At 42.8% G+C, this 144,179-nt stretch overlaps 1 protein-coding gene across 2 annotated transcripts; it reads right to left on the bottom strand.

The window, feature by feature from the left end:
• Nucleotides 1-40,759: 40,759 nt before the first annotated feature.
• LOC125453414 (copper-transporting ATPase 2-like) lies at nt 40,760-143,816 on the bottom strand. Of its 2 annotated transcripts, XM_048532972.2 has the most exons (21): nt 143,443-143,816; nt 122,729-123,974; nt 110,815-111,081; nt 107,565-107,728; nt 105,567-105,728; nt 102,333-102,409; nt 102,071-102,245; nt 96,513-96,746; nt 93,072-93,163; nt 84,100-84,227; nt 81,357-81,511; nt 79,420-79,554; nt 71,026-71,220; nt 69,652-69,834; nt 67,476-67,677; nt 63,736-63,882; nt 58,833-58,975; nt 57,950-58,153; nt 57,697-57,814; nt 50,120-50,222; nt 40,760-43,322 (listed from the first exon to the last, which is right to left on the bottom strand). In XM_048532972.2, the coding sequence occupies exons 1-21, from the start codon at nt 143,701-143,703 to the stop codon at nt 43,136-43,138; spliced, it is 4,578 nt and encodes a 1,525-aa protein (XP_048388929.2). In that variant the 5' UTR covers nt 143,704-143,816; the 3' UTR covers nt 40,760-43,135. The 2 variants fall into 2 exon arrangements, with proteins under 2 accessions (XP_048388929.2, XP_059502735.1); XM_059646752.1 differs by lacking the exon at nt 50,120-50,222 and having other exon boundaries at nt 43,191-43,322.
• Nucleotides 143,817-144,179: the final 363 nt, after the last annotated feature.

Below are 144,179 nucleotides of genomic sequence, written 5' to 3'. Positions count from 1 at the left end.
TTAGTCTAATGAGAAATTGTAATCTCATCGAAACTGAACTTGGTGTAAAGGATCAATCAATGATCAAGTGAGAGCTATGGTTAATATTTTAGTATTGTTGAGAAAAGACAAATTTTATCAAAGCTTTTCATCTTGCACTCCTCAGGCCAATGCACAACCATTCCAACATAAAAAGGGAGCAACATGTTTATATGAGAAAAGCAAGCTGCTTAATTAACAAGCAGACTTTAATTGGCTAAAGAATTGTGATGGAGAATGCACCAGTTAGGTGATGACTAACAGTTAACAGCCAAACTTGGTTTGAATTTAATCAGGCAAATGAACTCTGAATTATTATAGTGTTGTCCTGAGGCATGAAAAAGAGAATGAGAGTGGCCTATTTTGTTCAGTTGAAACAGCTGCGGTGTGTGTACATGTTCTTTCTGTCTGTAACAACTGGCACACTAAGACTCAGTTCGGGTTATGCCAGGGCCACTCAGCTCCTGACCTCATTACATCCTTGGTCCAAATGTGGGGAATTAAGCTGAATTCTGGATGTGAGTTGAGAGTGATTGCCCTTGACATTAAGATCATATTTAATTGAGTGTGGTTTCAGGAGCTCTAGCAAAATTGAAGTAAATGGGAATCAAGAGGAAAATCTCCACTGGTTGGGGTCATTCCTGGCAGGAATAGGAAGATGTCTGTGGTTGTGGTCAGCCATCTTGGCACCAAAGCATCTCTGCAGGAGTACCTTAGAACAGTCTCCTATGTCCAATCATTCTCAGCTGCTTCATCAATGACCTTCCCACCATCATTAGGTAAAAAGTGGGTATGTTTGCCAATGATGACACAATGTTCAGCACCGTGCGCAACTCTTTAGGTACTAAAACAGTCCACACTCAAATTCAACAAGATCTCGGGCTGATATGTGTCAAGTGACATTCGCACCACACGAGGGCCAAACAATGGCCATCTCCAACAATAGAGAATCTAACTATTGCCCCTTGACATTCAGTGGTATCAACATGACCAAATCTCTCCACGTTCAACATCCTGGGGGGTGGGGGGGATCGTTACAATTGACTGAACTGAGTTCTACAGCTACAAAAATAGGAATCCTGTGACATCTAACTTGCCTCTTGACTCCCTAAAGCCTGTCCATCATCTACAAAGGCAGAAGTCTGAAGGGTGATTAAATATTCCTCATTTGCATGGATGGGTGCAGCTCTGACAATACTCAAGAGGCTTGACACCACTCAAGTCAAAGCAGCTCATTTGATTCGCACCATATCCACAAATATTCAGTCCCTCTATCACTGACACACAGTAGCAGCAGTGTGTATTACCTACGAGATGCACTTTAGAAATTTACCAAAGATCCTTAGACAGCACTTTCCAAACCCACAATTACTTCCATCTAGAATTGGAAGGACAGTAATTTCATGAGTACACCATCTGCAAGTTCCTATCCAGAAGCCGCTCACCATCCAGACTCAGAAATATATTGCCATTCCTTCCATGTCACTGGGTTAAAATCCCAGAACTCCCTCCCTAAGGACATTGTGGGTGTTTCTACACAAAATAGACTTCAGCCATTCAAGAAGGCAGCTCATCATCCCTTTTTCAATGGCAACTAAGGACAAGCAATAAATGCCCAACCAGCAATGCCCACATCCTGTGAGGAAATAAAAACTGAAAAAACAATGCCCTGAGTGTTATTATAAGTAACTCTGGTACAAGCGTATTAATGACATTGCAAGCCCAACTGATAATCTTAAAGAGACAACAAAACTGCAGATCCTGGAATCCAAGGCAGACAAACAGGAGGCTGGAAGAACACATGCCAGTCCTGAAGAAGGGTAATACCCAAAGTGCTGACTGATCCTTTCCTCCAGATGCTGCCTGGCCTGCTGTGTTCTTCCAGCCTCCTGTTTGATAATCTTAAAGGCTAAAGGTTCATAATGCACACGGGGAAAGTTCTGCACGTGCACATTTTTGAAATGCCCAGCTCACAGGAAATATGGTGGTGCCCAAATAAGTGCAATGAGTAAGAGCAAACAGACAGAATGATGTCACCATCGGTACTGGCAGGAACATTGTACATGTGTACTCAGAGCTTTATTGGGGAGTCAAACAGACATTCTTAATCTTACATGGGTTGTCCACACATTCCTTGCATAATCAGGTTTATTTAGCAAATGCTGTCTAATTGCAGAATCACTTCTAATGAGTTTTGAGAAGATTTGTAGCTCAGATTGAGGTTCTGGATGTGAGTTTGCTCGCTGAGCTGGAAGGTTAGTTTTCAGACGTTTCATCACTTTTTTTTATTTGAAAAAATATACTTGATTCATAGAATGTACAAAAAATAAAACATTTATACACCTACCCAGTCATGCAAGCCGTTCCGGGTTACCCGGGGGTACGTACACCAACTAAAAGGAAAAAAACAAAACAGAGAAAAAAAACAAAGCAAAGAAACCGCCCCGGCAGTCGTCACCCCGCACAGTCCCAGTTCGCCCCCTGACCAGTTGGGGAAGGCGCCAGCTGGGCCCAGTTACCAGATAGGGTTCTTTTCCCTTTTCTGGACGAGGGGGCTCAAACGGTGGTCTTTCCCCACCGCGCCTTGGCGGCGGCTGCCCCAAGCTTTAGCGCGTCCCTCAGCACATAGCCCTGGACCTTGGAGTGCGCCAGTCTGCAACACTCGGTCGGGGTCAGTTCTTTCAGCTGGCAGACAAAGAGCGTCTTTCACCGCATTGATGGTCCTCCAGGCGCAGTTGATGTTGGTCTCGGGGTGCGTCCCCGGAAACAGCCCGTAGATCACGGAGTCCCGCGTCACGGAGCTGCTCGGGACGAACCTCGACAAATACCACTGCATCCCCCTCCAGAAATCCTGCGCATAGGCACACCCCAGAAGGAGGCGATCGACAGTCTCGTTCCCCCCCGCAGCCACCTCGAGGGCAGTGTGCGGTGGTGCAGAGATTCCGGGCATGCATAAAGGATCTCACTGGCAGAGCCCCTCTCACCGCCAGCCAAGCAATGTCCTTGTGCTTGTTTGAAAGTTCTGGCGATGAGGCATTCTGCCAAATGACTTTGGCAGTCTGCGTGGGGAACCACACGACGGGATCCACCCTCTCCTTTTCCCGAAGGGTCCCGAGGATACTACGTGCTGACCACTGCCTGACGGCCTTGTGGTCAAAGGTGTTTCCTTTCAAAAATTTCTCCACGAAGGACAGGTGGTACGGAACGGTCCAAATACTCGGAGCGTTCCGCGGCAACGAGGCCAGGCCCATCCTTCGCAACACCGGGGACAGGTAGAACCTCAGTAAGTAGTGACACTTGGTGTTTACGTACTGAGGATCTACGCACAGCTTGATGCAGCCGCACACAAAGGTAGCCGTCAGGGCGAGGGTGACGTTCGGTACGCCCTTTCCCCCATTTCCCAGGTCTTTGTACATGGTGTCCCTGCGGACCCGGTCCATCCTCGACCCCCAAATGAAGTGGAAGATGGCCCGGGTGACCGCAGCGGCGCAAGTCCGGGGAAATAGGCCAGGCCTGCGCCACATACAACAGTACCGAAAGCCCCTCGCACCTGACAACCAGGTTCTTACCCGCGATGGAGAGGGACCGGAGCGTCCACCTGCCCAGCTTCTGCTACAATTTGGCGATACGCTCCTCCCAAGACTTAGTGCACGCCCCAGCTCCACCAAACCAAACACCCAGCACCTTCAGGTAGTCTGTCCCAACGGTGAAGGGGATAAAGGAGCGGTCGTCCCAGTTCCCGAAGAACATGACCTCCCTCTTACCCCTATTGACTTTGGCACCCGAGGCCAGTTCAAACTGGCCGCAGATGTCCAATAGTCTACTCACCGACGGACGATCGGTGCAGAAGACGGCGACATCGTCCATGTACAGGGAGGTCTTGACCTGAAGGCCTCCGCTGCCTGGGATAGTCACGCCCTTCAGGCTCACGTCCTTCCTGATGGATGCGACGAAGGGCTCCACACAGCACACGAACAAGGCAGGAGAGAGTGGGCAGCCCTGCCTGACTCCAGATCTAACAGGAAAACTGTCTGATTCCCACCCGTTGATCGAGACTGCGCTAACAATGTTGGTGTAGAGCAGCTGGATCCAATTGCGGATGCCCTCCCCGAACCCCAATTTGGAGAGGACGTCCCTCATGTAAGCATGAGAGACACTGTCGAAGGCCTTCTCCTGGTCCAGGCTGACGAGGCAGGTGTCCACCCGCCTGTCCTGTACGTAGGCGATCGTATCCCTGATGAGCGCGAGGCTCTCAGCGATCTTCCTGCCCGGCACAGCACAGGTTGGGTCAGGGTGAATCACCGACTCCAGGACAGACCTGACCCGGTTGGCAATGACCTTGGCCAGGATTTTGTAGTCCACGTTCAAAAGTGAAATGGGACGCTAATTCTTAATTTCTTCCGTCTCCCCCTTCCTCTTGTAAATGAGGGTGATGATGCCCTTCCTCATGGACTTGCACATTTCCCCTGCCCGAAGCGCACTATCGTACACCTCCAGCAGGTCCTGGCCGACCAGGCCCCACACAGCGGAATACAGCTCGACCGGTAAGCCGTCGCTTCCAGGAGTCCTATTCCTCTGCAAGGACTGGAGGGCTCTGGCCAGCTTGTCCAGGGATATCGGCCGGTCCAGCCACTCCCTCGTGCCGTCGTCTAAGACCTCCGTGATAGACGACAGGAACGACTCGGAGGCCGTGCTGTCCGTGGGCTTCGTGTCGTAGAGTCCGGCATAGAAGGATCTGCTGATCCTCAAAACGTCAGGCCGAGACGACGTCACCGAGCCGTCGTCCTCCTTCAGAGGCTAAGCACAGAGCTCTCTTTGTGCACCTTCTGAAAGAAGAAACACGAGCAAGTCTCATCCTGCTCCACGGAGCGGACCCTGGACCGGAAGATTATCCTGGAGGGCTCCGCAGCGAAGAGCGAGGCTTGCTGGCTCCTCACCTCGCGGAGGTCCTCCGTGACATCGACCCCCATCAACTGCAGAAGGAGCAGGTTCTGCACTCTTTTCTGGAGTCGCGACAGCTTTCCCCGCCTCTCCCTTGCCTTCTGAACACCCTTGAGGACAAAGAACCTCTTGATGTTCTCCTTCACCGTCTCCCACCAGTCGCCTGGAGACTCAAAGTGGGGTTTCACGGTTCTCCAACCGGCGTACTCCCTCTTAAGCTCCTCGACGATCTCTGGGGTCAACAGAGTCGTGTTGAGCTTCCACGTCCCCTTGCCGGCTGGCTGGTCGTCCTGTAAGTGACAGTCGGCCAGCAGGAGGCAGTGGTCAGAGAAGAACACCGGCTCGACGCCGGTGGACCTGACCGAGAACGTCCGTGACACAAACAGGAAGTCTATCCTTGAGCGGATAGACCCGTCTGGCCGCGACCAGGTGTACCTCTGCTGCGCTCCGTCTGCAAGGGTGCTGAAGACGTCGAGCAGCTTGGCGTCCTTCACCGTGCCCATCAGGAATCTGGACGTGACATCCAGTTGACTTCCCCCACCCGCTGTCCTCACGCCGGATCTTCCATCTGCATCGATGATGCAGTTGAAGTCTCTGCCTAGGATGACCGGCCTGGACGTAGCCAGCAGGGGTGGAAGCCGCTGCAGGATGGCCAACCGCTCACTCCGTACCGCTGGGGCATACACATTGATCAGCCTCAGGGGAGCATTTCTGTAGGTGATGTCAGCCACTAGGAGGCGCCCACCCCCACCACCTCCTGAACTTGAGAGATGGTGAAGTCGTGCCCCCGCAGCAGAATAGCCAGGCCCGAGGATCGACAGTCGTTACCCCCCAGACCAGATCGAAGGCCCACAGGTCCAGGCTCCGGACCATTTCCCGTACCTGCCTAGGTGCGGTATTCCGCACTCCTGCAGAAACAGGAGGTCCGCCTTGATGGTGGTCAGGTAGGCCAACGTGGACACACATCTCGCGGTTGACTTGACGCTGCGTAGATTAATGCTCGCAACTCGTACCCCCATTGTGGGCAGTGACCGCAGTACCCTCCCCAAGTCCAAGGTCCAGCCCCTCCATCTGTCCCTTCATGCCCATTGCCCGGGCTAACTGCTGGACGCTCTCCGGGCTCAGGAAACCGTCCGTGCTGCCTTCCGGGTGGCATCCCCCCGTCAGGGGTGCGGAGGCAGGAGGGTCCGGCTCCGGGTCAGGCTGGGGACGTGCTGTTTCCTCCTTCCCGCCTGGAAGTTCCGGGGGGCCCTCCAGTGCTCCAGCGGCACTTGACTGGGTGTCGGAGGGAGCCTCAGGACGCCTCCCGTCACCTGGAAGCGGGGTGCTGCTTTCCTTCCCCCTAGAGATCTTTAACTTCTGCTTTGGGTGGGCCCTCTCCAAATCCTCCTCGTCAGAGGAGCTCATAGCCCCCCTGTAGCTGCCTCCTCCCGCCTGATGGTTGCGGTTCCTGGGCCCGTCGACGCACCTTCCTCCTCACTTTCCGGTCTGTTGTCCACACCCCTGGGTCGCCTGTCGCCGCCTCCATCGACTCCGGTTGTCAGGTGGGAGCGGAGCCTGCAGGGGTGCTTTGCTGGCCTCGGGCCCATCCTGAAGGGCTGGGCCCTCCTGCACGGCCTGGCCCTCGTGCACATTAGTGGGGTCCTTGCTGGGCCCTGGTGCCTTCCTCTCCTCCAGGGGGGGCTGGCCCCGCATTTCCCCTGCCGGCAACCTGGGCGTAGGTGGTACCCCGCCGCGGGCATGCCCTATAGAGGTGGCCCGCTTCCCCGCAAAGGTTGCAGCATTTTTCTTGTGGGCAATCCTTTGCAAGGTGTCCCTCCTCCCTGCAGTTCCTGCAGATGGTGGCTTTGCAGTCGGCCGCCACGTGACCTGACCTACCACAGGCATGGCAGACTTTAGGTTGCCCTGCATAGGTCAGGTAGCCCTTGCTCCCACCGATCGCGAAGCTGGACGGTGGGTGTACGACATTCCCGTCTGCGCCCATCCTCAGCATCACCTTGACCTGCCTCTTACTCGTCCAGATGCCAAAGGGGTCCATGATGTCAGTTAGGTCCCCTTCCACCTTCACGCACTTTCCGAGGAAGGTCAGGACATCAACTGCTGGCACGTGCGGGTTGTACATATGTAAAGTCACCATACAGCTCCTCTGTGCTGGCATCACAAACAGCGGGACAGCGGTCAATACAGAGAGGGCGCCCTCACCTCCTTTCTCCTTGAAAACCTCCAGGAAGCGCTCGCAAAGCTTGGCACTCCTGAAGGTCACGTCGTAAAAACCTCCTCCGGGGAAATCCTGCAGGCAGTAAATGTCCGCAGCAGCAAACCCACAACAGTCCAACAGGACCCTCTTCACGAAGAAGGTGCGGTCAACAGGTGCACCTCATCCACCTTCTTTACAGAAACACGGATGGTGTTCCGGACCCCCTGACCTGGGGCACAAGCACTTGCCGCAGACATCGCTGCAGGTTGGCTGCTCCCCTGAACCAGCGTTAGGCCAAGGCCAGCATTAAGATCCACTGGTCGCAAGGGTGCACAGCCAACCCGACGTCTTCCTTCCACCTCCAAGACAGCACTCTCGTCCTCTCGGTCCACAAGAGAGTGGGTCTTTATTTTGTTCCAGATGTAAGCTGGTTCACTGAGCTTGAAGGCTTGTTCCCAGATGTTTTGTCACCATTCCAGGTAACATCATCAGCGAGCCTCCGACAAAGCACTGGTGTTATGTCCCGCTTTCTATTTATCTGGTCAGGTTTCCTTGGGTTGGTGATGTCATTTCCTGCATTGGTGATGTCATTTCCTGTTCTTTTTCTCAGGGGTTGGTAGATTGGCTCCAAATCAATGTGTTTTTTGATGGAGTTCCGGTTGGAATGCCATGCTTCTAGGAACTCCATCAACAAACACATTGATTTGGAGCCAATCTACCATCCCCTGAGAAAAAGAACAGGAAATGACATCACCAACGCAAGGAAACCTGACCAGATAAATAGAAAGCGGGACATAACACCAGCGCTTCGTCGGAGGCTCACTGATGATGTTACCTGGAATGGTGACAAAACATCTGGGAACAAACCTTCAAGCTCAGTGAACCAGCTAACATCTGGAACACAATAAAGACCCACTCTCTTGTGGACTGAGAGGAGGGGAGTGCTGTCTTGGAGGTGGAAGGAGGACATCGGGTTGGCTGTGCACCCTTGCGACCAGTGGATCTTAATGCTGGCTTCGGCCTAACGCTGGTTCAGGGGAGCAGCCAACCTGCAGCGATGGCCGCGGCAAGTGCTCGTGCCCCAGGTCAGGGGGTCCGGAACACCATCCGTGTTTCTGTAAAGAAGGTGGATGAATGTGCACCTGTGGACCGCACCTTCTTCGTGAAGAGGGTCCTGGTGGACTGTTGTGGGTTCGCTGCTGCGGACATTTACTGCCTGCAGGATTTCCCCGGAGGAGGTTTTTACGACGTGACCTTCCGGAGTGCCAAGCTTTGCGAGCGCTTCCTGGAGGTTTTCAAGGAGAAAGGAGGTGAGGGCCCCCTCTCTGTATTGACCGCTGTCCCACTGTTTGTGATGCCAGCGCAGAGGAGCCGTATGGTGACTGTACACATGTACAACCCGCATGTGCCAGCAGTTGATGTCCTGACTTTCCTCGGAAAGTACGTGAAGGTGGAAGGGGACCTAACTGACATCATGGACCCCTTTGGCATCTGGACGAGTAAGAGGCAGGTCAAGGTGACACTGAGGATGGGTGCGGACGGGAATGTCGTACACCCACCGTCCAGTTTTGCGATCGGTGGGAGCAGGGGCTACCTGACCTATGCAGGGCAACCTAAAGTCTGCCATGCCTGTGGTAGGCCAGGTCACGTCGCAGCCGACTGCAAAGCTACCATCTGCAGGAACTGCAGGGAGGAGGGACACCTTGCAAAGGATTGCCCACGAGAGAAAAGCTGCAACCTTTGCGGGGAAGCGGGCCAACTCTATAGGGCATACCTGCGGCGGGGGACCACCTACGCCCAGGTCGCCGGCAGGGGCAATGTGGGGCCAGCGCCCCCAGAGGAGAGGAAGGCACCAGGGCCCAGCAAGGACCCCACTAATGTGCACGAGGGCCAGGCCGTGCAGGAGGGCCCAGCTCTGCAGGATGGGCCCGAGGCCAGCAAAGTGCCCCTGCAGGCTCCGATTTTCCTCCCCCCCCGAACAACCGGAGTCGATGCAGGCGGCGACAGGCGACCCAGGGGAGGGGACAACAGTCCGGAAAGCGAGGAGGAAGGTGCGTCGACGGGCCTAGGAACCGCAACAATCAGGCGGGAAGAGGCAGCTACAGGGGGGCTATAAGAGCTCCTCTGACGAGGGGGATTCGGAGAGTGCCCACCCGAAGCAGAAGTTAAAGATCTCGAGGGGGAAGGAAAGCAGCACCCCGCTTCCAGGTGACGGGAGGCGTCCTGAGGCTCCCTCCGACACCCAGTCAAGTGCCGCTGGAGCACTGGAGGGCCCCCCGGAACTTCCAGGCGGGAAGGGGGAAACAGCACGTCCCCAGCCTGACCCGGAGCCGGACCCTCCTGCCTCCGCACCCCTGATGGGGAGATGCCACCCGGAAGGCAGCACCGTCGGTTTCCTGAGCCCGGAGAGCGTCCAGCAGTTAGCCCGGGCAATGGGCATGCAGGGGCAGATGGAGGGGCTGGACCTTGGAATTGGGGAGGGTTCTCCAGTCACTGCCCACAATGGGGGTACGAGATGCGAGCATTAATGTGCGCAGCGTCAAGTCAACCGCGAGATGTGTGTCCACGTTGGCCTACCTCACCACCATCAAGGCGGACCTCCTGTTTCCGCAGGAGTGCGGGATACCGCACCTCGGCAGGTACGGGAAATGGTCCGGTGCCTGGACCTGTGGGCCTTCGATCTGGTCGGGGGGTAACGACTGTCGCTCCTCGGCCTGGCTATTCTGCTGCGGGGGCACAACTTCACCATCTCTCAAGTTCAGGAGGTGGTGGGGGGGCGCCTCCTAGTGGCTGACATCACCTATGGGAACGCTCCCCTGAGGCTGATCAACGTGTACACCCCAGTGGTACGGACTGAGCGGTTGGCCGTCCTGCAGCGGTTTCCACCCCTGCTGGCTACGTCCAGGCCGGTCATCCTAGGCGGAGACTTCAACTGTATCATCGATGCAGATGGAAGATCCGGCGTGGGGACAGCGGGTGGGGGGAGTCAACTGGACGTCACATCCAGATTCCTGATGGGCACGGTGAAGGACGCCAAGCTGCTCGACGTCTTCAGCACCCCTGCAGATGGGGCGCAGCGGAGGTACACCTGGTCGCGGCCAGACGGGTCTATTCGCTCAAGGATAGACTTCCTGTTTGTGTCACGGGCGTTCTCGGTCAGGCCCACCGGCGTTGAGCTGGTGTTCTTCTCTGACCACTGCCTCCTGTTGGCCGTCTGTCACTTACAGGACGACCAGCCGGCCGGCAAGGGGACGTGGAAGCTCAACATGACTCTGTTGACCCCAGAGAATGTTGAGGAGTTTAAGAGGGAGTATGCCGGTTGGAGTACCGTGAAACCCCTCTTTGAGTCTCCAGGCGACTGGTGGGAGACGGTGAAGGAGAACATCAAGAGGTTCTTTGTCCTCAAGGGTGTTCAGAAGGCGAGAGAGAGGTGGGGAAAGCTGTCGCGCCTCCAGAAAAGGATGCAGAACCTGCTCCTTCTGCAGTTGATGGGGGTCAATGTCACGGAGGACCTCCGCGAGGTGAGGGGCCAGCAAGCCTCGCTCTTCGCTGCGGAGCCCTCCAGGATAATCTTCCGGTCCAGGGTCCGCTCCGTGGAGCAGGATGAGACTTGCTCGTGTTTCTTCTTTCAGAAGGTGCACAAAGAGAGCTCTGTGCTTAGCCGGCTGAAGGAGGACGACAGCTCGGTGATGTCGTCTCGGCCCGACATTTTGAGGATCAGCAGATCCTTCTATGCCAGACTGTACGACACGAAGCCCACGGACAGCACGGCCTCCGAGTCGTTCCTGTCGTCTATCACGGAGGTCTTAGACGATGGCACGAGGGAGTGGCTGGACCAGCCGATATCCCTGGACGAGCTGACCAGAGCCCTCAAGTCCTTGGAGAGGAATAAGACTCCTGGGAGCGAAGGCTTACCAGTCGAGCTGTATTCCGCTCTGTGGGACCTGGTCGGCCAGGACCTGCTGGAGGTGTACGATAGTGCGCTTCGGGCAGGGGAAATGTGCACGTCCATGAGGAAGGGCATCATCACCCTCATTTACAAGAGGAAGGGGGAGACGGAAGAAATTAAGAATTGGCGTCCCATTTCACTTTTGAACGTGGACTACAAAATCCTGGCCAAGGTCATAGCCAACCGGGTCAGGTCTGTTCTGGTGTCAGTGATTCACCCTGACCCAACCTGTGCTGTGCCGGGCAGGAAGGTTGCTGAGAGCCTCGCGCTCATCAGGGATACGATCGCCTACGTGCAGGACAGGCGGATGGACACCTGCCTCGTCAGCCTGAACCAGGAGAAGGCCTTCGACAGGGTCTCTCATGCTTACATGAGGGACGTCCTCTCCAAATTGGGGTTCGGGGAGGGCATCCGCAATTGGATCCAGCTGCTCTACACCAACATCGTTAGCGCTGTCTCGATCAACGGATGGGAATCGGACAGTTTTCCTGTCAGATCTGGAGTCAGGCAGGGCTGCCCGCTCTCTCCTGCCTTGTTCGTGTGCTGTGTGGAGCCCTTCGTCGCATCCATCAGGAAGGACGTGAGCCTGAAGAGCGTGACTATCCCAGGCAGCGGAGGCCTTCAGGTCAAGACCTCCCTGTACATGGACGACATCACCGTCTTCTGCACCGATCGTCCATCGGTGAGTAGGCTGTTGGACATCTGCGGCCAGTTTGAACTGGCCTCGGGTGCCAAAGTCAATAGGGGTAAGAGCGAGGTCATGTCCTTCGGGAACTGGGACGACCGCTCCTTCATCCCCTTCACCGTTGGGACAGACTACCTGAAGGTGCTGGGTGTTTGGTTCGGTGGAGCTGGGGCATGCACTAAGACTTGGGAGGAGCGTATCACCAAACTGAAGCAGAATCTGGGCAGTTGGACGCTCCGGTCCCTCTCCATCGCGGGTAAGAACCTGGTTGTCAGGTGCAAGGGGCTTTCGGTACTGTTGTACGTGGCGCAGGCCTGGCCTATTCCCTGGACCTGCGCCACTGCGGTCACCCGGGCCATCTTCCACTTCATTTGGGGGTCGAGGATCGACCGGGTCCGCAGGGACACCATGAACAAAGATCTGGAAAATGGGGGAAAGGATGTACCGAATGCCACCCTCGCCTTGACGGCTACCTTTGTGTGCGGCTGCATCAAGCTGTGCGTAGATCCTCAGTACGCAAACACCAAGTGTCACTACTTACTGAGGTTCTACCTGTCCCCGGTGTTGCGAAGGATGGGCCTGGCCTCATTGCCGCAGAACGCTCCGAGTAGTTGGACCGTCCCGTACCACCTGTCCTTCGTGGAGAAATTTTTGAAAGGAAACATCTTTGACCACAAGGCCGTCAGGCAGTGGTCAGCACGTAGTATCCTCGAGACCCTTCGGGAAAAGGAGAGGGTGGATCCCGTCGTGTGGTTCCCCACGCAGACTGCCAAAGTCGTTTGGCAGAATGCCTCATCGCCAGAACTTTCAAACAAGCACAAGGACATTGCTTGGCTGGCGGTGAGAGGGGCTCTGCCAGTGAGATCCTTTATGCATGCCCGGAATCTCTGCACCACCGCACGCTGCCCTCGAGGCGGCTGTGGGGGGGATGAGACTGTCGATCACCTCCTTCTGGGGTGTGCCTATGCGCAGGAGGTCTGGAGGGGGATGCAGTGGTATTTGTCGAGGTTCGTCCCGAGCAGCTCCGTGACGCGGGACTCCGTGCTCTACGGGCTGTTTCCCGGGACGCACACTGAGACCAACATCAACTGTGCCTGGGGACCATCAATGCGGTGAAAGGCGCTCTTTGGTCTGCCCGCAACTTGCTGGTCTGCCAGCTGAAAGAACTGACCCCGACCGAATGTTGCAGACTGGCGCACTCCAAGGTCCAGGACTACGTGCTGAGGGACGCGCTAAAGCTTGGGGCAGCCGCCGCCAAGGCGCGGTGGGGAAAGACCACGGTATGAAACCCCTCGTCTAGAATCGAAAAAAGGGCCCTATCTGGTAACTGGGCCCAGCTGGCGCCTTCCCCAACTAGTCAGGGGGCCAACTGGGACTGTGCGGGGTGACGACTGCCGGGGTATTTTCTTTGCTTTGTTTTTTTTTCTTCTTTGTTTTTTTTCCCTTTAGTTGGTGTACGTACCCCCTGGGTAGCCCGGAGCAGCTTGCATGACTGGGTAGGTGTATAAATATGTTTTATTTTTTGTACACTTATGAATAAAGTATAGTTTTTCAAATAAAAAAATGGTGACGAAATGTCTGAAAATGAACCTTCCAGCTCAGCGAGCAAACTCATATCCATCACTTCTAATATTTGACACTCTGTTTACAATTTTGCAAACACAAGCTGGTTGGGTTACAATCAGTACCTCAGCTGTTGTAAATACACAAAGAGAAATGCTGTTTGATATGATCCACTGGTCTTAGGGACATTAACCTGGCATATGACAATGCCTCTACCAATCAAAATCCACTTTCCAACAAATTAGCATGCTCTTTTTGTGCAGTTTAAACATTTTGCTCCCCACTACATTTATAATACGTGTGAAATGTCCTAATGATTGCAAATTAAAAAGCTTTGACAAATTGTGGTGTTTTGATACATTCAAGTTCTTTACTAGCAATTAGAAAATGCTGGAAAAAAACTCAGCAGTTCTAGAGAAAAGTTATTAGACTTGACACATTACCGCTATTCTTTCTTCAGAAAAAGGAAGGGTCCTGACCCGAAAGGTCAACTTTCTTGCTCCTCTGCTGCTGCCTGGCCTTCTTTGTTCCTCCAGTTCCACACTGTGTTCTCCCCAATACATAATGTTCACTTATTAACACCATAACACATGACCATTCCACAACAAACTCAGTGATCTGAGAGACATTTAGATCATTAGAACTTTTAAAGCAGAACTAGTTTTATAAAAGGTGTCATTTTTCTTGTTCATTAATGCCCAAACCTAATATACTAAGCAGAAGACAAAAAACTAACAAGGATTCCCCTTGTAGCTGAAGTAATCAGGATTATATGTGGACTACAGTGGGTCAAGACAACAGCTCATCATGACCTTCTCAAACGCAGCTAGAGGCGGGCAATATATGTTGGCCCAGCTCGTGACACACACACACCCCTGAGTGAATAAAAGATGTGACAATATGCTAATGAATTTTTCTGTCTATGTAGGTCCCTCCTTTACTACTGCTCTTTCTGGCCCTTTGCTACTTCTGACCACAATCCAATCCCTAAATAACCCCATTTCCAATATTTTTTCACTTTGCAATTTCCTGTCCATATTCTGCCCAAATACATCTCCTCCATGAGATACAGCTCACATTTCCTGTTCTCCCTCTCTTCTCAAGTCGAAGTCATTCAATTACTCTCCCTAACACCATAACTGATTGACGAAGAAGGGGAAAATACGGTGTGAAAGTGAGCTTGCAGGTAACATAAAGACTGACACTAAGAGTGTCTATAGGTATGTGAAGAGAAAGGAGGATGGTGACGACAAATGTAGGTCCCTTACAGACAGAAACGGAGGAATGTATAATAGGGGACAGCAAAATGGCTGAACAACTGAATACACACTTTGGTTCTGTCTTCACAAAAAGCACACAAATCACATACCAGAAGTGTAGGAGAATACAAGATGTAGTGAGAGGGAAGAATTGAGGGAAATCAATATTAATAGAAAAATGATGCTGGGAAAATTGAGGGGATTGAAGGTACATAAATCCCCAGGGCCTAATAATCTATATCACTGGGTACTTAAAGAAGTGGCTCTGGAAATAGTGGATGGATTGGTGGACATCTTCCAGGATTTTATAGACTCTGGAACAGTCCCTGTAGATTGGAGGGTAGCTAATGACACTACAATTTTCAAAAAGGGAAGTGGAGAGAAAACAGGGAATTAAAGACCAGTGAGCCTAACATAGGTGGGGGGGGGGGGGCGGCAGAATTCTCAAATCCATTATCAAGGATTTTAAAGTGGAGCATTCAGAAAGCAGTGGCAGGATCATACAGAGTCAGCATGGATTTATGAAGGGAAAATTATTCTTGACAAATCTATTGGAATTCTATGAAGATGCAACTAGTAGAGTTGACAAGGGGCAGTCAGTCGATGTGGTATATTTGGACTTCCAGAAAGCACTTCACAAAATGCTGCATAAAAGATTATTGTGCAGAATTAAAACACATGGGATTGGGGCAAGTGTGTGGAGATAGATAGAAAACTGGTTGGCAGAGAGGAAACAAAGAGTAGGAATTAATGGGTTCTTTTCAAATTGGCAGGCAATTGGACAACCACTGGGATCAGTGCTGGGACCCCAGCTATTCACAATATATATTAATGATTTGGATGATGGAACAAAATATAACACTCCAAGTTTGCTGATCATACCAAGTTTGGTGGGAGGGTGAACTGTGACGAGAATGCAGACATACTTCAGCATGATTGACAGTTTGTGTGGGTGGACAGATCAATGGTAGATGCAGCATAATTTGGATAAACGTGAGGTTATTCAGTTTGGAACAAAAACAAGAAGGCAGCTTACTACCTGAATGGCTGTAAATTGGCAGAGGGGAGTGTGCAGCAGGACTTGGGTGTCCTTGTGCACCACTTGCTGAAGGTAAGCATACAGATGCAGCAAGCCTAAAGAAGGCAAATGGTATGTTGGCCTTTATTGCAAGAGGTTTTGAGCACAGGACCAGAGATGTGGTGTTGCAGTTATACAGGGCCTTGGTGAGGCCACACCTAGAATATTATGTGCGGTTTTAGTCTCTATTTTTGAGAAAGGATGCTCTTGTTCTCGAGGGAGTGCAGCGAAGATTTGCTGGGCTGATTCTGGAGATGGCAGATCTGATAAATGAGGAGAGAGTGACTAGCTTCGGATGTTTTCACTGGAGTTCAGACGAATGAGGGGGGGATCTCATAGAGACTTATTCAATTCTAACAGAACTAGACAGGGTGGATGCAGGAAGGATGTTCCTGATAATGGGTGTGTCCAGAACCAGGGTCACTGTCTGAGGTTAAAATTGTATCAGAGATAATGGGAACTGCAGATGCTGGAGAATCCGAGATAACAAAGTGTGGAGCTGGATGAACACAGCAGGCCAAGCAGCATCTTAGGAACACAAAAGCTGACACTTCAGGCCTAGACCCTTCTGAAGACCTGATGAAGGGTCTAGGTGCGAAGCATCAGCTTTAGTGCTCCTAAGATGCTGCTTGGCTTGCTGTGTTCATCCAACTCCACAGTCTAAGGTTTTGGGGTAGACCGTTTAGGATGAAGATGAGGAGATATTTCTTCACCCAATGAGTGGTGAGTCTGTGGAATTCATTACCACTGGAAGGAGTTGATGCCAAAACATTGAATGTAATCAAGAGGCAACTAGATATATCACTTGGGCAAATGGGATCAAAGGTTATGGGGACAAAGCAGGATTAGGCTATTGAGTTGGACAACCAGTCATGATCATGATGAATGGCAGAGCAGACTTGAATGGCTGAATGGCCTCCTCCTTTTCCTATCTTCTATGTTTCTATGTTTCTAACCACCGTCGTTATTGACACTACAAATTGTTTCCTTTGCTCAAGTATTATCCCACTTCCCACAAAACGCAACAGGCTTTGACAACCAACATTAAAAAATGCTCACCTAAACATTTAGCTCGAAGGCACAGGATTGCCCCTCCTAAGCCATTCTTTAGTCCTTAGACACTGGTGCCATTTACGAATTTCCAGCCCACCTGCCGCAATCACAACCTTCCTCGCACGGTCCAGCCCCTTGCCCACTCTGATCCAGGTCTCTTTCCTCCACCAGCAATTCTAGCCTCATGCTATTAGGTGCACACAGCTTACCAGCTCAACTGTACTAAAGAAACATGCATGCCTTGAATCTGCTCAGTATTTCAAGTGTCCGAAAGTAGACGCCATACTACTTCTAGATATCTCTTCAGCTGCTATTCTTTCCTTTCACACTGTCCCTCACAAGTATAGATTTAAATTTAAACATCCTTCATTTTATCCAGCATAATTCTGAATTGTGAAAATGATTGGAAATTTCCTTTCTGCATTGTCCCTTTAAAGTCAAAATGGGTTGAAGAACATTCTGAAAGAGAATTAATTGGTTTCCTGGGTATGACATCATTTAGCCCCAAGAAATGCCCATGTGATCTGAAGTTACCTTAAGGATAAACATCTGAGAAGTAAGGGATAAATAGGAGGCAAACTACAATGGGGTTGGATGAGCTTTATAAATCTAGGTTCTGTTCATTCACAGTTCAGGACACACTGGGAATTCAAACAAACAAAGTACACTCCAACTAGAACAGATTTCTGTTTGACCATCTTTCAACAGATTCTTTTGTTAAAATAGGTCTCTGAGAATACACTTCCTGTGTGTTGTGTTTGCACTCGGAAAGAGCAGAAAGCTGAATACAAGAAAGGAAAATGTTTATAAATTGGACAAGACCCACTGTTGTTCTTTTAGAGTTGCCATAGCCCACCAAACCAGGGGTTTTGGTGACAACATGATGGCTGTGATTGGAGTGAGGGAGCATTTATCGATGTGCACTTTGTTGGTGGTAACTATGTACGGGATCTTCAGATGGAACATAGTTTCTGGTGAATACAACTCCAAGCCAAAATGATGAGTGGAACATGAGAGATCTTACGTTGATGATGCCTAATTAGAAAATCTATGATTGCAAGTGATGCCCCAATTTTCTCAATCTAAGGTGAATGCCTGTCATTATGAGAGACATATCTTTGTTCCATTGACTTTTTGAAGAAAAAATTACCTTTTATTTGAAATGCCTTTCACCTGTAAATCAATATTTCAATAATGTTGATTTTAGGTAGTTACAGTGGAAGATTTATTACGTGAAATCTTTCCCAATGCTTGCTTTGCTCTTTGCTCATGTTATCCATTTTACAGTGATAGAAACATTGTGAAAGGCCTGTTTGTATGTGTAACTGGGGCATCTATCGACATTAGGCTAGTGAAGTGTAATAAATCCAACAAAAGCAAAGTTGCTGGAAAAGCTCAGCAGGCCTGGCAGCATCTGTGAAGGAAAAAACAGAATTAATGTTTCAGGTCAGGTGACCCTTCCTCAGAAAAAACACTGATCAACATCACTGATCGCATAACATCAACTGATCTTCTTTTACATCTTATCCTCTAACACTGGGATATTCCTATTAAATTTTCAACTTCTATCACAAAACATTGGTCAGTTCTCAAAATGTTGTTACAGTGAAATGACAAGAAATGTAAATAATATTTCTCTGTATTATTTTTAATTTTGCATCACCCTGCTTATTTTAAATACTCTGTTCTGTAATTCTGCCATAGCTCCCTTTTATAAACATTTGATATTTTGTTGACGCGATGAGAGTAATTTAATTTTGCAGGAAAAAGCGTGTCACTTGTGTTGACAGGAAGTAAAATACAATTGGACCATACTTTATCTCGATGCATGATGAGTTCCAATGTATTGGATAAAACAGGAGTTGCCAAAGTGGAATTAATGGTAGTAACAATACAGTCTCAGTTATTTATAATGCATATGACTCAAATGAAGCCATACAAATCAGGATGCGTCAACTTAGGAGCACAGAAATAACCTAGCTCAACAGCTAGCCCACGTTTCGGATTTAGCCTGATGTTCCCAATAATCCTCACTGAAAATGATATGTTTAGCTGCCAGTTAAGAACTTTAGACTTGTTTTATAAAGTTAACATATTAATGGGTAATGGAGAACTATGGTCAGCTAAGGAAAGATATTGCAAAATATGTCAGCAAATACAGGAGAAGTGAATAGGAAATGAGAAAAATATAAAGGAAACGCTAAGCATGACAAATGTCAGCCATATATAAAACAATATGATATAAAAATGACTTTTACCATCTCAGTAAAATGTCCCTCTTTTAGAACATAGAACATAGAACGCAGAACATAGAACTGTACAGTACAGAAAGGGCTCTTCTGCCCACGATGTTGTGCTGAACTTTTACCTTGAACCTAAGGTGTATCAACCTCTAACCCCACCTTATACTATCATCCATTTGCCTACATAATAGCCGCTTAAATGCCCCTAATGAAGCCGACTCCACTACCCTTTCCAGCAATGTATTCCACACTCCTACCACTCTGAGTAAAGAACCTACCTCAGATATCTCCCCTATATCTACCTCCACTCACTTTAAAACTATGCCCCCTTGTAATAGTTACCTCCACCCTAGGAAGAAGTCTCTAGCTGTCCACTCTGTCTATACCTCTGATCATTTTGTACACCACTGTCAAGTCACCTCTCATTCTTCATCATTCTAAAGAGAAAAGCCCTAGATCTCTCAACCTGTCCTCATAAGACCTTGCCTCAATTCCACGCAACATCCTGGTAAATCTCCTCTGCCCCTTTTCCAATGTTTCCACATCTCTCCTGTAATGAGGCAACCAGAACTTGACACAATATTCTAGCTGTGGCTGAACCAGGGCTTAGTATTGCTGGAGCCTAACTTCACGGCTCTTGAACTCAATCCCTCTATTAATGAAAGCTAACACACCATACGCCTTCTTAACAACTCTATCTACCTGGGTGGCAGCTTTGAGGGAAATGTGGACATGAACCCCAAGATCCCTCTGCTCCTCCACACTGCCAAGAAACTGTCCGTTAACCCTCCGCACTGCATAACGTGACCCACCTTCATATCGTCCATGAACTTCCCAATCCACCTTTCCACTCCTACATTGAAATCATTTACAAAAACCACAAACAGAAGATGACCCAGGACAGATCCTTGTGGCACACCACTTGTAATTGAGCACCACATTGAATATTTTCCTACCACTACCACCCTTTGTCTTCTAAGGGTCAGCCAATTCTGAATCCAATCTGCCACATTTCACCTTATCCCATGCCTCCTCACTTTCTGCGTGAGCCCACCATAGGGAACTTCATCAAATACCTTACTTAAATCCATGTATACCACATCCACTGCTCCACCTTCATCCACATGTTTGGTCACCTGTTCAAAGAATTCAGTAAGGTTTGTGAGGCATGATCTACCCCTCACAAATCCATGCTGACTATCATGAATCAAACTGTGCCTTTCTAAGTGATCGTAAATCCTGACTCTCAGAGCCCTTTCCAATAATTTGCCCACCACTGAAGTAAGACTAACTGGCCTGTAATTTCCCAGGTTATCCCTGCTCCCTTTTTTGAACAAGGGAATGATGTTTGTCTCTCTCCAATCTCCCAGCACCATACCCGTGGACAGTGAGGATGAAAAGATCATCGCCACAGGCCCTGCGATCTCTTCCCTCACTTCCCATAGAATCCTTGGATAAATCCCATCAAGCACGGGGGACTTATCTATCTTCAAGTTCCTCAAAATTCTTAGTACAACTTCCTTACTAACATCCACCTCCTCTAGCCTACCAGCCTGTTTCACGCTCCCCTACAACTAGGTCCCTCTCAGTTGTGAATACAGAAGAAAAGCATTCAGTAAGGACCTCTCCTATCTCTTTCAGCTCCATGCACAAATTCCCTTTACAATCCTTGATTGGCCCTACCCTTTCTCTGGTCATTCTCTTATTCCTCACGTACGTGTAAAAAGCCTTGGGGTTTTGGCGCAATTTTTCTGAGATCTGCATTGTCTTAATACAAGCTCCAAACACTCAACGAACATATGAGCTATGTATGTTCAGTTAATTTTGTCTCACGTCAGTGCCTTCATGAGTGTATTGAAAATGTTAGAGAAATAAAGAAATGTGAAGAAGTTGCTAAAGCTTTCCACTGATGGTTAAAATCATTCATGCTTGCAGCTGCCTCGTAACTGTTATTCCTAACTAGCAATTAGTATCAGCTTGAAATCATACTCTATTATACTCATACAATCAAGGTGCTTGAACCTTCACAATGTAATGGTGTCAAGTCTAATCCATGTTGCCTTCGATTTTATAGATGCTTTTTTAAAAGATAAAAGGGAAACTTAGATAAGTATTGTGAGACGATATCTGTATTATATAGCATCATTTTGAACAGACAGAGAAAAAGATAGGTAGGGCTTGTGTGTGGGTTTGGGGATCATGATGAGCTACCTCACACATCCATTTCTATTAAGAAAGGCAGCACACAAATTTTGAGCTATCTGCCTTATCTAAACGATTTCTGTAGAACATTGCAACACAAGCAGAATCCATGAGGACAGCAGAATCTGTGAGAACCATGCTTGTTATCATTCAAATCCAGCTTGGTTCCATCTAAAGCCCATCCGGCTGCCATGCAGCTTCAGACATCCACCACTATTGGGGTGGCAGGTGGCTCAGTGGTTAGCACTGCTGCTTCACAGCACCAGGGACCTGGGTTCAATTCCATCTTCAGGCTGTGTGGAGTTTGTACATTGTGTATGGGTTTCTGCTGGGTGCTCATAGAGATGTAAAACTTTGGGGTGGATTGGCCATGTTTAAAAATTGTCCCATAGTGTCCAGGGATGTGCAGGCCAGGTGGGTTAGCCATGGTAAAAACTCCATGCAGGGTTGGGGGATAGGATGGAATACTCGTCAGAGGTGTCAGTGTAGACTCAATAAGCTGAATGGCTTCTCTCTGCATAATAGGGATTCAATTATTGTGGCAGATAAATAAAGGCTTGATCAAAGTAGGTTTTAAGGACCAATTTAAAGGAAAAAGACAATGTCAAGAGCAGGATTGATTTAAAGATGGAATTCTAGAGTGTAGGGACCAAGTAGCAGAAAGCACAGCCATCAGTTGGAGTACAATTAAAATTGAGAATGTTCAAGGGGCCACAATTAGATAGGTTGACAGGGCTGTTAAGAAGGCACACAGTGTTTTAGCTTTTATTAATAGAGGGATCAAGTTCCGGAACCAAGAGGTTATGCTGCAGCTGTACAAAACTCTGGTGCGTCCGCACTTTTGGGGTATTGTGTACAGTTCTGGTCACCGCATTATAAGGAGGATGTGGAAGCTTTGGAAAGGGTGCAGAGGAGATTTACTAGGATGTTGCCTGGTATGGAGGGAAGGTCTGACGAGGAAAGGCTGAGGGACTTGAGGCTGTTTTCATTAGAGAGAAGAAGGTTCAGAGGTGACTTAATTGAAACATATAAAATAATCAGAGGGTTAGATAGAGTGGATAAGGAGAGCCTTTTTCCTAGGATGGTGACGACGAGCACGAGGGGGCATAGCTTTAAATTGAGGGGTGAAAGATATAGGACAGATGTCAGAGGTAGTTTCTTTACTCAGAGAGTAGTAAGGGAATGGAACGCTTTGCCTGCAACGGTAGTAGATTCACCAACTTTAGGTACATTTAAGTCGTCATTGGATAAGCATATGAACGTACATGGAATAGTGTAGGTTAGATGAGCTTGAGATCGGTGTGACAGGTCGGCACAACATCGAGGGCCGAAGGGCCTGTACTGTGCTGTAATGTTCTAGAAATACAGGTTTCTTAAATATTGTTACACTGGAAGAGATTAAAGAAAGAAGGAGAGGTAAAATCACTGAGAGAATTGAAAACCAGGATGCAAATTTTACAAATGATGTGCTGCAAACCAGGAGCCACAACAGGATTTTCAGCCCAAGTCAAAATCCTAGAATTCTCTCCCTAAGGGCATTGTGGGTCAACCTACAGCAGGTGGACTGCTGCAGTTCAAGAAAGCAGTTTAGTACCAACTTCTAAAGGCCAACTGCAGGCAAACAATAAATACTGGCTAGCTAGAAAAGCCCACGTCAAGCAACTGAATAATAAAAAAAAGTTGAGAACAGAAATTGCTATGAGCAGAAGATAAGCAGCGAAGTGTTGGTGACCTCATGTTTGGAGGGAAGAATATGGAGCAACTAATACGTCTAGAGGTAATGAAACTGTGGATATAATAAACTGCCAATGGTGATATGTTGCTCGTTACCACCTGTAATTATTGACTCAGAAACATAGGGCATCAGCAATTTTGCTGATCATTGGCATCACCATCCAGGCCTGCCCTGAATCTGCAGGTCAGGTTGTAGGGAACCTCAGTCAAATACCACCTTCTTGGTGAAACAAAGGTACCTCAGATACTGCTTCTAGCTGAGATGAAAGGAGTAGTGCTCCTTGAGGATTGGCGTGTGTTGAGAACTCTCTTCCTCCTTCCTCTGCACACACTGCATCCCCACTGGTGACACCCGTGTTCCATCCCCACATCTTGCTGAAGGAGAAGGGAGATTGCGTCTACAGTTGGTGTTTGTAGCAGCAGTATTTCTGCTAACAGTCAAACAAGCTTCTCTGCCTCCCCTATCAAGGTAAAAAATACTCACTGCAAAGTGGTACAGATAATGGAAAACACGCTTTGCTGCAAATTACTTTCAACTATGTCTAACCCAACAAATAGTTTGATTCTGAGCCTTACTCAGGATATCTCCACAATGGTGCATCCTAGAGGGGTCATGCGTCACACAGCTGAGGAGGATTCTAGGCTTAATTGCTGCCCTGTGCTGCATTAGTGCATCTCAGCTGGGGTTGTAGTAGCGAGCATTCCAACTGGGCTCACTGTTGGAAAAGGCTAGCTTTAGGATCAGCTATAATGCCCTCCATTGCAGAATGGCTTGCCACCGCAGAATGCTGTCAACACACACAAACTGCCATAACTATATCATCATTGAATTGAACATAAGGCAGCAGAGACAAAATTGCTTCACCTCATGTGCCATGCAGCCTACCGGAACATGAGATTTGCCATAACACAAACATTCCTCTGTGACCAATATCCACAGCCCTGTCTTTTCCCGGTACTTCAAGCTGTCAGGAACTGGAGATTGTAAAATCCACAGTGAAGTGTTAATAACTTTATAAAAGTACCAAAATAGTATATTTAAAGTTCTGTCTATATAGCATCAGCTTCGCAAACACCGTACAGTGGAATTTGGCTTTAATAACTGACCTGTGAAGCCCTGCCCTGGTTAGTTACATGAGGTGGTTAACATTGTTTCTGTACTAAAATCCTGGAAATCTGATTATATGGCAGAAGTTGCTGAACGGTTCTGCACAAATTGCCACAGGCAATGTTACTGGCAAATTTGCATAATCCTGTTCTAATTGACTTTAATGGATGCTCACACAAACTGTTCAACTCATTCCTCTCAGTGGTGTGCTATGCAGCAAAGTTTCCAATTCTTTTATGCCTGTGAAGAAGGGAAAATGGATTTAAAAATAATGTTTGAACTAAATGGGTGAATAACTATCACAAGAATGGATCATTATAGTCAAATGGCAAAGTGCTCAAATCTTCAAAGAAGCCAGTTAGGGGAGTGTAACAGCAAACTTTTATTTATTGCAATTAAGCTTGACAAATTAAAGTTAGGCCTTTCAAGGACATATACAATAACATGTTAGAAAAGGATTTATTTGTACATTGTCAATCAGTCAGTCAGTTGTACAAGGTTTTGTGCCTTGTTGCATAGTTATATCATAGCCAGCTGGATGTGAAACCTATGAAGATTTCCAAAACTGATAATGCTATGGTTACCAGCAGTGATTGTTCACAGCAAGAGAAAGAACTTCTTTGAGATTATTATTCCATGAATACATTTATATTCTTGGCAAATGGTGACAGGATTGAACAGAATCAGCATGGATACTTAAAAAGGAAATCACGTTTGACAAACGTACTGGAATTTTTTGAGGATGCAACTAGGAAAGTTGATAAAGGGAACTGGTGGACGCGATTCACTTGGACTTTCAGAAGGATTCTGAAAAGTTGCCAGTGGATTTGGGGGCTGTGTATTAACATAGATCGAGACCTGGTTGACAGACAGGAAATGGAGAGCAGGAATAAACAGGTCTTTTACTGAGTGGCAGGCAATGACTAGCAGGGTACTGCTTGGTTCAGTGGTTGGACCCCAACTATCAACAATATCTATTAACAATTTAGACAAAAGAACTAGATGTAATATCTCCAAGTTTGCGGGTAATTGAAAGCTGGGTGGGATAGTAAGCTGTGGGGTGGATGCAGACATGTTGCAATTCGGAGAAGTTGCGTGAGTGGGTAAAACATGGCAGATGCAGTCATGTGGATAAATGTGAAGTTACCCACCTTGGTAGCAATAAAAGAAAGGCTGAATATTATCTCGGTGGCAATTTATCGGAGAAGGGGGAGGTGCAATGAGACCTGGGGGTCCTTGTACACCAGTCACTGAATGTAAACATGCAGATGCAGCAGGTGTGGAAGAAGGCAAATTGTCTTCATAGGAGGAGGATCCAAGCACAGGAACAGGGATCTCTTTCTATAATCATACAACATCTTGGTGAGAGTGCACCTGGAGTATTGTGTACAGTTTCATCTCCTTATCTCAGGAAGGATGATCTGGCTATGAAGGGAGTGCAACAAAGGTTTACCAGACTGATTTCTGGGATGATAGTACTGAAGTACGAAGACAGGCTGTATCACTTAGGACTATATACACTAGAGTAAGTGTCTACAGTTGAATAACAAGCGAAGGCATGACCTATAATCAAATTAAATTGGTTTGTCTCAGCACCATCTTATTTTTAATTTTCTGTAACTATCTCTCTGCCTCATTAATTGCATTATAGGTCACTCACAGAGATTTATTACTTGACACTCCACTCACATAATTTGTATGGTCTTTTGATCTCTCTGCTCTTGATCTCTCTGCCCATAAATTCTCTTGCACTTCACCTAATGAAGGGGCTACGCTTCGAAAGCTTGTGATTACAAATAAACCTGTTGGACTGTAATCTGATGTCATGTGACTTCTGACTTTTTCCACACCAGTCCAACACCAGCACCTCCACATTGTTAACACCCCACCAACTGCTGGCTCAATGTGGAGAGGATCTCCAAGAAGGTCACATGTCAACATGGTCATCACATTTCTGCAGAGATGCAAGAAAGCAGAGAAAATCCTGAAAGATTACAGATCACAAACACACTTAAGTTGAACTATAACGCAGACTATGCTGAGAGACTCTGCCATCGCATCTCTTGCACAATCCACAATCATCTTGTGCACCAGCTCTACAGCAAACGCTACAACCTTGAATTCAAGATAGTGTCTATATTCTCAGTTTGCGCTCAGGATACAGTGGACCAGCTATGAGACTTTGTCAAGCAGAAGAGGCAACAGAACCAAACCACCTACACGCATACCAAGAATGAGAAACTGGAGAAACTTGGCATCATCACCAGCAGTAACCAAGCTTCCCCTGGTACTCCAGTTGAAACTGGTACCACAACAGGAAAATCCATAATCAACTTGTCTGACCACATCCTTCAACCAGACAAAATCGAAGTTCTCAGTAAAAGCTCGATTTCACACCCGCGACAACAATGGACCCCATTGGTCTGCTGGCAGACACAGAGGAACTCATCAGGCGAATGAGGGTCCAGGAATTCTTCCACAAACCCCAAGATGTCAGCAGCAAGCCCAATGAGACAACCAATGAATCAGAACAGTTGATAGAGAGATCCTTGGTGCAGCGACCAAAGAAGAAAGAGTGGAATTGGACCCCTCCAGAACCCTGTATCCCTAGGCTTGACATGTATGCTGAAGCCGTCAGGAGATGTGTTAACTCCAGATTCATCTGCCGCGCTCACGAGATAGTTTAGAAGGTCACCAAAGCACAACACACTGCCATCCATGGTCTGAAGACCAATCACAACATTGTCATCAAACCAGCAGACAAAGGAGGAGCCATTGTCCTACTGAATAGAACAGACTACTGCAAAGAAACATACCAACAATTGAACAACCAGGAACACTACAGATAATTACCTGCTGATCTGACCAAAGAACATACCCATCAGCTTGAACAGGCTGACCAAGACCTTTGATCCAGACCTTCAGAGTATTCTATATATTCTCACAGCGTATACTTCTCACATAAGACACTTCTACTGCCTTCCGAAGATACACAAAACCAACACAGCTGGATGTCGCCTTGTATCAGGCATTGGGACTGTTTTTGAGAACTTCTCTGGCTGTGCCAAGGGCATTTTAAAATGTACAAGGAATCCCCAGCTTCTGTCACAACACTACAGATTTCTTACTGTAACTCATCTCACCTCAACTCAATCCAGGAACATTCGTGATCACAATTGTCAATTGGCACTCCACACAAGCATCCCCCAACATGACAGCATCACCATAACAGCTTCAGTACTCAATACCAACAACTACCACTTGCCAAATGCCATCCTACAACACATCCGCTTCATCCTCGACCACAACATCTTCACTTTCAACAACCAGTTCTTTATCCAGACACACAGAACTGCCATGGGACCAGATTTGTACCCCAATATGCCAACATTTTCATGTACGTGTTCAAGCAACACTTCATTGCTGCACAGGACCTCCAGCCAGATACATCGCTTACACTTTTCTTCCTTTAGACTAATGGTGAGGAATCACTGAAACAACTACATAGTGATATCAACAAGTTTCATCCCACCATCAGTCTTACACTGGACAACTCTTCAGAATCAGTCTTGTTTTTGGACACATGCATTTCCATCAAGGACAGGCAGCTCAGTACCTCACTCTACAGCAAGCCCACAGATAACCTCACAATGCTGCACTTCTGTCGTTTCCATCCTAAATACATTAAAGAAGCGATCACATTTGGACAAGCCCCGCCCACACACAGGATCTGCTCAGATGAGGAGGAAGGTGACGGACACCTAAAGATTTTGAAGGACGTCCTCATAAGAATGGGATACAATGCCCAAGTCATTGATGGCTGGTTCCGATGTGCTACAGTGGGAAAAACTGCAACAACCTTCTCAGAAGACAGACACAGGATATCACTGATAGAGTACCCTTCATCATCCAATACTTCTGCGCAACAGAGAGACTACGCCATATTCTCTACTGCCTTCAACATGTCATCAATGACAATGAGCATCTTGTCAAGATCATCCCTATACCTCCACTTCTTGTCTACAATAAGCCCCAAACCTTAAACAGACCATTGTTTAGCAAACTACGTAGCCTTCAGGACAACATCAATCACAAAACCACACAACCCTGCCATGGCAACCTCTGCAAGATACGTTAGATCATCAACATGGACACTACCATCACACATGGGAACACCACCTACCACTTCCACGGCAGATACTCATGTGACTCAGCAAACGTTGTCTGCCTCATACGCTGCAGGCAAGGATGCCCTGAGGCATGGCATATTGGTGAGACCGTGCAGTTGCTATGACAACAGATGAATGGGCACTGTGCACAAATCGCCAACATGAATGTTCCCTCTCAGCCAGAGAACACTTCAGTGGTCGTGGGTGGCAGTGAAAGGAAAGTAGACACAGTTTTTAAGTAAAGTTTGCTTGGATGAGGGCATTTTTCTGCCACCCAGATGTGACGCTGCTGGCACAAATAACACCTCAGTCACCTCAAAGGCTGCTGTACACTCGGCACCTTCTGAGTTGTTGTAGGCCACAGATCCAGCATCCTTGATAGAGAAGAGAACACAGTGCTGAGTTCAGACAGCATATTTGTGAACTGCAGTTGCAGTTTAGCATAATAGCACAGTCAGAGAACTACTGGTGACCACTAACAAACTGCATGAGTGTTGAAAACAGGACATAGAAATTCAAGATGGTCGAGCACTAAAAGAAGCTGATACATGTGTGGAATACAGAATATAAGGTAATGGCTCTGAAAGGGGTTACTGCTAGAGACTAGGTTAAGGTCCTTGCAACTTGATGATGTCAGTTGTTGGGTGGGGAAATTGGAAGAAAAGCTTTGTATCTGGAAGAGAACAGATATGTCACTGAGGTCTCCTAATTGCCTTAATAAAAATGTCCAATTAGCTAAATGGCTGTCATACTGTAAATTATCATCTTCTTAAGAGCTTCTTCCTGTTCAGACTCACCATCCAGTTCTTCATCTACCACTGTAAACTTAATAGGCCTTCCGACCCAGTCAAAGAAACAGGAGTGGTGGCAAATTTCATCTCATAGAGTCATTGAAACGTACGGTAAGGAAACAGACCCTTCGGCCCAACATGTCCATACTGACCAGGTAAGTTAAATCAATCTAGTTCCATTTGACAGCATTTGGCCCATATCCCTCTAAACCCTTCCACCACAAATAACAGAGATAATGGGAACTTCAGACGCCGGAGAATTCCAGATAACAAGGTGTGGAGCTGGCTGAACACAGCAGGCCAAGCAGTATCTTAGGAGAACAAAAGCTGACGTTTCGGGCCTAGACCTTTCATCAGAAAAGGGGAATGGGGAGAGGGTTCACCAGCTTCAAAATCTCCCCCTCCCCCACTGCATTCCAAAACCAGCCCAGCTCGTTCCCACCTCCCTAACCTGTTCTTCCTCTCACCTATCCCCTCCTCCCACCTCAAGCTGCACCTACCTACTAACCTCATCCCGCCCCCTTGACCTGTCTGTCCTCCCCGGACTGACCTATCCCCTCCCTACCTCCCCATCTCTACTCTCCTCTCCCTCTATCTTCTCCTCTATCCATCTTCGCTGTGCCTCCCCCTCTCTCCCTATTTATTTCAGAATCCTCTCCCTATCCCCCTCTCTGATGAAGGGCCTAGGTCCGAAATGTCAGCTTTTGTGCTCCTCAGATGCTGCTTGGCCTGCTGTGTTCATCCAGCTCCACACTTTGTTATCACCCCAAATGACACATGGATACATAGAAAAATATGGTACAGAAGTATTTGCTGCAGAATTGCAACAAGGCACTGTGGGAGAAGTACTGCTGGTTCAATGCTAGTGAAGCTACATCTGTATTTCAGAAATTGCTGTCTGAACCCAGCGGTGTCATTGTTTTCTCTTTTTAGGTTCAATTTAGGGCATGTATGTTGGTGTTTTAACTTAGGATTCAGGATCACCCCAAGGATACAAGAATATGGCCCATCAAGCCTGGTCTGCTATTCAACATCATCGTGGCTATCCTTAGATTGTACTTTCCTACCTGTTCTGTATATCCCACAAATTCCTGAGAAAAGTGCAATTGCTTTGAAGTAATGGCAATCATAAGACATGTCAAATTTATTTACTGCAAAGGTGTTCTAAAATGTTTATTCCTATTTTTGACAAATAATATGGTTAAGGACATAAATTGAGTGGCATTTATATAAATGTATTAAAATGTCAACTGTGATAGTGATAATCCTGCTTTTAACAGCAAACCAGTCATATCCATGCTTATTTTATTAGCACATATAAACAACAGAATCAACTCTTTTAGTGAAACTGTTTGATGAATATGGTGTGATTACAGCAATTCAAATCTATTCACGTATCATTTTTAAAAATATGACAGCATAAAGTTACATAAATGTCTTCTAGAGAAAAGTCAGTTTATTGCCAGCACAAATTTCCTTCATGGAAGTGCTACAGCTTATGAATCATTACAGTTGACTGTGGCAGGGGCAGGAACTCACTGACAGCATCAAATACATTAAATGCAGATACTGTGGTTTATTACTAAAAAGGCACGCCTTGATGAAAAGTGCTTTATTTGAGAAAGGTAGGGAACGAGTCAGAACAGCTCTGTACCATTTTCATCGTACTGATTGCTGCTTTTTGATATGATGATGCCTTGCAATAATAATTTATGCAAATAAAGGCTTAAGACACTGGATATCTGAATTAATAATAGAAACATGTGAAAAATATTCAACTGATCTGGTAGCAATAGAGTTAACTTTTCATTAGAGAAAACATTTCATTAGAGAACACTATCATAGAACCCTAAAAAATTCAACTCATGGGATGTAGGTATTATTGGCCGGGTCAGCACTTATTACCCATAGGGCAGTTAACCTTCAAATCATTTTGCTGCAGGACTGGAGTCACACTTTAGTTAGTCTAGGTAAATACAGCAAATTTCCTCACCTAAAGGCATTATTGAACCAGACCAGGCATAAATCAACAATGATTACTTGCTCACGATTAGGGTAATTTTTTATTGGCTTCATCGACCACAATGTGATTTGAACCAATATCCTTAGATATGGAAATACTGGAAGTCCTGGTTTGCTGGTCGAATACATAATCACTAAACCACCATTGTCCTATTTTTCCAGACCCTTCAGAATTATGAAGTGCTACAATAAAAGGCTCATCAGGAACTTTGAGGAAACACAGTTGAAGACACAGCTGATGACATGTATATGAAATTGGCAGAATGACAAAAATCAGAGTGTGGTGTAGGTGACTGGAAGAAGGAGGTCCCAAGTGGTCAGTACTGCAACCAAGGATTTCATGATCTATGTTAATGGACTTGGCTTGGGCATAATTTATTCATGGCACAAAACTTCAAAGCATTGTTTACTGTAAGTAAGGTAGCGATAAACTTCAAGAGGGTATAGACAGGCAGATAGATGGCAAAGAAGTGATACATCTACAAGAGGAATGAGGAGACGCACAAAATTAAAATGGCTACAGAAACAAATAGTTAGTGGTGTATGTGCATTATTTATTGCAAAGTGGTGGGGCAGACTGTGAAAATAGTTAAAAAGGCTTGTACAATCCTGGGCTTTACACAGAGGTGTAATGTTCAAGTATGGAGAAGTACAAGAAACAAGGAGGTTATGGTGAATATTTATAAATCAATGGCTTCACCTCAACTGAGGTATTATGTCCAATTCTAGGCTTTCACGATAAAGCATGATTATTAAACTACTGGATGCATTTATGGATAGAAAGAACTGACAATGCTGGAGTAAGAGATAACAGAGTGTGGAGCTGGAGGAGAACAGCGGGCCAGCCAGCATCAGAGGAGCAGGAAAGTTGATGTTTTGGGTCAGGACCCTTATCCAAAAAAAGGCATTTAGTCAGGGCCACCTGGGTGTTGAGAACTCAACTGCCCATTCCTGTAAAACCAAGTTTTCACACTTTTTACATTTTATTTCGATGATCATAGTGAGTGATCATCTCTATTTCTAGTACAATTTTTACAATTAGATGACTGATGGTGAGGTTAGGTCCTCATTTAATCATGGAGATCATAGAATATTAACCTTATAGTTTAAAACATCACCAGAATTCCAGCTTTGTAACTCAAAGGCACAATCCATTTTAAGGAATTAAAGGTAGTATTGCAATAAATGGTCATTTTAGTTTAATTTGGAATTCCAGTCAGCGCCACTGAACAGGCTGCAAAGCATATTCAAAGAAAGCCATTTGAAATTAGAACTGTACAAACTGTACAAATCTGATAGTAACTTATGGTGTTTGCATACGCTCTTCCTACACAAGGTGCACCATTGCAGTTTTGAAGCTGGAGTCATTTAGAAATCACTGATTTGGCATGCAGTTCAACCTTTCCCCTGTATCATTGTTCCTTATTGCGAGAATGAGCAAGGTTTAACTTGAATCAGGGATTTCTGAGCTTTTAATAGCACCTTAAGCCATTATTACCTCTGAACCATGTCCTGGGCTCCAAAGAATTTCACACATGCAGAGTCATATTCTCTCAGAAGAACATTTTAAAGTTGTAGATTTTCAATAAGACCCTTCACAAGTTTTGAAACTGGTTGAGCTATCTGTGAAGTGGCAGCACCTGATCCAATTAATAACAATAGATAAATAGTAATGCTCAACCTCAGTCTAAAGGAACTTCCATGGCATTATCTGTCAAAGTGATATCTCCATTCTCATACTTAGGTTAACTAAGTTGGTGGGAGGTGGTTCTTCTTGGGAAAGGGCTTTTTAAAATTATTTGCAGACATCACTGGCAAAATCAGCATTTATTGCCTATTCCTAATTGCCCTTCAGTGGTAACAGCAGGCTGCCTTCTTGAACCCATGGAGTCCGTGTCAAACAGATGTGCCCTCAATGCTGTTGGGGAGGTAGTTTCAGGATATCACATCTTGAGACATTGTCACTCACATCGTAAGAAAATGCACTTAGGAAAGAAATGGGTGACCATCAGTCCAAAGAAGGGCATTAGTCTGGAAGGCTCAGAAGATATCATACTCAAGAGCAGATTCCTGTTTTGGAAAATGGTGAGATGACAGCTCTTGCGGGGAGTGCAGTCAGAGCCCAGCAATACAACATGAGAGCATAAAGAACAATAGTGTTGGATGATTTAATGGTGAGGTGTACAGATATTTCTGAATTGTGAAGATGTGGCTCCAGAATAGAATGTTGCCTCCCTTAGGCCAGATCAAGGGTGTTGCTGAACAGATACAGGACATTCTGAAGGTTAACAGTCAAGAGATCGTAGCTCACATTGGGACCAGCAACATAGGTAGACGGAGATGAGGTCCTGAACAGAGAATTTGGGAGCTGGGTAGCAATTTAAATACAGGACACTGTTGTAATCTCTGTATTAAAAGGGCAAGTGGAATCGCAACATTGTTCTATTGCTGCAAAAAGGAGGGATATAATCTTAGAAGGTTTCTCAAATGAGGCTGTATAGGGAGAACCTAAAATCAAATTGGGGCCAATCACTTTGCTAGGGGATTCTATAAATCCCCAGTCAGGGAGAGATAGAATGACAGATATGTAGCTAAATTTCAGAGATGTTAGGGTAATAATAGTTGGGAATTGCAACTATCCCAATGTTAAATGGGATGCACAATGTATGAAAGGTTTAGAGTGTTGGAATTCTCAAAATTCTTGAGCATAGCTGTTCCTGTAAAAGTGAAGGGTTGCAAGTTCAAGTCCAAAGAATCTGGGTGTCAATAGGCGTATGCTAAAGGATTGAATACACTGCAGGAAGGGAAAAAAAAGGATATTTATTGGAGATACCAAACGGCATTGCTTAAAAATGTAATTAGGAGAATCAACAGGGGACATGAAAAAATGCCAGCAGATAATAATGAGGAAAATCCACATAAGTTTTATAACACAGATACTAGCCTTTAGCCAATTTGATTCACTCCATGTGTTATCAAGAAATGGCTGGAGGCACTGGATACTGTATTCCGGCAATAGTACTGAAGACTTATGCTTTTGAGTTTCATGCTACTGTAGCCAAACTCTTCCAGTATTCTTACAACAAAGGCATCTATGCAACAAGTTAGAAAATTGGCCAGGTACGTACTACACGCAAAAAACAGAACAAATCCAACGCAGTCAATTACTGCCCCATCAGTCTACTCTTGATCATCAATAAAATAATGGAAGGTGTCATCAATAATGCTATCAAGCAGAACCCACCCGGCAATAACCTCCTCATTAACAGCCAGTTTAGCTTCCACCAGGGCCACTCAGCTCCATACCTTACTACAGTATTGGTTCAAACATGGATAAAGAGCTGAATTGCAGAGGTGAGGTGAGAATGACAGTCTTTGACATTAAGGCACATCTGACAGGGATTTTTTCCTCGGATGGGGGAAGTCCAAAACTAGAGGGCATAGGTTTAAGGTGAGAGGGGACAAGATTTAAAAAGGACTCTTCCATGCAGAGGATTGGTACAAGTGGAGGATTGGTGCATGTATGGTACAAGCTGTCAGAAGTAGTGATGGAGGTAGGTACAATTAGGATATTTAAAAGGCATTTGGATGGGTATAAGAATATGAAGGCTTTAGACGGATATGAGCCAAATGCTGACAAACGGGACTAGGTCACATTGTGATATCTGGTCGACGTAGACAAGTGGGACAAAAGGGTCTATTTCTGTGCTGTATGACTCTATGATTCCTCAGATACTGAAGCAGTCCATGTTTGAATGCAATAAGATATGGATAATATCCAGGGTTGGGCTGACAAGTGGCAAGAAACATTTGCTGCATGCACAAGCCAGACAATTACCATCTCTAATAAGAGACAATCTAACCACTGCTCCTTGACATTTAATGGTGCAACTATCATTGAATACCCCACGATCCATACCCTTGAGGGTACCATTGACCAGAAACTCAACTGGACTCACTATATTAAACAGTGTCTACAATAACAAGCCAAAAGCTAGAAATACTGTCATAAGCAACTCACCTCCTGACTCTCCAAAGCCTGCCCACGACATCCACAAGCATTCACTCCCTCCACCATCAATGATCACAGCAGCAGTGTGTTCTAAATACAAGATGCTTCTTCCAAACTAAACCCACAACTGCTTCTATCTAGAAGCCCCAGGATTGAGAAACTCCATTACCTGCAAGTTCCCCTCCAAACCACTTACTTTTCCTTCACTGCCACTGGGTCAAAATCCTGGAATTCTACCCCCGCTGCATGGTCATTGTGCACATGGAAGTTAGCTCACCACCACCTTCTCAAGGGGTAAAGGGACAGACAGTGCTGGCTGGGCAGCCAGCAAAATTATGTCCCATGAATCAATAAGTAAGAAACTATGTTAGGTGCAAGAGAATAACTTAGGAACATATTGGGACCAATGTAGCAGTGTGTGTGTGGAGCCAGAAGAATAGTTGAGATAGGGTCAGCTATCTAGCAGTGTTATTGCTAGATTATTAACCCAGAAACCCAACTAATGTTCTGGGGACCTGGGTTCAGATCCCAACATGGCAGATGGTGGAATTTGAATTCAATAATTCAAAAAAAAAGTCTGGAATTAAGAATCTACTGATCACCATGAAACCATTGCTGATTGTCAGAAAAGAAAACCCATCTGGTTCAGTAATATCCTTCAGGGAAGGAAATCTGCCACCCTCACCTTGTCTGGCCTACTTGTGACTCCAAACCCACAGCAATGTGGTTGACTCTCAATTGCCCTCTGAAATAGCCTAGCAAGCCACTCAGTTGTACCAATCACTACAAAGCCTAGAAGAAATGAAACCAGGAAGATGACCTGGCATTGACGGAGGCACCAGAAAAACCAATGGCAGAAACAGCCCTGTCGATCCTACAAAGCCCTCCTCACTAACATCTGGGGGTTAGTGCCATCCCTGGATATGTCCTGTCCCACTGGCAGGGCAGATTCAGCAGAGATGGCGGCACAGTGGTATACAGTCAAGAGGGAGCTGCTCCGTGAGTCCTCAGCATTGACTCAGGACCCCATGCAGTCTCATGGCTTCAGGTTAAACATGGCAAGGAAACCTCTTGCTAATTACCACATACCGTCCTCCCTCATGTTCAACATCAGTTGGAGGAAGCATCGAGGATGACAAGGGCATAAAATGTACTCAGGGTGGAAAATTTCAATGTCCACTACCCAGAGTGGCACAGCAGCAGTATTACTGTTGGAGCTGGTCAGGTCCTACAGGACATAGCTGCTAGACTGAGTCTACGGCAGTTGTTGAGGGAATCAACAGGAGGGAAAAACATACTTGACCTCATCCTTACCAATCTGCCAGCTGCAGTTGCATCTGTCCATGCCAGTATCGGTAAGAGTGACCATCACACAGTCCTTGTGGAGATGAAAAACTGCCTTAACATTGAGAACAACTTCTGTCATGTTATGTGTCACTATCGCTGTGCCAAATGGGACAGACTTAACATAGATCTAGCATCTCAAGACTAGGCATCCATGAGGCGTTGTGGACCATCAACTGCAGCAGAACTGTACTCCAGCACAATCTGTAACCTCACAGCCTGGCATATCCCCCACTTAATCATTACCGTCAAGCCAAGGGATCAACTCTAGTTCAATGAAGGGTGCAGGATGGCATGCCAGAGCAGCACCAGCACCTGGAGATATCAACCTGGTGAAGCCACCAAACAGGACTACTTACATGCCAAACAGCGAAAACAGCGATAGACAGAGCTAAGCAATCCCACGTCCAACAGATCAGATCTAAGCTCTGCAGCCCTGCCTCATCCAGTCATGAATGGTGGTAGACAATTAAACAATCACTAGAAGAGAAGGCTCCATAAATATTCCCATCCTCAATGATAGAACAGCCCAGCACATCAGTGCAAAGAAAAGGCTGAAGCATTTGCAGCAATCTTCAGCCAGAGGTGCCGAGTGGATGGTCCATCTCGGCATCCTCCAGTGGTTCCCAGCATTACAGATACCAGTCTTCAGCAAATTCGATTCACTCCATGTGATATCAAGAAATGGCTGAAGACACAGGATACTGCAAAGGCTACAGGCCCTGACAACATTCTGGAAATAGTACTGAAGACTTATGCTCAGGAAATGGCCGCTTCCCTAGCCAAGCAGTTCCAGTTACAACACTGGTATCTATCCAACAATATGGAAAATTGCCCAGACATGCCCTGTACACAAAAAGTAGGACAGATCCTAACCGGCCAATAACTGCCCCATCACTCAGTAAAGTGACAGAAGGTGTCATCAACAGTGCTATCAAACAGCACCTGCTCAGCAAAATGCACTCAATGACACCCAGTTTGGGTTCCACCACGGCCACGCAGCTCCTGACTTCGTTACAGCCTTGGTTCAAACATGAATGAAATAGCTGAATTCCAGAGGCGAGGAAAGAGTAACAGGCCTTGATATCAAGGCTGCAATCAACCAAGTGTGGCATCAAGGAGCCCTAGTGAAACTGGAATCAATGAGTATCAGGGGGCAAACACTTTGGTGGTTGGAGTCATACCTGACACACAGGAAGATGGCCATTGTTGTTGGATGCCAATCATCTCAGGTCCAGGACATCTCTGCACGAGTTCCTCAGGGTAGTGTCCTAGGCCCAATCATCTTCAATTGCTTCATCAATGACCTTCCCTCCACCAATAAAAGGGATGTACACCAATGATTACACAATGTTCAGCACCATTCCTGACTCCTCAGATACTGAAACAGTTCGTGTTCAAATGCATCAAGATCTGGACAACATCCAGGCTTGGGCCAACAAATGGTAAGTAACATTTGCACCAAATGCCAGGCTATGGCCATCACCATTAACAGACAATCTAAACACCGTCCCTTGACATTCAATGGTGTTACCATTCCTGAATCCCCCACAATCAACAGCCTGGGAGTTATCATTGACCAGAAACTGAGCTGGACTCACCACATAAACACAGTGGCTACAAGAGCGGTTACAGTAGGAATACTACGGTGAGTAACTCACCTCCTGACTCCTCAATTCTGTCCACCACCTACAAAGCACAAGTCAGGAGTGTGATGGAATAATCCTCACCTGCCTGGATGAGCACAGTTCCAACAACAATCAAGAAGCTTGACACCATCCAGGACAAAGCAGCCAACTTTGATTGGCACTACATCCACAAGCAGCCACTCCTTCCACCACTGACACTCAGTAGCAGCAGTGTGTACTATCTACAAGATGCACTGTAGAAATTCACCAAAGATCCTCAGGCAGCACCTTCCAAACGACTTCCATCCAGAAGGACAAGGGCAGCAGACGTATGGGAACATGAGAACCTCCAAGTTCCCCCTACCCAAGCCACTGACATTCCTGACTTGGAAATATATTGCTGTTCCTTCACTGTCACTGGGTATAAATCCTGGAATTCCTTCCCTAATGGCATTATGGGTCAACATACACTAGGTAGACTGCAGCAGTTCAAGGAGGCAGCTCACCACCACCTTCTCAAGAGCAACTCGAAATGGGCAAAAAAATGCTGGCCAGCCAGTGACACTCACATCCCACAAATGAATAGAAAAAGGATTTAAATAAATAAGTTGCATCTGTATTCACTGTAGAAAAGGACAATGGAAGTCTAAAAATCATGGAGTGGAACTGTGATACTTGAAAAAAATTAGCATTGGGAGCATATACCAGTGGTTTTAGTAGGCCTAGAGTGGATAATTCCCAGACCCAGATGAAATGCATTCATCAGTAGCTAGTTGGTGTTTGTGTATCCTTATTGTCAGTTTTCTTCCAGCTAGGCCCATGTAATGTCTCTCATAGTCCTTGCATGGCATTCTGTTGGTTTTAAAGGTTGTGTGTATGGGATCCTTTACATTATTCACTAGTTGTCAGTTCGTGTACAACTCTGATACTTGGGGTTCTGAGTAGTCTTGTGGTCATCTCTCATAGGTCTCTATGATAGGGTGACTAATGTGTCTGGCCATGTTGTGTCATGTGGCCTGTCATGAAGGTGACAGCAGATTGTGCTTTTTTTGGGTATCCATTCATTTTAAAAACTGCCTATAAATGCTTCTGTTTTGCTTTGCACAACTCCGGGTTGCTGTCGGGTATTGTGGCTCCTATAAAGAAAGGCTATCCATACAGACCAGATACTTCCCGAGGCCAGAAACCACATCCACACCCATAAATTAACTGCATCCCCCAGGACATTATTCAAACAAGCCACAACACACTGCAGATCAAGGCAGCACATTTGATGAAATCTACATAGTCTTCATGATGGCTTTTAACAAACTGTTGCATGATAGACTGGTTAAGAAGCAAAGGGTCCAGGGGATCTGTGGCATTTTGGTAAATAGAATCCAAAATTGGCTTTGTGACAAGCAGCAAAGGGTGATTCGAAGCCTGTGTGTGTCCATTGGCTTAAGAGTTTTTCATGTGGCTGCCTTAATGTTTGTAGTGTGCATCAGTGATCTATATATTCAAGAGGAGTACAATCAGTTAAATTTACAGATGAAATGAAAATTGGCAATGGCAATTATCAAGGAGGAAAGCCTTAGACTACAAGACAATATAGATGAATTGGTTAGATGGGCTGAACAGTAGCAGCTGGACTTCAATCATAAAAAGTACAGGGTGATGCATTTCGGGAGGACTAACCAGGCAAGAGAGTCTGTGTTCTTATATCCTAGGATCCTAGCATTGAAGGATCAGGGAGAACCTGGTACACATATACTGGGGGAAGCACAGACACAATAGGCCAAAGGGGCTGTTTACATAAACACTCAATCACTATGTGCTATATACCATGCTATATCCATGTCACACCTGCAGTATGTGCCGGCAGATTACAGGGTAAACAGTGAATATGCTTAAGTCAAATGGCCATGTCTCTGAGTCTAAGGGAAATGGTCCTCAGTCAATTCTAGGGGGATTGCTGCCAGTCAAAGGAATTGGCCTAGGAAGTTGAGAATATCAGCTGAATTTGGCCAATGAGCATGCAACCAGACAGGAGATTGATTAGTGCAATACCAGTCAGGAGTTGCAGAGACATCAGGCAGGGGTTTGGTCGTTCAGCAGCATGGGCTACCTTTCAATGGTGCAGGATTGTGGGAAACAATCAATCAGTCCTGAATAAGATTCAAGTTATGCAACACTAAGCACTAACAGTGGTGCTACTTTAGGCATAGTATTCACGTATCATAGAATCCCTGGTGTGGAAACAGGCCCTTCGGCCCAACCAGTCCACACCATTTCACAGAGCATCCCACCCAGATCCATCTCCCTAATCAACACATCCCTGAACACGGGCAATTTAGCACGGCCAATCCACCTAGCCTGCACATCTTTGGACTGTGGGAGGAAACCGGAGCACCCAGCAGAAGCCTACACAGACATAAGGAGAATGTGCAAACTCCATACAGTCACCCAAGGGTGGAACTGAATCAGAGTACTTGGCGCTGTGAGGTAGCAGTGCTAACCACTGAGCCACCAGAGAGTGATTGGTCACCTTCATTCTGAATGACTGAATATGCTAAACTTCTGCTTCTTGTTTCTATCTCATCATAGCCCACAAAGACCCCTATAAATTCTACCCATAATACTAAAATGATTCACTTCAGAAAATCATGGGTTTCAAGTTACTGATGTAAGAAATCTGACAAATTTATAACACATTACTGTGAACTGATTGTTTTATTTCAATAATAGAAATAAAAACAAGGAAATCAAATTTGTTTACGCCCATTTTAATTAATTGATTGTACTTAGACATTGACATACATACAATTAAATGAAAGGAAACATTTAATGACACTGATCAACAAAATGTCCTTCCATGCTTAACACGAAAGAAACCAAAATTCTGAATTTAAGGAAGCTTTTCTTTTTGATTAGTGATAAAGACACTAAATAATTTAAAATACCATTTCCTTGCCTTTTTACATCTGAACTTGAGCATTCCGACATGCAACTGGCCAACCTTCCAATTTCACCTTGAGGTTATACAAGGCTACTATCTCAAATCATCCCTGTGTTTGCTAACTTATGCTGGTTTCAGGTTAAGCACTTCAACTAAAAAAAATCCTCATTCTTGTCTTCAAATCCCTCCTTGGTTCACCCCATCCTAAGTTTTGTCTACACCACAATCCTCAAAAATATTGGCATTCTTGTAGTTTTGGCCTCTTGATTTGTGATTTTAATCATTTCAACTTTGGTGGCTATGACTTCAACTGTCTTGGTCCTAACTTAATTTACTTCCATCTTGAAATCTCTCCAGCTCTTTCCTCTTTAATACCAAGCTTTTGCTCACAATTCTTGGTAATCTCCTCACATAACATGTTTTGTAATGCTCCTGAGAGCAATTTTACAATGTTACATGTGCAATACAAGTTGCCGCGGTTTCTATTTAATATAAAACTTAGCACTTAATTTGCAGTTACACATTATACCTTTCATATATAATATAGGCATATGACTCAGACACTGCTGTGATTGATTCTAAACTAAAATTGTAACTATGATAGAATGATGTGCATTTTATACATAAGTGAAATGTTGTCAGATTTTTACATGATCCTTAATTTTCTTAAAAAAAGTGTTTAACACATTACAGAAGTTTTATTCCCCACTTCCCAATCAAAGATTCAAATATCTTTTTCATTAAATCAGCTTAAAGGTTGCTACACAGTAACAAAAACATTTTCACATCAATCTCCCCCTACAGAAAGAATGGATTACTCTAACTCAACCTTTTACAATACTAATATATCAAATCAATCCTAAAATAATAGCTGTTTTAAAAATCTATACTTAAAGCTGAAAAAAAACAATGATCTTTGAAGATAAACCACCTACATTGTTCTCAAAGTACCTTTAAAACTCAATATCCATTGCTTCTTAAAATGAACTTTGCTAATTACAAAAATGGAACAAAATGTCAACTGGTACAGAAAAATATAGCACGTGCCAAACTGGACATTTTTAATCCAAGGGTATTAAGTTCCATCAATAAATACCTGTAATTAAACTGAAAATCAATATTTGCTACTGACAAATTTTACAACAAATTATTGCTTCAAGTCTTAGTCATTCAACACTTGGATTTGAACCTTATTTTATATGCTGTGTATAATGCAATGACCTTGAATGGCAAGTGTGATTGTAATACTGCATCTATAATACTGCTGGAAAGAAAAATATCTTATGAACATGAAACAACAGAGCACACCACTACTATAATATGTAGTTGAATACACGATGTAGTAAGGCTCTTAATTCCATTGGCCTCTTGCTCAGTATGATTTTGAAATGCTATCTATTCTAATGCCCAAATCTGAATAATTTGGAACTTCACTGTTCACACTTCTAATAAAATTCTTTTGCCTGGTTAAGGACTGTGATGCAACATGCATACCGCTGATGTAAATCTTTATAATGAAGTCAAAAAAGTCTTCAATGTCACATTCAGTAACACATTATTTCTTCATTCTAAATTACCCTAAATTAATTAATTTTGTATTTTTGTTTACTCAAAGCTGATAATAGGCAAAAAAATGCCACACTTTCCTGATCTTCAACCTTAGAATTAACCAATAAGAACATGTACCCAATGGTATTAAACAGATGCCCAGGCATTTCTCTTTTCATTTTTATTTGGAGTTAGAGACTCAGATCTAAACATGGCACAGCAGTTTGCATGTTAACAATTGAGATAGTTGTCTCGTTTGGCTCTGGCAACTTCAAAAAGCTGGTATGATAGGAAATTCATAAGAAACCGTTGAGATTTTGAGAGAATGTCCAAGATTCACTTCAAATGAATAAAGTCACAAGCATTACTTATTTGCTGTTTGTTAAAGGCTGTGGACCTTTGGTTCAAAACAAGTGAATATAAGCAAAGTAGTTTGACCTTCACAAATACATTGACTACACCAAGTAAAAGTCCCATTTTGTTGCTGTTGTACATTTAATGAGCTTTATGTTAGATGGACACTCTTTGGTCACATTTCAAAAATAAAATCTATATTCTTTGAATTCTTAACCAGTGCTTTAGACCTCATAATCTTCATTTTGCTCTCCAACCAGCAGAGATCATCTTTTCCATTCATATATAGATTGATTTGATCATTTGTCAGAAGTCAAGGAATTAAGCGATAACTGACTAGGGTGTCTTGTTCGATCCCAGACCCTAGACTTTGGTAAGTCCTGTCTGTCATCAATTCCAATACAGATACTAATTTGAGATGGTGTATATTGTTTCATGCGGCCCTCTGCTTGAGATTCAAGCTTTTCTATATCTGGCTTCTTGTAGCTGAAATGGAGAACAGCAAGACAGACCATTACTTAAACTCAGAGTTCTGGACATGCATAGAAACCATTTTAAACACTGAGCAGAATCGATTATCGTACATCAGTAAAACAGAGCTTAATCTTCAATTCTAAAAGAGTAGAAGTAATAGATCATGAATTGTCGGATTCAAATCAACAGGCAAAGCAAAAAATTGCTTTTGTTTTTGATCATATCATTTATGCAATTATATATTTGACCATATTATTTATCTCAATTGCTGCTGTAATGGTGCAAGTTCTTGCAGGGTTGTAGGACTCTAAAAGGTTACAGAAATAGTAATGAGTAAAGTCATGAACTAAGTCCCACACAAGGAAATAGAGAATTTTAAATATGTAATATTGGGAGATTAAGAGGAAACAGCAGTCATTTGAGAACAGGGCTTGGGTTGCTGAGTAAGAGGTTTGGATGGAGTCTATGAATGGGAGAATGGAAGGATAGGCATGCAAACATTGGGTTAATCACCTTTATCGGTTAGAAAAGGCCCTAAGTGGGCTGAAACAGGTGGAAATAGACAAAGCTATGGAGGTGAAAGTAGACTTGTTTGGAATCTGAGAGAATACGGATCTGGAATCTCAATCTCAGCTTCATCAGGTGTTAGTGCTACAGTCTGCTCAGTGTAAAACACTAGTCAAGGAGAGGGATGATTTAAGTGTCAGAAGGTACAGAGCTTGTGATAGAAGCTGAAGGCAGTGGCCTTGGTCTTTCCAGGACCGGAAAAATGTGGGTTATCTACAGATGGATGTTGAACAAGCATGCTATCAGCATTAAAGTGTAGAAGTTTTGGCAATTTTGAAAAGAAAAAGGAGCCAAGAGTAGTTAAAGTACATATGGAACCTAACCTGATGCTTTTGAGTGATGTTGCAAAACTGAATTAAACAGATGAAGAGAAGGAGGTCAAAGATAGATCCTGGGAGACTCCAAAGGTAAAAGCACAGTTAGGAAGAGAAGTCATTGAGACAGACAAGTTAATGACTGTAGAGTTAATCATGTAACTAAGCAGTTATTTCAGTTAGGTAGCGAAGGAAGATTACACAATCAATCGCGCTGAAGATGCAAAGCGGTTGACCGGAACATTAACTTGTACTCGGTGTAGTAAAACATCTAATGAGCCTTACAGAAATATTCTCAAACAAAATTTGACACTGTAGACGTATTTGATCAAGGAGCATCTTAAAGGAAAAACAGAGCTTCAGGGAAAGCATTCCACAGTTTAGCAACTGCACAACTGATCACATTGGGCACCAATGGGTGAAGAGATCAGAATTTGGGATGGTCAAAAGATCAGAATTGGAGAACTGTATAAACCTCAGAGGTGTGGGTCTACAGGAGATTACAGAGATCAAGAAAGATGAAGCAATGGGTACACAGAAACCCATAAGAACACTTAGCGGGGCAGCGATCATAATATGGTAGAGTTCAGTCTGCAGTTTGAAAGAGAGAAGGCAAAATCGGACGTAATGGTGTTACAGTTAAATAAAGGTAATTACAGGGGCACGAGAGAGGAACTGACGAAAATCGACTGGAAGAAGAGCCTAGTGGGAAGACAGTAGAGCAACAATGGCAGGAGTTTCTGGGTGCAACTGGGGACACTGTACAGAGGTTCATCCCAAAGAAAAGAAAGATTATCATGTTGGGGGTGGGGGGAGGGGTGGACTTAGACAGCCATGGCTGACAAAGGAAGTCAGGAAATGTATCAAAGAAAAAGAGACAGCCTATAAAGTGGCCAAGAACACTGGGAAATTAGAAGATTGGGAAGGCTACAAAAACAGAGGATAACAAGAGAAAAATAAGGAAGGAGAGGATCGAATATGAAGGTAGGCTAGCCAGTAATATTAGAAATGGTAGTGAAAGTTTCTTTTAATACTCAAGAAACAAACGAGAGGCAAAAGTAGACATTGGGCTGCTCCAAATTGATGCTGGAAGGCTAGTGATGGGAGATAAGGCAACAGCTGAAGAACTTAATAAGTACGTTGCGTCAATCTTCACAGTGGAAGACATGAGTAGTATCCCAACAATTAAGGAGAGTCAGGGGGCAGAGTTGAGTATGGTAGGCATTACAAATAAGAAAGTGCTAGGAAAGCTAAAAGGTCTAAAAACTGATAAATCTGTGGGCCCCGATGGGTTACATCCTAGAATTCTGAGGAAGGTACCTGAGGAAATAGTGGAGGCGTTGGTTGTAATCTTTCAAAAGTCACTGGAGTCAGGCAAAGTCCCAGATGATTGGAAAATCACTGTTGCAACTCCCTTGTTTAAGAAATGATCAAGACAAAAGATGGAAAATTATAGGCCAATTAGCCTAACCTCTGTTGTTGGTAAAATTCTAAAATCTACTGTTAAGGATGAGATTTCTAAATTCTTGGAAGTACAGGGTCAGATTAGAACAAGTCAGCATGGATTTAGTAAGGGGAGGTCGTGCCTGACAAACCTGTTAGGATTCTTTGAAGAGGTAACAAGTAGGTTTGACCAAGGAAACCCAGTGGATGTTATCTATCTAGACTTCCAAAAGGCCTTTGATAAGGTGCCTCACGGGAAGCTGCTGAGTAAGATGAGGGCCCAAGGTGTTCAAGGTGAGCTACTGGCATGTCTGACAGAAGGCAGAGAGTTGGGATAAAAGTCTCTTTATCGGAATGGAAACTGGTGACAAGTGGTGTCCGCAGGGTTCAGTGTTGGGGCTGCAGCTGTTCACTTTATATATTAATGATCTGAATGAAGGGACTGCGAGCATTCTGGTGAAGTTTGCCGATAATACGAAATTAGGTGGACAGGCAGGTAATACTGAGGTGGTGGGTAGGCTGCAGAAAGATTCAGACACTTTAGGAGAGTGGTCCAAGAAATCGCTGATGAAATTCAACGTAAGCAAACGCGAGGTCTTGCACTTTGGAAAAGGAACACAGGCAAGGACTATTTTCTAAACGGTGAGAAAATTCATAAAGCCGAAGTACAAAGGGATCTGGGAGTGCTAGTCCAAGATTCTCTAAAGGTTAACTTGCAGGTCGAGTCTGTGGTTAAGAAAGCGAATGTAATGTTGCCACTTATCTCAAGAGGGTTAGAATATAAAAGCAGCAATATGCTTCTGAGACATTATAAAGCTCTAGTTAGGCCCCATTTAGAATACTGTGTCCAATTTTGGGCCCCATACCTCAGGAAGGACATACTGACACTGAAGCGTGCCCAGTGGAGATTCACACGGATGATCCCTGGAATGGTAGGCCTAACATACGATGAACGGCTGAGGATCCTGGGATTGTATTCATTAGAGTTTACAAGGTTGAGGGGAGATCTAATAGAAACATACAAGATAATGCATGGCTTAGAAAGGGTGGACGCTGGGAGGTTTTTTCCGTTAGGCGGGGAGACTAGGACCTGTGGGCACGGTCTTAGAATTAGAGGGGGTAAGTTTAGAACAGAAATGAGGGGACATTTCTACAGCCAGAGAGTGGTGGGCCTGTGGAATTCATTGCCATTGAGCACAGTGGAGGCCAGGACGTTAAATGTCTTCAAGGCAGAGATTGATAATTTCTTGATCTCGCAAGAAGTTAAGGGCTACGGGGAAAGTGTGGGTAAGTGGAGTTGAAATGCCCATCAGCCATGATTAAATGGCGGAGTGGGCTTGATGGGCCAAATAGCCTTACTTCCACTCCTACGCCTTATGGTCTTAAACAAAGAGGCAAATGTTAAAAACATGTTGTTTAATCGGAAGGCAAGCGAAGTCATTTGTGATGAGTGAATAGAACCTGCGTAAATTAAGATTTGGGTAGTGAAAATTTGGTTAATTTTTATGGAAGGTAAAATATGAAATGCCAGCTGGAATTATGTTAGAATATTCTTATAGAACATTACAGCGCAGTACAGGCCCTTCGGCCCTCGATGTTGCGCCAACCTGTGAAACCAACCTGAAGCCCATCTGACCTACACTATTCCATTATCATTTTTGTACTTACTGTAGATAACGGGAACAGCTCTTGTTTGACTGCCTTGTCTAAACTGATCATAAAATGGTTGGTTTGAATGGAAATTTGATAAGAAATATAAACTGCTTGAGCCTCAGCATAACAAACCCAACTTTGCGGCAGAAGTCCCTCAACCATGGAACCATTCTGGATGTAATACATGTTAGTCTATCCAGAACATCATGAAAATTCAGTGGAACCCCCCTGCTTTTTGTAGGCAACATTCTTAATTATGAAGCTCAAGATTCCATGTGCTTACTATTCTCTCAGTAGGCCCTATGCCTTTTAAAATCATTCTTATAACACGCTTCCTAGGATTTATTAATTGTGGATTAGATCTCCTGATTCATTCTGCCAAAATGCATAGCCCACGTTGTGTATTAAAATTGATTCTTTTCACCTACTCCGCTAGCCTGATGCTCTGCTGCAGTCAAATGGAATCATATTCGGTGGATATAAATGGAATCAAACGTCAGCTTTCCTGCTCCTCTGATGCTGCCTGGCCTGCTGTGTTCCACACTGTGTCATCTCCAACTCCAGCATCGGCAGTTCTTACTATCTCTGAATCATACTGCTTGTCACTGCTCTGAGCTGGACAAGTGGTGGACAAGATTTTGTGAACAATAATCAAGGGGAAAATATCAGTATCCATTTTGAGAGGACTAGTTAATCAAGGACATCCAGCATAAATTTATAAGGCTTTTTTTGTACATGAATAAACTAATTGAATATCTTGAAGTAACTGAAGGGAAAAAAATTGGGTAATGTCCAGATAAATTTTAAGATAGTGTTGGATACAGTAAAAGCTGATTAATAAAATTGTGACTAAGAATACGAATGTCAGCTGACGGAAAATATTAATTTAAGGACCAAAGACCATAAGTTCTGCTAAATAGTTATCTTTCATAACTGGAGAAAGCTAGATCGTGGAGTTCCTCAAGGGTTGGTGGTAGAATGACTGCTATTTTTAGTATCTAAAAGTGGAATAGAGACCAACATTTTTTTTAAAAAGATGGAAAGTGAAGTTGAAGCCAAATGTCAGCCTTGATCAAATTGACTGGAGGATCTGACTCTGCGATTCATGTAGTCAATTAATTACTAAACATGTTAGATAATAAAAACATGGATGAGGATTTTGGCAGGGCAGGAGATGAGCTGAGATACAGACTACAGGTATGTTGTGAAGGTAGAAACAGAATAACTTAAAAATGGTGCATTACATTGTTAGAAGCACATTTCAAGTTAACAAGATTCCCAACATAGAAGGCAGTCCAATCCAGCCTCAGCCAGTTTCCATCAAGAAAGCTAAAGCAGCTAACTGGGGAACAGTTTTTGGCAGTGGCTGAAAACTCTCAGGGTGAGAACAAGATGAGGGAGGTGCAGTTGTTCATCAGGAGACAGCAACAAATATGCTGGTAAGCTTTTGGAGATGCTAACAGAAGCACAAAGGGAAGCCAAGCAGCATCTCAGGAGCACAAAAGCTGACGTTTCGGGCCTAGATCCATCTTCGGTCCGCCTCCCCCTCTCTCCCTATTTATTCCAGTTCCCTCTCCCCATCCCCCTCTCTGATGAAGGGTCTAGGCCCGAAATGTCAGCTTTTGTGCTCCTGAGATGCTGCTTGGCCTGCTGTGTTCATCCAGCCTCACATTTTATTATCTTGGAATTCTCCAGCATCTGCAGTTCCCATTATCTCTCACAAAGGGAAGCTATGTGATTATCTAAACAGGAGTCAAAGCTGTGGCTGAAGAATAGTAATTCAATAGGTTCTGAGGAATTGACAAGGAGAGATAGTGCACTACAGGCACAGAGGATGGATAATTTGGAAGTACAAGCAACTGTGTAGGGAATGGTGATAGATTTCAACAGCACAAACAGGCTGGTGGAACAGGCAGACAAGTGCGAGATGAAATTTAATACAGAAAATTTTGATGTGGTAAATTTTGGCAGAAAGAATGAACAGATGCAATAGAAAATGAAAGATATATTGTAAAAGGGTATTGGAACTGGACATGAGTGTATATGCAAAATCTTTGCTGGTGAGACCACAAATTGAAAACCTGGTTAAAAAGCCATTTGGGTACCAGGCTTTATAAATAGAGACGTAGCACAGAAGCAAGGAAGCTATGTTGAAGCTCTGTAAAGTTCTGGCCTGGTCTGAACTGAACTAAATGTGTCCAACTCGGAACACAACAATTCATGAACAATGTGAAAGATTTAGAGAATGGTTCAGGGATAAGGAACTTCAGTTGTGTTAACAGATTGAAGAAACTGGACTTAGATAAGACAGGCTTAAGAGTGATTTGATGGATGTGTTCAAAGCTTTGAGGGGTCTAGACAGATTTCTCCCTATCTACTCTTTCACATTGAGGCGAAAGGTCCCGAACCAGAGAACACCAACTTAAAATGATTGGTGAAATGTGACATGAGGAGGTCTTTTACACTGCAAGTACTTAGAATCTGCTATGTGCTAATGGAGCATGCGTTGGAGATAAAACATAAATTAGAGATAACGCAGTGGATCTGGATATTTTTGTGATGTAATCATTCTAGATTCGATTTCACTTGTAGCTTTGACTAGGACCATTTTTGTGCAAAGTTGCCAATCCTATTTGCAGGTATTTTTTATCAAAGGAATTATTTGATGTAGCTTCTTTTGTTCTGCTGAGAGTATTATCCAGTACCATCTCTTTCAAATAATAAAATGCAAATTGATGTTTGAACAGTCAACTTGTTTCTGAAATATCAAACATTAGACCCCACTGTTAGGAAAAGTATGACACGGCGAAAATGTTAAACTCAGTCACTTACAGTCTCAGCATTAGTGATGAAACTACGACAGAAACGGATGAAGCAGCCATTGCTGCAGACCCCATCCATGGCTGTAAAACTAGGCCGAGTGGCAAAAAAACTCCTAGAAATTTGGGAGCATGTAGAGCATTTAAAACATAAGTTACTCTAATTTCGATAAAACAAATCAGCTGAAGCTTACATCTAAGAATCTTGAATGAAATATGCACAAGATTTAACAGAGATTTTGACTATAATTTTCCAAAATTCTTTGGAATGGTGAATTGACAGAAAATTGAATAATAAATGCCACGTCAGTCTTAAAACAAAAAATATGAAGCTGAACTAAGAAATTTAAAGTCCACATAATCTTACTTCAGGAGTTGAATATATTACTAGGATAGAAAACAAATGATCAAACTATCAAGCACTGAGAGAAACATGAGGCTGGATTTAATTCAACACAATCAAATGTTGTGTACCCAACTGGCAAATGCCCCTGAGGACAAACCAGCAGAGGCAGGTGAAGCCCCTGAGATAGAATCGTAGAATCCCTAAAGCGCAGAAGGACCATGTGGCCCATTGATTCTGCAATGACCCTCTGAAAAGCATCTCAGGGAAACCCCCACCCTATGCCCATAACCCCACATTTACCACGGCTAATCCACCTAACCTGCATATCCCTGGACATTACAGAACAATTTAGCAGAAACTGGAACACCTGGCAGACACCCACACAGACAGTGGGAGAAAATGCTAGCTCCACAAAGATAGTTAAGTAAGGCTGGAATCCAACCCAGGTCCCTGACCACACGATACAGCACTGCTAACCACTGTGCCACTTGTTTGTCCTCAATCCTTCACGGTTCTCATGAGGAAATGAAAAACATAACCTTGTTACAATGTTACATTTGTTTACAGCATTATTTCAATAGATGCAAGATATCAATCTATTATTTATATATCTTTCTCACATTACTATATCATGTTCTGATAAGGGGACTAACAGGGACGGCAGTGCAGGGAGAGGAATGTTCTTCCTGCATGATATTTGAGGTGAGGGACGCCATTAGTATTCCATCCAAGTAGATCTGCAGGAAGTGCACCTAACTCTTGCTGCTCCAAGACCGCGTTGGGAACTGGAGCGGGAGCTGGATGAACTTCGGATCATTCGGGAGGCAGAGTCTATGATAGGTAAGAGTTACAGGGAAGTAGTTACTCCTAGACTCGAAGAAAGCTGGGTAACTGTTAGAAGCGGGGGGCGGGGGAAACAAAAAAGAGTCAGTGCAGGGATCCCCTGAAAAACAAGTATAGCATTTTGGATACTGTTGGGTGGGGGGGGACTTACAAGGGGCATGCACTGGCACAGAGTCCGTCCCTCTTGCACAGATGGGCAGTGGGGGGGGGGGGGGGGGGGGGGGGGGGAGGAAATAGGAGGAGTGTGTTAGTTATTGGGGATTTGGGGATTCAATAGTTAGAGGGTCAGATAGAAGCTTTGTTGGGAACGAAAGAGACTCACGGTTGGTGTGTTGTCTCCCAGGTGCCAGGGTCCGTGATGTCTCGGATCGTGTTTTTGGGGTCCTGAAGGGAGAGGGTGACCAACCCCTGGTCGTGGTCCACATAGGTAGCAACGACATAGGTAGAAAGAGGAATAGGGATCTAAGGCAGGATTTCAGGGATCTAGGGTAGAAGCTGAGAGCTAGAATAAAGAGTTGTTATCTCTGGTTTGTTACCTGTGCCACATGATAGCGAGGCGAAGAACAGGGAGAGATATCAGCTCAACATGTGGCTGCAGGGATGGCGCAGGAGGGTTTCAGGTATATGGATAATTGGGGCTCATTCTGGACAAGGTGGGACCTCTACAAACAGGACGGTCTTTACTTGAACCAGAGGGGTACTAATATCCTGGGTGGGAAATTTGCTATTCAGGTGGATTTAAACTAGCTCAGCAGGGGAATGGGAACCTGCGGTGTAGTTCCAGTGCACAGGAGGATGAGTGTATGGAGGACTGCACCGTCACAGGAGCGTGCTGGCAGACAGCAAGCTGGTTTGAAGCGTGTCCATTTCAAGCCAGGCGTATCCATTATAAGGTAGGTGAGCTTGCAGCATGAATAGGTATCTGGGGCTTCGATGTTGTGGCCATTTCTGAGACATGGATACAGCAAGGTCAAGAATGGATGTTGTAGGTTCCAGGATTTAGATCTTTCATAAAGATCAGGGAAGGTGGTAAAAGAGGGGGAGGTGTGGCTTTGTTCATCAACGTCAGTATAATGGTGGCTGAAAGAACTTTTGGCCAGGACTTGTCTACTGAGGTGGTATGGGCTGAGGTCAGAAACAGGAGAGGAGAGGTCACACTGCTGCGAGTTTTTTTTTAATAGGCCTCCGCAAAGTTCCAGGGATGTGGAGGAGAGGATTGGCAAAACAATTCTGGGCAGGAGTGAAAGGAACAGGGTGGTCATTATGGGAGATTTAACTTCCCAAACATTGATTGGAAATGCTATAACTCTAGCACGTCGGATGGATCAGTTTTTGTCCAATGTGTGCAGGAGGGTTTCCTGACACAATATGTCCAAGGGCCCTCAAGCAGGGAGGCCACACTGGATCTGGTACTTGGTAATGAACCAGGCCAGGTGTTTGATTTCGTGGTGGGTGAGCACTTTGGAGAGAGTAACAATAATTCAGTTACGTTTAGTTTAGCAATGGAAAGGGATAGGAACATGCCACAGGGAAAGAGTTTAGATGGGGGAAGGGAAATTATAATGCGATTAGGCAAGACTTTGGAGACATAGAATGAGGCAGCAAAATGCAGGGGATGGGGACAATCGAAACGTGGAGCTGGTTTAAGGAACAGATAGGGACATACCTATCAAGGACGCACACTGTCAGGCAGGGAGGAAGTGATAAGGTAAGGGAACCGTGGTTTACTAAAGAAATTGTATCTCTTGTTAAGCTGAAGAGGAAGGCTTATGTGTCGTTGAGACAAGATGGTTCAGATGAGGCGATGGAGAGTTACAGATTAGCTAGGAAGGATTTAAAGAGAGAGTTGAGAAGACCAAGGAGAGGACATGAGCAGTCATTAGCAGGTAGAATAAAGGAGAAGCCTAAAGCTTTCTATAGGTATGTGAGGAATACAAAGAGAACAGAGCCCTGCGGGACACCACTCAGTACTCAGGGAGTAGTACCAGAAGATTGGAGGGAGGCAAATGTTGTTCCTCTTTTCAAGAGAGGGAATAGGGAAATGCCTGGAAATTACAGACCAGTCAGTCTTAATTCTATGGTCAGCAAGGTTTTGGAAAGAATTCTGAGGGATAGGATTTATGACTATTTGGAAAAGGATAGCGTGATTAAAGGGAGTCAGGTCATGCCTTACAAATCTTATTGAGTTCTTTGAGGAAGTCACAAGACAGGTTGACGAGGGTCGAGCAGTGGATGTGGTGTACATTGGGCTTCAGCAAGGCATTTGATAAGATTCCCCATGGCAGGCTCATTCATAAAGTCAGGAGGTATGGGATACAGGGTGATTTGGCTGTCTGGGTTCAGAATTGGTTGGCTGACAGGAGGCAGAGAGTGGTTGTAGATGGTAAATATTCTGCCTGGAGGTCAGTGCTGAGTGGTGTCCCGCAGGGCTCTGTTCTTGGGCCTCTGCTCTTTGTAGATTTTATAAATGACTTGGATGAGGAAGTTGAGGGGTGGGTTAGTATGTTTGCTGATGACACAAAGGTTGGAGGTGCCGTTGATAGTATCGAGGGCTATTGCAGGCTTCAGCGAGACATCGACAGAATGCGGAGCTGGGCTGAGAAATGGCAGATGGAGTTCAACCTGGATAAATGCGAAGTGATGCATTTTGAAAGGTCCAACTTACATGCTGAATATAGGATTAAAGGCAGGATTCTCAGCAGTGTGGAGGAACAGCGGGATCTTGGTGTTCAAGTGCATAGCTCCCTCAAAGTTGCCACCCAGGTGGATAAGGTTGTTAAGAAAGCATATGGTGTTTTGACTTCCTTTAACAGGGGGATCGGGTTTAAGAGCAGCAAGGTTATGCTGCAGCTCTACAAAACCCTGGTGAGACCACACTTGGAATATTGTGTCCAGTTCTGGTCGCCCTATTATAGGAAAGATGTGGAGGCTTTGGAGAGGGTGCAAAGGAGGTTTACCAGGATACTGCCTGGACGGGAGGGCTTGTCTTATGAGGAGAGGTTGACTGAGCTCGGACTTTTCTCTTTGGAGAGAAGGAGGAAGAGAAGTGACCTGATCGAGGTGTACAAGATAATGAGAGGCATGGATAGAGTCGATAGCCAGAGAGAGACTTTTCTCCAGGGCAGCACTGACTGCCACAAGGGGTCATAGTTTTAAGGTGTTAGGAGGAAGGTATAGAGGAGACGTCAGAGGGACGTTCTTCACCCAGAGAGTTGTGAGCGCATGAAATAGTTTACCAGTGGTAGTCGTGGAAGCAGAGTCATTAGTGACATTTAAGCGACTGCTGGACAGGCACATGGACAGCAGTGAATTGAGGAGAATGTAGGTTAGGTTATTTTATTTTTGGATTAGGAATATTCCATGGCACAACATCGTGGGCCGAAGGGCCGGTACTGTGCTGTACTTTTCCATGTTCTAAAAGGATGACTCGGGTAAGAATAGGGCCTGCAAAAGATAGAAGTGGGAAGTTGTGTATGGACCCTGTGGAGATTGGAGAGGTGCTAAACGAATATTTTTCATCTTTTTTCACTTAGGAAAAGGAGAATATTGTAGAGAAGACTGAGATATGGGCTATTAGACTTGAAAGGATTGAGGTTAGTAAGGAGGTGGTGTTATCAATTCTAGAAGGTAAGAAGGTAGACAAATCCTCTGGGCCTGATGGGATTTTTCAGAGGATTCTCTGGGAAGCTAGGGAGGAGATGGCGGAGCCTTTGGCCTTGAAAGTTGCCACCCAAGTTGACAGGATTGTTAAGAAGGCACACAGTGTTTTAGCTTTTATTAATAGAGGGTTCTTCTGGAACCAAGAGGTTATGGTGAAGCTGTACAAAACTCTGGTGCGGCCGCACTTGGAGTATTGTGTACAGTTCTGGTCACCGCATTATAAGAAGGATGTGGAAGCTTTGGAAAGGGTGCAGAGAAGATTTACTAGGATGTTGCCTGGTATGGAGGGAAGGTCTGACGAGGAAAGGCTGAGGGGCTTGAGGCTGTTTTCATTAGAGAGAAGGTTGAGAGGTGACTTAATTGAAACATATAAAATAATCAGAGGGTTAGATAGGGTGGATAGGGAGAGCCTTTTTCCTAGGATGGTGACAACGAGCACGAGGGGCATAGCTTTAAATTGAGGGGTGAAAGATATAGGACAGATGTCAGAGGTAGTTTCTTTACTCAGAGTAGTAAGGGAATGGAACGCTTTGCCTGCAAAGGTAGTAGATTCGCTAACTTTAGGTACATTTAAGTCGTCATTGGTTAAGCATATGGACGTACATGGAATAGAGTAGGTTAGATGGGCTTGAGATCGGTATGACAGGTTGGCACAACATCAAGGGCCGAAGGGCCTGTACTGTGCAGTAACGTTCTATGTTCTATGACCTTTGCGTCGCCATTGTCTACAAGTTTAGTACCAGAGGACTGGAGGATTGCAAATGTTGTGCCCTTGTTTAAGAAGGGCAGTAGAGATGACCCAGGTAATTATAGACAAGTGAGTTTTACGTCTGTTGTAGGAAAAGTTTTGGAAAGGATTATAAGAGTTAGGATTTATAATCATCTAGCAAGCAACAATTTGATTGAAGATAGTCAACATGGATTCGTCAAGGGCAGGTCGTGTCTCACAAACCTCAGTTTTTTGCGAAGGTGACCAAGCATGTGGATGAGGGTAGGGCAGTGTACATGGACTTCAGTAAAGCCTTTGATAATGGTTCCACATGGTAGGCTATTGGAGAAAATACAGAGGCATGGGATTGAGGGAAATTTAGCAGTTTGGATTAGAAACTGGCTTTCTGTAAGAAGGCGACAAGTGGTGGTTGATGGAAAATATCCAGCCTGGAGTCCAGTTACTAGTGGCATGCCACAAGGATCAGTTTTGGGACCACTGCTGTTTGTCATTTCTATAAATGACTTGGATGCAGGCATAGGTGGATGGGTTAGTAAGTTTGCAGAAAGTCGGTGGAGTAGTGGACTGTGTGGACGAATGTTGCAGGTTGCAGGGAGACTTGGATAAACTGCAGAATTGGGCTGAAAGGCGGCAAATGGAGTTCGGTGCAGATAAATGTGAGGTGATTCACTTTGGGAAGAGTAATAGGAAGGCAGAATACTGGGTCAATGGAAAGATTCTCGGTAGTGTGGATGTGCAGAGGGATCTTGGTGCCTATGTACACAGATCCCTGAAAGTTTCCACCCAGGTTGCTAGCGCTGTTAAGAAGGCATACAGTGTGTCAGGTTTTATTGATAAAGGGATTGAGTTCTAGAGCCGTGATGTCATGCTGCAACTGTACAAAATGCTAGTACGGCCTCACTTGGAATATTGCGTACAGTTCTGGTCACCCCATTACAGGAAGGATGTGGAAGCATTGGACAAAGTGCAGAGGAGATTTACCAGGATGTTGCCTGGTCTGGACCGAAGGTCTTATGAGAAATGGCTGAGGGACTTGGGTCTGTTCTCATTGGAGAGAAGAAGGCTAAGAGGGGATTTAATAGAGACATACAAGATGATCAGAGGATTAGATAGGGTGGACAGTCTTTTTCTTGGGATGATGGCGTCGGCTTGTACGAGGGGTGATAGATTTAAGACAGATGCCAGAGGCGGGTTCTTTTCTCAGAGTGGTAAGGGTGTGGAATGCCCTGCCTGCCAATGTAGTTAACTCAGCCACATTGGGGGCATTTAAACAGTCCTTGGATAAGCTTATGGATGATGACGGGATAGTGTAGGGGGATGGGCTTGGATTAGTTCACAGGTCGGCACAACATTGAGGGCCGAAGGGCCTGTTCTACGCTGTATTGTTCTATGTTCTATATACTATCCTTCATAATTACAGTTAGTGAGATCTAAATTTAGCATTCACATTGCAAATGCAATGCAATGTCTCCCGTTTTTGTTACATAAAACATGTGGCAATAAAGACATTTTAGGACAATTGATGTGGTATGACACCATCTTGATCAGCACAGTATGTGCACAAAGTGGTTTATGTTTTTGCCATAATTTTATAACACTCAAGAGAAAGTTGCCTTCCTGTTGAAGCTACAGTGGAATTGTAAAACAGTAGTTAAGCAATTTCTAGGTGTTTTCAAATGGGTTATTTCCCTTCATTTCCCCTTAAAGATACTTCTAGCAATCAGCTCCAACAACCAACAACACTGTTTGAGCTCAATAAAAGGTCCGTTCCTCAGAAGACACATGGAAAACATCTTTCTAGAGACAGGTCCTGAATGACTGCTGGAAGTTTTAACTTGAAGGCAGCAGCATTAACCTCAAGTTAGGGAATTTCAATAGTATTAGCACAGTTCTTACATAATTTAAAAGTGGTTTGGTTATAGAATAGCAGTATGCATGTAACACCAGTATAAAATTAAATATGACCATGTAACATTTGCAGCAAATAAAGCAGAGAAACACACTGACTCACCAGCAGCAATAGGGATTCCTACAAGATTATAAATGAAAGCAAAAATAAAATTGATCCGAATTCGACGAACAGTCTGTTTCGACAAATCAATACTAGCTACAACATCTAGCAGATCATTCTGGGGGCAAAACAAAGAATGTATGATAGCACAAAATATAAACAAGTAGCAATTTTTACCCTGATCTATATTTACATAATCTAAGTACTAAAGTTGAGCTAAATAAATATTGTAGGAACATAAACACTGACTCACCCTAATAAGCACGACATCTGCTGCTTCAATAGCCACATCTGTGCCAGTTCCTATGGCAATTCCCACATCAGCTTTCGCCAGGGCTGGAGAATCATTTACACCATCTCCTACCATTGCCACAATTTTCCCCTGATCCTGAAGTTCCTGCACTTTGGCTACTTTATGTGAGGGAAGAACCTCTGCAAACACTTTCTTGATGCCAACCTTAAAAAGTGGAAACATTTGCATAAACAATTGGAGAATTCGTTGCCTATTTTGCATTAAACGTAAAATACTTTGATATTTTTAATTTCTGATGGCTGTAATCAGGAATAGTAAATGGGTCAAGCATCTCTTAGTTATAATATGCACTGTTCCAGGATCTGGAAAATGTCTTTTAAAAGTATTTGTCTTGAAATCTGAAGAACTTAAAATATAAATGCTGAATTTTCACCTCTGAGGAGACAGAAGTCACAAAGCGTACTAATAAACATATGTATTTAACAGTTCACTCCTGAACTATAGTAAGGTAGTAAGGTGACTGGGTTCTAAGAAATCAAGAGTCATGCAATAATTTCAAAGGACTAGGTTTATGATTATTACTCTAATAAAAAGCCCATTTACAAAAGAACCATTGTGATCAGCTTCTGGATCTTCTGAGAAGATTGGATACCCTTGCCCCTGTGGGTTCAGATAGTAGCACTCTTGCCTCTGAGTCAGTACACTGTGGGTTCAAGTTCCCTCTACAGACTCGAATATTAATGTCCAGTGTAATACTGAGGTCTAATTTTCAGACAGGTTAACTGTCTGCTCTCTCAGGTGTGTGTAAAATCTATTTTGAAATTATTTCATCAAATGCAGGGAGTATACTCACAGAGATCAATCAAACTTTATTAAAATCTACCTGGCTGGCAATGGCTGTTGCTGTTTTGCGGTTGTCACCTGTTAATAGCACCACATCCACTCCCATATTATTCAGTGTGTACACAGCGAGTGCAGCTTCAGGTTTGACTGTATCTGCAATTGCTATCATTCCACACAGTGTACCTTGGAAAAATAAAATATATCATTCACTCAATCTTAGGAAATACCATGGCAATCTTTTTAAATTAAATCTGCACATGATATTTACAACTCTTGTTTTTGTGCTCAGTATTCTTTTCAATATTAAATCAATATCATTGCATTACATTTCTTCATAGCAATTTTGGGCACCCTGTACATACTTACTTCATACAAATTTATTGGAGTATTACCAGTTACCTAATCCCTCCCTGTCCAAAGTCACAAAGTTCTAGCAGTTTCCATTTAATATTTTCAGTACATTATCTTCTTTCTTTGCTTAGCTTTCAGCAAATTTCAGCTCTGTTAAATTATTCTTATTTTAAGCAACTACCCAATAACTATTTCATGCAACAGGATGAGCGATCATAGGGCTTTCTTGGTGCCTGCTGTTTTACTGGCTGTCTTTTATTCTATTCAGTCTTATTGAAAAATTCACTTATGTTTACCCAAACACTAATCTGACTTCTCTTTTCACTGGTGCTGTAAATTCCTATTCATGTCAACTCTTGAGTTTCAGCACCTACAGCTTTACTTTCAACAAAGAAAGAGTGAAGCAGGCATAATAAAAATGACTGAAAGCATCACAAGATGAAAAACATTGAAAGTACAATGATCAGTGTCTAATTTATCTTTATGCCCCTAAAAATAGAAAAATACACCCTATCTTTAAAGATAGCCGAGGAAGTCACACCAAAATTACAAGAATTATTTTGCAAGGAAATGTATTCTTTTGCTGCTAAAAATTTCAATTACAGTTCTTCTGCCTAAAAAAATGTTTAATCTTGAGGACCTTTTTGAAGCTAGCAAATGAGTGCAATTAGTGAAACCTTGTAACAGTGATTAATTCAATTTAAAGCATGGCCAGATTTAAGACTGGGGTTGGCCTCCAATGGCATGCATTGTAAACCAACGCAAAATATTGCATGATTTGTGCCGGACATGTATTGTACTTGAAACACATTTAAACCACTGCACTGGTTAGTCCAGTTTAGGACAAGTTGAGCTGAAAAATATCAAAGCAATCTTATCCTTACAACTTATTTTTACATAATTCAATAGGAAATAACAATTCATATCACAAAAACATTATAAAAATGACGTTCATAAAAACATTATGTTTTATTACACCAGATTGTCTCCAAGTAAGCTTTTTCTATTGGTTCATAGTGGACATTGCTGGCAAAGTCAAAATTTACTGCCCATCCTTATTTGTCTCAAAGTGGTGTTAAGTAAGATGTCTTTCTGAATTGCTGCAGGCTATTTGCAGCAGGTATTCCCTTAAAAGGTACTATATGGGAAGAAGTACCAGCATTTTGACCCAGTGACAGTAATAGTGATATATTTCCAAGAGCTTGACTTACATGGGACCAACCCTACAGCTGGTGATGATTCCACATGCCTATTAAGCTTGTTTCTTTAGGTGGTAGAAGTTGGAGGTTAGCAAGGCGCTTTTGAACAAATCTTCACATGTGGCAGTATATCTTGTAGATGATGCCATTATGTACCACTGAAGTTGCTAGATAAGGTGTTAATTGAGCAGGCAACTGTAACTTGATTGGTGTTGAGTTCCCAGAGATTGTCGGAGTTGCAGTTCTCCACTCAAGCAGGGATATTCCATCACAATTCTGACTTGTAACTTTCTGATGGTAGAAAACCTTTGGGGAGCCAGGAAATGAGTTCTCCACTACATAATTCCTTCCTCTCACATGTGCCATTTACAGGAGTGACCCAGTTGAGTTTATTGCTAATGGGAATTCTCAGGAAATTGTTGGTCCAGAGAGTTCAACAATGGGAATACTGTTGAATATTATGAGGAGGTAGATTAGATAATCCCTTCTCAGAGATGGCGATGCCATTGAGCGTCACTTCTATGGTGCAAAAGCTACCTGCCACTCATTTAGCCAAGTCTGATGGTTCTCTGGGTCTTCCTGCATGTGAGTGCTGCCAGCTTCATTTTCTGAGGAGTTGCAAATGGAACTGAAGACTGCAAAACTTCTGACTTATATAAGCAACTGAAGTTGGTCCAGCATAGGACTAATCTAGGCAATTCTTGCAGGGACATCCTTGAGTGGAAACTGGCCTCCAATAATATCGGCTTCCTTTCCTGTTAAGTATTACACAGACGGTGGGGAGTTTCCCCATGAGTCCTAATTAGTTGTAATTTTACAAAGGATTCTTAACACTGCAATCAGTCAAATGTCGCATTGACGTTAAGGGCAATCATTCTTAATGCACCTCAAGAATTGAAATCTTTTGAATGCCAATCAACACAACTGTACAGTTGCGACTCTGGTTTTACACGTAGGCAAGGCCAGATAAGGATGGCAAATTTCCTTCTCTATGGATATTAATGAATTAGCTGTGTGTTTTTTTAATTGCAATCTATAACAGTGTCATGGTCACTATTTCGGAGTATCCAGACTTTGAAAAATTCTACGAAAATATAATTTCCACCAGCCACCACAGCGTAAATTGAATCTGGAAGCCCAACCTCTGAAAACTTGCATGGATTGCTGATCCAGTATTGTCACATTGCCACTATCTTCCACATAAAAATTGCAGAATCCAAACTGACTAGTGGTTAGCAGGTTATTACTGAGCATGTGCTGCTTGTTTCAAATGCCAGTGGTAGCTTTTCTCAATATTGATGAATGAGAGTAAACTGACAGGATGGTAAATGGCTAATTTATACTTGTCCTGCTATTTGTGAATTGAAAATATCAAAAAACTTAACATTTTATCATGTAGATGCAAGTTTTTTTTGTTTGCTCCCTAAAGGACATGGATGAGCCAGATGTGTTTTAACAGAACTGTCACATGGGTTACGATTAAAGTAGCTTTTCATGACTGGCATTTTTTAATGAATTCAAATTTCACCATCTACCATGGTAGCATTCTAACTTGTGTCCTTAGCATATCAGTTCGAACTTCTGGATTGCAAGTCTAGCTATAATACCACTATGCATCCAGCTCCATAGTGTCAAAAATATATTAGAGCAGATCGAGAAAAATTTAAATGTATCTAGCACAACGCCTGGCATGTTGTTGAGATTCTTCATTTTGCTGCAACCAGCACCTTGTCATTTCTTGGTAACTTGTACTGAATCAAAATGACTAATACCTAGCATCTTTTTTATTCATACATTGAGGGGACATGGGTTTTGCCGGCTGACTTATTGGCCATTCCCAGATCAAACCACAGCAGTCCATTTGATGAATGTGCATTCACAGTCCTCTTAGGGATGGGAGTTCCAAGATTTTGATCCAGTGATACTGAAGAACAGTGATACAAGATGGTCAATGAGTTAACAGAAACAGGAAGATGGTTGTGTTCCCATGTATTTGTTACCTTTGTCTTCTAGATGGTGGTGGCCACGTGTTTGGATGGTGCTACCTAAGGAGGGTTGGAAAATTTCTGTAGTACATCTTGAAAATGGGATACACTGATGCTACTGTGCACCAGTGATGGTGCAAGTTTTATGAATGTGCTACCATTTAAGCCTGATATCTACGTAGCACAAGTGTTATTTGCTACTTGCCAGTCAAAGCCTGGATTGTAGAGGAGTTGCTACATTTGGGCACGGACTGCTTCAACATCTGAGGAGTCTCAAATGGCGCTGAATACTCTTTGATCATCAGTGAACATTCCCGCTTATGATGGAAAGGAGGTCACAGATGAAGCACTGAAGATGCCTGGACCTGGAACATTATTCTGAGGAACTCCTACACTGAAACATAAATGCTAATATCCATTGACCACAATTCCATTGGCCCCAACCAACTGAGATAGTGAGAACCATGGAGTAAGTTTAGTTCTGCTGGTATTCCTTGATGCTGCATTTGGTCAAATGTAGCCTTGTTGTCAAAGGCAGTCATAGTCTCACCTCACCTTGCAAAATTCAGACCTCAGTTTATAAGAACGGAGGCCATAATGAAGTCAGGGACTAAGTGGCTCTGACTGAGCCCAAACAGAATGCCAGCGACCTGATGACCCATTCAGTTACTTTGCTGATGATTGATAGGGAATGATGGGGTGATAATCAATCAAGTTGGATTGTCCTGCTTTTTGTGTACAGGTATGTCTTGTGCAAATGTGGGAAACTTTCTACATTGCTGTGTAGATGCCAGTGTTGCAGATGTACTGATAGTTTGGCCAGTTGCATGGCAAGCTCTGGAGGACAAGCTGTCTGCACTATTGCCAGAAAGTTGTCAGTACTCATAGCCTTGGGGTATCAAGTATGTTCAGACATGCACTGATATCACTTGAAGTGAACTGAATTGATCGAAGGCGGGCATTTCTGGTGTTGGGAACCTCTGGAGCAGAGTGAGATGTATCAGCCACCTGGGACTTTCAGCTAAAATTATTACAAAAGCTTCAGCATTATTTTTTGCACCAATGGATTGGACTCCCTCATCATTAAGAATGAGACTATTAGTGGAGTCTCCACCTTCAATGAGCTGAGTGATTCTCCACCACCATTCATGACTGGATGTAGCAAAATTGCAGAATTTAGACCTGATCTGCATCTGTGAATCGTTCAGCTAAGCCTGCAGCAGCTGTATCTGGTAGTTAGCATACATGTAGCTGCTTTATTATAGCTTTGCTATTTTTTCCTATTTCTCTACTTTTGCAGTTGTCATTTATTCTGAGAGATTATTACCAGTTATTTGCAATGTTGATCAGTGACATCTAAATGCATGATAAAAATTCAATTGAGAAACTCTTATTACATGGATCTTACCGTCAATGGCCACCAACACTGCTGTTTGACCTTTCATTTCGTGACTGGTCATGGCCTCATTAACCTCACTGCCAACATGTAAACCATTGCGTGTGATCCACTCCCGGTTTCCAATTAACACTGAGTAGGCCTGAGAAGCTACTGCACCTAAAGAGAGTTTTAAAAATGCTGTTAATTAATGTACAGGCCTTTAAACAATTTAGGTGAGGCAAGAATTATTATTTTTGATTTCAAGATCACATTTGACCAAGTGTGGCATCGAGGAGCTTTAGCAAAATCTGAGTCAATGGGAGCTGGAGACTGGCTGGAGCCGTACCTGGCATAAAGGAAGATATCCGTGGTTGTTGGTGGTCAGTCATCTCACTTCTAGGAAATCTCTGCTGGAGTTCTCGAGAATAGTGTCCTGGGCCCAACCTTCTTCACCTTTACATCAATGACTTTCTCATCATAAAGTCAGATGTGGAGATATTAGTCCCTGACTGCACAATGTTCAGCAACATCCATGAACCTCAGGGGCTAAAGCAGCTCATACTGAAATGCAGCAAGGCCAAGATAAAATCCAGGTTGGACTGACAACTGCAAGTAATATTTGCTCCAAACAACTGCCAGGCAATCTCCAATCATGGGGTAACAAGGCTGGTACAAGACTTTGGTTAGGTCACTTTTGGAATGTTGCATGCAATTCAAGTCTCCCTGCTTTGGGAAATATGTTGTTAAACTTGAATGGGATCAGAAAAGACTTAGAAAGGATGTTGACAGGGATGGAAGGTTTGAGCTATAGAAGAGGCTGAGTAAGCTGGGGCTATTTTCTCTAAAGCATCAGACACTGAGGGGTGACCTTGTAGAAGTTTATAAAATCATGAAGGACATGGTTAGGGTGAATTGTCAGCATCTTTTCCCCAGGGTAGGGGGAGTGTAAAACTAGAGGTCATAGGTTCAAAGTGAGAGATGAAAGATTTAAAAGGAACCTGAAGTGCAACTTTTTCATGCAGAGGGTGGTACGTGAATGGAATGAGCTGTCAGAGGAAGTGTGGTGGCTGGTACAAATACAACATTTAATGGATATCTGGATGGGTATATGAGTAGGAAAGGTTGAGGGGGAAATGGGCCAAATGCTGACAAATGGGACCGGATTAATTTAGGATATCTGGTCAATAATGAAAAAGTTGGACCAAAGGGTCTGCTTCCATGCTGTGCAAGTCTAGGTCTCTATGTAAAGGTGGAATCTAACCATCGCCCCTTGACATTGATTGGCATTTAGCCATCAGTAAATTCCCCCCACTGTCAACCACTGGTCCCAGAGCCACTGACCAGAAGTTGATCTGGAATAGCTGGGTATAAAAGGAGTAGATGAGAGACTGGAATCCTGCAGCGTGTAACTAACCCACCTGACTGGATGATTTCAGCTCCAACACCACTCAGGAATCTTGGAGTACAGACCCAGAGTGCTCAACTGCACCTCAAATGACAAGCCCTTCATTCCCAGGATTATTCCTGTGGGCCTGTTCTGGACCTTTTCAAGGCCAGCACTTCCTTCCTTACCTATGGGAGCCCAAAAGCGCCCACAATATTACAAATTAGGTTTGACCAAAACCTTATACAGCCTCGACAGTACATGCCTGCCCTTGTATTCTAGCCCCCTTGAAATGAATGCTAACACTGCACTGAATTTCCTGACTTCCAACTGAATCTGCAAATAATCTTAAGAGAATCCTGAATTACAACTCCTATGTCCTTTTGTGCTTCAGATATCCAAAACCTTTCCACATCTGGAAAAACTTCAATCCCCACACCAGTGATGCTCAGTAGCATCTATTACCATTTAATGCTAAAATTCACCAAGAATACTTAAATAGCACCTTTCAAACTCAACTACTATTATCAAGAGAAACAGGCTCAAAGTGTTGAATGGCCTACTCCTGTGCATACGTTATGGAGAATGGAAGAAGATAGATGGAAATACCATCACCTGCATTATCACTTCCAAGCCACTCACCATTCTGATTTAGAGATACATTACCGTTCCTTTAGTGTTTTGTTAAAATCCTGGAACTCCCTCCCTAATGTCACTGTGGTTCTGCCTATAGCAAAACAGACTGCAGCATTTCAAGAAAGCTGGTCACCACCATCTTCGAGGGAATAAGGGCAGTGCAATAAATGCTATCCCAACTAGTAACACCCACATCCCACGAACAAACAAAGAAAAACTATAATTGTTCCAAAATCAACGATTTTGAGTGTGACTAGGTGATATTAATATGACAAAGGCTGATAAAGTCATCAATACAGAGAAGACCAGTAATGTTGCATTTTTATTTCTTGTAGACAATTTGAGAGAAACGGCAGCAAATCTGTGCATTTTAACACCTGTGAGTTACTTCATGTGATACACCATTTGATGGTTTTCTGTTCAATAAAGAATGACAAGAATATGTTTACTTTTCTGAATGTTTTCATTGATAAAGATTATCAAAATTCATTATATTTGGAAAAAAATATCACTACGATGTAATAAAGTCATTAGTCACATAATGAACAGTTTGCAAATTGATTCATTCAAATAAACAATAAAATTCTACACGGAAACAAGGCTGCTGGAAAAGCTCAGCAGATCTGGCAGCATCTGTGGAGGAGAAAACAGAGTTAATGTTTTGGGTCCAGTGACTCTTTTTCAGAACTGATGGCGGCTGGGAATACATCAGTTTATATGCAGAAAATAGGGAGGGGGGTGGGGTAGGGAGTAAACAACAGGATAGAGCCCTAAGAGAGAGAGAAAGACAGTTGGACGGACAAAAGGAGTTGCTAACGATCAGGCTGTAAGGGTGAGTAGTTGTTAATGGGGAAGAGATAATGGGAACTGCAGATGCTGGAGAATCCAAGATAATAAAGTGTGAAGCTGGATGAACACAGCAGGCCAAGCAGCATCTCAGGAGCACAAAAGCTGACGTTTCGGGCCTAGACCCTTCATCAGATTAATGGGGAATGTTAGTGACTAACAACAGCGGGTGTGTAGTGGCAGGCTATGTGGTAACAAGGCCTGGTGTGTGGGATGGGCAGCTGGGACATGGGGGAGTTTAGGCCCTAAAATTATTGAACTCAATATTGAGTCCGGAGGGTTGTAGGATCCCCAAGCGGAAAATGAGGTGTTGTTCGTCCAGTTTGCAATGGGCTTCACTGGAGCACTGTATCAAGCCGGAGACTGCCTACAGTGTTCCAGTGAAGCCCATCGCAAGGTGGAGGAACAACACCTCATTTTCCACTTGGCAACCCTACAACCCTCCGGACTCAATATTGAGTTCAATAATTTTAGGGCCTAAACTCTCCCATGTCTCAGCCCCCGGCCCCACACTCCAGGCATTGTTACAACAGCCTGCCATTACACACCCCCTGTTGTTAGTCACTAACAGTCCCTATCAACAGCTACGCACCCTCCCAGCCTGATCGTTAGCAACTCCTTTGTCTGTCCAACTGTCTTTCTCTGTGTTCGGCCTCTATCCTATCGTTTACTCCCTACACACACCGCACCCCCCACCTCCCTATTTTCTGCATATAAACTGACGTTTTCCCAGCCATCATCAGTTTTGAAGAAGGGTCACTGGACCCGAAACGATAACTGTTTTCTCCTCCACAGATGCTACCAGACCTGCTGAGCTTTACCAGCAACTTTGTTTTTGTTCCTGACTTACAACATCTGCAATACTTTTGGTTTTTAATAAAATTCTGAAAGAAGCTAGGATTACCTTCTGAAGTGGTTTGTGACCGCACTGTATTAACATCATGCAAATCATTAATCTTCAATGAGTGTGTGCTATGTTCACGTTTATTCAGACTGTGTTCACTTTTCAGCACAATTGCTTCAATATTAGTAACTTTGCAGCTGATGCCACAACCTGGCACAGACTGAAAATCAGTACAGTATCCCAAAACATCTATGCCAAGTTCCTGGAACAAACAGGAAAACTTTAGATATTTCTCAACCTTATATCAAACACTTAAACATTCTTCAACTACAATAAATAACATTTATAATACACATTTTAGTTGGAAAAATCCCAAAGATTTTCATTAGGAGAAAGAGAGTAGCAGATGAGTTAGGTAACTGAAGATATGTATACTTGAAGAGACAGGTTTTATACCAGTAAACTGTGATAAATGAAGTGAAACTCTGCCCTAAATATGTGGAACAGTAACAGCATGAAAAGTGAGAAAGAGGAATGAGGATAAGTACAGTAGACTGATCTATACCAATGTATATAAGATTCTGCGGTTAATATGGGTCATTGGATGTAATGAAGAAATTATGCTGTTCCTGGGCAAGATAATCAGCAAAAGCCAAGGTAATCCATGCAATTTCCTATAGGAAGATACTTGTACCATTTAAGGGGACAGCAAAAATTCATTAGAAATATACCAGGAATGAATATTAATGTTACTTTAAACAAACATGAAAAATAAAATTCCTTACTCTTCACATTGAAGACAAGGAATGGGGTGCTAGAGAGACTGCTCAATAGTGGTCATTTGTCAAGAGGAAAGATTGGGATTATTTTAGTTTATTTTAAAGAAAACACAGTGCTATAAAAGTATGTTACATTACACAACACTCAGATCAGTAACATTTATTTTCGCAACACGGTTCTTACAAAACCACAAATGCTTTAAAAATGGTCAATGATGGACTTGGTACAAATTATTATTAACTGGCAAAGTTTTAAGGATTTAAAAAAAACAAGAATTTTGGTGTAAGTGGTCGAACATTGCATTGCCAAGGAAGTACTGTCAACAATACAACTGAACATTTTGGCTCAAATTCTGCAGTGAATACAAAATATTTTCTCATTGATGGCTGTCCAGAAAGTTTGACAGTGCTTTCGGGGAAGGTGTTGCTCTAATGTAGTATTTAAATCAATGCAGCAACTTCTGTAAGGCACAAGTTGCTTGACAGTACAACAAGAAATAACATAATACTTTAACCTCTTTGAATTAAGAATCCTCTCTGGCATGGGCAGACTCCAAACAAAGTATAAATTAATTAGAAGTCATGCATAAAATGTGAGATAAAGATTGGACAAGGTCAAAAGGAGTTGAGAGAAACAGGATATGAAACAGATAGACAGCAAAAGTAGGGGCAATACAGTGACTCAGTGGTTAGCACTGCTGCCTCACAGTGTCAGGAATCTGGGTTCAATTCCCCCTTGGGCGACTGTTCTGTGTGCAGTTTTGCACATTCTCCCCATGTCTGCATGGGTTTTCTCCCACAGTCCAAAAATGTGCAGGCTAGGTGGGCTGACCATGCTAAATTGCCCATAGCGTTCAGGGATATGTTGATTAGGTGGGTTATAGGGGGATGGGTCTGGATGGGATGTCTGAGGGGCATCTTGGACTTGTTGGGCCAGGGGGCCAGTTTCCACATTGTAGGGATTAAATGATTTATGATCTAAAACACTACATATTTTAAATCTCTCTGCTAAGTAATTTCTGAATCAATGAGATCCTGGTCTTACAAGACTTTCAGCAGCAGAGAGGTTATTTGATAGTTAGTTAAATCTTATACCACATCCTCATTCTTGAATGTACTAGTTATAATTTTTTTATGCATTTAGCTGTGCACACGCAGAGACTGGAAGGTGCTGTCTGATTTACTCTAAGTCAGGTGAAGAAGCAGCAATCCAAAAGCTTGCAACTTCAAACAAACCTGTTGGGCTACAACCTGGTGTCATGTGATTCCTGCCTTTGCCTACCCAACTCCAACACCGGTACCACCACATCATAATTTGCTCCATAATAATATTCAGATCAGCTTTATCATTACCAGTAATGAAAAATCCAGGGCTATGGCATACTATTACATAATATAAAAGATTTGAGTAAAGACTGGACACAAACTGACAGAAGTAAAAAATATCTACGACTTACTTCTTTACAGTATTTGGCCACAGCATTTCCAAGAGGATGCTCACTGCTAGCTTCTGCAGTGCCAACAATTGCAAGCAATTTCTTCAATGGCAGCACAGTCACATCTACCAAGATTAGAACTCTCATTACCTTCGGAACACCATGTGTAATCGTTCCAGTCTTGTCAAACATAACAACTTTTACCTACAGACACAAAAGCTTTTATCACTGCAATGAAATAATCAAAGTGGTCAAATAAAGGTTGCCAACCTTTTAAAAAAAAAGGAGTCAAAGTGTAGGAAAGTTTAACTTTAGCAGATTAGATACCGAAATATTTATTTCGCTTTGCAAACACAAATAGTCCAATTAATCAAGCATAAATGCTGAATCAATTGCTCTTATGGTTACTGAAAACACCAAAATGTGAGTCATAGAATCACTACAGTGTGGAAACAGGCCATTTGGTCGAACAAATTCACAACATTCCTCTGAAGAGCATCCCACCAGACACATTCCCCACCCTTTCTCTGTAATCCTGCATTCCCTATGTCTAATCCACCTAATTTACACACCCCTGGACATTTCAGGCAATTTAGCATGTCCAATCCACCTAACTTGCTCATTTTTGAACTGAGAGGAGACCCACACAGACATGGGGAGCATGTTCAAACTCCATACAGTCACCTGTGGGTGGAGTTGAACCCAGGTCCCTGGCACTGTGAGGCAGCAGTGCTAACTACTGAGCCACCTTGCCACCCTAAACTGAGAACCGCTAAACAAAAACACATTTATATACATATTTATTTTGGGCTAAAATATGGTATAATTAAACTTCTGGTAAATTACTAAAATAACACTGTTGGGTTTGTATGCTACGAAGGTTAAGGGGTCAGTGTTAAGGAAAACCTCAGTGCTACCAAAAAGAAAAAGTCACAGTTTTATTGATCACATTCTAGTGTAATTTGCTGCAAAGCAAACATGCAGAGCAAGGGAAAGCAAAGTTGTCTTGGTTTTATTGCCTCCAACACCGAAAAAAATTGCCTAAATCGATACATTATGAATAGATCATTGGAAAAAGGCTACCCTATCCATTTACTTGTGGGAAAACAAAATTGCCTTTACTTTGCTAGAGAAAGACAATTTAACAAAAAGTATGTAGAATCATAGGTGATAACAGAAGAGGTTGTGTTGACTCTGAAACAGCTGTCCAATTAATCTCACTGTTTTTCATTCTCTACTGCCCAGCACATCTCCCCCCTTCAATACAATTAACCTTTGGATTGGCTGTTTGGCAATATTCTAAACCAGTGTAACCAATCTGATCAGATCCTGTTGATAAGAATGTTACTTGTTATGGTGCAGCTTTCCTTATTAAACCTCTTCATCACCACTAACCTTGTGGGCCAACTCGAGTGGTTCACCTCCCTTGATCAGAATGCCATTTTGAGCACCAACACCTGTACCCACCATCACAGCTGTAGGGGTAGCCAATCCCAGGGAACAGGGGCATGCAATAGACAACACTGTAATGGAAGTCTGAAATGCAAATCTGACAATCACCTCAGCTTTAGGAATATGCTTGCTGTAACCCTAAAAAGAAACAAAACAAAAAGTTAACATGAAATACTAGCCAATTCTGGACACCTCACAGTAACATACATAATTGTCCTAGGAAGTAATCCTGCATGGAGAACATTACAACAAAATGCCATTTATGCAATGGTAATATTAAAAATGAAATATGAAGGTACTGTGACTGAAACTTTTCAAAAGACCACGAGTAGAGAAGACAAGGGAGAACCTGTGGATGTGGTGTATTTAGATTTACTGACGGTCCCATGTACAAGATTTGTGGGCAAAGTTAAAGCTCATGGGATAGAGGTTAGTATATTAGAATGGATCGAGAATTGGTTGACAGCCAGTAAACAAGAAGTGGGAATAAATGAGTTGTTTTCCAAGTGGCAGGGAGTGAATAGTAGGGTACCACGAAAAATCTGTGCTTAAGCCACAGCTATTCACAATATATATAAATTACCTTGATGATGGAGCCAAATGTAACATTTCCAAGTTTGCTGATAACACAAAACTGTGCAGGAATGAGCACAATGGAGGAGACAAGGAAGTTTCATGATGATTAGGACAAACCGAGTTGCCAAACATATGACTGATGCAGTACAACGTGGCTGAATGTGAAGTTATACATTTTGATGTGAAACACAGAAAGGAAGAGTATTACTAAATGATGATATATTGGGAAATGTGGATGTACAAAGGGATCTGATGCCCTTGTACACCAGTCATGAAAGTGGACAGTCGGGTGCAGCAAGCGATTAGGAAGGCAAACGGTACACTGACCTTCAGTGCAAGGGGATTTCATAAGAAGGGGTGTCTTCAGCAGTTTTACAGGGCATTGGTGAGACTACAACCAGAGTACTCTGGGTAGTTTTGGTCTGCCTACCAATAAAAAGGACATGCTTGCTGGCAAGAGAGTAGAGCAAACATTCATTAGGCTGGTATCAGGGGAAGCAGAACTTTCCTATGAGGATAGATTGGTTCCATTGAACCTCTATTCACTACGGTATAGAAGAATGAGAAAGGATCTAGTTGGGTGGCACAGTGGCTCAGTGGTTAGCACTGCTGCCACATAGTGCAAGGGACCTGGGTTCAATTCCAGCCTCGGGTGACTGTGTGCTATTTGCATATTCTCCCCATGTCTGAGGGGGTTTCCTTCCACTGTTCAAAGATGTGCAAGTTAGGTGGATTAGCCATGCTAAATTGCCCATAGTGTCCAGGGATGTGCAGATGAAGTGGGTTAGCCATGGGAAAGTGGGGAGGTTGGGGGGGACAGTATGGGTGGGGTGCTCTTCAGATCGTCAAAGAACAAAGAACAAAGAAAATTGCAGCACAGGAACTAGCCCTTCAGCCCTCCAAGGCTTCGCCAATCCAAATCCTCTATCTAAACCAGTCACCTATTTTCCAAGGATCTGTATCCTTCTGCTCCCTGCCCATTCATGTATCTGTCTAGATACATCGTAAATGATGCTATCGTGCCTTCCTCTACCACCTCCACTGGCAATATGTTCCAGGCACCCACTACCCTCTGCGTAAAGAACTTTCCATGCATATCCCCCTTAAAAACGTTTCCCCTCTCACCTTGAAATTGTGACCCCTAGTAATTGGGTCCTCCACTCTGGAGAAAAAGCTTATTGCTATCCACCCTGTCCATACCTCTAGTGATTTTGTAGACTTCGATCAGGTCTCTCCTCAACCTCCATCTTTCTAACGTAAATAATCCTAATCTACTCAACCTCTCTTCATAGCTAGCGCCCTCTATACCAGGCAACATCCTGGTGAACCTCCTCTGCATCATCTCCAAAGCATCTACATCCTTTTGGTACAGTGGCGACCAGAAGTGTATGCAGTATTCCAAATGCGGTCGAACCAAAGTCCTATACAACTGTAACATGACCTGCCAACTCTTGTAATCACTACACCATCTAATGAATGAAAGCATACCGTATGCCTTTTTGCCCACTCTATCGACTGGCGTTGCCACCTTCAGGGTACAATGGACCTGAACACCCAGGTCTCCCGGTGCATCAATTTCCCCAGGGCAGTGTGCACTTATTGGGTCAAATGATCTGTTTCCACTCTGGAGGGATTCTATGAAATTCTAAAATTTCTAACAGGGCTGGGCAGACTAGATGCAGGATATAGGAAGCATACTGCCCCTGGTTGGGGAGTCTCAAGCCAGGGGGTCCAGTCTCAGGATACATGATGGACAATTTAGGACTGAAATGAAGAAATATTTCTTCAAAAGAGTGGTGAAATTCTAGAAGGCAGATGGCTGTGAAGGCCTAGTCTCTGGAAATATTCAAGGAAGGGACAGATAAATTGCAGTTTTAAAAATATCAAGGAGTATAGGAATGTGGCACCGAAGTAGAGGATTAGCCATTATGCAAGTCAATGGCTAACAACAGGAGCCAAAGACAAATCGGCCTATTTTTGCTCCTTATTTCAATGTAGTTGCTGTCACACAGAAGGAAGCTTAATTGGCATTTTGTAGATAACAAACACCAAGAGATCACATCAGTCTTTGCATAGTAGTCAAATCAGCTTAAGAAAATGATCCGTAAAGCTGACTTCCTGCTAATTAAACACAAGGACGATTATGCTTGACAGGGGGCTATGAATTCCTGCCCACAGGCTAAAATGACAGCACAATGCATGCCCAGGTGATGAACGGCTGCCCTGCTGTCACTTAATGGCTAATTTGCTGAAAATAGGCTGGAGGTGGTATATCCACCCTTCACAGCCAGGATAGCCAATAGCTCTGTAGTTCCAACAGCACCAGGTAGTTACAGCCACTGCTGAAACCACAGGTAGTCCCAAATTGAGATTGTCATTGGGACCAGGGAGTCAGGGAGATTTCACCAGAGTCAAAGTGATAAGTGTCTAGAAGGAGATTAGGAGAATGAGAGGTTCAGGTTTGAGAGGCTATTGGGTGGTGTGGAATGGAAATGGATGGGTGAAGGGGTGGACAGTTTTATCTTGAGCGTCTGATGGATATGAGATCTGACACCAGCCTTGATTATGTGTAAAACGGTGCTGCCATCTGTATGAAGCCATTAAGTGGGCATTCTTTGGAAACTTAAAGGTCCTTAAAAGTCCAAAAAGGTTGGCCTGCTGCCAAATGCCTGCAAAGTTTCCCAAAAAAATTCTGCAAGTTGGATGGGTAGTTAGGTTGTGGTGAGAAGGATTAGTGTTGTTTGTTTACAAGTCCTTCACTTTCAAACCTACTGGTAGAGAGGGATGAAATCCAGCCCTTAGGTTTTGAAAGTAAGTGTGACCCCAAAAATTAGCAACAGGAAGCAGAAAAAAGGAACAGGAATAAGTCATTCGGCCCTTCAAGTTTGCTCTACCAATCAACATGATCAAAGATAATCATCCAACTCAGTACCCTGTTCCTGCTTTACCCCACCCCTTTGATTTCTTTATTCCTAAGAACTATATCTAACTCCTCCTTGAAAACATTCAATGTTTTGGTCTGAACTACTTTCTGTAGCTGTGACTTCCACAGGCTCACCACTGAGTGAAGAAATTTCTCCTCATCTGAGCTCTGAATGGCTGATTCCATATCCCTAGACTGTGACCCTAGTTCTAAACTCCCCAGGCATCAGACGCATCTATTGTGAGTTTACCCGGTCTCCCCCTGCTAGAGTTTTATAGGTTTCTATAAGATCCCATCTCATTCTTATAAATTCCAATGAGTACAGCCCTAACCAACCCAATCTCTTTTCACATATTGTCCTGCCATTCCAGGAATCAGTCTGGTAAATCTTTATTACACTCCCTCTATAGCCAGAACATCCATCCTTAGATAAGGAGGCCAAAACTGCACACAATACTCCAGGTGTGGCCTCACCAACGTCTTGTACACGTGCAGCAACACATCCCTGCTTCTGTACCTTATGAAGGCCAACATACCATTTGCCCTCTTCACCGCATGCTGCTCTAAGAAAAAAAAACTTGCATTTATATTGCATTTGTAACAACCTCAGGATGTTCTAAAGAGTCAAGAGATAATGAAGTATTTTAGAAAGTGCAGACATTGTCGTAATGTAGAAAATGCAGTAGCCAATTCAAACAAAGCAAGATCCAATAAGTGACAATGAGAAAACAAACTGTTCCCTTAAGAGGTTGATTCCGTACACTGGGAAGAATTGTTCTTTGAATACTACCATGATATCTTTTACATCTACCCAAGAAGGCAGATAAGGACCTCGATTTAATGTCTCACCTGCAAGACGGCAGCTTTAACAGAGGACCTGCATTTCCCAAACCACCTAACCTGCACATTTTTGGACTGATAGAGGAAACTGGACAACCTGGAGGAAACCCATGCAGACAGAGGAAGGAATGTGCTAACTCCACACAGTCACCTGAGACTGGAATCAAACCCAAATGCCTGGCACTGTGAGGCAGCAGAGCTAACCTGCCACCTCACTAGCTAGCTATCATGCTGAGGTGCAAGTCATTTATGTTTTGATCAGTTCTACCCGCGTGACTTACTTTAGTTTGGCCAAATTTGTCGTCTTGAGACTCAGCAACTGGTCATTTACTCAATAAGCAAAACCTTAACGTTTTCTTTTATAATGATGCATAGCTAGTTTTCTTTTCTTTAACCCTCAAACAACTCATGATATTCTCATCTCTGCCAACTTCTGGATTTCCAAGCAACCAGCACACGTGGCACATTAGTAACAAATTTAACAATAATTTTAATCTTATCAATGTAACATAGTACTCCAAATCGGACTATCTTGCTGGTTTTGATCTATTCAACTCCTTTAACAATAGCACAGTTATAACACATTAATTATGTTACAAGTTTGGAATCAAGAGAGCCAAACCATAGGAATTAAAGATCTAATTAATCTTTGATTACTATTAACAAACTATTGACAAACTTCATGCTAGTCCCTAAAAGTTAATAGATCAATTGAATTCTGCATTACAGATTTAACATGTTCCACCACCTTCGTCAGGGACTGATTTTTGTCTGTTATTTGTTATTTATGTACATCACATCCCTTTTCACCAATTATCATACCACTAACAAGGGTAATGAGAAACGAGGATATCCTTTATATCTTGAACAAAAAGTGATTTTGCTTAAGTGCTTAATGTATAATCTTACAGGGGGCGGCTTAGTGGTTAGCACTGCTGCCTCACAGCACCGGCAACTTGGGTTCGATTCCACCCTCGGGCGACTGTGTGTGGTGTTTGCACATTCTCACCTCGTCTGGGTGGATTTCCTCAGAATGCTCCGGTTACCCCTGCCACAGTCCAAAGATGTGCAGATTAGGTAAACTGGCCATGCTAAATTGTCCATAGTATTCAGGGATAATAAGATTCGGTGGGTTACAGGGGGATGGGTCTGGGTGGGATTCTCTGGAGGTTTGGTGTGGACTTGTTGGGCCAAAGGGCCTGCTTCCACACTGTAGGGGATTCTATGATACTCCGTGGTATTTGAATAAAGAAAGAAAGGTAAAGTCACCACAGTGCCAGAGGGCCACAGAATCATAAGAAAGAGATGAGTGATGGTGGTTTAACCTGACAGTCATCATTTTCAGTGAGAGGCAAGGTTGAGAGGGTGGGACCTTCATGGCAACCTCAGCTGGTACAGAAATTGAATGTGCATTATTGGTGTCCAGCCAACTGGGCTAACCAACTTGCAGAATCCAAATAGCTTCATTAGATCAGATTTTATTTTAGCATTGCAAAGTTTGAACTAATAATTTATAAAATCAGTCAGCTGGGAAGTCAGTAGCTTCCTTGGATCTCCTAACAGGCTTGATTAACGCACAGTGTGAATAGAAATGGACACTCCCTTGGTCTAGATTTTCCTTGCCCCCAAAGTGGGCAACGGTGAGTCAGTTAGAAAGACGTGGTGAGATCACTAAAATGACATTCTTCACATGGGGCGGGGGTGCACAGATTTTGAAACTAATGTTTAGCGTAGGGGTTTGGATGGTAGGATATGAATCTTGCTGGTGTGCATTGAAAAGCTTATTTGTATGCATTAACATCTCAGTGGTGCCTAATCCCACTTCAGTTATGTGCAGTTTCCTGTTCTTCCATGTACTGCAAAGAAGCTAGATGATGACAATTCCTTACATGAAAGTCAAATTGGGTGTCTAATGACTCTAGCTTGCCTCTTGATCTTCTGGACCTTGATCTAGGACAGAGGTCTCCAAAATCGCAGGAAACTCTCCTTTGCCAGTAACTGCCTGCACACCCTGTACACAGGTGTTGACAGTGGACAAGCATCAGACTCACCATACCCTCATGGTACATCTCTGACCAACTTATAATACAATTCTTCAACTCAATACTGCACTTTAGAGCACACCAATACCTTTCATTGTAATGCTGCTGCCAGATCATTTGTGCGCAGGGAAAAGCACCAATGTCGTGGATTGCAGCAGGGTCCATCTCAGGGATCTCCGCTGTCTTAATGCATACTCACTTTGTACCTAGTGTCAAGGAGTCATATAGCACAGAAACAGACTCTTCAGTCCAACTCATCAGCATTGACCAGACATCCTAATCTGCCCTATTCCCTCTTACTAGTATTTGGCTCAATTCTCTCTAAACCCTTCCTATTAATGTTGCCATCAAGATGCCTTTTAATGTTGTAATTGTACTCACCTCCATCACTTCCTCTGGCAGCTTATTCCATACAAGCACCAACCTCCGCACGAAAAAGTGTTTTTTTTTGTAAATCTTTCCGCTCTCACCTTAAACCTATATAGTCTAGTTTTCGACTCCCCCACCCTAAGAAAAAGACCTTGGCTATTCACATCATCCAATTCACTCACTCAGCCATCTACTTGAATTAGTTGGGTAATGATACACATAATTCAGGTAGTTCTAAAAATTGTTTAAAATAGCCAAACATCTATCTGCAACTAATTTCCTTATTAGTTTCAATTCTCATGTTTGATTTAAAAAGCACCATTAAAACAGGCATTGTGTGCAACATGGACTTCAGTAAAGCCTTTGATAAAGGTTCTGCATGGTAGGCTATTGGAGGAAATACAGAAGCACGGGATTGAGGGAGATTTAGCAGTTTGGATTAGAAACTGGCTTTCTGTAATAAGGCAACGAGTGGTGGTTGATGGAAAATATTTAACCTGGAGTCCAGTTACTAGTGGTGTGCCTCAAGGATCTGTTTTGGGACCACTGCTGTTTGTCATTTTTATAAATGACTTGGATGCAGGCATTGGTGGATGGGTTAGTAAATTTGCAGATGACACTAAAGTCGGTGGAGTGGAGGACAGTCTGGAAGAATGTTGCAGGTTGCAGGGAGACTTGGATAAACTGCAGAATTGGGCCGAAAGGTGGCAAATGGAGTTTAATACGGATAAATGTGAGGTGATTCACTTTGGGAGGAATAATAGGAAGGCAGAATACCGAGTCAATGGAAAGATTCTTGGTAGCACAGATGGATCTTGGTGTCCATGTACACAGATCCCTGAAAGTTGCCACCCAGGTTGATAGTACTGTTAAGGCGGCCTACGGTGTTTTAGGTTTTATTGGTAGAGGGATTGAATTCCAGAGCCGTGATGTCATGATGCAATTGTACAACACGCTAGTGCGGCCTCACTTGGAATATTGCATGCAGTTCTGGTCGCCCCATTACAGGAAGGGTGTGGAAGCATCAGAAAAGGTACAGAGGAGATTTACCAGGATGTTGCCTGGTCTGGAGCGCAGGCCCTATGAAGAAAGGCTGAGGGACTGTTCTCATTAGAGAGAAGGAGGCTAAGAGGGGATTTACTAGAGACATACAAAGATGATCAGGGGATTAGATAGGGTGAACAGTGAGAGTCTTTTTCCGAGCATGATGACTTCAGCTTGTACAAGGGGGCATAGCTACAAATTGAGGGATGATAGATTTAAGACAGTTGTCAGAGGCAGGTTCTTTATTCATAGAGTGGTAAGGGTGTGGAACGCCCTGCCTGCTAATATAGTTAACTCAGCCACATTAGGGGCATTTAAACAGTTCTTGGATAAGCATATGGATAATGATGGGATAGTGTAGGGGGAGGGCTTAGATTAGTTCACAGGTCGGCGCAACATCGAGGGCCGAAGGGCCTGTCCTGTGCTGTATTGTTCTATTTTCTATGTCACATCTACTTTCCCAAACAAACAGAAAAGAAATTCCTCAATGCCTCAGGCCTATTCATCACAGGCAAATATTACAGGCATTTTGGTGCTACTTACTGACAAATACTTTTCAATGGCTTCAAAGTTTGCCAAACCAATGCCGATCCAGGCAATCAGTGTAACCACAGAAATACCAACGATAAATGGAACAAAATATCCACTCAGTTTGTCTGCAAACTGTTGAATTGGAGCCTGGAAAAGTCAAAATATATTTTATTTAGATTCACTAAGTGATTTGGAAATTAAAAGTTAAATGATCACTCTGAAAACATTAACCCAGACTTCTACCTTCGTTTAAACCTTTTTCTTCACCCTTTGCCATTTATAATGCACAAAGAGGAGGTTTCAAATTATTGAAAAATGCTTTCACTGCAGCCATGGTCCAATTTGTCAAAACTGTACATCGTTGTGCTAAACAACTTCACAGTTAAAAGAAAATAGCTTTCTTTCTGCTATAGTCAAACAGTACATCGTCTTTTGTGACCCAGACAGGTCAGAAGGGACCTTTAAATTTTTTTTTGCATTGATCTAAATTTGAAGAAATGTCTTGTGTTAGTGCATTAAAATATAAATGATGGTCTAGTATTTAAAACACAGAGCGAATCTCAGACAGAAAAAAGGTCAGAGTCTGGAATAGGTGAATGGTTAATGCTTTAAAGATCAGCATCTCAATTTCTACTATCTCCAAACCCACCACTGCGGCTTCGGAGAGGTGTGTGTGTGTTGTGTGTGTGTGTGTGGGGGGGGGGGGGGGGGGGGGAGTCAGGTGACTAACCTGCTCCAAAAAGGCTGATTCTCACTTTAAATTTTTGCCAAATTTTCTGAGCTTCAGGATACCCAACAACAATAATGGCCACATCTACATTTTATGCCAATGCGTTTATACTGCTTGGATCCAGCAATGCTGGCCGAGGCAAGATCTGTAATTGGCAACAGTCTTTGCCTGTTCATGCAAACTCCATTCTAACTACTGTTTTCCTAACCCCCCCCAACTCCTAAATTCATCCCACTCACCTCTGAATGCCCTTCTCTTGGCATCTGATATGCTACAAGTCACAAAGCAAACTTTCAAACTCCCATCCTTCAGGGCTCAGTGACAAAAGTGAGGGACAATGGTGGAGAATCTTCCTTCTCAGCTGTACATTTGCACAGCCATGTGAATTGAGAATTGTAAAACTAAAAAAAGTACTGTACGGGTCACTTGCAAGCTCTAGGTTGTGCACAGTGAATAAAATTTGGAGGGATCAATACTGCAGGATGCATATTTTTCCTACTGGGAAATGGATTGCTACGGTGTTCCATGAGGGCTCTTTGGGGTTGCATTTCTTCTCAATTACCTAGCCATAGATGAATACAGTCATGTTATAAAATTTGCAGATGACAAAATAATAGATTATGAGGAGGATAGTTTTAGGCTTCAGGATGACCTGGTAATGCTGGTGAAAAGTGTGAAGTGATGCAGTTTGGGAAGATCAATGTGGAAACATGTATAATTTTGAAAACTGCATATGAGCATGATATTCTTATACGTAAAGTTTTAAAGCTGGCAGGACAAACTGAAAAGACGCTTACAAAAACATACGAGCTACTTTAGTTTATAATAGCAATGAGATCATTCTAGACCTTTCTTGTTCACTAGTTAGGCCTCAGTGGACAACTTTGGGTACTACATTTCATTAAAAGGCATAAAGGCATTATAAAGGGTACTGAGGAGATTTGCCAGGAAGTTACGATAGCCAACTGTAGAATGCATGCTTTCATTCCATATACGTGAAAAACGTATTTCCAATGAGTCCATTCAGTTCAGTCATTCTTTACTCCATTTGTGAAAATGATTTTGCAAAGTGGTCAAAAAGGTACTTGTGATACATGCCTTATTATAACATTACTTTATAATTCTACAACGCTATCATAAATTGATAGCAATGCTAGAGCTAATTTTGATGTGTGCAAAATTAAAACTTAATTGTACTATGCAAGAAATACATGTCTACCTTTGACATCTGTGCTTCTTCTACCAGCTTAACAATTTGTGACAATGTTGTTTCTGAACCAACATGGGTAGCTTGAATAAGTAGAGAACCCTGTGCATTAATGGAACCAGCAATCACTGCATTTCCTACTCTTTTTACAACTGGCATTGGCTCTCCTGTAAAAACAAAAGAAGAAAGTTAATTGTGCACTGTGAGAATCTGTGGTCTTAATTCCATTGTCCGTCATCATATTTTACACCGGTTTCAGGGCAATATCAAATCAAGATGACAATACTGAATAAGTTAAGCAGTTATCAGTCCTTTTAAATGGCGTACATTATGTCCTCAGACCATGAGACCTTGATCTAGGCTGTCGAGGAAGAGGAAACATCACCTCTGCGTCCAGTTTGTCTAGTTCTGTCAGAATTTTATTCATTTCAACGAGATCCTCTATCATTCGTCTGAATTTCAGCAAATACAGCTCTAGTTAACCCAAATTGCCCCTCATCAAAAATCTGCCATAGTCCAGAAATCAGTATAGTGAACGTCTGCTCTCTCTGGCAAGTAGGGATATCATGACTACACAAAATACTTCAGGTGTGATCTCACCAGTGTAGTACAGCTGCAGTAAAACATCTTTGCTCCCGGGCTCAAATCTTCTTGCAATGAATCACATCACCAACAGACCAACATATCATTTATTTTCTAACTGCTTACTACACCTGCAAGCTTTCTTCCAATGACTCGGGTCCCCTTGCACGTCAACATTTCCCAATCTATTGTCAGTCTTATAAAGCAGAAGTTGACCACCCTCTGATAACTAAACCCAAAACACCAAGATCACCTCATCCTGTGAGCTGTTAAAAAGGAGTGAGAAAAGAGGTATAACCTGGATGTGAGTTTGCTCGCTGAGCTGGAAGGTTAGTTTTCAGAGGTTTCATCACCATTCTAGGTAACATCATCAGTGAGCCTCCGACGAAGCGCTGGTGTTATGTCCCGCTTTCTATTTATTAGCAGGTATAACCTGCTCCTCTGTAACTTCTAGTAGTTTAAAAAAAACAAGTCCCTGACATCCACTTTACAAATCAATAAATAACAATTTATTTATCTAATTGTGACAGTGAACAAATCAGCTAAACTATTAACAAAGCGAATAAATCCCTTCTAGCTACTAATTGTTCCTGGATAAACAAGGATTCTAATGGTATGCTGCTCCAATAAATACAAGTTCTACTTATATAAAATACACTAAAAACACAGACTTCAGTCTCTCATAATTACCACCAGCTAACATGTCTACCGGAACACACTGTGCCTTCTCCGTCGAATGCTTTGTTGGAAACGCCTTCTCTGTCAAATGTTCTGTCAGGAATATTTACTAGCTATGCCACAGGTACGTTTGATTTAGATGGTGCTTTCTCTAAAACTTAGAGAAGACAAAGAGCGAGTGATTTTCTCGAGAGAGAGAGAGAGAGAGAGAGAGCTGACGGTTGTTAACTCTGGCAGATAGCTGTTAATTTGCTTGATTTTCCAACTGTTGCCACCTCCTTTTATAACTTTGACGGCACCTCATTCCTTATTATAGGATTGGTCCTATGTTGTCAAAACCATCAGTTTAAATTTAATTGGTATTTGGTCTCTAAATGTCTGATTCAAATTGACTGGCCAAGATCAAAACTTGTTGTTTTGATCACAAAACTGTGCTTGGCCTGCTCGCTATACAGTCTTTTGATAATGTTTCAATTCAGGCACTCTGTGCACCTGCAAACTCACAAACTGTTGCCCACAGACATCCTTTTTAGAATCTCTAAGCATAGAAAAAGCACATCATCTTTAAAAGACACACTGCTTTCTCCCCTAGCATTTTACAAACACAAATATTTTGCAAGTACTAAATTCTAATGTCCGGCCATCCAATCCACAAATACCCAACCCAACTTTGCAAAAACTGAAATAACATTCCATCACTGTATTCTTCCTACCAAACTCCTGGAAAACTAAAAAGTAAATTGCAAAGAGAAAGCTGAGCCTGGATTGGAGTAACATTTCAAATCCTCAGTAATAATTTCCTTATTCTTACTCAGTTCATGGTTGTTAGGACAGATTGTTACATGAAATATCAGTCATCAAAAAAGAACTCTCTTTATTTATGTTTTATTGAGAAACACTCTTACACACAACTGAACAGCTTTTCTCCCCCACCACAACTCACACATGGTACTTTTCATCTACTACCCGTCACCATTAAATCACACTTTTCTAATTAATTAATCCGCATCCAAAGCCTGATAAGGGCAATGCAATTCTACCAAAGGTGAAGAAAAGTTAGAGAGACAAGGGAGGAGATTAAATCAAAACTGAGTTGGAGGGGAAATAAGGTACTTCTTCACCAGCAGTGCCACTCTTCTTTAAAAGCATCACGTCCTTTTTAATTAGTGCCAGCAGGCAATTTGTCAACTAGATCCTTAACAATCCTTCTAGACAGCCAAGCTTAGCGTCCATTTCAACTCCTCACCTAATGTCTTATGTTCAAGGCAGGTAAACTAGTTTGCAGGTCAAGACCCCATTCTGATTACTTTGTTTTACTAGGCTTTTTGCTGCCTAAATTTTCTAGGAAAACTGTTGTGTTTCTGATTTCCAACATCCACTGTTCTTTGGTCTTTTCGTTTGGAAAAATGCATAAAGATTTTGCATCTCCAGAAAAGAAACACTGAAGAAGCACAATAAACCTGTGCTTCTTTAAACATAGAGAATCGAAACATACCTGTGATGAGAGATTCATCTGCCATAGAACATCCTTCTATTACTTTTCCATCCACAGGAAACTTGCCACCAGGGACAACCTTAATAATGTCACCTCTTTGGACAAGATCCACAGCTATCTGCTCCTCACTGAAGAAAATAAAATAATAGAAAGTATTTATTTTTGACTATGTCCAACTGTTAGACATTCAGGACGTTGTTTTTCCCCCCGGTATAAACTTCCCCATTCTCCACACCCATTGAAAACTTTTCATAATATAAAGATCTTGCACAGATTGAACAGGTATACAATGTAACCCATCATTACAGAGAAAACTTCCTGCTGATTTCAAAGTCACAAAGTATCAGAAAGGCTTCTTCAATTCAAAAAACTGTGACATGCAAGGTTTACTGAATCGTGTCAGAATACATTAGAAAACACGTTCATAAAAAAAACTTCAAAGATCTTTTAGTGCACTTCACCTTTGGCTAAGTTCTTGTTCAATGCAGCCCATGGAGCTTGATAGCACTTAACCTCATTGGGGTGTACCTACACCACACAATGTTGCATTCAAGAAAATGGTTCACCAACACTTCTAATTTTCTTTCCACCTGCACAGGCCTCCAGTGATTTTCGAAACCCGAAGTCAATGCCGCAAATGTTGTGCACAGGATCTTAGAGTGGCAATGATAGTTATTCATCACTATCTTCAAGGGCAATTAGGGATGGGCAAATGTAGGCTTAGGCAGTGATGCCCAAATCCCATGAGAAAAATTAAAACATTCAGAACACCTCATACTCTCAGTCTTAATGTTCACCATTCTGTTTTTATGATGCAGGCAATGGCAAAACATTCTACCAAAGTAACCACAAACAAGGAGATTATTCACCTCCTCAAATTGGATACTGGTGCACGACATCGGGAAGAATAAGACAGAAGCAATACTTTTAATCTAGTCCATCTCACAGGAACAGAACAGGTTCAGGTCAAACCTGGGGTTTACACCCTGCCTAATTCCGCTCTCCATTGAAGTCCATGTGACATATGAGCCAATTAGGTTGAAAGGCTTGTCTTCCTGCTGTAGCTTCAATACAAGTTTGGCGTCAATGCAGATAAGATTTTCCAAGATTTGTATTCAACAATAAAATAAAAACAAAATACTGTGAATGCTGGAAATCTGATATACAAACAGAAAACGCTGGCAAAGCTCAACAGGACTGGCAGCAGTCATGGAGAGAGAAAGAGAGTAATATTTCAAGTCTGACAATGATTCTTCTTCAGGAGTCTCTCTCCACTGATGCTGCCAGTTGTGCTGAGTTTCTCCAACATTCTGTGTTTGTCTAAGGGGCCTATGTTAACTTTGGCTTCTCTCTCTTTTTATACATTTAATTAAGGTTTTGCTCTCAGTCTTAATATTACTCATAGGTTTATGCTCAAAGTTTATCTTTTCCCTTTTTATGGTTGTCTTGTGTTGCATTTTTTTATATTCTTCCTTATGTTCTATTTACCACTAATCTTTGCCACATTGTTTTCCAAATTTCCCTGGTTACCCAAGGTTGGCTTATTTCCTTCCTGGACTCATTCTTCCTCACTGGGATACATCTTTGCTGTGACCCATTAACTATTTTCATAATGTTTGCCATTGCTCCTCAGCTGCATTTGCTACTAAACTCCTTCCCCACTCCACTCCTGCCAGCTTTGCCCTCATTTCCTTCGTTATTACACTTATTTAAGCTTAGTGCAGTAGTTTTTGACCCAAATTCCTCCCTTTCAAAACCGAATGTTAAATTCTACTGTGTTATGTTCACTTTTTTAATCTGACATCATTTATTAAATCTGCCTCTTTACACATGACCAGATCTAATCTGGTCTGATCTCTCTTGGATCCATAACATACTGTTCAAAGAAACTGTCTCAAATACACTCTATGAATTCTTTATCATAGCTACCTCTGCCAATCTGATGATTGTGATCAAGTGAAAGTTAAAGTCACCCATGATTAATGTACTGCCTTTGTTACGTATCCTCATTATCTCCCCACTTACTCTCTGTCCCATTGCAGTACTACAGTTTTAGGGCCTGCAGACTACTCCTACCAGTGTTTTCTCCCCCTTTTTTTATCTCCACCCATATGGATTCTACATTTTCCAGTCTACGGTCATTTCTTACTATTGTATTTATTCCATCCAAGTGAATAATGATATCCCATCACTCTTTCCTTTTGAAATGTCATATGTCCTGAATATTTAGCTCCCAGTTTTGATCCTGTAATCATGGCTCTGTAATACCTTGAAAATTATACTCATTAAGCTATATTCAAGCCATTAATTTATTTCGTTCCAAATGCAATGATCATTCAGACAAAATTACGTCGGATACTATAAATATTCAGGGCAGTTGTAATAGTTTCATTTTATCAATGGCATTCAGATTAAGAGGTGGATGTTACCGGTAATCGTGCTACATCAGATCCTACCAATACCCAAATTCTCTGAAATCAAAATTAGCTACATTTGATACCGTATGTTTACATAATGAGGGTTATAACTGTATGACACCCTCAAATGACTTGCCTGACTAAATTCAATGCTCACTAATGGAGCACGGGCATGGGAATAACAAGATACTAGACAGGTTGAGTTTGGTCCGGTAAACACAGCAGGCCAAACAGCATCTCAAGAGCACAAAAGCTGACGTTTCGGGCCTAGACCCTTCATCAGAGAGGAGGATGGGGTGAGGGTTCTGTGATAAATAGGGAGAGAGGGAGAGGCAGACCGAAGATGGAGAGAAAAGAAGATAGGTGGAGAGAGTATAGGTGGGGAGGTAGGGAGGGGATAGGTCAGTCCAGGGAAGACGGACAGGTCAAGGATGTGGGATGAGGTTAGTAGGTAGATGGGGGTGCGGCTTGGGGTGGGAGGAAGGGATGGGTGAGAGGAAGAACAGGTTAGGGAGGCAGAGACAGGTTGGACTGGTTTTGGGATGTAGTGGGTGGAGGGGAAGAGCTGGGCTGGTTGTGTGGTGCGGTGGAGGGAGGGGACGAACTGGGCTGGTTTAGGGATGCGGTGGGGGAAGGGGAGATTTTGAAACTGGTGAAGTCAACATTGATACTATTAGGCTGCAGGGTTCCCAGGAGGAATATGAGTTGCTGTTCCTGCAACCTTCGGGTGGCATCATTGTGGCACTGCAGGAGGCCCATGATGGACATGTTATCTAAAGAATGGGAGGGGGAGTGGAAATGGTTTGCGACTGGGAGGTGCAGTTGTTTGTTGTGGACTGAGCGGAGGTGTTCTGCAAAGCGGTCCCCAAGCCTCCGCCTGGTTTCCCCAATGTAGAGGTAGCCACACCGGGTACAGTGGATGCAGTATACCACAGTGGCAGATGTGCAGGTGAACCTCTGCTTAATGCGGAATGTCATCTTGCACCTCCCAGTCGCAAACCATTTCCACTCCCCCTCCCATTCTTTAGATGACATGTCCATCATGGGCCTCCTGCAGTGCCACAATGATGCCACCCGAAGGTTGCAGGAACAGCAACTCATATTCCGCCTGGGAACCCTGCAGCCTAATGGTATCAATGTGGACTTCACCAATTTCAAAATCTCCCCTTCCCCCACCGCATCCCTAAACCAGCCCAGTTCGTCCCCTCCCCCCACCGCACGACACAACCAGCCCAGCTCCTCCCCTCCACCCACTGCATCCCAAAACCAGTCCAACCTGTCTCTGCCTCCCTAACCCGTCCTTCCTCTCACCCATCCCTTCCTCCCACCCCAAGCCGCACCCCCATCTACCTACTAACCTCATCCCACCTCCTTGACCTGTCCGTCTTCCCTGGACTGACCTATCCCCTCCCTACCTCCCCACCTATACTCTCTCCACCTATCTTCTTTTCTCTCCATCTTCGGTCTGCCTCCCCCTCTCTCCCTATTTATTCCAGAACCCTCACCCCATCCCCCTCTCTGATGAAGGGTCTAGGCCCGAAACGTCAGCTTTTGTGCTCCTGAGATGCTTGGCCTGCTGTGTTCATCCAGCCTCACATTTTATTAGACAGGTTGAGTTGTTCATTTTAAGTGTTCAGCAAGCAGTCCCTTTAGGAAAGGGAGAAGGAAAGAAGGAGAATTAGAGGGAGATGATGGAACGGTGATAAGTCACTAATCCAGAAGCCAGTGCTAATATTTTGATGTTGCAGGTTTGAATCTTGCCAAGAGCAGGAGATGGAAATAAAATTAATTAACCTTAATATAATTGAGAACTGAATGGTAATCTCTGCTCCTATGATGAACATGAAACTATCTTGATTGTTATTTAAGAAAAACCCATATGGTTTCAGCTATGCCTGCCTCTTTGTAGGTTACATGGAGCAATCCCTCTTCCGTACCTACACTGGCCCTAAACCCCACCTCTTCCTCCATTACATTGATGACTGTATCGGCACCACCTCATGCTCCCACGAAGAGCTCGAACAATTCAGCCACTTCACCAACACCTTCCACCCCAACCCTAAGTTCACCTGGACTATCTCTAACACCTCCTTCACCTTCCTTGACCTCTCCATCTCCATCTCAGGCAACCACCCAGAAACCGATATCCATTTCAAGCCCACCGACTCCCACAGCTACCTAGAATACACCTCCTCCCACCCACCTTTCTGCAAAAATGCCATCCCCCATTCCCAATTCCTGTGCCTCCACGGCATCTGCTCCCAGGATAAGACATTCCACTCCCGTACATCTCAGATGTCCTCGTTTTTCAAGGACCACAACTTCACCCCCACATCCCCCCTCCTCCGGCAGTGATCGAGAGCGCCCTCGACCATGTCTCCCGCATTTCCTGCAACTCATCCCTCACCCCCATCCCCACAATAACAACCAAAAAAATCCCCTCATCCTCACATCACCCCACCAACCTCCGATCCAACGCACATCCTCTGACACTTCTGCCATCTGCAATCCGACCCCACCACCAAAGACATTTTTCCTTCACCACCCTTGTCTGTTTTCTAGGGGGCCAACTCTCTCCGTTACTCCCTTGTCCGCTCCACACTCCCCTCCAGCCCCACCACACCCGGCACTTTTCCCTGCAACCACAGGAAGTGCTACACTCGCCCCCACACTTCCTCCTTCATCCACATCCCCGGCCCCAAGACGACTTTCCACATCAAGCAGAGGTTCACCTGCACATCTGCTAATGAGGTATACTGCATTCGCTGTACCTGTTGTGGCGTCCTCTACATCGGGGAAACCAAGCGGAGGCTTGGGGACTGCTTTGCGGAACACCTAAGCTCAGTTCGCAATAAACAGCTGCATCTCCCAGTCGCAAACCATTTCAACTCCCCCTCCCATTCCTCAGACAACACGTCCATCCTGGGCCTCCTGCGCTGTCTCAATGATGCCACCCGCAGGTTGCAGGAACAGCAACTCATATTCCACTTGGGAACCCTGCAGCCCAATAGTATCAATGTGGATTTCACAAGCTTCAAAGTCTCCCCTCCCCTCGACCGCATCCCAAAACCAGCCCAGCTCATCCCCGCCTCCCCAACGTGTTCTTCCTCTCACCTATCCCCTCCTCCCACCTCAAGCCGCACCCCCATTTCCTACCTACTAACCTCATCCCGCCCTCTTGTCCTGTCCATCCTCCCTGGATTGACCCATCTCGTCCCTAACTCCCCACCCACACTCACCTTTACTGGCTCCATCCCCGCCTCTAACTTGTCTGTCTCCTCTCCACCTATCTTCTCCTCTATCGATCTTCAATCCGCCTCCCTTTTTATTTCAGATGCCCCTTCCCCTCCCCCATTTCTGATAAAAGGTCTGGGCCCGAAACGTCCACTTTCCTGCTCCTAAGATGCTGCTTGGCCTGCCATGTTCATCCAGCTCCACACTTTGTTATCTCAGATTCTCCAGCATCTGCAGTTTCTATCATCTCTGATTCATTACTTTCCTTTAGGGAATCTTTTGTCCTGACCTGGTCAGGTTGATATGCCACTCCAGATCCTTAATAATATGGTTGAGACTGCACTGGCTAAGAAAGCAAGAGCATTTAGGATGGGAAACATTAGCTGACCTTTTTAGTGACACCCACATCCCTTGGGAAAAAACAGAAATTTACTTTTAAAAATTGGAGAAGACTGATGACGGAATAAAAATAGAATGTTTAATTTTAACTAATTTACCTAAATATTGTTTCAAAATAATTTTCACCTTCTCAAAATTTCTCCAAAGTATTCATTTATTTATAACTCTCGTGTCCAATCAGTAATCTACAGCACAGAGAAAGGCCTTTAGCTCAACACATCTGTTCCCATGTGCTTGTTGCCCTTGTCCTTCTGGACGAAAACAATTCTAAGTCTGAAAGGAATGTAAGAAGTGGTCAAAGGAATTCTGACGAATATCTACAGTGCACCATGTAAATGACCATGTGAATGGCACACACTGCTGTTACTTAGTCACAGTGGCGATGGGTGTGATCTTTTTCCCTTCAGTTTGAACCTTATTACATGCCATTAAAGATCGTTGACTAGTTTTCCTCTTATTTATTCAAAGAAAAGTGAAGGAAAATATGCTAAGAGATGCATGATAATTATCTAAAATTGTGGTGTTATTCTGGTGAATAAACAATGTAGGTAATAACATAGCTTGTTCCCCGCAGTGGGGGATTCAATTACAAGGGGTCACGATTTCAAGGTGAGAGGGAAAGAAGTTTAAGGGAGATGCGCGTGGAAAGTTCTTTACACAGAGGGTGGTGGATGCCTGGAACACGTTGCCAGCAGAGGTGATAGAGGCCGGCATGATAGCGTCATTTAAGACGTATCTAGACAGATACACGAATGGGCACGGAGCAGAGGGATCCAGATCCTTGGAAAATAGGCAATAGAGGATCTGGATCGGCACAGGCTTGGAGGGCTGAAGGGCTTGTTTCTGTGCTGTAATTTTCTTTGTTCTAGGTTCATTTATATGTCAAATAACAGAAGCAGCATGCGAAACTCAGAGCCAAGCAAGTCCACAATCAATGGATCAGATCCAAGCTCTGCAATCCTGTCACATCCAGTCATGAATGTAAACAATTATTAGAAGCAGAGACGCCAAACATATTCCCATTCTCATTAACATGGAATCCAAATACATCAGTTCAAAAGGAAAGGCAGAGACATTTGTAGCCAACTTCAGCCAGAGGTGTCAAGTGGACATTCACCCCTGCCTTCTCCTTTAAGTCTCAGGCATTACGGATGCTTGCCCTCAGGCAATTCAATTCACTCCACATAATATGGTGGAACAGGTGGACAGGTGGCAGTTGAAGTTCAATGCAGAGAAGTGAGGTCACACATTTTGATCAGAAAACTATGGACAGACAACACAACATAAGAGGTAAACGCCAAAGACAGTCAGGAACAAAGGACCTGTGTGTACATTTGCACAGCTTATTCAAGGTGGTAGGACAGCTGGAGAGATCAGTATGAAAACCATTCCATGTTGCACAAAAGGCCATTCAAAATCAACAATGAAAATTGCAAGAGCATCAGATATCCAGCTGTTGCAATTTCAAATAGGAGATTAATATGACTTTTTAAAAACTGTAGCAGTCATGTTTTTAAATGGAGTAAATAAACTGAATTAGACTACTGCATTCCATAAACGCAGAGTCATCGCTGATACTAGAATCCATCCAAATCATCACTGCTAAATGAAAAAGCCAAGGCCCAAAGAATGCTACAATGATCAAGTTAACATGGTTGATGTGGCATACACTGAGTTCCAAAAAGTGTTTGATACACTGCCGCATGTGAAGCTTGCCAGTAAAGTTACAGCCCACTGAATAAAACTGATACAAGCAGCTTGGGTATGAAGTTGGCTGCGAGACAAATCAAAAGTAGTGAATCAACGATTGTTTTCCAGAATAGGGCAAGGTATACGGTGGGGTTATCCAGCAATTGTATAAATGATCACAATTTTTCTTGATACATATTAATGACCTGAACACATTGCCAAAATGTGACAATGGCACAAATCTCAGAAATATTGCGAACTGTAAGGAAGATAGTGAATGACTTCAAGTGGATATAGACAACTGATGGAATAGATGAGACACAGGGCAGCTAAAATTTAGTGGGGAGAAGCGTCAAGATATATCTTTTCATAAGACACGCAATATTGAACAAAGGATGCAATTCTAAAGGCAGAGCAGATTAACAAAGTGGATTAAAAGGCAGGGAGGATCCTGGCCTTTTTCAACAGAGGCAGAGTGATTTAGATACTCAAGAAGAGACTTGAAACAGATGGTCAAAATAATGGGTGTTCGAGACACAGAGGAGAGAGAAAGCAACTGTTCCCATTGGCTAAAAGGTCAAGACCAAAGGATACTGATTTAAGATGATTAGCAAAATAACAAAACACTGATTGAGGAGAAGCTATTTTTACGCCAATTTGTGATTAGGAATCCTCTGTCTGAGGGTGTTTTGTAAGATTTAAGGGTCTTGGATAAATCCCTTAACAGGAAAAAAAATCCTACATTTAGTAGCTTGAAATTCCAATAGACTGGAATATATCAATTAAGATTAAATTTATTTCAAAATGAAATTTAGAGAATAATTCACAGTGCTGTATGGTGGGACATCAGGGATTGGTAGTTCTCTGAAGTCATGTATATTACTGGGAAGGCATTCAGAAAAAGACATGTCTCTTCTTTATTTGTATGAAGGTCAAAGGCTGGTAGAGATCGATCTAACTTCACATTATATCCACAAAGGCCAACCTGCGGTATTTCTGTGCAATTCTTTTGGACTACTTAGAATGGATTTGTCAGAGGCATAAATTTTGTCTCTCATTTATACAAAGGTGCTGATCTTTAAAAATAAGCGTCTAGATATGTATAAGCAACAGAACAAAACTGAACTACAAATACAAATAGCTAAATTGTTGCATTTATCTAAATTAAAAAGTTTCATTCAACATGTTTACTGGAATGAATTCACACCATTGACATGAAATGTTAAAAGTTACCTCAGTATTGTGTTGTCTGGTCCTAGCGTTACTACTACAGCCTCTGTAGCTTGGAGGGATAACAGTTTAGCCAATGCTTCTGAAGTTTTACTCTACAACAAAACAAAACGCAAGATGTACAATTAAAAAGTGCAATGTTATCAACAAGACAAATTCCCATCTTGCTATAAAATTATTCTATAGCTCCTCCACATTAATTCTCCCTCCTCCTTTACAGTCTGCTGTATTTTTGCTTCACGTCCTTTCCCTCCTAATATGCGTTCTGCATCCATCTCCCCATGTCTACTTCTACCTCACATCCAATGCCCCGGTCTCCAGTTTACACTAGAGATGGAATTTCTGTCTCAAGAGTTGCAAGGCAGCAACACCGCCAAAAAATGCTAGTAAAACACATGACGGTGATTGGGTTTCTCACAGTGCTGACCTTCAACACGACTATTTGCTAAACTCCAGAGGAACTCATTGAGTTCTTTGATTCAAATACAGACATTTGGATGACTCCAAACGATTATTTGGCTATTGGAAAACCTGGACTTTTGCGTTTTGTTTTGCAGGGGGTCGGCGTTGGCTCCACTGCTGTTCGTCATTTTTATAAACAACCTGGATGAGGGCATAGAAGGATGGGTTAGTAAATTTGCAGATGACACTAAGGTCGGTGGAGTTGTGGACAGTGACGAAGGATGCTGTAGGTTGCAGAGAGACGTAGATAAGCTGCAGAGCTGGGCTGAGAGGTGACAAATGGAGTTTAATGTGGACAAGTGTGAGGTGATGCACTTTGGTAGGAGTAACCGGAATGCAAAGTACTGGGCTAATGGTAAGATTCTTGGTAGTGTAGATGAGTAGAGAGATCTCGGTGTCCATGTACACAGATCCTTGAAAGTTGCCACCCAGGTTGACAGGGCTGTTAAGAAGGCATACAGTGTTTTAGCTTTTATTAATAGAGGGATCGAGTTCCGGAACCAAGAGGTTATGCTGCAGCTGTACAAAACTCTGGTGCGGCCACACTTGGAGTATTCTGTACAGTTCTGGTCACCGCATTTTAAGAAGGATGTGGAAGCTTTGGAAAGGGTGCAGAGGAGATTTACTAGGATGTTGCCTGGTATGGAGGGAAGGTCTTACGAGGAAAGGCTGAGAGACTTGAGGCTATTTTCATTAGAGAGAAGAAGGTTGAGAGGTGACTTAATTGAGACATAGAAGATAATCAGAGGGTTAGATAGGGGGATAGGGAGAGCCTTTTTCCTAGGATGGTGACAGTGAGCACGAGGGGGCATAGCTTTAAATTGAGGGGTGAAAGATATAGGACAGATGTCAGAGGTAGTTTCTTTACTCAGAGTAGTAAGGGTATGGAACGCTTTGCCTGCAACAGTAGTAGATTCGCCAACTTTAAGTTGTCATTGGACAAGCAAATGGATGTACATGGAATAGTGTAGGTTAGATGGGCTTCAGATTGGTATGGCAGGTCAGCACAACATCGAGGGCCGAAGGGCCTGTACTGTGCTGTAACGTTCTATGTTCTATGAATCATTGGCAATTAACAAATGTATTGGTGGGTAAAGGCATTATCTGTAGTAGACAGCATTATTTCATGGCTGTGGGTGTCCATGGTTGGAACAATATTTACTGTCCATCCTTATTTACCCTCCAGAAGATGTCTTTTTGAACTACTGCAGTCCATTTGTTGTGGGCAAACCCACAATGCCTTTAATGAGGGAGTTTTGATTCAATGACATGAAAGGAACACCAATATCTTCTAAGACAAGATGGTGAGTGATTTAGACAGGACACACAGGTGGTGGTGTTCCCATGTACCTACTGACTTTGTCCACCTGGATGGTCATGGAATTGGAAAATGTTTTCTAAGGAGCTTTGCTGAATTTCTGTAGTGCATCTTGTAGATACAGCACACTGCTGCTACTGAATATAGGTGGTGGAGCAAGCAGTGCCAATCAAGCAGGCCACTTTGTCCTGGATAGTGCCAAGCCTAAGTGTTGCTTGGGCCACACTCCTGCCGGCAACTGAGGAGTATTCCATCACACTCTTACTTATAACTGTAAAAGTCAAGCAGGTTTTGGGAGGCAAGATCTGAATTACTTGTTGCATGCTTCCTGGACTTGACCTGCTCTTGTAGCCACAGGACTTATATGGTTAGTTGGTTTCAGTTTCTGGTCAATATTAATTCCCAAAGATGTTGATGGAGGGGTATTCAGTAATGCCATTTAATGTCAAAGGGCAATGGTCAGATTCTCTTTTCATAGAGATGGTAATTGCTTTGAACCATATTGCACAAATGTTATTTACTACTTGTCAGCTCAAATCTGAATACTGTGCAGGTCTTGCTGCATTTGGACATGGCTTGCTTCACTATCTGAGGAGTCACAGTTGGTGTTGAACATTGGGCACTCATTAGCATATATCCTCACTTCAGATCTTACAAAGGATGGTCATTGATGAAGCAGCTGAAGGTGGATGGATTTAGGACAGGACCCTGACAAACTCCTGTAGTGCTTTCCTGCAGCAGCAATATCTGATCTCCAACACACATGACCATCATCCTTTGGGCCAGGCATAATGTCAACCCAGGGCTTCCAGTTTTGCTCAAGCTTCTTAAAGTCACAGTTGGTCAAACATGAGGGCACTCTCTCCTCACCTATGGAATTCAGCTTCTTTGTCCACGTTTGAAACAAGACTAATAAAGTCAGGAGTTAACTAGACCTAGTTGATTCACTCCATGTGATATCAAAATCATTGGAGGTACTGGATACAGGAAAGGCTTTGGGACTTGACAACATTCCAGCAACAGTACTGAAGGTTTGTCCTCCAGATCATGCAACATCAGCTGTTCCAGCTGTACCACTAGCATCAATCCTACTATATAAAAAAACTGTCCAGGACAAATACAAGCTGGACAATTACTGTCCCCAGCAATCTACTGTCAATTATCAGTAAAGTGATAGAAAGTGTCAGTGTCATCAACAGTCCTAGCAAGCAGCACTTGCATTAGTAATCTGATGGACATGTGCAGAATTAACCAGTGGCTGCATGGCCTAGGGACTGCACAACTTAAAAAGGAATGTTGGTGTAAAGCTTTTTGCTTTCTTCAGTTAATGACAAATTCAGTGATCTAAAATACGACAGAATGTTGGGAGATATGGCAGGATGAGAGGATTGGATAGGGAGTGGGAAACAGGGAGGGAGACAGACAGAGAGTGAGAGAGACACACACAGAGGCAGAGAGAGAGAGAGAGAGAGAGAGAGAGAGAGAGAGAGAGAGAGAGAGAGAGAGAGAGAGAGAGAGAGAGAGAGAGAGAACAATAGATAGATATTAAGAACAATAACTGTACAGGTAATGAGAAGACTGGCCACAAATATTCAGAAAAAATTGTGTAAGATAATCCATCACAAAATAACTTTACTAGATAAATGGTGTGTGTACATTATTACCTTTGCTATATGCTCCAGCCACCTTCCCAAGGCAATAAAGACAAACAGCATTGGAGGAGTATCGAAGAATGTCATTGGACTTTGTTCCGCCTTTTCAGCAATGGCCACAATCAGTATCAGACAGGAATATAAGTAGGCAATGGTAGTAGCCAGAACGATGAGTACATCCATATTGGCAGTTTTGTGCTTAAGAGATTTGTAGGCTTGAACGTAAAAGTACCAACCTCCAACAAACTTAAAGACACACATTAATTAGTAAGTCTACTTCAATTAGACATGGTAACATTCGATTAAATATACATGAGGTACAGAAACTGTAACACTACTTTATCCTCATTCACTTATCAAGCATTCAATTCTCACTGATGTATTAGGATTTTCTGCACACAAGTTACATTTGCACCATGAAAAAAAACTATCAAGCACTTTTTAGGCAAAAAGGTTTCTTTTCTAGAATTAGATCTTTTGAAATTTGGAATTGAATAAAGTCTAAATTCGCATAATTTATTTTAGTCAGGAGAAAAGGATAATCATTGTAAATCAAGACTGCTGATTAGTGACAGAGCAAGGTTCAGTTTCACATTGATTACTAAGTTAATCAAATACTTCACTAACCACAGTGTTTTACAAAATTTGGATCTCTTAACCCCTGGGAATTAGCAAATTTTGAAACCGACACTACTACACTTCGCTGTAGATTTTTGTAGAAAATGCAAGATGTGTTTCAGAGGAACTACAGAAAGTAAGCACTTTAGGTCAAGAAAATATTATTTATCTTTCAAAAATATTGTGATATTGATGGTGGTATCCATTCACCTTGGGAGAAGACATACTCTGCCCAAGGCATGTGTCAATTCTGGATTGTGTTATGGCTGTAGAGGCCAATTCGTAAATCTAGTCTTCCTGCAGCTGGCACAGGTGCATAATGTTGGTCCAAGCTCTAGTAATAAAAACAAAAGTTGCTGGAAAAGCTCAGCAGGTCTGGCAGCATCTATGAAGTAAAAAAAAATCAGAATTAACATTTCGGGTCCAGTGACCCTTCCTCAAAAGCTCTTTCCTGGGGGTGGGATTGGGTGGTGGCTGCAGATGGTTTTCTGCCATCCAGTTGTCATCTTTTGTCATCTGCTTCTTCTACACCATTCCTGACTGCTTGACTCCAGGCACTCCAGTCGACAGTCGGAATTTCCACGTATTATCTCAGGTCCAGGTCACCTCAAGGTCCGAATAGCAGACATCCATGGTCAGGAGAAATGGGCAACCTATTAGTCTCATGTTGATAGTGAGCTTGACATGAAGTATGTCATTGGGGATGTGGCTAACATCCATTTCATTCACATGACCTAATCAAAGAGGTATTACTTACCCAAGAGAGCAAACAGGCAAAGCATTACTGCACATTGATGTACTTCCATAATTGACTGTCTTTCTCAGAGAGGCCCAATATATTCTCCTCAGGCAATGGAAGTGGAAGCGGATCAGCCACTTTCTTAACTTGCACTGGCTGTCCACATCCTGCTACTGTAAGATACTGCTGAGACCATAAGCCCGGTACAAATATATTTTTAGGCACTTTGTGTTGGTCCACACTAACATCTTCAGTTTGAGATGACATATTTTGGCAGTCTTGGTTCTAATTTCAACAAAGTTTGCCAGTAATTGTAGATCCAAGGTATGTGAATGTTATCAGTGTTGACAGAAGCTGGAGTCTCCACTCCTTGGCTCTAACATAGGTTTTCCTCACGCTGATGGTCAGTTCAAACTCTGTTAAAGTAGCTTCGCCCCTTTTCACAAGCAATTGCGAGTAAGCTTTAGCATGGGATATGACTTCAATGAAAAGTGCAGGAGTGTATGACGGATATAGCACTAAGTATACGTAAAGGTGAGATTTCAAGCTGGTGCCGCTGCAAAATAGGACTACTTGCATGTCAATTAGCGCAAGCGACAAGTGTTAGACTAAGCTAAGCTATTCCACAAACAATGGATCAGGTCTAAGTTCTGTAGTCATGCCACATCCAGCTGTGAAACATGATGGACAATTAAACAACCTACTGGAGGAGGAAGCTCTACAAACATCCCCATCTTCAATAATAGGGAAATCCAGCACATCAGTACAAAAGAAACGACTGAAGCAGTCACAACAACCTTCAGCCAGAAGTGTTGAGCGGATGATCCAACTCGATATCCTCCAGCGAGCCACAACATCACAAATGCTAGTCTTCAGCCAATTTGAATCACGCCACAAGATCAAGAAACAGTTTGAGGCACAGGATGCTGCAAAGGTTATTTGTACAGAAGACTTGTGCTGCATAACTTACAGCACCCCTAGCTAAGGTATTTCAGTACAACGACAACACTGGCACTTATACAGACAAATGGAAAATTGCCCGGACTTTCGCAAAAAGGACAAATCCAACCAGGTCAATTACTGCTCCATAAGCCTACTGTCCATCATCTCCAAACTGATGGCAGGTGTTAAGCAGCTAAGCAGCTCTTGCCCAGTGACATTCAGTTCGGGTTCTGCCAGGGCCACTCAATTCCTGACATTATTACAGCGTTGGTTTAAACGTGAACAAAACAGCTGAACTCCAGAGACGAGAGGAGAGAGACGTCAAGGTAGTAGGTGACTAAGTGTGATATCAAGGACCTTTAATGAAACTGGAATTAATGGGAAACCAGGGGAAAATTCTCTTATAAGTTGGAGTCATACGTAGTACAAAGGAAAAAAGTGATTGGAGATCAGTCAATCCAGCTCCAGAATATCTCGGTAGTAGTTCCTCAGGGCAGTGTCCAAGCCCCAGTCATCTTCAGCTTCTTTATCAATGAACTTCTTTTTATCTTAAGGTCAGATACGGGGATGTTTGTTCATGACTGCACAATGTTCGGCAGCATTTGTGACTCTTCAGATACTGAAGCAGTCCAAATTCAGCAAGACCTGGACAATATCAAAGCCTGGGCTGAGAACTATCAAGTAAAATTCATGACACACAAGTGCCAGGCAATGGCCATGTTTAACAAAAGAGAACCTGAGCATTACACGTTGACTTTCATTGGTATTACCATCATGGAGTCCATCAACATCCACATTCTGAAGTTCACCATTTCCCAAAATCTGAAGTGGACTAGTCAAAGGTCTGCAGCATCACAGATGTCAATCTTCAGCCAATCCAATTCACTCCATGTCATAGGAAGAAATGGCTGAAGGTACTGCATGCTGCAAAACCTCTGGGCCTTGACGATATTCCAGCAATAGTACTGAAGACTTGAGGTCCAAAATATACCAGATCCCTAACCAGTAGGGCTACAACACTGGCATTTATGCAATCATGTGGAAAACTGCTCAGCTACGTCCTATATTCCAAAAGTATAGCGGATACAAAAGAAAGTCAGAGGCTGGAAATCCTACAGGAAGTAACTCATCTCCTGACTCCCCAAAGTCTACCCCCCTACAAAGCACAAATATGGGCTGTGATTGAATATTTCCCACTTGCCTGAATGCATGCAGCTCCAACACTAAAGACAACTAATACCATTCAGGATAAAACAGCCCACTTGACTGGCACCACACCCACAAACATGCATCTCTCCACCCATGCTCAGTAGTAGAAATGGGTAATCTTGAAAATACACTGCAACAAAGCACCTACCAAACCCACAACCACAAAGCCATCACATACATGGGATCAACACCTGCAAGCTCTCCTCTCAGCAATTATCATCTTGATTTGGAAATTGGCATTCGTTCAGCATCACGAATCAAGATCTTGGAATTCCTTTCAAACAGCATCATGGGTGTACCTATGCCCGAAAGTGAAATATTTTATTAGAAGGTAGCTCACTACCTCCTTCTCAAAGGTAATCAGGGATGGCAATAAATGCCAGGTCAGACAGCAATGTCCATAGCCCGTGAGTGAATTTAAAAAAACAAGATGCAAATGCATTAAAGGCTGCTCAAAGAAGGTTTATTAGATTGACATTCGAGCGGGTTGGCTCATGAGGATAGGATAGAAAGGTTGGGCTTGTTTCTACTGGATGTTATAAGAGTGAGGGGTGGCTTGATTGCACTGTATAAGATCCTGACTGGTCTTGACAAAATGGACATGGAAAAGATGTTTCATTGCAAAGTTGAGTTCAGAACTAGCAGGTACTGTTTTAAAATTGTGTTGTCCTTTTAAGACAGACAAGGATAAATGTCTTCTCTCAGAGGATTGTAAAGCTGTGGAACTCCATGCCTCAGAAACAGGCAAGGTCCCCAAGACAGGGAGTCAGCATCACCTAGAGAAACAGGAAAAAGGAGCCCTCAACAGACAGACAATCAACCCAGTTGTATTTATTTTGAATAACCAATTTGTCACCACCCTACCCCTTGCAATAATAAAAAAATGCATTCACTTAGTGTTTTCACAACCACTAGACATCTGAAGGCTTCTTAGCGCCAATCAAAGCCTTTTGACGCGTATTTGTTGTGGGACTGTAGGAGACACAGCAGCCAATTTATGCAAAGCATTCTCCCAGGATGAGTAAAATGATCACAATCAAATAATCTGAATAAGGAATAAATACCTGGAAGGCCACTATGAATTATTCCTCTGCTCCTCTTTGAAACAGTACTATGAGATCTTTACATTCAACCAAGCAAGCAGTTTAGCACTTCCTCAGAAAAATGAGACTTCATACAAGTAAGTACTCTCACAATACCGTATAGAGTGCCAGTTTTGATCTCTGTGCTCAAGCCCTGAAGCAGGACTTGAACCTCCTGACTCAGATGTGGGACTGCTACCATGCCAAAACTGGCATTCTAAGTTTAATGTTAATTTGGATTTAATTTGACAATGTTTGGCCAGAAGGAGTCAGCTCCTTATGGAGGGTGAACCTAGCACAGAGGGAGCAAGCCTTTAGAGAGCTCACAGTGGAAGTGAATGTGGATTCCTCGGTGAGTGATGCATCATCCCGCTCCACTGAAGCAGGGCATCTTCGATGTTGGCGGGGCCAGCGCAGGACTATAGGTGGTGGCAGCTCCATCGACTTTCAATGGCAGAATGGCCTCAGAGAAGGTGACATCTGTGGTTGGCATCAGTCAGCAGCAGCAATGTGGCAGGCCTGAATCAATATGCCAGGTGGATCGACAGTTGCTTCAGCACTGGAGTGGTAGGCCCAGTGTGGAGACTCTGGAATGGGCTGTGCTGGGGAAGCATGAAAAAGGGGAGATCAAGCTCCTGTAGGAAGTGTGATCCCAGCGTGGCTAAGCACTTTTCAAAGGCTAATGTTTGACTTGTAGATTTATTTCTTTATTTTCCTACTTAATGTTAAGAATTACTGTAATGTTTAAGTTTTAACTTTGTTCTGTCTTTCTACCTTGTTCTTATGATTCTGTACAGAGGCACCTGTAGCTAAGATGGCACCTTGTGAGGCAAATTTACACTTTTCACTTTTCTCCTGTACTTTTGTAATTGAGTACATGCAACAATAAAACCTAAATTACAAATTAGTTTTGCAGCACTGCTGCAAATTTATTTGATGCTATGTTTGCATTTTAAATAAAGCTTTTATTGTACACTTACCTGAACAGGTGTACACAAAACAAAGAATGCCAGATTAAGAATTGATAAACCTGGTATAATGCTTTGTTCAGGAGGCATAGAGCCATCATGCTTGCCATCCATCACCATCATGTATATCATTAGTCCAAAGACTGGGATGCCAAAAAGAAGGCTAAACAAGAAGGACCTCTTCCACCTGACACAAATACAAAATAGTAAATAATTATTTTCATAGTAAATGAAACTTTTCTAAATCCATTAAGAGAATAATTGATAGGCTTACTGTTTAATTTCCTCTTTATGGTCCAGATTATGCATAGCTGTATCTCTTCTGACTAAAGAAGCACCAAAGCCAAGTTCCTATAGTGGAAATGAAATTTAGCAAATAAAAATGTGAAAGACAGTTATACAGAATGGAAAATGTTTATCCATCAATATATATCACATCCTCAAGAGATTAAATTAGTTTCCGTTCATACGTAGCACAATTTATTATACTATGTCCTACTGTGGTAAATATTAGCTTGGCCTTGTGATTCCTCACAAAGAAGTAGAATGCTCCACTAGAAAAGAACGTATTTGTAGTTTTAGCATGCCACTAATGAATAAAGAGAAAACAATTACAATTGAGGCAGGGGTACATGAAAAAAATCAGAAAAAAAAATCAAGACGAATGGGACGAGGAAATCTGAGAGGGATATTTGTGGAAAAATAAAAATTGAAAAAAAAACACCAAAAGAAAGATTAAATTTGTGCAAATATTAGCAAAGCCAGACTGCTAAAAAGATGAGGTGGGATTCCTGAGAGGATAAAATTGTTTCTGAAAAAGATGCTTGTAAAAGTATCTGCAAAAAATGTCAAAGACGTTTATGCATATGTAAGGAAAAGAGAAGTCATTAGTCTGGAAGTAGTTGCAAAGGAGGTGACCAATATTATGACAGATAAAAGGCACATTTCAGATCAGTTAGTTACCAAAATGAGAAAGCATTGCACGGAGGGCGGGTTGCAGAGAAAGAAAGCAAATGGGAAAGAATTAAAAGACCGTGAGGCACAGGATTAGGAAGCCATTCACCCTATCAAACCAGTTCTGCCATTCAATTAGATTATGGCTGATCTGATAATCCTCAACTCCACTTTCCTGCCATTTCCACATAACCTTGATTCCCTTACAGATGAAAAATCTGAAGTACGTCAACAGGAAGGGAAGTTAAAAAGTAAAATGCAGAGCTATCGTGTGATATTTGATCACTTATGTTACTGTGTCTTTATTCATCCCAGGGTACAGATACAGCCATGGAGTCATTAGCACAGAAACAGGCCCTTCGGTCCAACCAGTCCATGGCAAATATAATCCCAAACTAAACTAGTCCCACCTGCCTGCTCCTGGCCCATATCCCTCCAAACCTTTCCTATTCATGTACCTATCTAATTGTCTTTTAAATGTTGTAACTGTGCCCACATCCACCATTTCCTCAAAGTTCATTCCACATGTGAGCTACCCTCCATAAAACATTTGCCCTTATGTCTTTTTCAAATCTTTCTCCTCTTACTTTAAAATGTGCCCCCTAGTCATGAAATCCTCCATCCTAGGAAAAGATGTCTACCATTAATCATATCCATGCCCCTCATGATTTTATAAATTTCTAAGGTCACTTCTCAACCTCCTACACTCCAGTGAAAGAGTCCCAACCTATCCAGCCTTTCATACCCAGCAATATCCTGGTAAATCTCTTCTGAGCCCTCTCCATCTTAATAATATTCTTCCCATAACTTGCTGACCAAAACTGGATACAGTACTCCAGACAAGGCCTCACCGTTTTCTGTACAATCTCAAGATGAATTCCTAATTCCTTTACTAAAAGAAATGAAGAATGCAGTCTAGGTAGCCGTGGGAGCTGGTGGGCTTGAAATAGATGTCGAGTTCAAGGCAGTCACCAGAGATGGAGACAGGGAGGTCCAGAAAGCAGAAAGAGGTATCAGAGATGGCCCAGGTAAACTTGAGGTTAGGGTGAAAGGTGTCAGTAAAGTTGATGAACTGTTCAAACTCTTCATGGGAGCACAAGGCACCTCCAATACAGTCACTGATGTGGTGGAGAAAGTGGTGACCATTACCCTAAACTACCACCTCCTCTTATCCACCTTGCTGCAAGAATGTGATCCCCTACCACAACTCCTCTGCCTCCGCCATGTCTGCTCCCAAGATGGGGTGTTCAACTCCTGAACATCCCAGATGTCCTCTAATTTCAAGGACTGTAACTTCCCCTCTTTGGTAGTCAAAAATGCTCTCAACCGAATCTCTTGCATTTCCCACACCTCTGCCTTCACATCCCCTCCCTGCAACAAAAACAAAGACAGAATCCCCCTTGTCCTCAGATATCACCCCACTAAACCTCCGGATTAAATATATCATTCTCCACCACTTCCACCACCTGCAATCCAACTCCACAACCAAAGACATATTTCCCTTCCCAACCCCATCTGTCTTCCGTAGAAACCGCTCCCTCCACAACTCCCTCATCCACTCCACACTCCCCTACACCCCCATCACCTTTCCCTGCAACCGCAAGAAGTGCTGCATCTGCCCTTCCACCTCGTCCCTCACCTCCATCCAAGGCACTAAACAAACCTTTGACATCAGGCAGAGTTTCACCTCCACACCCATCAGTGTGATCTACTGCATCACCACTCCCGATGGGGCCTCCTCTATATTGGTGAGACCAAGCGGATGCTTGGAGACCGCTGTGTACAGTGCCTGCCTCTGTCCGCGACAAATGACAACACCTTCCAGCCGCAAACCATTTCAACTCCCCGTCCCACTCCCTGGGCGACATGTCCATCCTGGGCCTCCTCCAGACTCATAATGACACCACCCGCAAACTGGAGGAGCAGTACCTCATTCTGCCTTGGGAACATTCAACCCAATGGTCTCAATGTGGACTTTACCAGTTTCAAAATCTCCCCAACCCCAGCCTCATCCCATCATCAACCCTCCCTCTCGTCCCTGCCTCCTTGACCTGATATAACCTGTCCATCTTCTCTCTCACCTATCAGCTCCTCCCAACTCATTGACTAATCTCCACCACTACCTACCTGCATTCACCTATCACCATCCCACCTACCCTCCCCAGCCCCACCCCTCCTCTATTTATTTCAGAGCTCCCTTCCCCCTTCCTGAAGGAGGGTCCTGGCCTGAAACATCAACTTTTGTGCTCCTCCGAAGCTGCCTGGCCTCCTGTGCTCCTCCAGCTCCACACTGTTATTGCTGACTCCAGCATCTGCAGTTCTTACTATCACTTAAGGGTAATCACATGATTATGCTCAGTCATCCATGATTGACTGCATTGTGCACCATCTTTCTGTCTGCCGTTTAGTCTCTCCTGTCTTATGTCCTAAATGCTATTATATCTTCCGACTTATTCAGTTTTAACGATAAATGCTGCCTGAATTGCAGACTATTTTTGGAACTTTCCACCTTTATTTCAGATTATCAGTATCCAAGTTTAGCTTTCTAACATACCTCAATCATTCTGATGACATCACGTGGGCCCAGTAATTCTGGATCCAATTCAATGTATGCTTTGCTAGTAGCAAGGGCCACAGACACATACAAAATGCCATTAATCCTCATTAATTTTGATTCAATATTGTGAACGCAAGAGGCACAAGTCATTCCTGTAATCTAAAGAAATTAAATTATGTTGCAAAAAAAGGAATATCTTCAATGAAAAAGACAATTCTAACACTTAACTAAATATTCAGAAATAAAACCAGAGAATCAAATCATTCAGATTTACTGCTTAAGATTCTTAGCATAATCTCTAACCATTTGGCAAATTAAATATGATCTCATTAAGACAGTCAGCATATGTAGTATTTATTTTCATTACTCAGAGTTAATATAGATCAACAAATTTATATTAATAGAGATGAAATATTATTCTTGCACAGAGTTTGAGCTCTCTTGCATCTCACACAAGGGGACTGCTGAAACAGACAATAAGCCACTTCAAATGATCCATTAAAAATAATTACAAGGACGGTGCAGAATATAAGCAAATGATTTATTTCTATACCATTTTGTTTCAGAATAAGATTACCATTCTCAACTGTTAAACATCGTACATATTTTAATAATAAAGCAACTAACTCCCTTCAATAGTACAATACAATAAAATACTACGACTAACCACTAAAACCAGTAACTGCACATTGGTTTTCAAACAAAGTAGTAAGTTGGAAATCTCTCTCTCTCAGCTCACCCTTCCCATCCCGTATTGCATCCCATGAGATTTAAAGATCCATTCCTGAGACTACATGCCAGCTAGGGCAGAGCTTCAGATGTTGATATTATCAGGAATGGGAATATTGCACTCTGGCAACATTTGCACAATTGTCTCTGTCTGTAGTGGAGGAAAGGGACAGTGTCTCAAGATAAGTATAATGCCAAGAATATGACCCTGTGGAAGGACAAGAGTGAGTAGCAGCAATTGATTGCAATGATTGCGGAATCTCTCTGCCAAGCATCATGACAGAAGTATTTGCCTGTGGATCCCAGCTGCATACATCCCCTTCAAGTCTTAATGTGGTCTTAATCTGCATTGGAAGGCAGATCCCATGAGCAGGATTTGCCACATCACCATCTACCAGCACGTATAATTTAACTTTTGAAGTTTTTGATAACTATGCATATCTAGGTTCCACTATCATCAGTAATCAGTTCATGCTTAATCAACAATCACATTGCAAAATTTGTAGCTGTTAAGTCCAAGCTAAGTAGGAAAATGTGGAACACAGCAACCTGACTGATAATACCAAAATGCAACTGTACAAAATCTTCATCCTCTGCGCACTCCTCTAATAGCAACAAAACCCAGACAACGTATGCTAGACATGAAAAAAGGCTGACCGGATTCCACCTTCATTCCCGCAGAAATTGCCTCAGCATCTCCTGGCATACAAAGTCACTAATTCAGAGGTTCCAAGGTGTGCTAATTCAGTTACCATACGTTCATCAGTAAGCCACTGATATCTGCACTTGCTTGGCTATATTCGTTGCATGGATGATGACCATCATGACAGAAAGACCTCCTGCATGCTGAATGGACCACTGGTTTACAAGCTTGAGTTGTCACTACACCTACAAGGTGTACTGCTACCTGCACCTAGAAGGACACCTGCAAGTGAAATATAAAGATGGGGTATGTTGATATTGACAAATGGCAGGGAGTCATTTGCAGCCTGCCTTCTGGAGACTGACAGGCGGCCACTGGGAGAAGCAAGCAGTAATGAAAACCTCTGACCGATGAAAGAAAGGGCTCAGTGAAAAAAATAGACAGCAAATTCTGCATGTTTGCAGTTTGTCATTGCGAGACTCCTGGATCACAGTGAATACTTATTCACCGCAGCACAAGTTATCATCTGATAAGATGGCAGGCTGCCAGCATTGCTCAAACTGGTTTAAAATAATTACTGAACTCAGTAACATTAGTCATGTTACTGAACGCAATATACTTACAAGAAGTTCCAACTTTCCAGTCGAAGTAACATTGTCTTCTATAACAGTAGCTCCAAAACCTAAATTTTTGATCAAGTCTGCTATGTCAGTGGGCTGGATGATGTTTGGATTATACTTGACCTCTGCTTTTCCTGACATTAATGCTACCAGGATGGAATATATACCTAAAAGATACAATTTACTTGGGAAACATTATTGGAAACTTTGTATAAATGCAATTCAAGAATAAAACAAGCCAAAATACAGTCTGACAAGTTATTTACTTTGAAATATATATATGTGAGAAGTGTGTGATCATTGACTTAGTAACCCCTCTTCCAAAAGCTCCCTCAAACTCACTCAGTAGCCTTTCTCCTCAAAACTCTGACCCTACAAACCCACCGCTCCTCTTGTCTTTTGGTTAATTTGTCAGTGTCTGCGAAGGAGTCAATATTTTGCAGTTTTTAAAATTTATCCACGAGATATGGACATTGCTGGCTGGCCAACATTTATTGCCCAACCCTAGTTGCCTTTGAGAAGGTGATGGTGAGTTGCCTTCTTGAATTGCTGCAGTCCACTTGCTGTGGTTGACCTAAATGTCACCAGGGAGGGAATTCCAGGATTTTGAACCAATAAACAGTAAAGGAACGGTGATATACTTCCAAGGCAGGATGGTAAGTTGCCTGGAGTGGAACATGCAAGTGGTGTTCCCTTGTATCCGCTGCCATTTTCCTTCTAGATAGCAGCGGTTGTCTGTTTGGAAGGTGCTGTCTCAGGATCTTGGGTGAATTTCTGCAGTGCTTGTTGTTAGGTAGTATACACTACTGCTACTGAGGGTCAGTGGTGGAGGGAGTAGATGTTTGTGGATAGAACATAGAACAATACAGCACAGTACAGGCCCACCGGCCCACAGTGCTGTGCCGACCGATTGTCCTACTCAGATCAAACTAGCCTGCATACCCTACATTTTACTATTATCCACATGCCTATCCAAGAGATGCTTAAATGTCCCTAATATGACTCTACTACCACCACTGGCAGAAAATTCCACGCACACACCACTCTGTGTGTAAAGAACCTTGCTCAAACATCTCCCCATACCTTCCTCCAATCACCTTAAAATTATGTCCCTTTGTATTAGTCATTTCTGCCCTAGGAAAAAGTCTCTGACTATCCATTCTATCTATGCCTCTCATCATCTTGTACACCCCTATCAAATCACCTCTCAACTTTCTTCTCTCCAAGGAAAAAAGCCCTAGCTCCCTCAACCTTTCTTAATACGATCAGTCCACCAGGCCATGCAGCATCCCGGTAAATCTCCTCTGCCCCCTCACTAAAGCTTCCATATCCTTCCTATAATGAGGCAACCAGAACTGAACACAATAATCCAGGTGTGGTCTAACCACAGTTTTATGGAGCTGCAACATAACCTTGCAGCTCTTAAACTAAATTCCCCTGCCAATGAAAGCCAACACACCAATAACCTTCTTAACAACCCTATCAACTTTGTGATTTACTCCCAGAAATTAGCAGTAATGATTTTTTTTAAGTTTCTAATCCATGCCAGTTAGTAGACTGTCTTAAGCTGCTCTGCAGTTACACATTAAAAACAAAAGTGTCGATGCTGGAAATCAGAAACAAAATAGGAAATCACTGAAAAATCTTAGTAGGTCCGGCAGCAGCCATGAAGGGAAGTCAGAGTTAATGTTTTGGGTCCAGTGACTCCACTTCAAAATGGATAACCTGTCTGTGATTATGAATTTGCACTCTGAAACAGAAATTTGGTTCGCAGTTTATTAATTACTAGCTCTTCATCAATAATACACCAAAACAGGTTCCTTCAAACTTTGAGGGATCTATGGACCTGGACCCCAAGATCCCTCTGTTCCTCCACACTGCCAAGAATCCTGCTATTAACCCTGTGTTCTGCATTCAAATTCGACCTTCCAAAATGAATCTCGGCATACTCTTCCAGGTTGAATTCCATCTGCCACTTCCTTGCCTAGCTCTGCATCCTGTCAATGTCCCACTGCAACCTACAACAGCCTCCACACTATCCACAACTCCATCATCCTGTATCATCGGATAACTTACCCCTCCATTTCCTCATTCAAGTCATTTATTACCGAAGATGTATGTCCGCCTCCTCCTCTCTCCCTATTTATTTCAAACCCTCTCCCCATCCCCCTCTCTGATGAAGGGTCTAAGCCCGAAACGTGAGCTTTTGTGCTCCTGAGATGTTGCTTGGCCTGCTGTGTTCATCCAGCTTCACACTTTGTTATCTTGGATTCTCCAGCATCTGCAGTTCCCATTATCTCTTCTTGCATTCAAGTCTACTTTATTTGCTGCTCAGAACGTAGTCTCCTTTACTTCAGCGAGACCAAACATAGATTAGATTGACATCTTTGTGTAATATGATTTTGTCAGCAAGAATGACTCTGACCTTCCAATCACCTAAAATTTCAACACACCATCTGCCATGCTAACAACTGTCCTAGGTCTGTAGTTTTCCAGTGAAATCCAAAGCAAGTTTGAGGCACCAGCACATCACAGCCTTCGGGACTCAACAATTTAAGACTATGAACTATGTTCTCCATTACCCCAGATTTACTTCCCTAAACAGTACTATTGAGCTAGGTGAGTTCTTCTGACAATCAACAGTGGTCATACGATACCTTTGAACAGCTTTTAGGTTTAGATTTATTAACTGAATTCAAATCTGCCATACTGGGACTTGAATCTTGGAATATTAATCTAAGATTCAACAACACTAATCACATTACCATCACCTCCTCTAAATTGCTTTGAAGTAAATGCAGCAGCTAATTTGCCCAAAATCTAGGAAGCTCCAATCAAATATGAGACCAGATAACTAGTTTGTTGAAATTTCTTCAGGGATAATTGTTAATCAGCTTACTTGGCAGACATTATTGCTCTTATTAAAATAACATCAAAAGACAAGGTGTGCAGACCTGAATTTGCAAACATGCTCAATTCAATACATCATACAAAAGATGCCACACTTGACAATGAAGCATTCCTTCCTTAGTTACTACTCAAGATTATAGAATTGCACGCTAAAATGGATCTTAAGTCTTTAAATACTGATTCAAAGTGACAGTGCAACTAATGATGCCAACAACCCCATGCTAAGAAGTACAATGGGTAACATACATTGTGTTTTTTTTAAAATCCAGCATTTCTCTTCAGCTACAAAAGTTTTGATAGCTATTTTAAACTGACTGTTATGAATCATTAAAATATTATTTACCTTCTTCTCTTTGAAGATTACGTTCAATATTGGCAACACAAGAAGCACATGTCATACCAGTCACTTGTATGAAACACTTTCCTGTTGCTGATGGTGTTTCACTGTTGTGGTCATCTGGGTCAGGTTTGGGAGGTAGAAACTCAACAATGTGTTCTGTGGAAGGGAATACCTTTTTCCTTACAATACGTTCACTTCCTACGGTATGCACGGAATTCCTTGAGGATATGTTTGAAATGAATGAAGTGGAATCACTCATGCTACTGACATCTATATTTAAAGGGGGAAATAAATACCAAGTCAAAGACCGCGATTATTCTTTTTTCCCTTGAAAGTATTTTGTAAGAAACAATTTATACAAATTTTCAGGAATAAGAAAACGCCACAGCAAAATGAGAAAATAATCTTAAGTAGAATTTTACCCTTGCCTTCTCGCAGGAGCAATATGGTCTAGAATTAAAAGTGTGTAGCCCCATTTTAATTCCAATTCTGCCAACCTCTGTTTACAACACTTCAGGAGAGGAATGGATGTCTCATGCTCAAGCCTCATCCATAAATACTAATCAGGACCCTATAATAGGACTCCAGGAGTATTTTAACTGGTACCTAGTGGTAACTCAATCAATGATGACTTCCAGTAAGCTGAATCATAGTAACATAAAAGATAGGAGCAGGGAGGAGGCCATTCAACACTTCGAGCCTAATCCTGCTTTCTCCCCATAACCCCGAGTGCTGGATCTAGTCCAGTGGAGGGCGGTAACAATGCTGATAGGTGGCTGGGACAAAGATTTGCTTCAACACAGTCATCACTATCAAACAGGGATTTGAGGAGGACGTGTTATGAGGGACAGTTAGACCCCAAACACTACGTTAGTGCTTCCCTCCCTCCATCCTTCCTTCCTCCTCTAACAAACAAAAATATAGCGACTGTGAAGACCACAAACAAGGACAAGCAAGTTGTCTTGCTCTGCTGCAGGTGACTATGAGGAAGAGACTTAATTGTTGAGTAGCAGGTAAGGCAGGTGAGCTTCCATAATTTCCAGTACACTTTTTGGCTTCTTATCTGTAAGGGCAATACACGGGCCAGGAAAGAAGGGCCACAGGTAACTGGGCTTGCTTTAACCTAATATAAAGTACTCTCCATGGTTTATTTTAGAAAAGCAAACCACGGCAGAGTGCTCAAAGTCTTGGTTTGCTCCTCTTGTTCTATGTGGCAGCCTGGGGACAGTTCTAGCTCCCCATGTCAGCATGTATGCAGAAAGTGCCTCCAGCTACAGCTCCTGAAAGTTTGAGTTTTCAGAGCTAGAACACCAGTTGGGGACATTGTGGAGCATCTGTGAGGCAGAGAGCATCATGAATAGCACATATAGAAAGGCGGTCACACTGCAGGCTCAGAGTTTGAGTGGGATGGGAATGGATGACCACTAGACAGAGTGAAAGGGATAGGCAGGTAGTCCAGGAATCTCCTGTGGCCATTACCCTACAAAACAGATATACCGTTTTGGATACTGTTGATGGGAATGACCTCTCAAGGGAAAGCAGCAGCCGCCAAACTCATTGCACAAAGGTTGGTTCTGCTGCAGGGTGCAGTGGTAAAAAGTGTGCTGGGGGCTCAGATGTAAGGGGAATAGTCAGGGGTTTCTATGGCCACAAACGAGACTCCAAGATGGTATGATACCCCCCGATGCTAGGGTCAAGGATTTCTCAGCATGGGTACAGGACATTCTGAAGAGGAAGGGTGAACAGCCAGTGGTCATGTACACATTGGCACAAACAACATCAGTAAAAAAAAAATGAGGTCCTCAAGGCAGAATACTGGGAGCTAGAAAGAAAGTCAAGAAATCAGATCTCAAAGGTATTGACCTCAGGATTACTAGCGGTGCCACATGCTAATCAGAGGAGAAATGACAGGAAATATCGGATGAATACGTGACTGCAAAGATGGTGTCGGGGAAGGGGTTTCAGATTCCTGGGGCATTGGGACCAGTACGGGGGAGGTGGAACCACTACAAATGGGCGGGTTATGCCTGGGCAAGATTGGGGCTATGTCTTAAGGGGAGTGTTTGCTACAACAGTTGGGGAGGGTTTAAATTAATATAGCTGAGGGATAGCAACCTGTGTAAAGAGTCAGAGAAGAAAGCAGCAAAGACAAAATCAAAAGCTGGAAAATGGAATCAGTAAAGTGATAGTCTGAGACACCAAGGACAAGATTCAAAAACAGGGCTATTGAGAAAAGTAAGGAGGAGACAAGAACAGTTAAAAGGACAATAGGATACAAAAGTAAGCTGGCAGGGAACATCAAAACTGACACTAAGAGTTTCTCTCGGTACATGAAGAGAAAGAGATTGGTAAAGATAGACGTAGGTCCCCTACAGACAGAAAGGAAAGAAATGCATAACAGGGGTCAACAAAATGGCTGAGGAATTAAACACATACTTTGTTTCTGTCTTCACAAAAAAGAAACTGTAAGTGTTGAAGAATGCAAGATTTAGTGCGAGGGAAGAACTGAGGGAGATCAATGTTGGTAGTGAAATGGTGATGGGAAAATTGTTGGGAGTGAAGGCCGATAAATCCCCAGGGCCTGACATTCTACGTCCCAGAGTACTTAAGGAAGAGCTCTAGAAACAGTGGATGCATTGGTCAAGTTCCAGGAATCTACAGATTCTGGAACAGTCCCCGCAGATTGGAGGGTGGCTAACGCCACTCCAATTTTCAAAAAGGGAGGTAGAGAGAAAATAGGGAAGTACAGACTGATGAGCCTAACATTAGTACTGGGGAAAACCCTTGATTCTACTGTCAAGGATTTTATAGCAGAGCATTTAGAAAGCAGTGGCAGGGTCAGACAGAGTCAGCATGGATTTATAAAGGGGAAATCATGCTTGACAAATCTGTTGGAATTCTATGAAGTTGTAACTGGTGAAATTGACAAGGGGGAGCCAATCAGTTTAGAATATTTGGACTTTCAGAAAATGTTTGACAATGTCCCACATAAGACATTAATGTACAAGATTAAAGTGTATGGGATTTGGGGCAATTTAAGAGATGGAAAACTGGCTCCACAGGGATTGGTGCTGGGATCCCAGCTATGCATAATACATATTAATGATTTGGATGAGGGAATAGATGTAGCCTCTCCAAGTCTGCAGACGATGCCAAGTTGGGTGGGAAGGTGAACTATGACAGGGATGCAGAGATCCTTCTGCATGAACGACAGGTTGGATGAGGGGGTAAATCAATGGCAGATGCAGTATAACTTGGATAAATGTGAGGTTTCACACTTTGGAAACAAAGCAAGAAAGCAGATTACTATCGGAATGGCTGTATATTGGGAGAGCAGTGTCTGCTGCTGGACCTAGGTGTCCTTCTGCAACAGTCACTGAAGGTAAGCGTGCAAGTGCAGCAGGCAGTAAAGAAGGCAAATGGTATGGTCACTTCCATTACAAGAGGTTTTGAGTATAGGATCAGGAATGTAACATTGCTATTGTACAGGGCCTTGGTGAGACCACAGCTGGAACAATGTGTGCAATTTTGGTATCCTTTTCTGAGGAAGGATGCTCCTGCTCGAGAGAGTGCAGCAAAGGTTTTTCAGGCTGATTCCGGGGATGGCAGGTCTGATATTTGAGGAGAAATTGACTAGTTTTGGATTGTTTTGACTGGAGTTCAGATGAATGAGGGGGGAAATCTCATGGAGACTTATGAAATTCTAACAAGACTGGACAGGGTAGATACAAGGAGGATGTGCCCGATGGTGGTTGTGTCCAGAACCAGAGGTCATAGTATGAGGATTCGCAATAGATGATTTAGGATGGAGATGAGGACGCATTTCTTCACTCAAAGAGTGGTGAGCCTGTGGAATTCATTACCACAGGAAGCAGTTGATGCCAAAACACAATGTATTCAGGAGGTGACTACATTCTCCACTGTTGAAAAGATGAAAAGGTTATCCAAAAAACTAAAAAATACCTTCCTTACAGGGCCAAGCAACAGGAAAATTCTGAACATTCTCATTCTGAATTTCCTCTTTCCCTCCCAGGAAATGCCTTCAAAAATCTTTTTACCAAAAAAAAATTGAGGATAGCTTGCTCTTACCAGATCAAAAATACATTTGAACATTTCTAGGAGTGAATTATTATTCTACAATAGTTTTTAACAAAAACAATTTTACTGCCATTGAACATTTTCATGGCAGAGATAGACAGATTCTTAACTAACATGAGAGGCAGTGGTTTCATGAATTAGCGAGAATGTGGAGTTGAGATCACAGCTGGATTAGTTATGACCTTACTGAATAGCAGGGGAGGTCATGCTTGACAAATCTGTTAGAATTCTTGGAGAAGATAACAAGCAAATTACACAAAGAGACAATGGATGTGATCTATTTGGATTTTCAGAAGGCCTTTGACAAAGTGCCCACACAGGAAGCTGCCATATAAGATGAGCTTATGGTGTCAGGGGAAGATACTGGCATCGAGAGAGAATTAGCTGACTGGCAGAAGGCAGGGATTAGGGAAACACAGATATTTTTCAGGATAGCAGCCAGTGACTAGTGGAGCTCCACAGAAGTCAGTGTTGGATCACAATTATTCATGTTAGACATCAACGATCTGGATGATGGAACTGAGGGAATTGTTCCTACATTTGCAGATGACACAAGTATAGGTGGAGAGACAAGTAGTGTTCAGGAAGCAGGAAGGCTGCAGAAGGACTTGCTACGACAGTGAACAGTGTGGCAGATGGAGTACATCGTGGGAAAAATGTGAGGTTATACACATTGAAGGAAGCATACAGACATAGACTATTTTCTAAATGGGGAAAGGCTTCAGAAATCTGAAGCATTAAGGGACTTTGGAGTCCTAGTTCAGAATTCTCTTAATATACAGATTCAATAGCAGTTTAGAAAGCAAATAGAATGTCAGCATTCATTTCAGAAGGGCTAGAATACAAAAGCAAGGATATACTACTGGGGCTGCACAAGGCTCTGCTCAGAACACATCTGGAATACTTAGAGTAGTTTTAGGCTCTTTATCTAAGGAAGGGTGCGCCAATGTTGGGTTGATTCCAGATGAGGTTTACAAGAATGATTCCAGAGTGAAGGGCATAAGGGTTGGGGACTCTGGTTCTACACATTAGAATTTAACGTAGTGGAGGGATCTTATTGAAACTTCCAGAATACGGAGAAACATGGACGTAATGGACATGGAAAAGATGTTTTTCTGCTCATAGAAGAGATGAGGACCCCAGGGCACAGCCTCAGAATGAAGGACAACCCTTTTTAACTGAGATAAGGAAAGATTTCTTCAGGCAGAGGATAGTTAATTTGCAGAACTCACTGCCACAGAGGGCTGTGGGAGGCCAAGTTATTGAGTACATGTGAGAAAGAGATAGATGTGTTCTTGATTAGTAAGGGGATTGAAGGTTACGGGGAAAAGGCAGGAGCATGGGGTTGAGAAACAGATCAGCCATGCTGGAATGGCCTAATTCTGCTCCTATGTCTTATACAGGAAAATCTTGAGGAGCTGACTTATGTACTCCTAATGCTTATGTTCATTTATTGCTGAAAAAAGGCACAGTTTGTCAAAGCTTTTTGTCTTGCACCCATCAGGATGATTCACAAGAATGCCTTGGCCAATCAAATTCAACCTGCTTGGTTTAAAATTTAAACAAAGTCTAAGGCCAAATGTCAATAATCAGCAATTGATGCCTTCTCCATGGCAATGCCGCTATCAACCAGAGTACAATTGCCAACGCTGCTCACAAGAAATATAAATGTTGGCTTCCCTTAAGTCTTGCACAGTGTCCTGAATGCAAGCTATAAAGCTGCAACAAAATGTGTCCTTATTCAGCAGTAGTCATGTCTGTATGCACCCATTTGGGTTCAACAAGACAAGATTTGGAAAGCAATGACCTCTGGCCCTAGGGTCTGTGAAACAAATCCAACACAAAATTCAAGTGAAGTTAGAAAATTCATTCGGAATAGCTACCAAGAAGCTCCAATGCCTGACTTAAGACTTTACAGAGAATCTAGGATTCTTGACATTAATTTCACTTTAAGCAACTGGATTACTCTTGAAAGATTCAGTATCTCTCGCACACCCATTTCAGCTCTGAGGTCTTAGAAAGTTTAGTTATGTGACCCCTTCCCAAAGATGACTACAACACAGTTAGGAAAGGAACTAAGTAGGTCTGTAAGGGAAGCAATGCTTGTGACCATAAATTTGTACGTAGAGTGATGGTGCTGTGAAATGATGAGAGATGCTGTAAGCCAGCAAAGATGCAAACTGTGAGCAGTTATGACTGAGCAAGTATCAGTGGAAAGGAATGAGAGCCTGGGAAAGATGCTTGTGAGTTTCTTAAATGTTGTTGGAGCTTTGTTCATTTAGGCAAGTTTAATCACACGTCTGACTTGTGCCTCGCAAAAGGTGGCCAAATTCCTGTGTCTCTACCTGGTTCGTATTATTACAGTATTTATGTTAAGCAAGGGGGTTCAGTGAGTGGGGATTAGTAATTAGGGAACACTAAGTGTTCGGAGCAATTATGAATGGGGGCGGAGATGGACGAATGGGGGGGGGGGGCAAATGGGAGCTTTGAGTAAAGTGGAGAGTGGCATTGAGTGGGAGGGGGAGGAAGGGGCAAAGGGGGTCAGTCTTTCTCCCTCTGTTAACCTCGGTCCGTGTCCCTCGCCCCGCACCATCCCCTCCGCTAACTGTGTACGAACCCGAATTTCCCGGTCCCTTCTCCTCGGCTCCTTTTCCCTGCGCCATGCGGCCAGGCCCAGCCTCCGGAAGATTCTAAACCGCTCGAAGAACAGTTGTGAGCAGCGCGCGCGGCAGACCGCCACGTGCCTACACCTGAACGCGTCGTCGTCTTACTGGCACAAGGTGACGTTTCCGAGTAAACGTTTCTGCACATGCGCGGCAACCTGTCCCTCCACCCCGCCCAACACAGTCTATTAACCCCACCCACGTGAATAAAAATCGCAGGTATTTGCGCAAGCGCTCTGCAACAACCATGGATGCGCCTGCGCCGAATTTAAGGCGGGTGATAGATAAAATGTTGCATTTTGGGAGGACTAACCAGCAACGATTGATCTTAATACAAACCGAAAGAACTGTGGATGCTGTAAATCAGGAACAAAGACAGAAGTTGCTGGAAAAGGGGAGCAAGTCTGGCAGTACCTGTGAAGACAAAGTCAGAGTTAACGTTTCGAGTCCAGTGTCCCTTTCGGACCTGAAATGTTAACTCGGATTCTTTTCTACACAGGTGCTGCCAGACCTGCTGAGCTTTTCCAACAATTTCTGGTTTTGTTCAACGATTGATCTTGCTGTCTTTTTTTTTTGATACAAGCTTGTTCTGCTCATGTTATCACAGAAACTGCAAGAAAGGAGTATTGTCTATAGACTGGTGAAAAAGACAACTGAAAGTATAAGATGAAGGTAAATTAGGGAGCCAATGCAAACAGGTGAATGTTAAATGAATAACAGTGAAGTACTGCGGATGCAGGAAATCTGAAACAAGCACTGAGAGAAAGTGCCGGACTGCTGGAAAATACGGCTGAAGATGTAGTAATGTGAAAGGAAAAAATGGCAGAGGAATTGAACAGGTACTTTTCATAGTCATTAGTGTGGAGCTGGAGAAACACAGCAGGTCAGGCAGTATCCAAGAAGCAGGAAAGTTGACATTTTGGCTTTACACCCTTCATCAGAACCCCAGCACTCTGTCTAACTGGCTTGTTACCTGCTCAAATAATTCCTAACAGAGTTGTCAGAAATGTTGACTTTCCTGGCTTGGGACAACTGCCACAATTATGGCACAGTCCAATGTAATCTGGGACAGGTGATCACTCTGATCCCTTTTATTTTAATTGGCTTAAACTTTTGATTTAGTAAATGAATTTAAGATATGACAGGGAAGTGCATTCTTGGGTGTTGAACGGTCTGTGGTACGCAGGAAGTCTTGGACACTAGGGGTAGTCTAGATAACCATATCTGCAAAAAAAAACACATGACCAGCTTAAGTGCTGTGCTTTGGAGTTTAGCTTTCAGTTTCTGATACTCATGTGGAAGTGCAAAAAACTGCAGATGCTGGAAATCAGAAACAAAATCAGAAATTGCTGGTCAAGCAGCATCAGTGGAAAGAAAGCAGAGTTAACATTTCAGGTCTAGTGATCCTACAGAAATTTTTCCAGCAATTTCTGATTGCAGTTTTTTTTTCTGTTTAGCTATGTGGTAGCACACTTATACTCATAGATGCCCTGTAGCTTAAGCCAGTGAAGTTGAAGAAGGAATAAGTGACCATCAGTCAGAAGAAGGGAGGCAGGCGTATAATCAGATAACTCCCAAGAGCAGGGTGATGTTACTCTGGGGTTTGTAACCAGAGTCTGGATGCACAAGGAGAGGTGAAAAGCAAAGTGCAATAGTGGTAGGAGACTCAATAATGAGGTGTACAGAAAGGCATTTCTGCAGCTGCAGTCATGACTAGTACGGTAAGTTGACTCCCTAGGGCCTATGTCAAGGATGTCACTGAAAGGCTACAGAACATTCTGAAGGGGTGGGCAAACAGTCAGAGGTTGTGTTTCCTATTGGTACAAAAGGGGTAGTGTGCTGCAACAAAAATTAGGGAGCTAGGTAGCAGATTGAGATTTGAATTCTGCTTCACAAATATAATCTCTGAATTATTCCTGGTGTCATCCTAGCAAATATAGAAGAACGCAGACAGAGCAAATGACTGAAGACTTGTTGCGGGAGGGCTCTAGATTCCTGGATCACTGGTTCTATTTCTAGGAAAGGTGGAACCTGACTAAGCCAGGTTACACCTTAAGTGGAAGGAGACCAGCAGGGCTTTGCTGGTGCTATTAGTGGGGGATTAAACTAATTTGGCAAGAGACTGGAATATGGAGTGGACTGAGGTAGGGGCTGATGCACATACAAATGTAGAAGAAAAACCAAATCCATGTGAAAGCCAGACCATGTCCAGTCAATTTAAGGCACAAGGGAGAATCGCAAGACTGATGACATTTATTTTAAAGCAAGGAATCGTGCAAGAAAGGCAGATGAGTTGAGAGTGCTGATTAACATATTATTACTATCATGGACAGAGCTAGACATAGTGGCATAAATTTGCCATATGGAAAGGATGCAGAAAAGATGTGCAAGGATGTTACTGAGACTGGAGGGTTTGAGTTATAAAGAGAGGCTGGATAGGCTGGGACGTTTCCTCCCTGAAGCATAGGAGGGTGAGGGATGATTTTATAGAGGTTTATAAAATCATGAGAGTTGTAGATAAGGTGAAAAGCGAAGGTGCTTTCCCTAGGGTAGGGGAGTTCGAAACTAGAGGGCATAGAAGAGATTTTAAAATTTAGAAGGGACCTGAAGGGCAACATTTTCACACAGATTGGTTTGCATGTGGAATGAACCGCCAGAGGAAGTGGTAGATATGGGTACAGTTACAACATTTAAAAGATTATTTGGATAAGTACATGAACAAGAAAGGCTTAGAGGGGTATGGGCCAAATGCAGGCAACTGGGACTGTTTGGTTTGGGAAACGTATCGACATAGACAAGTTGGACTGAAGGGTCTGTTTCTGTACTGTATGACTATAACTTAAATCATTGCAATAAGAATGATATCTTAAAAGACTCCTGAAATGAGGCCAAATCATTGAGAACCTTAAAAAAAAATACTAAAGCCCCCTAAGTCAGAGACACATCAGCTATTTTCAAATGGAGGACCAGAAACAGTTCAAAAGCCCTCATTCTACTCCTGTAACTTACAGTCTTGTACAGAAGGATAGATATGTTGTCAAATTTTAGAAGTTTAAAAATAATACGGTAATAAGTAGAAGTGTCAGTGGTGAGTATTTTGATGAAAGTGACAATAAGAATTTGGAATACTGCATCCAGTTCTGGTTGCCCTATTATAGGAAAGATGTGGATGCTTTGGAGAGGGTTCAGAGGATGTTTACCAGGATGCTGCCTGGACTGGAGGGCTTATCTTATGAAGACAGGTTGACTGAGCTTAGACTTTTTTCACTGGAGAAAAGGAGGAGGAGAGGGGACCTAATTGAGGTATACAAGATAATGAGAGGCATAGATAGAGTTGATAGCCAGAGACTATTTCCCAGGGCAGAAATGGCTAACACGAGGGGTCATAGTTTTAAGCTGGTTGGAGGAAAGTATAGAGGGGATGTCAGAGGCAGGTTCTTTACACAGAGAGTTGTGAGAGCATGGAATGCGTTGCCAGCAGCAGTTGTGGAATCAAGGTCATTGGGGACATTTAAGAGACTGCTGGACATGCATATGGTCACAGAAATTTGAGGGTGCATACATGGGGATCAATGGTCGGCGCAACATTGTGGGCTGAAGGGCCTGTTCTGTGCTGTACTGTTCTATGTTCTAATTATGGTTGTTATGGAAAAATATAATGTCAAGGCCCCTGCAGTCTCTTCCCTTGACTTTCAAAGCAGTGTAGGATACATCATGTAAGATTGGGGATCTATACAAGTTTAAGGCAGCTAAAACCAGTCCAACCTTCAAGTTTATCACAGGATGCCCCACCTCCTCGACAATTTCTATACCGACATTGTATCGATATTAAGCATACAGAAGAACAAAGCAATTGTTTAATTCCTCACCTACATCTTCTGGTCCAACGAGAAATAAAGCTTCTGAATTGGGTGAAAGCAAATTCTAATAAGAGAAATCTGGCCAAAATGGACAGGGAACAACATAAGAGGAGTGAGAGTTATTTTAAAAAGGAAGTAGAGAGTGCAGGACCAACATGTTCCTGTAGTGGTGAAAACAAGCCCAGGGAACCCTAGATGAACACAGCAGACCAAGAAGAATCAGAGGAGTGCGAAAGCTGACGTTTTGGGTCTGGACCCTTCCCCTAAATGTCAAGGAATGTATGGTAATACATAAGGCGAAAAAAGGGAAACTTTTGGTGGAAGCCTCAGGAAAGAAGAATGTCTCGAGGCCACACAATAATAAATTAGGAGAGTGAAGGGGACATGAGAAAACATTGGTGGGTACAAGTCATTTAATAAATGTATTAGAAGTAAGACAGTAACCAGGGAAAGAATAGGGCCCATTAGAGACCAAAGTAGCAACATATGTGGGCCCAGAAGATGTAGGTGAGGTATTAAGCAATTGTTTGTTCTTCTCATGGTTAGTACAGATACAATGTAGGTATAGAAATTTGTAGAAGGGGTGAGGCATCCTGTGACAAACTTGAACAAATGATCATTTGACAGAGAAGGTTGGACTGGTTTTAGCTGCCTTAAACTTGGATAAATCTCGAATCTTACATGATGTATTCTATACTGCTATGGAAGGCAAGGGATGAAACTGCAGGGGCCTTGACATTAATTTTCAAATCCATTCTAGACACAGGAGAAGTGCCAGAGAATTGGGAGACAGCTAATCTATGCCATTATTCAAAAAGCATGGTAGAGACGAACCAGGGAACTACAGGCCAGTGAGTACATCATGAGAAAATTCTGAGTGACAGAATTAATTTTCACTGCAGATTGGATAAGAATCACCTGTTTCTGGTAGCAGAGATCAGTAGCCAAGGAGCACAGATCTAAGATAACTGGTAGAAAGGTTAGAGGCAAATTAAATATTATTTTTACTCAGAGGATGGTTGGGCTCTGTAATTCACTGTCAGAAAGGGTGGTAGAGATATAAACCCTCATCATATTTTAGAATAAAGCACTTTGATATGCACTCATGATGTTGTAAACTACAGGAAAATGACGAAAAGGACTGAAAGATGGTAATAGACTAGTTAGCTTTTTATCTCAGTCAGCACAATCACAATGGACCAAATTATGCCCTTCTTCTAAATACATGTCTAGCATTCAAAGAGAAGGTTGTTCCAAGTATTCAGAAAGAAAACAAAAAAAGTGTTGTTCTCCTACCAGATACAGAGGCAACAAACCCCATCTCCTCTATGGCAGCTCTCAAGTCCTCAGAATTTGTTAGTGTTGGATCAAAGTGGATTGTCCCCTTCTTTTTCGCTAATGATACTTTGATGAATTTTACACCATTCCTTTCAGAGATTGTCTCCTCAATAGACTGTACACAAGAGTGGCATGTCATTCCTCCAATATTAATTACTGCAAAGCTGTTTGGGATTTGGAAGAGCTTTTCAGTATCACAGCTTGGTTGATGTAGTAAGCGTGTAAATGGAATTGATAAAGTCTCATTTTCCATTTCCAATTCAGTTGGAAGATAAACTTTAAAGTTTCCTGGTGGGAGAGCTTCAATCTCTAATTTTAATGATGCTGGATTAGTCACGATTGAATCATACTTTACAATAGCATTTTTTCTCTCTAAGGACACCTTGATGCTCTGTACCCCAGAGAGTTCTCTGATATTTCCTTCAATATTCGCAACACAAGACTTACAATGCATTCCCTCTACCTGAAGAACTGCAGTTGCAAGGTTACAGATAGTACTTGGCAGTTTGTGATTGGATATCAAGTTTTTACTTTTTTTATCCTGTAAATCAATAGATTTGATCATATCAAGTTTCAGAGAAGCTGGTCTGGTCTTGATCCTGGCTTGAAAACCCAAGTTATTAATTTGGCTTCTAAGCTCTTCTGGTTGAATCACATGTGGCTGGTACACAATAACAGCTTCTTGTTTGTCAAGGGAGACCTTAATCCGGTTTACACCTTGCAATTTGTTGATTTTGCCTTCAATTTTGCTAACGCATGAATAACATGTCATACCTTGCACTTTCATCTTCGTGATAACTTCAGTCGGCAAGGGAATTTTCCTCCCAAGCAAAGATTCATTTTGCTTAGTGAGAGATGCTTCAAAGCCCATGTCGTCAATTGCCTCACATATCTGTTGAGAGCTGATTATTGTCGGTATATACTTTACCATTGCATTATTCTGTTTGAGAGACACTTTAATGCTGACAACACCTTTCTCTTTGGAAATCTGGCCCTCGATAGACTGTACACATGATTGACAAGTCATGCCCGCAATCTTGATAAGAGCAGTGCTGGTATGTGCAGTGCTGATGTCAAGTGGTAGAGGAAAAAGTTCACTCAGGCTGGCTTCAAATCCAACATTATCAATGGCATATCGCAAAGATCCGGAGTTTCTGCGTGCAGGACTGTACACCAGAGTGCCATTATATTTCTCCAAAGGTACCTGAAAATAATAAAATGATTCTAGGTTATTTTTATGACCTCAAAATAATTTTTTTTTAAATTGAACATGGGAGTGATGAAACATCTGACTTCAGAGGGAGAGACCCCCATGAGATTTTAACTCCTGACATTACCATCTGATTTAGGCAGGAATCAATGACATCACTGCTGGTGTGGGTGCTGCATTCAAGCCAATGATGCACGTAAATGACCCCTCACGACATTGAGGAGTGAATCAGGGAAAACTTGTGATTGGTAGGAACAGTGTAACATTTCTGTTCCTCCTTGTCTACAAACAACATGTTTTAAAAGTTAAATGCCTACACATTGCACTGATATGTCAACCTTCGTTGTGTCTCACGTGTTGGAATGGAACTTGATTCAGCACTACCAGATTACTACTCAAAACTAACATGAGTAATACAACAATATAATCTGGTTTATTTAATTAACACTGTACTTGCCTTCCAACATAATAACTCCTTAGTGTTGACAATTTTGTTACTGCCACACCGTGATACATTCAAACAAAGAAAAAGCTAAAGAAGAACGGTGGTTGTACTTTTAACCTGGAAATACTGACGTTTTAAAAAACATATAACTTCTGTTTTTCCTGCACATGCTTCTCACGATCCAATTCAAGTATGACAGTTCAATAATAGTTATTGTGTAATAACAGCGACAATAGTTATGTAAATTAATGACCTCTTAATTCCTTGTGAGATCTGATGCATTCAGAACTAATGTCACTCACTTCCACTGCACCCCATGAATAATTCTAATTTTCTACAGCATGCGTACTTGGTAACAGTGGCTATTATAAGCTAAAATTGAAGGAATGCCTGTAACCACAACAATCTTTTATCATATTGTTGGTCCAGTACTGTAACACCAAATAATCATAAACTCACATTTCACCGTTGTAGTGTTGAATGCAGTTGTACAAAATTTAGAACTAAAAAACCTCTGCTCAAAGTGAAATGAAATTTTCAAGCGATTGATTGTGATGGGGGGGTCTGTACCCAAAAGCACAGACAGATGTTTCTACAGCCAACAATGTGACATCAGAATGTTGTGTTTCCAACCTGGTGCCAGGATTAAGGATATCACAGAGAGGGTGCAGAATATTCCCAAAGGGGAGATCGGTGTACACATTGGAACTAATGGTACCAAAAGAGAAAAGGGCAAGATTCTGAGGTTAGAATATGGGAAGTTAGGCAGGAATTTAAAGCAAGAGGTATTTGAGGGTAGTAAGATCTGGATTACTGCCAGTGCCACAAGGTAACGAGGGTAGGAATAGGAGGATAGAGCAGATGAATGAGGAGCTGGTGCAGGGGAGAAGGATTCAGATTTTTGGATCATTGGAATCTCTTCTGGCATAGAAATTAACAGAATCAGGACAGACTGTGCCTCAATTGGAAGGGGGCTAATACTGATGGAGAGATCTGCCCGAGCTGCTTTGGAGGATTTAAACAAGTAATGAAAGTGGGGCATTACCAGGGAGTTAGTAGGAAAGAGGTCACTCTGAGACAGGTGCAGTTGGGAAAGGGAGGAAATCAAACTGTCAAGACAGGCAGGAACAAAGCAGAGAACGAGGTAGGACTAATAAATTAAACTGCATTTATTTCAATGTGAGAGGCCCAACAGGTAAGGCAGATGAACTCATGGCATGGTGGCGACGTGGAACTGGGATATCATAGTGATTACAGAGACGTGGCTCAGGGATGGACAGGTCTGGCAGCTCAATGTTCTGGGTTGTGGATGCTATCGGAAGGATAGAAAGGGAGGCAGGTGAGGAGGTGGAGTGGTGTTTTTGATTAGGGATAACATTATGGCTGTACTTAGGGAGGATATTCCTAGGAATACATCCAGGTAAGTTACTTGGGTGGAACTAAGAAATAAGAAAGGGTTACTCACTTTATTGGGATTGCACTATAGATTCCCCAATAGTCAGCATAAAATTGAGAAACAAATTTGCAAGAAGAACTCAAGTTATCTATAAGAATAATAGGGTGGTTATGGTAGGGGATTTTAATTTTCCACACATAGACAGGGACTTCGGTAGTGTTAAGAGCTTGGATGGAGGATAATTTGTTAAGGATGTACAAGAAAATTTTCTGATTCAGTATGTGGATGTACCTACTAGAGAAGATGCAAAGTGACATTTTGAAAAATGTCCATATTACAGAGGAGGAGGTGCTGGACACCTTAAAATGCATAAAAGTGGATACATCCCTGGGATCTGATCAGGTGTAGCCTAGAATTTTGTGGGAAGCTAGGGAAGTGATTGCTGGGCCCTTGCTGAGATAGTTGTACCATCAACAGTCACAGGTGAGGTGCCAGAAGACTACAGATTGGCTAACGTGTTGCCACTGTTTAAGAAATGTGTACTAAGGAAAATTCAGGGAACTATAGACCAGTGAGCTTGACATCAGTGGTGGGCAATTTGGAGGCAATCCTGAGGGACAGGATTTACATGTATTTGGAAAGGCAAGGAATAATTAGGGATAGTCAACATGGCTTTGTAAATGGAAAATCATGTCTCACCAACTTAATTGAGTTTTATGAAGAAGTAACAAAGAGGATTAATGAAGGCAGAGCGGTGGACATGTCCAAATGGACTTCGGTAAGGCATTCAACAAGGTTCCTCATGATAGGCTGGTTACTAAGGTTAGATCACAAGCAATACAGGGAGAACTAACCATTTGCTTACAGAACTGGCTTGAAGATAGAAGATAGAGAGTGGCGGAGGGTTGCTTTTCAGTGATTAACAATATACCACAAAGATTGGTGCTGTGTCCACTGATTTTTGTCATTTATGTAAATAATTTGATGTCTACATAAGAGGTATGATTAATACGTTTGCAGATGATACCAAAGTTGGAGGTGTTGTGGACAGCGAAGAAGGTTACCTCAGAGCGCAATGGGATCTTGATCAGATGGGCTGGTTGGCCAAGGAGTAGCAGATGGAGTTTAATTTAGATAAATGTGAAGCACTGCATTTTGGAAAAGTAAATCACTTAATGATAAGGTCCTAGGGAGTGTTGCTGAGCAAAGAGACCTTGAAGTGCAGCTATATGGTTACTAGAAAGTAGACATATAGACAGGATAAAGAAGAAGATGTTTGCTTTGCTTGCTTTTATTGGTCAGTGGATTAAATATTGGCGTTGTGAGGTCATGTTGTGGCTGTACTGGACATTGGCCAAGGCACTTTTAGAATACTGACTGCAATTCCAGTCTCCCTGCTATAGGAAGGATGTTGTCAAAATTGAAAGGGATCAGAAAAGATTCACAAGGATGTTGCCAGGTTTGGAGGGTTTGAGCTATTGGGAGGGGATGAATAGGCTGGGGCTGTTTAGCCTGGAGCATCGGAATCTGAGGGGTGACCTCATAGAGGTTTATAAAATCATGAGGGACATGGATTGGGTGAATAGACAAGGTCTTTTCCCTGAGATGGGGGAGTCCAAAATTAGAGGACATAGTTTTAAGGTGAGGGGAGAAAAATTTAATAGGGATCTAAGAAGCAACTTTTTTCACACAGAATGAGCTGCAAGAGGAAACGGTGGAGGCTAGTACAATTACCACACTTAAAAGGCATCTGAATGGGTATCTGAATAGTAAGGGGTCAGAGGGATATAGGCCAAATGCTGGCAAATAGGACTAGATTTATTTAGAATCTTTGGTCAGCATGGTAAGTTGGACCGACGGGTCTGTTTCCATGCTGTAAAGCTCTGTGACTCTAAATTGTCAGATTATTGATTTTGCAATGCCCTTTAGAGAAAGAAACTAGTCCTCACCCAGTCTGGTGTTTATCTGACTCCAGTCTTCCACTAATGTGGTTGACTCTTAACTGCCCTCTGAATTGACCAAACAAACCAATCAAAATGCTATACTATGATAGTGAAAGGAGATACCTAACCTCCTTTGCAGGTAATTTTGAATTGGGCAACAAATGCATAACGTTCAAGTCATAGAATGAAAAAGATCACAGCTGCTTGTTTTTTTTAACTTGTTACTAAAAGCAAGCAATGCAGCAGTTCTTAAATGTTTAAGCTAAGTTAATGAGAGAATCAGAATTGTAATTCATTAAATTTTGTGCATATGATTAGGAATAATTAGAATCTACTCATTCTCAATAATGGAGAATCCCCTGGAGTTTGTGCCTTTGATTTACATTCAGAAACTAAACTATAGTTTCCCTTGTGATTTGTCATTCAGATCTGTTAAATGCTTCCAAAATTACTCCAACAATATGCATTGACTCATATTCTTTTACGTAAGGTAATTAAGCTATTTTTTTTTTCAAAACTGCATACACAATGACATGAGCCAATGTCAGGACTGCTGGTTTGTGATGACCTTAAAAAGTCCAATCCGAAATGCATCGCATTAAAAGATTTTCAGGATATTTAAGGCTTGCTTTCGGTGATCCTGTTCATTTGTTATAAGGGCCACTTTTATTGAGATTTCAAAGTTTTCAGCAGTATCTTACAGATAGTTTCCACACTTCTATTTTCTGGTGAAAAATCACAAATTTTGGCATTATTGTTGTTGGTTGTAAACCTCATTTTGTTAGGTCAAATTACTAAACGTGCTCTGCTGAGGTTAGAGTTAATTCATATAACAAGGACATTGTACGAACAAAACAATGGGGTATATCTTTTATATTTATATCTTTTAAATATAAAATTGTAGGGGTTGCTGATTGTGAGGGACAAGATACAGACTTAAGGTTATTGATCACGAAGGAAACACCTCTGTGAAACATTGCAATGACTGAACCATGCTGATTAAAACTTCACAAGTGCAAGTTGGAGCCAAGTTGGGTGTCATCATTGACAGTTGCTGCATTCCTCCATTTTAGATCTGATTCTTGATAAGTCAACAGATATGACTTCATCTATCTGAGTGTCAAACCTGTGCAACTGCAACTCTGACTACAAAAAGAGAAACTATCCTTCCCAATCTTTCTTAACTTGCCTGCAGCCTTTGACTCAATTGAGCCTCTATTACCTGTTGTCCAGCTTGGTGGTTTGGCAGGGGGAATGCTCCTGTAGCAGCACCTAATTAGTTTCATTCCTATCTATTTAATTAAACTGAGAATTTTACTTGCAAAGGTGTCTCTTCCTGCTCTGCTACTGTTACTTGCATTCCCTACGAAAGGTTTATACTTGGCCACCAGCTTTTTCTAATGTACATGCTATCCCTTAGCAACATAATCAAAAATGCACAAAACAACCCTAACCATCAGATGCATAGGAACACCACCCGTAAGTTCTCCTCCAAACCACACGCCATCCTGACATGGAACTACATTGCTGTTCCTTCACTGTCGCTGGATCAAATTCCTAAAAGCAATGTGGATGTTCCTACACCTTAACAATTGTAATAGTTGAGGAAGTCACCTCACCACTACCATCTTCAGGGCAGTTGGGGATGGCCAATAAATACTTATCTAGTCAGTGACACTAACATTGCCTTAAAGGAAATGAAAAATAGTTCCACATGTACTGGACTCCAACTCTAAACCACACCACCCAACTCCACACTGAAATTCCACCTCCATATACTTGACATTATCCAGACCTTGCTGCCATATCCTGACCTGAGCTCACTAACCTACCTTGAGTCCTGATTATTTAGCATCTTGATTTTAAAATTTCTTATCTTTACATGACCTCACTCCTGCCGATCTCAGTAATTTCATACAGGTTCACAAACTTGCAAGTATTTTACCAATCCAATTACGGCCTCATAGGCATCCAATTTTAATTGTTTGACTGTTGGTGATTGTGCTTTCAGCTTTCTAGGCCCTAATCCCTGATTGCTAATTAAAGCAAACTGTTTAACATTTGGGATTTCACAGAAACAGCCAGGTAGCAAGACCAGGACAATATTCAAATTTGGGTTGGTAAGTACAAGTAACAATCATGCCATACAAGTGACAGACAATGATCATCCTCAACCAGCTAGAATTTAACCAATCTCCCTGTGACATTTAATGGCATTACCATTGCTGAAATCCCACAATCAACATCCTGGGGGTTACCATTGGTCAGAAACTAAAATGGACTAGCGATATTGTGACTACAAAGATCAAAGGCTAGGAATCCTGCAGCAAGTGACTACACTCCTGATTCCACCAGGCCTGTCTACCACCTGCATGTTACAAATCAGGAGTGTGATGGAATACTCTCCACTGCCTGGATGGATGCAGCATAACAAGAAGCTTGATGTCATCCAAACAAAACAACCGCTTTTTTGGCATCATATTTACAAACATTCATCCCCTCCACCACTGACATCTATTTGCAATGTACATCATCCACAAGATGCATTGCAGATCACCAGGCTCCTTAGATAGCATCTTCCAAACCATGGCCACTACCATTTACAAGGCCAAGAGCATCAGATACATAGAAACATCTACACCATCTGCATGTGCCCACTTAACATCCTGGAGGTTATCATTGACCAGAAACTGAACTGGACCAGCCGCATAAAGTTAAAAGAACAGGTCAGAGGCTGGGAATTCTGGATTTGAGTCACTCACTTTCTGACTCTTGAATGGTTGAATAATTTCCACTTGCATGGATGAGTCAGCTGCAACAACACTATCCAAGACAAAGCAGTCCACTTGACTGGCAATCTAATGACCACCTTAAACATTCACTCCCTTCACCACTGATATATGGTAGATACATGTGAAATATTTTATTATGATTCTCTTTACTAACTCACTCACAAGTTCTCAGTATTTACTATACTGCATTTCCATTCATTCATTCATAAAACCATGTTTTAGTAGTAAATTTTACAAGATAAACTAAATTAAACATCCCTTCCCAGGCTGCCAACCAATTACTATCAGAGACAATGGGAACTGTAGATGCTGGAGAATCCAAGATAACAAAGTGTGAAGCTGGATGAACACAGCAGGCCAAGCAGCATCTCAGGAGCACAAAAGCTGACGTTTCGGGCCTAGACCCTTCATCAGACAGCCCGAAATGTCAGCTTTTGTGCTCCTGAAATGCTGCTTGGCCTGCTGTGTTCATCCAGCTTCACACTTTGTTGTCTCTGCCAACCAATTACTGTTTCTTTACACCTTCAACTCTTATTGGTCCCATGCTGTTTCTGTATAAAGGTTACCCCTAAATAAGTGTTAATACTGTTCCCTACTCAGAATAATGCCGTCCGTGCCATCGTGTCTCCATAACTCACTCGAAACTATAGAATGATCATAATATTAATTTGCCCTTACTAACCATCTCTCAGGACCTGAGTAGGCTGCAGGACATCAAACAGTTTCCCCCATTAGCAAATCCCAGCAGGCTGCTATTTTTCATCTCTTTGATATTTCCTTATACACTACCTATTTTCATAACATTGTACTACCTATTTCTAACTCTTATTAAGGACTACCATCTTCTACTCAAGAATGGATTCATACTTTTTAAATATACATTAATTAGAGCCACTACCCCCTTTTAAAAAAACTTACTATCAAAACAGCGCTTCTGTGAAACTCCATGAATAAATGTGTAAGAACTGTCAAAACAGGCAATAGTAAATGAAATCTCGTGACCCAGCTGTGAGAGATCAGTTTAATATGCCCAATAGTTTTATTTAGATCTCACATTTCAATCATATTTAGGTCAAGAATATTTTTTGTTTTTTTAACTAATAAATATTTTTTAGTATTTTTACTAACATTACTAACTTTAAAGACAATAGGAGTAATACCTCTTAATTATGCAAGCTTAGACTGGATAAATATTCTAATCCCATCAGGAGTAACAGCCAGCATTTAGCAAGCAGGACAGATGTCATGCAAAGAGATAATGGGAAGTGCAGATGCTGGAGAATCCGAGATAACAAAGTGTGAAGCTGAATGAACACAGCAGGCCAAGCAGCATCTTAGGAACACAAAAGCTGACGTTTCGGACCTAGACCCTTCATCAGAGAGGGGGATGGGGAGAGGGTTCTGAAATAAATAGGGAGAGAGGAGAAGATAGGTGGAGGGGAGAGTATAGGTGAGGAGGTAGGGAGCGGAAAGGTCAATCCAGGGAGGACGGACAGTTCAAGGAGGCGGGATGTGGTTTGTAGGTAGGAAATGGAGGTGCGGCTTGAGGTGGGAGGAAGGGATAGGTGAGAGGAAGAACAGGTTAGGGAGGCGGGGAAGAACTGGGGGCTGGTTTTGGGATGCAGTGGGGGAAGGGGAGATTTGAAGCTTGTGAAGCAGTTGGGGAAGGGGAGATTTTGAAGCTTGTGAAGCAGTGGAGGAAGGGGAGATTTTGAAGCTTGTGTCACGCAAACTTGTGTATAATAGATACAACTATGTGACACCATAACACTAAAATTTTAATGTATCCAAAAACTGTGTCCAAAAGAGGCTAGTGTAAAACTGTACTTTGGATTCCATCACTGCCTCAAACGGTGCCACTCCAGATGCTCGGTTAAGTGGCTATTTTCGCCACTCACTGATCTTGATCACTATTGAACACATTCCCACAACCATCTACAAGATGCACTTCAACGCACCAAGGCTCCTTAGAAAGTACCAGTCAAATATATCGCTTCTACCGTCTAGAAGGTTAATGAAACAGATGCATGGGAACTCTACCACCTGCACGTTACCCTTTAAGCTCCACACCATCCTGACTTGGAACTATAAAACCATTCCTTCACTGTTGCAAGAGAACCACATTGAAGTGGTTACCCAGAGGATCAGGCTTCAGAACTCTGCAGACTTCTTGCTCCCCAGAGAGGCCCTTCAAGATTAAATCGGCCTTCTTATGTATGGAACCACACGAGATAGGTGAGATACTAAATGAATATTTACTATGGAGAAGACATGGAAGCTAGGGAAATAAATAATGATGTCTTGAATAGATTCCGCATGACAGAAGGGGAAATGCCAGAGATCTTAAATTTCATAAAAGTAAATAAATCCCTGTGGCCTGATCATGTATATCCAAGGACGCTGTGAGAAGCTAGGGAAGAAATTGTGGGGACCCTAGCAGAGATATTTGTATCATCACTAGCCACGAGTGAGATTCCAGAAGACTGGACAGTGGCTAATGTGGTGCCAATATTTAAGAAAGGCTGCGAGGAAAAGCCAGGGACCTATAGACCAGTGAGCTAGATGTCAGTGGTGGGTAGGTTGTTGAAGGGAATTTTGAAAGACAGGATCTACATGCATTTGGAAAGGCAAAGATTAATTCGGCATCGTCAATATGGCTTTGCACATGGGAAATCATGACTTGCAAACTTGATTGAGACCTTTGAAGAGGTGACCAAGAAGATAAATGAAGGCAGAGTTGTAGACATTGTCTACACAGACCTGAGCAAGGCCTTTGACAACATTCTGCAGGGTTGACTGGTTATTATGGCCAGATCACAAAGAGTTAGCCAATACAATTGGCTTGACGTACAAGACAGAGGTGGTTGTTGTTCAGACTGGAGGCCTATGACCAATGATGTGCTGCAAGGATCAGTGCTGGGTCCATTGGTGTTCATCGTTTATATTAACAATTTGGATGGGAATACAGGAGGCATGGTTACAGAAGACACCAAAATTGGTAATATAATAAACAGAGAAGAAGGTTATCTAAGAGTACAATGGGATCTTGATCATTTGGGCCAGTGGGCCAGGGGATGGCAGGTAGAGTTTAATTTAGATCAATGCAAATTGTTGCATTTTGGTAAGACAAACCAGGGCAGGAATTAGACTGTTAATGGTAGGGCCCTGGAGAGAGCTGTTGAACAGAGAGACCTGGGGATGCAGTTACGTTGTTCCTTGAAAATGGCGTCGCAGGTAGACAAGTTGGTGAATTCAGCATCTGGCATGCTTGCCTTCACCGGTCAGAGCACTGAGTGCAGGAATTGGGGCGTATGTTATGGCTGCACAAGATATTGGCAAGGCCACAATTAAGTAATGTGTGCAGTTCTGGTCATCTTGCTATAGGAAGGATGTTATTAGACTCGAATGGGCTCAAAAAATATTCACAAGAATGTTACCAAGACTGGACGGTTTGAGTTATCAAAAGAGGCTGGATAGGCTTGAACTGGAGGAGGCTCCAGAGTGACCTCTTAGAAGTTATAAAATCATGTTCACCCCACCAACAAGAGCAGCAATAGACATTCCAGGATAGTGCATTTCTTCAAACTAAAAACAAAGCTAATGTTCATCTTCACTCTTTTAAATTACAACTACATACCTAAACCCAGTCATGACCATCCTATAGGGAACTCGGCTGACCCTGAAACCTAACCATGAGAAACGTGGTGGGAAGTGGGAAATAAGTTAATAAGTGAAATGTAAACATATTAATCGAAGAAAAATGTAGACATGTTAGCTAAACAGTAGACATTTAGGTACAGAATGAATACTTGGGGAATGTGTAATTAAGGCAACAGGTATCTTCACAATAGCTGATGACATCACAGGAATTGACATCAGGTCATATTATTACTTTTTTATTCATTTGCAGGATGTCGGTATCACTGGCCAGTCAGCATTTATTGCTTGTCCCTAGTTGTCCTTGCAAAGGTGAGCTGTCTTCTTGCCCACGCAGTCCATGTGCTATAGATAGGTCTACAATGCCATTAGGGAGGGAATTCCAGAATGTTGAACTAATTGACAGAGAAGGAACAATGGTACACTTCCAAGTCAGGATGGTGAATGTTTTGGAGAGGAATTTTCAGGTGATCGTGTTCCCCTGAATCTGCTGCCCTTGTCCTCTAGGTGGAAGAGATTGTGGGTTTGGAAGATGCTGTCTCAGGATTTTTTGTGAATTTCTGCAGTGCATCTTGTTGATTGTATATGCTGCTACTACAAAGCATCGGTGGTGGATCCATTGGATTTTTGTGAATGTGGTGCTGATCAAGTCCTGGTGTTGAGCTTCTTGAGTGTTGTTAGAGCTCCACTCACAGACAAGTGGGGAGTATTCCATCATACTCCTGACTTGTGCCTTATAGATAGTGGACAGGCTTTGGGGAGTCAGGAGGTGATGGAATAGCCAAGTCTGGAAATTGTCCAGATCATGTCGGTATGAACATGGTCCACTTCAGATCTGAGGAGTTGTGAATAGTGCTGAAAATCATGCAGTTATTGACAAACATACCCGCTTCTGCCCTTATGATAGAGGGAAGGTCTTCAATGAAGCAGTTGAAGATGATAGGCCAAGGACAATACCCTGAGGAACTCCTGCAGAGATGTCTTAGAGCTAAAAGGACTGACCTCCAACCTTCCCATTGCCAGGTATGACTCCAATCAGCAGTGAGTTTTCCCCCAAATCCCATTCATTCCAGGTTTGTTCAGGCTCCTTGATGCCACTTTCGGTCAATTGTAACCTTGATGCCACTCTCACCTCATCTCTGGAATTAAACTTTTCTGTCTATACAAAACAAAATCCCAAAGAACTGTGGATGCTGACAATCAGAAACAAAACAGACGTTGCTGAAAAAACTCGTTGGGTCTGGCAGCATCTGTGCAACAAAAGGCAGGTTTAACATTTCACGTCCAGTGACCCTTCCTCGGATCTGTTTGTAGCTAGGAAAATGTTGGTGTATATGCTGAAAGTGGGGAAGGGGGAGGTGTAAATGATAGTGCCACACAACGTGATGGAGGGCATCTTGATATGAAACTGGGACTTCATCTCCACATAGACTCTGCAGAGGGCACTCTTTCACAACTGCCATGGATACAATGCATATGCAGTAGACAGCTTGGTGAGGAAGAGTTCAAGTGTGTATTTCCTTATTGTTGGTTCCCTCAACACCTACCAAGACCCAGTTTGACAGTTATGTCCTTCAGGCCCTGATCGGCTCGATCAGTAGTACTTCTGCCAAGATAATGATAAGCATCCTGGGACCTAGCTACCCTCAGTGCTTCTTCCAAGTCTTGTTCAATAGAGGAGCACTGATTCAACAGAGGAAGGAGAACGGTATATGATAACCAGCAGGATGTTTCCTTGCCTATGTTTGACCTGATGCCGTGAGAATTCATGGGGCCTGGAGTTACTGTTGAGGACTCCAGGGCAACTCCTTTCCAACTGCATACCACTGTGTCACCATCTCTGCTGGGTTGAACAGGACATATCCAGGGTAATGGTGGTTACTCGGACATTGCCAATAGATATGATTGCATGAATATATCAGTCTGTAGCTTGACTAATCTGTGAGATAGCTCTCCCAATTTTTTGCACTAGTCTCCAGATGTTAGTAAGGAGGACTTCAGAGAGTCAACAGAGCTGTTTTTGCCAGTATTGTTTCCAGTGCCTAGTTCAATGCCAAGTGTTCCGTCTGGTTTAATTCCTTTGTTAAGACTTTGTAGCAATTGATGCAACTAAGTGGGTTGCTAGACCATTTCAGAAGGGAGATGAGAGTCAACCACATTGCCCTAGGTCTGGAGTCACATATAGGCCAGACAAGGTGAGGACAGAAGACTTCCTTCCCTACAGGACATTAGTGAACCAACAATCGACAATGGTTTCATTGTCATCATTAGATTGTTAATTCTAGATATTTGTTGAATTCACTTTCCACCATCTGCAATAGTGTGATTCAAATCTGGATCCCCAGAACATTAGTAGACTTTCTGGAGTAATAATCTAGTGATAATATCACTAAGCCATCACTTCCCCCTCTATACTCAAACTTGCAGAAGGATTTTTTCTGCTCTGTATATAATATGACCAGCATCGTTTATTGTATTATGTACCAAAACCTGCTCTAAGTCCATTTCTGAGCACGCTTACAGCAAAAGTAAGGGATGCTGTTGATAGGGAACAGAAAACTTTCCACATTTAACAAACTCTGCCTGATTAGGTATAAATTTCCCAAGTTTTCATATAAATATGTTTGGGCCTTGCCTAAGCTCCAGGGCATACCGGAAATCCCGGTAGCACAACCATGATATCTGATATTAGCCACTCATAGGCAAGGATAGCTGAGTTACTCTATACTCAGCAAATTACCTACACAGTCTAAAAGTATGGAGAGCACTATAGAGTCATGAGAGCGATACACAAGAAAAAAACATTGAAGGCAGCAAAGGAAATGAAATAGTAACTACACTGGGACCAAAGATAAGGGGTGAGCTGTGAAGATTGCATGAACACCTGGTCAGCTTAAAACATGGACTACATGAGGTACCACTTTCCTGAGATTTTATCGTGTGGAGAACAATGCGACTTATTACTGAGGAGACAAAGGTGAACATGCAACATGCAATTCTGCGTAATACTTTAATTTTACGTTATTCAATATGAGTTGCTGCTATTAGAAGATCTTAAACTTGATTATATACTGAAAAGGGTGCAGTATTCACATTGAAATTTGATAGCATTTGAGTGGATGACAATTATTTTTAAATGTACGGAAAATCAAAATTAGGGGTTATTAGAAGATGTTCAATATAAAATTCCAGGAACATAAAAACTTTTCTAATACATGAAAATTAAATTACTTTTTAAAAAAAACATTTTTTGAACATTTCTAAAGGGAGTGACAAACTAATTTCATTCTCGCTATTTCCGACTTCACCCTCAATTTCAAACGAATGTGTTTCTTACCATGCATACCTTTACTGCTAAATGGCACTTCAACACTAACTCAGCTTGTGACTATCGACTTGTCCTTTTCAGTACGAAATATACAGAAACAGAGTTTTAAAAATCTGTTACTTTGAGAGTTCCTCTCTCTAAGATTACTTGTCAGAACCAGGTAAATTGTTCCATGAAAATTGTTCCATTTCTTCAATAGGACCAGTGGGAGAAAAAACTTTAAAATGAAATTGGTGGAGGTTCCAGAAAACATGATGTTTCCAGTATCATCTTTATCAGTCCACATATTACATTATACGGCATTTTGGCAAGATTTGGCAACATGCATTTTTGTTAAATATGTTGCAAAAATGCTAGCCAAGCAATTACCACTCATTTAGAATTCTTGATTAAAATCTTCATTTGCTTACCCATGTTTAAACCTGAGCCAACACAAGATTCCTGTTTCCTAATTTTTCAACTGCACAATTTTGTTGATTTGTGTGTGTACATCTATAGAGTTCCAAAAATATCTAACTGCTGACAATATCTATATGAGCATGTGTGGTGTTTCACACATATCCTTAAATTGCTGGCATTCATAAAGCATGAAACTTCATAGGTTTTCATATGCACATGATAAATATTCAGTATTCATGGAATCAAAATACAGAAATGGTTCTTTTAGCCTGAGCTGTTTGTCTCAACATTTATCCTTTGTGCAAGCAAATAATCCTAATCACATTGAACTGACATTTTCCTTTATACATTTTGTCCTCAACCATCCATCCAAAATAATCTTTAATGTGGACACCACAGAACCTCCTTTTATTCTACCGAGGAAAATATCCTCAAAAATTTTTGAGCTCTGCATTCATGAAATATATAGTCTGAATGCTTCTATTTTCTAAATACTAGGTCATTTAATGCTGAAAGAGTGGCATTAAATTTTCCCTGCATGGGTGAACAAATTATCATCAGTAATAATCCGATTATCTCTTTCTCCTTTCTTTAAAGATGGACACTACATGAACTGCTCTCCAGTTCTCACTCAATAAAGTCCTGAAATTCTGGAGCCTTGGCAATTTCCTCCTTTTGTGCCTTCGGGATTCTTGGAGGTACCCCATTAGATCCTAGCGCATTACCTTTCCAACCTAATTTATCTAAACTTGTCCTTTTAGCAATTATCATATCATAAATCTCAGTGTTAGCTTACTCAAAATTCACCTCCTCTCTAATATAATGTTTAATATATTGTGGAAAGATATGAATCAAACAGCTCAGACTGAATTTTTCCAGTTGATTTGTAAACACCTTGACAGACCTCAAGGAAGTTCGGCTGTCAGTGTGACAAGCATATCGTTGATATATTTGTTATATTGTGGAAGACAGAAGAATATACTACTGTAATTATTAAGAAGACAGTCAAAATGCGTTTGGTGAATTTTCTGGGTAAGGGTTTTATATTTTCAATTTAAACTGCTATTGTGTTAGCGGATTTCAGCAGATCAGCAATTAAGACTGCTACAGTAGACTATAATCACTCTGGGATAGAAAAAGGATAGTTTATATGCCCTGTGAGCATTGACTCCAGCTCAATTATGATTTCTGCTTCGCGATTAGAAGTTGAGTTGGGATCTGGAGCCATAGTAAAATGAAAAAAAAATAGAAAGGAAATGTTGATTGAAGAAAAGTATATGATTGGAAATACATGGTGCGAAGAGAGCTTACATACAAAAAATGAAAGCCCAGGGTAAATATAGTCAGAAATCAAAGGTAAATAAAAGGAATCATTTTATTAAGTGGTGTAATGTTCAGTTTCTCAAAATGTTTACATGTTGATGTCAGTGTACTACATGGTTCAGTTCTGAAACTGTGTCTGTTTGCTGTGTACAGAAATGATTTTGATACATTTTTCTCTACAAACAAGGTAGAGAAACTGTGGAATACATTAACTAAAAATCGATTAACAATTACCCATGTCAGCATTAAAAGAAAATATGTTATAAAGGTTATTGTCAATATTTAAGGGAAAGGGAGGAAAATGGATGCGGGAAGGGGATGAATGCAAGACATTAAGACCATTATTCACAGCTGACAGTCAAGATGGAAGGAGTGGGTCAAACAGCCTGTATCCATTTTGCAAAGTCCACGTAAAATGAAAAAAAAACAGGAGAAGGGATAACAGGTGCAAAAGTCTAACTTTTTGGAACTTTGTGTTTTATTTGTTGGTAATTTACAAATTTAATCTATTACCATAATAAGACCATTTAAAATTAGGATGGGACAAATTTATTCACTTCAAGGGTTGTACAGTCTTTGGAATTTTATAATCCAATGGGCTGTTGACACTCAGTCATTGAACATATTCAAGACAGATGTTGATAGATTTTTGAATATTAAGATCATTAAGAGATACAAGATGGAGTGGGAATTGAACTGGAAATCAGCCACTATTTTATTGAACAGCAGAACCTGCTTGAAAGGCCAAATGGCCTACTCCACTCCGATTTTGTTATGTTCATGTGTTCTGATTATATTTACTTAAGTAATTTTAATCTGTAACAAGATCTATTTGCAGATCAAAGATTGAGCACCAAACCAACACAAAAAAAAAGGGATTTGGGAAACACAAGTTCGCTTACTGCTGCCATCAGCTTAAAAGCTGAACTACATAGTTTGATTCAACCAGCATCCAGTTCTAAGCTAAATGCCCATTGTGAGTCAGCAAGTTTTACTTTGAAACCAAATAAAGATGAAAACAATTATGAAGTGAGCAAGATGCTTGTTACGATTTAATTTTGAAAGATATTCTTTTGATCACACTTTCACTATTATTCTTCCAAAGAGGCAATGTTCTTTAAATTATTTGCACCTATTTTGATGTCTTCACCACTAATTACTAAATAATGTATCCTAACAAGCAGCTGTCATAATTTAGCTCTTAAAGGAAAAGGATATTATTACAATTCTGACAACATTAGGAACTGACACATAGCTGAATTTTCAGCCATTAAGACTGGGTTTGTTTTGGTCAGTTGGCATGGAATTGGATCCCTGCCCAGATGACAGCAGCAGGTGAGCTGCCAAAGCTTGAAGGGTCAGAGAAACACCCAGCCATGAAGCATGTAACCAGGAGGGCACCTCAACAAGTAGATGCCTTTACAGCCAATTTGTAAAATCTTGAAAATGAAAATATAAAAACCATCAATACTGGGGAGAAACCAGCTACAGGATGGTCGCTGGTTGTACCAACCAGGCAGAGAGGACCAAGGGCCTGCCTGGGAATCTTCTGGAATCTGCCTCAATCTCCCGGAGGCAAAATAAAGGACTCCAAGAATATGAGATAACAAGGTGTAGAGCTGGATGCTCACAGTAGGCCAAGCAGCATCACAGGAGTAGGGAAGCTTGACATTTCAGAAGAAGGGTGTAGGCCCGAAACGTCAAGCTTTCCTGCTCCTATGATGCTGCTTGGCCTGCTGTGTTCAACCAGCTTGACACCTTGTTATCTCAGATTCTCCAGCATCTACAGTTCCTACTAACTCCAAGACTATATCAGCTTCCGACAATGATGGACAGGACCAACTAACGGCGAATCACTGCATGCACTTAGGTGCCACTTGACATTACCCATGCCAGGAACCCACTTCCCCCACCTCCAGAAAAACCTGCTCTATGTAGGTGCAATCAACTTGATGGAATATCCAAAAAGGTCTATCGATCAAGTAATCAGTGCTACACTCAGGTAAGGCAGTGTTCACTGAAGCTGGAGGAAAAGGCATTGACAGCAGCTAGGTTTAGACATGGCTGAAGCTGGCTAGATACTTTTTTAAAACTTTGTTTCATGGGATGTGGATGTTGCTGGCAAAGTCGGAATATTTTTCCCATTCCTAATCATCCTTGAGAGAGTGATGATGAACTGCTTTCTTGAACTGCTATGGCCCTTTGGGTGCAGGTAGACCTACACAGTGCTGTAAGGAAGGGAATTCCAAGATAATGATTAACTAATGTGTAAATTAGCCTCGGATTGAACCAGATGGACTAGTATGCTGTGGATTTCTTCCCTGAGCAAAGCTGGCAGATGAAGGAATTGTGTGGAGCTGGATGAACACAGCAGGCCAAGCAGCATCTAAGGAGCACAAAAGCTGACGTTTCGGGCCCACACCCTTCAGAGAGGGGGATGGGGAGAAGGTTCTGGAATAAATAGGGAGAGAGGGGGAGGCAGAGAGATTCCCTGAGGTTGGTCCGGAGGGAGGAGGGTAACTTCTTCAGGTTAGGCATCCCTGGAAGAAGCTTTGCAGTGAGGTTAAAATTGTATCAGTGATAATGGGAACTGCAGATGCTGGAGAATCCAAGATAACAAAGTGTGGAGCTGGATGAACACAGCAGGCCAAGCAGCATCTCAGGAGCACAAAAGCTGACGTTTCGGGCCTAGACCCTTCGTCAGAGAAGGGGATGGGGAGAGGGTTCTGGAATAAATAGAGAGAGAGGGGGAGGCAGAGAGATTCCCTGAGGTTGGTCCGGAGGGAGGAGGGTAAATTCTTCAGATTAGGCATCCCTGGAAGAGATGAAGTTACCCTCCTCCCTCTGGACCAACCTCAGGGAATCTCTCCGCCTCCCCCTCTCCCCCTATTTATTCCAGTTCCCTCTCCCCATCCCCCTCTCTGACGAAGGGTCTAGGCCCGAAACATCAGCTTTTGTGCTCCTGAGATGCTGCTGGGCCTGCTGTGTTCATCCAGCCTCACACTTTGTTATCTTGGATTCTCCAGCATCTGCAGTTCCCATTATGTCAGATGAAGGAATTGTTCATCCCTATCACTCAATGTCACATTAAATTGTTTACCTCAACTACTCTGAACTGATGTTAGTCCCCTTCTATCTTATGTCAAATTTAACCAGTCTACATAGTTTACTACCTTCACGTTTCACTCATTGACTGTATGTCACCATCTTTCTGTGATGTTAGTTCTACCAATATCTTACAGAATATATCCAACCACAGTTAGTGACCTTAGTCTGATTAGAGGTTGAATCCTCATCTTCAGCTTGTTACCTGCTTCTGAAACCCAATACCCATCCCAACCCTAATCCCTGTCTCTGTAGGGATTGAAGTCTGAGTGAAAAATCCAAATTAGCCTCCATTGCCTGATTGGTAAAAGGCTCTTGATAAGTTTAATTGCTTGCCTGCCACTCTAGGGCAAATGGCCTTCCCAAATCCTGAATCCACCTTCTCCAAAGTGACCAGTACAGGGAACAGTGTTTGAATACTGACTTTCCAACCGGCTCCATTTTTTTGTGGCTCCATTCACTAACATTCTCACCAAGTGCTTTAAGTTGAGGGTGGGGGTGGTGCTCACCCCACAGAGTAATGGAGGGAATTGTTATTTATATTCTCCACTGTTCTGGCCTTCGGTAATTAATGTTGGTATCAATGAACCTTTGGCTACTTTATCTCCTTGGAAGGGAAACAATGACATTAATAAGTAACAGCAAATGTACCATAGAATATTGTGCTTTACTATATGGATGACTTTAAAACATTTTAAATGTAGCCGATAAAAATACACTCAAAATGAAGTAAATTTTGAAAAAGCCTAGCGGTATTCAGCTCAGCGGACAGACGACGACAATACTTCTACTGATTCTTTTTACAATAATGTTCAGGGATCCGGTGTTACTACTAAAACTACACCTTTGTAAGGCACCATCAGCTGAATCACTTTACACTTGCAGAAGCTTGTCATTGATTGGAAACGGAACTGTTCTGTGCAAAGAATTATTTCATATAAAGATCAACCTGGACAGAGGGTGATTTCAGATCACACTGATAAACCGCCCGGACATTTGTAATTTCTGGACTTTTTGCTGTGGGTGAATCCTAATTAAATAGATATTCCAACAGAAATTCTCTCTTGTACTAACCTGATCTGCCTTCTTTTCCTTCTTGCCAGAGTTACATTTCTGTGAAACTTTGTTTTCTTCACACGGAAGGAGGTTCCTATTGCTCTCATGCTTTGTATTGTTACTGACAGTCCCTGGAGCACACACACTGACAAGTGAGTGACCTGATTTTCCAGAAATCGGAGATAAAAGACCATCACCATTCAGATGTGAATCTGCTCTGTCTGCCTCCAGTTTATCTTGAACTTCCCTGCATGAGATTGGTCTTTCAAATCGGCTCATAGTAAGACAGTCCAGGAACACAAAAAAATATCCTGGCACATAAAATATTCGATACCGCTATGGAATTTGATGAGGTTGAATCACACTGTGAAGCCCAGGTAAACAGAAGTCTGTTTGAGTTCTCAGTGGTTAAACAAATATAGTGATCTGCACACGCCCACTTAAACATTGGCTAACACAGTCTTTGCACTCTTTGCTCTCTTCAATGAACCAGCTGCAGCACTACTACTTTTTACACACGGCGCAAAAAATTGAAAGCAAATAGTTCACTGCATGTATTATGGAATGAGAATGAAAACTTTTGTGCAAAATTCCCTTAGTTTATGGTGCTAATGCTGCCATTACTAAAGACTATAATGAAATCATTTGAAGCCTAGTTAGCACTATTGTCATTTTTAATGGAATTGCTTGGTTTACAAATTAAATGTTTCAGCTCAATTTCAACCCATGCTGTTAAGTATTATCAAAACTGAATT

This window comes from Stegostoma tigrinum, chromosome 6, assembly GCF_030684315.1.
Source record: "Stegostoma tigrinum isolate sSteTig4 chromosome 6, sSteTig4.hap1, whole genome shotgun sequence".
NCBI classification, from domain to species: Eukaryota; Metazoa; Chordata; class Chondrichthyes; order Orectolobiformes; family Stegostomatidae; genus Stegostoma; species Stegostoma tigrinum.
Note: the sequence above shows the minus strand (reverse complement) of the source record. Positions and strands in the feature narration are given on the sequence as shown.

Excerpts from the sequence above, each read along its gene's own strand:
- LOC125453414 (XM_048532972.2), bottom strand. The coding sequence starts at position 143,703 with ATGAGCCGATTTGAAAGACCAATCTCATGCAGGGAAGTTCAAGATAAA. Across the intron at positions 102,246-102,332 it reads CATAAAGAGGAAATTAAACA|GTGGAAGAGGTCCTTCTTGT; the intron begins GTAAGCCTATCA and ends TATTTGTGTCAG. Across the intron at positions 81,512-84,099 it reads AGATGAATCTCTCATCACAG|GAGAGCCAATGCCAGTTGTA; the intron begins GTATGTTTCGAT and ends TTGTTTTTACAG.